The sequence below is a fragment of the Oncorhynchus mykiss genome, chromosome 17 (assembly GCF_057628025.1).
Source record: "Oncorhynchus mykiss isolate SJ-2025 chromosome 17, ASM5762802v1, whole genome shotgun sequence".
NCBI classification, from domain to species: Eukaryota; Metazoa; Chordata; class Actinopteri; order Salmoniformes; family Salmonidae; genus Oncorhynchus; species Oncorhynchus mykiss.
Window position 1 is genome coordinate 58,348,183 of NC_143038.1, and position 143,570 is coordinate 58,491,752.

The following is a 143,570-nucleotide window of genomic DNA, read 5'->3' on the forward strand; positions in this document are numbered from 1 at the left end:
CCCTATGAGGTCTGGAGCCTGCTGGTTCTGTTCTACCTCATAATTAATTGCACTGGTGTCCCAGGTCTAAAATCAGCCCCTGATTAGAGGGGATCAATGGAAAAAGGCAGTGGAATTGGCTTGGAGGTCCAAAGTGTAGTTTGAAGGCTCTAGTATATACAGAGCCATACCATGCTAGGCAGGGAATGGCAGAAGTGTTGTGCCTGCCTGCCTATATGTGTAGTGTCACTGTCAACACTGTCAGCTTCAATCTCACCCAGTTGTGCAGGTGTAGTGGTGGCCATAAGCAGGCATGCTTAGCATGCCCACCTATTTCTCTACAGATATACTCACTAATTACCATTGAGAATAATTGAATGACTGAACAAATTAACGATCAATCTTAATTCCTTTCATCTCTGGCTTTATTGGGTGGAGGGAATGACCACCTATAGCCAGCTACCTACACCATATAGACAAAAAATACACCATATAGACAATGGTTGATCATTCATTTATACTCACCTGATGGCAGAGAGTGGTTGATGGTCAAAACTTGGCATGTCAAGCCGTTTTCCTTGTACAGTATAACTTGACAGACAGACACACACATAGGTAGCGTTAGCATTTAACGTTAGCTCGATGCTTGGTGGCTTTTAATATCAGCTCCCGATCTTGTCTGTCACTATCAGTAAAGCCACCAAGTATTGAAGGCAGCTAGCTAGTTAGCTAACTAACTACCCTTACTTGTTGGTGGTCCTATTTAGAACTAACCTGGAGAAAGCTAGCTAGCTGAAGCGATGATCAGATAACGTCAGATAGTCACACATATTTTACTTAGAAAACAGCTAGCGCTGCTAGTAGCAGACATACACAGTGAACAAATCAAATATTTGTATAACTAAAACATAATTGTTATATTTATGGTATCATGTTGTAGACCCTCGTCTCTACGACCACATTATATGTTCATTAATTAAATATTGTGGACAGGACAACATTATAAAAACATGAACGTTATGTAGCAAGTCTGGTATTTCAGTTCAGGCTTGGCAATGCCAGACCAATTCAGGAGTAGTTACGACAAGTTGGTTTAGTAGCTAGCTATTCCCAATTCTGACGTTCATCCTAACCATTTTAAACGTGAACTACGTCCCAATGATACCGAATAACACAGACCGTCATGCGTGCATAATGTGTTTCCGGGTATGTTGCAGGTGATTACCGGGTTTTAAACAGTCGAGAGTAAGTTTTCGATATTTTATACTGTTTTGAACATATTTTCTGCCGTTTTGTATTTGAACTTCGTCATTTCATCACAATGATGTATTTCATACCAAGCGGTGCAAATGGTGGGAGGATGTTAGTTCTGTTCACTGTAGTCTCGTAACCAACGTCACCATAACCAAATAGCTAGCTAACGTGACAACTGCTAATGGCTATCTGTTCTTCCGCTAGCATTGATTCTAATAGCTAACTAACCCAAATAGCTATTTTTGCTCTATTTGTCTGCGGTATCTTGGTAGTTGTTTAGGATTTGATATGTGACCTGTATTTGCATTAGTTTTGTCTTCTCTGGCTTTGCATAACGTTATGGTGGTCGTGAAGGGTTGTTAGCTTGTTTGCTAACTAACGTTACGTTAGTAACTGCGATGCAACCAAGACTTTTGACACTTCATTGTGCAGCTCAATGTCAAAGCTCTCTTGGTTGCATCGAAAATAACTAACTAGCTACTATGTTAGTAACCTAGCTAGCAACCAAAATTAGTGAAGTATTTTTTTAAATTTAACTACGGTAGCATAACTAACTAGGCTGTATAATAATGCTACTATCACTTATTATATCGTTCTCTTCCAAATAATATCTGAACGCCGTCACTTAAAATAATCCCAACAGACAGAGAGGAGCATTAACGTTAACTAACTACTATATAAATTCATTGATTGACGTTGGCTGATTGTAGCTAGTAAATTACCACATGTGAATTACCATATTATAGCCAGCCAGCTGACTGTCAAGCCAGCTAGCTACCTAGATGATTTAACTTGACAAAATATAACGTTAGCTATAATATGATTAACTCACTGTCTCTGACAATTAGCAGACTGCCAGTCAAGCATCGTCATCGTTCATGTCAGTGGCTCGACTCGGTTGAAACCTCTTGTCCAGCTCAGCATGGTGTATTGGTGATGGCATTACTATCTGGGTGCATTGATTCAGGATTTACCCATGTGAAACACTGTTAAAAGTCTGTGTAAAGCTAATGATGATGATAATGTAATCTATTTAAACTTAATCTCATTACCAGGTCCTATACATCAATGGGAAGACATAACGGTTTTGGAAAGCCCTGCTGAAGTGAAGTTTTTGCTTGAATTACTCTCACTCATCTGTATTGTTATGTAAAGTATTGGAAGTGTGAACCTAAGAGTGTACTTTAGAAGTCATTGTTCAAGAAAACATTTTTGAGAACCTTAAGTCCCTATGGCTTCATGAGCCCCAGAAATTAGTTAAGTACTGCTGAATAACCGAATTTCAGGGAGTGGGCCAGGGACTCAAGACATGGAGGTCGACGGAGAGGTACTCAAACCTACAAATGATGCACTTCTAGAACGGGAGGAGAGGATTGAGGTCGGGGACAATGGGATGGAGAGGACCTCTGAGGTCCTATCACCACTGGAGGTCCTGGCTCCCTCGGACAGTCTTGACATTCAGGATCATGCCACCTCAGGTCCTGCGATGACAGACCATGGCCATACAGAGAAGATCCCAGGGGGAGTTGCTTTAGAGCCCCCTATAGACTGGTTTGAACCCCTGGAGGATGACAATTATGAAGATGACACACAGGGCTTGGACATGGGCCTTGCTATGGGGGAGCGTCACATGAATAGCAGAGGGGATGCTGAAGAGGAGAGTGTTGCAGGGAGCGAAAGGAGCGGAAGCGTGGCAGGCAGTGAGAGGAACGTCAAGAACAACAACAACCTGTATGTTGAGTGATATGTGACACTTGATTTGACTAGCATTGACTGCTGTTCTAGTAATGTTATTATAGGGTAATAGTGACATACTCAAAACATTTTACAAAACACATTTACTTGAAGAACAGTGCAGATGCCAAGTTTGGTAACAGAATGACGGCACAAACAGCACAAACCGTCATTCTGTTACCAAACTTAATCTGTACTGTTCTTCAAGTAAATGTGACTTTAAAATGTTCCGTGGAAATTGTTAAAAGTAGTCCTTGTGTAGTTGTAGGGTTTGTTTAGCTTTGCAATCATTGGGTTTTTGTTTCACATATACTACCGTTCAAAAGTTTGGTCACTTAGAAATGTCCTTGTTTTTGAAAGAAAAGTAAAAATGTCCATTAAAATAACCTCAAATTGAACATAAATACAGTGTAGACATTGTTAATGTTGTAAATGACTTGTAGCTGGAAACGGCAGATTTTTAAAAAATGGAATATCTACATAGGCGTACAGAGGCCCATTATCAGCAACTTTCACTCCTGTGTTCCAATGGCACGTTGTGTTAGCTAATCTATGTTTATAATTTTAAAAGGCTAATTGATCATTAGAAAACCCATTTGCAATTGTGTTAGCACAGCTAAAAACTGTTGTGCTGATTTTAAAGAAGCAATAAAACTGGCCTTCTTTAGACTAGTTGAGTATCTAGAGCATCGGCACTTGTGGGTTCGATTACAGGCTCAAAATGTCCGGAAACAAAGAACCTTCTTCTAAAACTCGTCAGTCTATTCTTGTTCTGAGAAATGAAGGCTATTCCATGTGAGAAATTGCCAAGAAACTGAAGATCTCGTACAACGCTGTGTACTACTCCCTTCACAGAACAGCGCAAACTGGTTCTAACCAGAATTGAAAGAGGAGTGGGAGCCCCTGGTGCACAACTGAGCAAGAGAACAAGTACATTAGATTGTCTAGTTTGAGAAACAGATGCCTCACAAGTCCTCAACTGGCAGCTTCATTAAACAGTACCCACAAACATCAGTCTCAACATCAACAGTGAAGAGGCAATTCTGCAATGCTGGCCTTTACATTTTTTTTTATTTTACCTTTACTTAACTAGGCAAGTCAGTTAAGAACAGATTCTTATTTTCAATGACGGCCTAGGAACTGTGGGTTAACTGCCTTGTTCAGGGGTAGAACGACAGATTTGTACCTTGTCAGCTCAGGGATTTGATCTTGCAACCTTTCGGATACTGGCCCGATGCTCTAACCACTAGGCTACGCTGCACAGAGTTCCTCTGTACAGTGTCTGTGTTCTTTTGCCCATCTTAATCTTTTCTTTTCTTTGGCCAGTCTGAGATATGCATTCTTCTTTGCAACTCTGTGAAAGGAGTAGTACACAACGTTGTACGAGATCTTCAGTTTCTTGGAAATTTCTCGCATGGAATAGCCTTCATTTCTCAGAACAAGAATAGGCTGACTGACGGGTTTCAGAAGAAAGTTATTTGTTTCTGGCCATTTTGAGCCTGTAATCGAACCCACAAATGCTGATGCTCCAGATTCTCAACTAGTCTAAAGATGGCCAGTTTTATTGCTTCTTTAATCAGAACAGCAGTTTTCAGCTGTGCTAACATTATTGCAAAATGGTTTTCTATTGATCAATTAGCCTTTTAAAATGAATTAGCTAACACATCATGCCATTGGAACACAGGAGTGATGGTTGCAGATAATGGGCATATGTAGATATTCTATTAAAAAAATCTGCAGTTTCCAGCTACAATAGTCATTTACAACATTAACAATGTCTACACTGTATTTCTGATCAATTTGATGTTATTTTAAAGGACAAAAAAATGTGCTTTAATTTCAAAAACAAGGATATTTCGAAATGACCCCAAACTTTTGAACAGTGGTGTACATTTTAAAGTGAAAAATCAGAATCTCAGTCACTCTGTTACCGTTGCCCTATAACATGTCCGGATTTCACAGGCCCAGACTAAATCAATACAGAAGTTGGATCATTTACTCTCCAACATAGAAGTAGCCTAAATTTTAAAGGATTTTGCTGTGTGTGTGAAATAGGCCCCAAATGTTATTACTTGTAGCAAATATGTAGCCAGTCAAACTATACAAAAAGTAGCCAGTTGATGTGCTTTCCAGTTATATTTTATTCTCTTATGATGACAATACTATGACATTTAGTTTTTATTTTATGCCAGGTTTTCTGTTTATAGGCGGAAGAAAAGAGTGAAAACTGAAGAGGGCTGGGAGGACTGGCCGGCACTTGGAGAGGGGTGGAAGCGCAAGGCGGTTGTTCGTCGCTCGGGTTCTAGTGTTGGCCAGAGTGACGTTTATTACATGAGGTAAAAAGATTCTGGCAAAACTCTAAATTTTTAGACTAATGGCCAGTTTATATTTTTAACCACTGATATTGTCTTATGATGTAAGGTTCATTGTTATTTACTAAGGCTCACTTACTGTACCTATTGTGTGAATATACCACACAAAAATGTGGTAGAAACAATTAACCTAATAATACAGGCTCACTGCACATGCATTTTGTTATGTCAGTATTATATGCTTTTAGGTGACTTTAAACTATTGATGCCACTAATGGGTCACACTATCTTTCTTCCCTTCTCTGTTCCCCGAAGCCCGAGTAATGAGCGTGTGAGAAGTAGGGTTGAGCTTTCCAAAGTCCTGGCAGATACTCTGGACATGACAATGTTTGATTACAAAGCAGGGGTGTTCAGGGGTGCTGGACAACCTAAGACACTGCGCCTGAGAAAGGTTATAAAAGAAAAAGGCTCCCAGCATTTACACTTGAAATGCTAACTTATCTTTACCTTCACTAATTTCAATTTATTTTCTAACAACTTCCATCTCGTCTCTTCCAACCCATGGTCTGTTAGAACATACAGAAGGATCATTCTACCTCAGTGGACTGTGGCTTTTCCTCAGAGTCCAGCTCCATGGGCACGCCAAGCAGAGAGCCCCACCTCCAACATATCACTCCCCCAAGACCAAACACCTCTCTCACACAGATAAGTTCAGCCTCTGTTGCTCATGATGTGGAAGGTATGAAGCACAGTGCAACTAAACTGCCCTGGAGCCCTGTGTCAGCGCTTTCAGTCTCCATCAATGGGAAGGCTGGTTCAGAGCCCTCCTTTTGGTGAGTCAAATGCTCCTATATTATCTCGTAATTTTATCGCTGAGAATTGAACATTTTCAATCTATCTACATGTGATCTAAAATGTAATGTACATAATCCCTGAAAGTAATTATTTATCATGAGAGGACGATAAACAGTAACTAGTTATGCTGCATACTCATCTTTCTGGTAATTAAAAAAAAAAAAAAATTGCTGAGGTGTAATCACTTTTGAAGGTTGAAGTACAAATAAGATTCAAATATGAAATATTTTATGACTTATTTCCTATTCAACAAAACTATGAAAAAGGCTTGAAATTACCTTTATGCTTTCTAAATATGGTATAATCAAATTATAAAACCACTAACTATAATATTTCACCTTCCTTATAACTGTAAATACATATTTGTATGTTTAGTGTTAGAGAAAATGTCCATATTTTCTGAAGGGCTCTCTTGATCAAAACTTCAGCCCCCACCGCTGTGAATGTCACAAAGAGCTCTAGCTGGGCTTCCCAAACTCGTTAGGAACTCACCTTTCACCTCATATTATTAATGTCCATCTATGACAGTGGTCACAAACCTATCCTTAGTCAAGATCACTTTCGCATTCGAAAAGCGAGCTGAGATCTACCACTCAGATCATTTAAGTCATATTTAAAAAATATTTATATATATATCCTAAAAAGAACAGTTGTGTAGGAATGAGGTTTGTGCAGTAGACCTAATCTATTATCACAGCATATTGGCTATATTCCAGGCCTACCAATGTTGTTATATTCCTCAATATTTAAATAGACACAATGATATTAATTATTAAAACTCAGGGCTATCGATACACTTGACTACTTGTACATTGCATTGCGAGTGGAAGTAGGGAGATGCACATTTTGTAATAGATTTTTATAACTGACATTGCGGAATAAAAACTTAAACATGAACTCACTCTGTGCTGTATTCTTTGACAGTCTCTCAGTGGTCATGGTTTTAAAAGTTATTAAATCTTACGTAGGCTAGTATCAAACTTGGTGCCAGAGTTGTGGAAGCTCTGTAGGCATGGTGATTTGAGCTATCCGATTGGCCAGTGCAGTAGGCGCACTCAATTTAGCCAGAGATCTCCCGGTCCACTGATTAGGCAGAGTTTGTCTTTTCAGACAAATTTTAATGGTTCAAAATAGGAACACTTTGCTTACCTGGTGCGCAGGGCTTCTGAATCAAGTGCACCTTCTGCCAACAGCGCAACACGATAAAGAAATAAGTGCGCAAGATTTTATCGTTGACTTTTCTGCAGAGATGTTTGTTGATCAACTAGGAATGCCTTGAAGATCAACCAGTGACAAAGTTTTCTGTTTAAAATCGATTAATCATTTTAGATTAATGGCTATAAATCGATCTATGAATGTTCTATATCGATGAACCACTCTCCTGCTGCGTTATGATGTAAGGATTGCAGGCATGTGCCTTGTCAGTGGCTGTGATAGACAGTCGGAAGAGCGAATGAAATGGTAGGAGGGACATCCCAGCTGCAAGTGATTTCAGATTTCACATCCTACTTCACACAGGCTAAAACCATATACAATTGTTTCTGTGGTAACCAGGGCTATCGCTCAATGCAAGCCATTTCGATCTACGCGGTCTACAGAATTATAAAAAATGTATGTCTGTTGGAACCGGTACCAGAACCAAGCAGGTCCCTTATACAGGGGACTTTACATCTAAGAGGTTTTTTAAAAGTTTAACACGTTCCTAATACGTAATCATGGTTTAGGCTATATGTCAGCTTGGAAAAAAAAAAAAATACAGTTCCTTTGCGAAAGTATTCGGCCCCCTTGAACTTTGCGACCTTTTGCCACATTTCAGGCTTCAAACATAAAGATATAAAACTGTATTTTTTTTGTGAAGAATCAACAACAAGTGGGACACAATCATGAAGTGGAACGACATTTATTGGATATTTCAAACTTTTTTAACAAATCAAAAACTGAAAAATTGGGCGTGCAAAATTATTCAGCCCCTTTACTTTCAGTGTAGCAAACTCTCTCCAGAAGTTCAGTGAGGATCTCTTAATGATCCAATGTTGACCTAAATGACTAATGATGATAAATACAATCCATCTGTGTGTAATCAAGTCTCTGTATAAATGCACCTGCACTGTGATAGTCTCAGAGGTCCATCAAAAGCGCAGAGAGCATCATGAAGAACAAGGAACACACCAGGCAGGTCCGAGATACTGTTGTGAAGAAGTTTAAAGCCGGATTTGGATACAACAAGATTTCCCAAGCTGTAAACATCCCAAGGAGCACTGTGCAAGCGATAATATTGAAATGGAAGGCGTATCAGACCACTGCAAATCTACCAAGACCTGGCCGTCCCTCTAAACTTTCAGCTCATACAAGGAGAAGACTGATCAGAGATGCAGCCAAGAGGCCCATGATCACTCTGGATGAACTGCAGAGATCTACAGCTGAGGTGGGAGACTCTGTCCGTAGGACAACAATCAGTCGTATATTGCACAAATCTGGCCTTTATGGAAGAGTGGCAAGAAGAAAGCCATTTCTTAAAAATATCCATAAAAAGTGTTGTTTAAAGTTTGCCAAAAGCCGCCTGGGAGACACACCAAACATGTGGAAGAAGGTGCTCTGGTCAGATGAAACCAAAATTGAACTTTTTGGCAACAATGCAAAACATTATGTTTGGTGTAAAAGCAACACAGCTGAACACACCATCCCCACTGTCAAACATGGTGGTGGCAGCATCATGGTTTGGGCCTGCTTTTCTTCAGCAGGGACAGGGAAGATGGTTAAAATTGATGGGAAGATGGATGAAGCCAAATACAGGACCATTCTGGAAGAAAACCTGATGGAGTCTGCAAAAGACCTGAGACTGGGACGGAGATTTGTCTTCCAACAAGACAATGATCCAAAACATAAAGCAAAATCTACAATGGAATGGTTCAAAAATAAACATATCCAGGTGTTAGAATGGCCAAGTCAAAGTCCAGACCTGAATCCAATCGAGAATCTGTGGAAAGAACTGAAAACTGCTGTTCACAAATGCTCTCCATCCAACCTCACTGAGCTCGAGCTGTTTTGCAAGGAGGAATGGGAAAAAATTTCAGTCTCTCGATGTGCAAAACTGATAGAGACATACCCCAAGCGACTTACAGCTGTAATCGCAGCAAAAGGTGTCGCTACAAAGTATTAACTTAAGGGGGCTGAATAATTTTGCACACCCAATTTTTCAGTTTTTGATTTGTTAAAAAAGTTTGAAATATCCAATAATTGTCGTTCCACTTCATGATTGTGTCCCACTTGTTGTTGATTCTTCACAAAAAAATACAGTTTTATATCTTTATGTTTGAAGCCTGAAATGTGGCAAAAGGTCGCAAAGTTCAAGGGGGCCGAATACTTTCGCAAGGCACTGTATATATACAGCTTTTGTACGTAAAATAAGCAAAGAATACATGGGAGTGATTGTGATATTACGCCCTTTGAACCTTAGGTAACTTGCTTCAATACTCTTTATTTCAGCGTCTGTACCATTTGTGATAATTCATACACAGGCTTTGAGTATGAAAGACAGATGAAGAATCCCTGTTGCCCCAAATGCAGGGGTATGTCATCTTATTTCATGTCAATCTGATGAAAGGAAAGCCATTACACAAAATCCTTTTTAAGAGGAACAGAATTGACATATTTTAAGACATTGTAAATGTGCCTTTTTTTTCCTTTTTTTTTTTACTGTTTATGAAGGTTCCATTTGAGATTGTGTTAACAGTATCTCTCATTTCTTTAGGCAAGAATCCAGTTTATCAAAGATTCAGGAAGGTAAACAAGTGTTCCTCAACTAATTACTCCCTTAAGTTCTCTGTTTTTAACACACGTTTCATGCTCCTTATAGTTTGTGTTTTGTACTTTTTCCCTTTACTTAATTCATTTTTACATAGTTAAACGATGATTAATCAACATGGGTCTGAATGGAGGGGAATACTCTACATTTTCTTATCTTTTATAGTGGATTCCTTGTGGTAACTGTAAGGCTTGCCTTACCACAGAGGATTGTGGGAGCTGTGCTAACTGCAAAAAAGCGCTGAACCCTGACTCCAGAAAACCTGTCAGCTGTCGGAAACGCAAATGTTTATGTCCGATCCGCAAGGTACAGACTCGGATCACATTTTGTATTTTATTTGTCATGTGCCGAAAACAACCGGTGTAGACTTTACCCTGAAATGCTTGCTTATGAGTCTTTCCCAACGAAGCAGAGTTTTTAAAAAATAAGAAAAATAGTAACACGTGGAGTAAAATGCACAAGAACTAAGCCATTATACAGGAGTATCAGTACGAGATCAATGTGTGGAGGTATTGTAGGTAGCTATGTATACTGAACAAAAATATTAATTAGACATATAACAATTACAAAGATTTGACTGATTAACAGTTCATATAAGGAAATCAGTCAATTGAAATAAAGTAATTAGGCCCTAGTCTATGGATTTCACGACTGGAAATACAGATACCTTTTTAAAAAATGGTAGGCACGTGGATCAGAAATCCAGTCAGTATCTGGTGTAACTTCCATTTGCCTCATGCCACGCGACACCTCCTTTGCATAGAGTTGATCAGGCTGTTCATTGTGGAATGTTGTCCCACTCCTCTTCAGAAGCTGTGCGAAGTTGCTGGACAAGAGCGGGAACTGGAACACGCTGTCATACACGTCGATCCAGAGTATCCCAAATACGCCCAAAGAGTGACATGTCTGGTGAGTATGCAGGCCATGGAAGAACTGGGACATTTTCAGCATCCAGGAATTGTGTACATATCCTTGCGACATGGGGCCATTCATAATCATGCTGAAACATGAGGGTATAGCGGCAGAGTAATGACACAACTATGGGCCTCAGGATCTCGTCACATTGTTTCTGTGCGTTCAAATTGCCATCGATAAAATGAAATTGTGTTCGTTGTCCGTAGCTTATGCTTGCCCGTGCCATAACCCCACTGTCACCATGGGACACTCTGTTCACAACGTTGACATCCGCAAACCGCTCGTCCACATGACGCCATACATGTGGTCTGCGGTTGTGAGGCCGGTTAGACGTACTGCCAAATTCTCTAAAATGTTGGAGGCGGCTTATGGTAGAGAAATGAACATTCAATTCTCTGGCAACAGCTCTGCTGGACATTCCTGCAGTCTGCATGCAAATTGCACGCTCCTTCAACTTCAGACTTCTGTGACATTGTGCTGTGACAAAACTGCACATTTTAGTGGCCTTTTATTGTCCCCAGCACAGGTTGCACTTGTGTAATAGTATGCTGTTTAATCTTGAAATGCCACACCTGTCAGGTAGATGGATTATCTTGGCGAAGGAGAAATGCTCATTAACAGGGATGTAACCAAATTTGTTCACTGAATTTAAGAGAAGCTTTTTGTGCGTGTGGAACATTTCTGGGACCCACATTTTAATTGTTGGACATCAAAGACTATAAAAATACCAGTAAATCAGCACTAAGTGATTTTAATTTTGGAAATCTGTTCCAAAGTATTCCCACCATAATAGAGATACACAGTACCAGTCAAAAGTTTGAACACACCTACTCATTCAAGGGTTTTTCTTTATTTTTACTATTTTATACATTGTCAAATTATAGTGAAGACATCAAAATGATGAAATAACGCATGGAATTATAGTAACCAAAATAGTGTTAAACAAATCTTAATATATTTTAGATTATTCAAAGAAGCCACCCTTTGCCTTGATGAAAGCTTTGCACACTCTTGGCATTCCCTCAACCAGCTTCACCTGGAATGTTTTTCCAACAGTCTTGAAGGAGTTTGCGCATATGCTGAGCACTTGTTGGCTGCTTTTCCTTCACTTTGTGGTCCAACTCATCCCAAACCATCTCAATTGGGTTGAGGTCGGGTGATTGTGGAGGCCGGGTCATCTGATGCAGCACACCATTACTGTCCTTGGTCAAATAGCCCTTATATAACCTGGAGGTGTGTTTTGGGTATTGTCCTGTTGAAAAACAAATGATAGTCCCACTATTTGACCAAGGAGAGTTGGAGTGCTGTATCAGATGACCTGGCCTACAGAGTACCAGTTATATAAAAATCCTGTGATTGTGCATCGTCAGTGCAAGATTGTATCAATGCAGATAGTCCAGGTATCCATTCTTAATGAGCTTTTTAGTGGTCTTATTGCTTGGGGTAGAATCTGTCTCGGAGCTTGTTGGTCCGAGAGACGACTCTCCGGTACCGTTTGCTGGACGGTAGCAGAGTCAACAGTCTATGGTTTGGGTGGCTGGAGTCTTTGGCAATTTTTCGTTCCTTCTTCTGACACCGCCTGATATAGAGGTCCTCGGTGCCAGGGAACTCGGCCCCTGTGATGTGCAGAGGGTGGGCCGGACATCCCAGTTGTTCTTCTCAGGGGTGCAGTTGTAACTTTTTGAGGATCCAAGGGCCAGTGCCAAATCTTTTCAGCCTCCTGAGTGGGAAGAGGTGCTGTCGTGACCTATACATGACCGTGTGTGGATGGGGGGGTGCTCTCCCCTCTTTCTCCTGTAGTCCACGATCAGTTCTTTGGTCTTACTGATGTTGAGATGCTTGTTGTCCTGCCACCACAGGAGTCTTTGACCTCCTCCCTGTAGGCTGACTCATTGCTGTCTGTGATCAGGTCTAGCACTCTCGTGTTGTCAGCAAACTTGATGGTGTTGGAGTCGTGTGTGGCCACACAGTTGTGGATTAAAAGGGAGTACAGGAGAGGACTAAGCACACACCTCTGAGATGCCCCCTTGTCTAAGGTCAGTGTGGTGGAGTTTTAGTTGCCTACCCTCACCACCTGGGTACGGCCCATCAGGAAGTCCAGGATCCAGATGCATCTCTCTGATAGGAGACTCTTGAACGAACCTCCTACATCTTATTCTCGAGTGACTGGACATTTCACAATAGAATGGAGGGGAGTGCCGGTCGATCTTTCTCTTCGTCTCAGTCTCGCCAAGATACCGGCCTGTCTGTCATGCCTACGCCTGCTGTGTTTTAGTAGCCCATTTAAACAAAGGAATAGTGTCCTGTATGAACAAGGGAACAGCTGAATGAATGAAGAAATAAGTGATCCTATTTTGATTGTTTTTATTTGTTTTGTATTTCAGCACAAACCCGAAGGTCCCCAAAAGTTGGATCCCCATCCCATGACGAATTTCAAGGTAATTGACTAGAATCCTATTACCAAGTGTATTCTACTGTGTCTTTCAAAGTAAATAACAAATCTGAATGCATGTAAATTAAAAATGATGAAGGCTATTGAGTATCTATTCCGCTTACTCAATTTAAGGGCAGCATTTCCCACATGTCCACATGTGAACATTGGCAGTTTATTTGTAATGTTCTCTTCACGTCTCCATGAAAAGCACCCATAACTGAATATAAATATATTTTTTCGGCAGATTGACAGCGGAGAATTGCAGGTAACAATACCCAGCCATCTCTAATAATACTCCTCCAATCCTGACCTCATTGTTAATTGAATATGCAATGGAAACAATGAATGTAATTGAATAAAGACCCAAGGAGACAGCAGAACAGATCTTACTCATTATCCCCACAGAACTCCACTCCTCAATACAGTGACCCCGAAGATTTCTCTGTGAATGTCGATATAGATGATGACGATGAAGAGTTTGATGGTGATGATGCTGACTATGAGGTAAGCTCTGCTTCAAGAAATACGTCCTACCCCACTTCTATCTAGGAGTTCCCTCTGCTGGCCAATTACCCCCCCCCCCCCCAAATATAAAAACCATGCTCTCCCTAGGGAGGTCTCCATCTGAAGTTGGTCACAGTTTGGGCTAACAAGCTCCTTTATCTGTCCACTGAATATCTAGACAGTGACATGTATTAGTTCAAATATATATATTTTTCTTAATATCAGTATGTTTTTCTCATTCTGTCTTTCAGGCTTGGATAAGGAAACGTAAGCGACGCTCCTGTGGGAAGTGTGAAGCTTGTAATAGTAGGATGGACTGTGGGACTTGTGATTTCTGCATAGACAAACCCAAGTTTGGAGGCAGCAATAAGAAGAGACAGAAGTGCCGTCTGCGGCAGTGCCAGAAACAGGCCATGGTAAGGGTTGATTACTCACATATGATGACTTGTCAATCATATCAGCATTTGAGGGTGACACAATTTTTGGCAAACCCTTTTGAATTAGTCCTTGTAATTAAGCAATGGCCATACTCATTGTTATGCCATGAATGGACTCCTAACAATGTTTTCAATGGTGCTCTTATGTGTATGTATGTGTTTGACAGAGACACTTGTTGCCCTTTCAGTTGGGTCAGACTGATTTTGGGTCCGAAGAGGGTTGGGTGCAGCTTGGCAGGCCTAGACCTCACTTTACATACAGTCGCAAGACCATCCCAAAGAAAAGTAAAACACCGCAGCGGGAAGTGGACCTGGATTTCACTGATGATATAGACGAGCCTCTGCAGGAAGATGATGATCACTCCATGGAAACGGTGAGTTCTGCTATGTGGAGATAGCCTTTCCCTATTTTTTTGTGTTAAAAAATGTTTTATTGTTGTCCCTTGTCATCGTCACATTATTGTAATTGTCTTGAGTACAGGATTCCATGCAAATACTGATATACACTACATGACCAAAAGTATGTGGACACCTGCTCGTCGAACATTTCATTCCAAAATCATGGGCATTAATATGGAGTTGGTCCCCTCCCTTTACTGCTCTTCTGGGAAGACTTTCCACGAGAACATGTTGGAACATTGCTGCAGGGACTTAATTCCATTCAGCCACAAACGCATTAGTGAGGTCGGGCACTGATGTTGGGCGATTAGGTCTGGCTCGCAATCGGCATTCCAATTCATCCTGAAGGTGTTCGATGGAGTTGACGTCAGGGCCCTGTGCGGGCCAGTCAAGTTCTTCCACACCGATCTCGACAGTCCATTTCTGTATGGACCTCACTTTGTGCACAGGGGCATTGTCATGTTGAAACAGGAAAGGGCCTTCCCCAAACTCTTGCCACAAAGTTGGAAGCACAGAATTGTCTAAAATGTCATTGTATGCTGTGTGGTTAAGATTTCCCTTCATTGGAACTAAGGAGCCTAGCCCGTACCATGAAAAACAACCCCAGACCATTATTCCTCCACCAAACTTTACAGTTGGCACTATGCATTGGGGCAGGTAGCATTCTCCTGGCATCCGCCAAACTCAGATTCGTCTGTCGGACTGCCAGATTGTGAAGCGTGATTCATCACTCCAGAAAACGCGTTTCCACTGCTCCAGAGTCCAATGGCGGTGAGCTTGGCATTGTGCATGGTGATCTTAGGCTTGTGTGCGTGCGGCTGTGTGTGGTTGCTCGGCCATGGAAACCCATTTCGTTAAGCTCCCGATTTTAACAGTTCTTGTGCTGACGTTGCTTCCAGAGGGAGTTTGGAACTCTGTAGAGTGTTGCAGCCGAGGACAGACAATTTTTATGCCATACGTGCTTCATGGTCCCATTCTGTGAGCTTGTGTGGCCTACCACTTCGCGGATGAGCCGTTGTTGCTCCTAGACGTTTCCACTTCACATTAACAGCACTTACAGTTGACTGGAGCAGCTCTAGCAGGGCAGAAATTTTACGAACTGACTTGTTGGAAAGGTGGCATCCTATAACGGTGCCACTTTGGCTCTCACTAAGCTCTTCAGTAAGCCATTCTACTGACAATGTTTGTCTATGGAGAGTGCATGGCTGTGTGGTCAATTTTTGTATTTATTTTTACGCCTGTCAGCAACAGGTGTGGATAAATTAGCTGAATCCACTAATTTGGAAGTGTGTCCACATACGTTTGTGTATATTTATATAGTGTACATTAAACTGAATTATACCAACGTTTTTAAAATCATGTGCTCCCACTTTCTTCTCACTGTCTTATGTCTGTTATTGTCGTAGGCACATTGGCGCCCTATGCTTCCCAGCAGTAGCATACCCCAGGATGAAAACTTCAGAAACCAGCTACCGACAGTCCAGGTTAGTATCAAATTGGAGTTAAGCTTTTGTTTAGGTTTACTTTTATGGCATTCACCTTATGGTGAAAATGATTTTTTACTTAGTATTCCAATACACAATCATTTCAACAGATTTCTCACATTTTACAGGTGCATAAAGAGACTATGGAAATTGTCAAAAAGAATGCGCTTATGGAGCGTGTCCCACATATCCTCAACCATTTAAGTTCTCCAGCAGTGAGTCACCCTTCTCTTTACCTTATTGCATGCTTAAGATAATTTCAATGTTTTACACTGCAGTATAATAAAATCACAATCCAGGAGAGGTAAGCTCTAGTAATTGTTTGACCTATGGCTAGTGTGCTCTTCAGTGTTTCACTTTTAACTTCTTATACTGGATTATGGTGTATTTCTCTTTCTTATTGCCCAGTATTGCACACTGTTCAAACCGGCGGATCCCCCAGTGCAATATGGTGAAACCCCAGGTGAGAATACGTCCTTGGCAACCCCGGATGGACAGAGTGGAATGAATGGAGGAAGGCTAAGTGTGGAGAAGCATGTAGAAACGCCATCTGGAGAGCCTGAAGTAGAGGAGGTCACACCTATGGTAAGTGACCACTTCCTGCTTTGGTGCATAGGTATACTTTACAGCATTGTAACCAATATTTAAGGCTAATAATGACCTTTTCGTTTGACTACAGGAAGTTCTGTGTTAGAGTTATTATGCTTGGATTTAAAATGTTAAGATATTCTATTAGAAATACATGTGCAAGTAAATCTCCAACTGGAGTAAGAGTGGAGTGGAATTCATTCCAACTGCATTCTGTTACTCCTATTATGTTCTCTGTAGATCACTCAGATCTTCAGTTTGGCTGACAGTGCAGGAACAAGTGGGATTGACCAGGACCATGAGCTGCTAAAGCTACTGGAGTCCCTGCGCAGCTCTGCACTCCCCACACTCTGGTTTGCCATAATGGTGGAGGGCCCGATTCTACAGCTACTGCAGTGCTCCAAGCTCTCCCACATGGTGGACACAACTGTCCAGATTGACCTAGGCTTCTGCTATCAGATCTGTGTACAGGGCCAACAGCTGCTCCTCACCCACCCGCTGTATGAAGCTCACCCATCTGGCCTGACCTCTGTGCCCCAGGTAGTGAACCTGCTGCTAGATCTGGAGAAGTACAACGTGTGCCAGGGGGTCCCGACCAAGGAGCAGCCATTCAGCCAGGCTCCAATCATCATTGAGCGGGCATCGACCTGTGACTTTCTGGTACTTAAAGAAACAGAGCACTGTCCGAAGTGTAAGGCCTTATCCTGTAGCTATTAAGTACATTTGATGCCGCAGGGTCACTTAGCAGGAGAAAACTAACAAATGGCCACTACACACAGCATCACACCTCTGCCCTCACATCTCAAGTCTTTGCTGGGGATGGACAACCAGGACTGGTTTACACACTTACCACTGGACTTTGCAATGAAATGTAAGAAAATTTGAAACGGGATGTTTTATTGCCCTTTTCGTAAGTATATCTTACAAATAAATGTACAAATCATTATGGTTTTAAAGCCTGCTTTTTTTTTCAATAGCTTTTCAGGTTGATTGAGGCACTACTAGTACAGAATACAGATATAGCTTTCAGCCGCTCTCTGACACCCAATGTGAGCCGTGTGTCCTGTTTCTTTTTCTCTTGTTTAGTTCTCAATGTGGAAGGTCACAGTGCATCCACATTTCCTCATGTAGATAGATAATAAGTGGTTTATCTTGGTAACGTAAGCAACCTTCAGACAAGTTATTGATCATAAGCACATGAACATTGTTCGATTAGATCATTGATTTATAAATTAATCAATATGTGAAACCAATGTCCCACATGAAGAACTAAATGGATGGGATTATTACATTCTGTCAACCGTTGGCTGATCCAATCCAATGTTGTTTTGAGAGCAGGGGTTCCAGAAACTCTTCTAGAGGGTGAGACAGTGATAATCCTTATAAGCGTCATCTTCCCATTGCCACTGTTAATCATCATCTGAAGAGAACCACAGCCAAACGGCTTGCTTGATTTGAATTACACCGTCGGTAGCATGTTATATCTTTCACTGCTCATGGAGATTCTGTTAAGTATCTACAGTGATGTTGCTCTAATCAGACACATCTGAAAAATACAGATGTGCTCAAATTGAAGCATTAGTACTTAGTTCTCTGCAAAACTGTTTTCTAAAACATTTATTTTACATTAAATTTATCTGCATTTGAAAAAAGTGAACACTGAAATTATTCTGTCATGACCTGTGAATTCTATTCCTATGGCTCTGGTCCTTCTTTTTACAGTCTATGCTTTGGTCAGTGTGTTGTTCTTTCTACTTTAGACCGTTATTCCATATAGTTTCTTTATAAGGTTTGGTATCATGGAGAAATATGCGTTTGTAAAATGAGCAAATTCTGCTGATTTTTAATAAAGCCTATTTTTCCAAAGTAAGTGGTGGTTTACGATGTAAATATGGGAAGTATTTTATGCAAACAAATGGCTCTGATTCATTAAATTAATTTATATTGTATAAAAGGCAAGCACATTTTTTTTCAACAAAAAAAAATAATAATTTAAAAAATGAGGGTACAACAGGAGGCAGTGAATGACCATACTGAAAGAAAACCTACCTCGGTCTTCTAGCTATTTGGTTATTTTATAAGGCTGAAGCGCGTTACTAATTTACATATTAGGTGTGACCATGGCAAACAGTAATGCAGGACGACACGAGCGCCTTGGACATGTATTCTTGCAAAACGAAGGTATTTATGTAATTCTAAAACATGAGTTAAATTGTAATTATGTGTGACATGAAGCATGCTATTAAAAACATTCTATATCTTATCCAAGTAGGGACAACATTTCCCGTGAAGACAGTTTCACGTTTGTTTGAGATGCGCAGCGCAAGGCATCGACGCAAGGGAGGATGGGGGTTGTATACGCGCGAGAAAAGGGCAGTTGATGAATTTCAATTGGAATATGGAGCCACATTGGATACGCAGAAGAACAATATCTGGAAATTATAGCGAATGGGCCATTGCTAGGCTACATTGTAACATTTTAGTCAAAGAACATAATCGCGAGGCTTTGATCGGGCTGTCTCCCGTGGCTTTACAACATTGAACAGCACCATGGAGACCTCCGCACACATCAGTCATATTCTCATGGATGGGATTCTATAGGCTCTATGAACTCTTCGTTATAACATTATAGGGACGTGTACATCACGGAAACTATATTGTAGCCACAATCCATGAGTATATGGCACGTTTTCGTTAATTTGCAATTTCAAATCTTCATCAATGGTTTCCTTTTCAGGCAAGTAACCTTCAGCAATATAATTTTGTATGATTACTTTACAGCCAAAAGGTGCATTCAAAGTCTGTCCTGGCGCAATTAAGAAATGGCGTAGGCTATTGCTGTTTTAGCCTATTTAACCGGGTTTAATTGAATGGTGGTGATGGCCATGTCTCTCGCTGTTAGAATTTAAAAAATTAATCAGTAATATATATTTTTTAATTATACTATTTGTCAACCTCACTACTGACAGGGTAATGTATTTGTTGCCTTCCCACTGCGTTCTAATCCTGTCTCACATGAAAAACCAAAACATCTGCCTATTTGGGGTTGTGATTACTACTGGTTGTAGCATACCATACATTTTGACATTTCATCATGACACATTGATGAATTCCCATATCGTGTTGGACACTACATTGCCAGGAGATTTCAAGATTTTATTCTGAATACTGCAAGATTGTATGTTTGTAGGATTTTCTGACATATTTGTATAATCTCCCCGAGCTGTTGCTGCATACATGCATGGATGATATGGAACATATACATACAGTATATATGTTCCATACAGTATGTATACATACAGTACACAGGGCCCATCAATAGTTAATGCAGTTACAACGTAGAATTTTTACTGCTTGTTTTCCAAAGCAATTATTTTGTAATCTGTCCCTTTCAGTGTCTAAAACTGTCCTACAGATTGAACTTTTAAGATGGTTACTTTGTTTATTATTTCAGCTTTAACAGTGGAGTTATTAGAGATGAGCTCTGTAAGGTGCATGTTCCCACACACATTTAACCAGTGCTGGTATTAACACTATTATGAACACATTCTTGAACAAGGATATCTAGAGCTGCCAGGATCTGAGGGACTTGTTCAAATCTGCCCTGGACAGTGCCTCAGGGTAATTCACTGCTGTTGCTTTGGTCTGTTTGAGAAACACTGCTGTTCTCAGAAAGGGATTTTCTACGTTGTTGCCAATGCAGTGTTACATTTTTGGTACTGATCACTTTAGAAGTGATCTTTTTTGCATGGTCTTTGAGTTCATTATGCATGACAATTAGAGGATGTTACAGAACGTAAAGTAAACCATTGTCAGGAAATCAGTGGATGGCAGACAGTAAACCTTTTGAGTGCTTGTCTATAGGGGTATGGTTTGTGCACACTATTTTCTTGAAGCCCACGTTAACTAGAGCCAGTCATTAATTTGATCAACTAGCTTGATGTTCCATGAAAGTACTTATAAGCTGCCGAGCATAAGGATATACTTAAGGATCTCCTTGGGTCACAGCCAAACTGACCGTCTCAGTTGGATAGGTGAAAGTGCACAGTGGTATACCTTGTATCATACACATTGTGATGTGTCAATATTTTTTTAGAACCAATATCAAGCGCTAGCGATTACGAGGACATTTTTCACTTCAAGGACCTCTTTGTATTATTTTTTAACTGTGCGTTGTTGAAGGGCTCGTAAGCAAGCATTTCACTGTAAAGTCTATACCTGATGTATTTGGTGCATGTGACAACATTTGATTTGAAATGCATAGAGATCCCTTCATGTATTATGGATCATGGGAGAACAGTATATTAATTATCTCCCTGGACATGGGAACATGGTCCATACTCTTCTACTTTGAACCTACCAGATATCTAGTAGGGGGAGGAATCACTGGATTGCTTTCTCCTATACAGTTGTTTCAGATCGGGATAGGGGAGCGAGCCATCAAGGGCAGAGGGAAGGGTTTCAAAATGGGAACACTGGGCTTGCCATAGGATTAGCCCCCATGTGCTAAACTGCCCTGGGCTGTGCTGATAAGCATGTTAAGATCAGTAGTTCAGGGAGGTACAAAGAGTGAGAAGAGATCATATTGGAACGTCACCTGACCCTCCAACCCTCCATAAACCCTCCACAGGGTCCAGTTGGTGGCTGGCTGGCTGTTCAGGTTTAACTTGTTGAATGAGGCAGACAGACCGTAATACATCCCGAGGACTGTATTTCCTAACAAAATGGCTTCCCTCCTTCTGCCGACTAAAAACACAACTTTTAGTGCACCAATTTGCTCTTTTTGACTTCATGTCTTTTGTGATCTTCATTCTTCAGAACAGCTAGAGCCAGAACAAGCATATGCCTACTTTCTCTTGGAGCCCCTTGACTCACCTATCTCGGGCAAAACCAACATTGGACATTTTGAGGGGTAAGCAAATTAAAATGACTATAGAATTAACTAAATGGAAAAATTATTTTTGGCCAAAATGCATATGCTAAGATATGCATTTAAAACTCATTTTCAGTTGAAGTTCCTTCCCAGTTGTGGACATTTCCTCAGTTGTCTTGTTAACTTTCTATCCCCCACCCCTTATGTTATGGTAATGGTTTAGTCTCCCTAACTGTCCTCCGGGAATAGTGCAAACATTACTACACTATTATTATCAGAATTAAGTCAGGTGAAGAAAGTAACATGAATAAACACAGAGAAAATGTGGCACAGCTACAGAAGAGAGCCGGTATTTTAAAGATATCTGTGTGATACAGCAATGCTTACTTATGAGAGAGATCTCTTCTAAAAAAAGGATGTTGGTCAAAGAATGTTACTTTAAAAAAATGGTTACTTATTATTAGTGTATATGTAGCAAATCTGTTGAAGTGAGTTTGTGTCATTTGACAGTTCATGACAGAAGCAGCCAGCAGCTGTGTAAACACTGGTTGTAGCCACTACCAGGAGTGAGTGTGTAACTGGATCCTACCCTGTCTGTCTGCACTGGAGCTGAGGTCACATTTCAGCTGCTGTTCTGTGGGTGTCTGATTCTAGCATCAACATCATAATAGTATCAAGGCATCGGGTTGCTATGAATAACAAAGAATTTCCCTTTGGCAATGACATACAGAAGTAGCCTATATCACATTATTTAAAGTAGAATGCACTAAAATATATAAATGAATAGGTATTTGGACAGACAATTTGTTAACTGAGCTGAGTATGGGTTTTTGCCTGACCTGCAGTGGTGGGGCTATACAGTGTCGTGTCTTTGGCTCTGCCGGATTAAGTGATATGACATGCTATTCTATAAAATCCTTTCTCCGTAATTAATATTACCTGATTGAGCTAATCATGTAAATGTAATTAACTAGAGAGTCGGGGCACCACAAAATAATATTTATAGAGCTGTTATCTTCCGAATAAACTCTTAAAGACCTAGTAATATTTTACATCAATAGCAGTCAATATTAATTGTCACCTTAATTCAGTCTCATCTGAAAGTTGTAAATTCTTAGTTATCCTCACGAACCCTGGCTAACAAGTTGAATCAGCAATAAAAAATTGGGTTTAATTATTTATTTACTAAATACCTAACTAATCACACAGAATTAATTATACCTTGATTACAAATTACATCATAAAGGAAAACGTCCCTAGCGGGCGGAACAGATATGACAGCTGGTTACACAAAAGAAAAGGGCTGGGTTTGAGTGAAAGAGCGGGAAGACTGAGGAACAAAGGGCGACGCTGTGCTATCGTAAATACAGTATCTTATGCATTCTAAATTACCGCCCATTTGGAAAAGAAAAATGCAATAAATATTTACTCTGAGCTGCGCTTCGGTAGGTTGGTGGTAGATGGAAGGCCGTGTTGCCAAACCGAGTCCTTTGTCCTTTGAATAATGTCTCTGGTGGTCAATTGGATACGTTGTAGTAACGTCGTTGTGTAGTAGACGGAATACTCTGTCTGTTCCTTCCTAACCTGCGTTTGCAGCTGCTGTTGCTAACTCAACGGCTAGGAGGTATCACTTCTGTCATGAATAAGATTTCAAAGTTCATACCAATCGCAACCAAAGCTCACGCTGATGTTGGCTTCGTTCTGTAGTTATTATCTGAACAATTCTGACATCGGACCGTCGTCCTCACATCCTCGGAACAGGAGGTTACATTTTCGTCAAGGGCTTATATAGTAGAGGGAGAAAAGGGGTGTGTTTCATAGTTTACAACCTATGTCTCTTCACGTGGGCAGGCCACTGAGTCGGGCCTAATTCACTCAAGAAAACTCAATTCTCACATTTTAGAAGCTAAAATCACATTTCATCCCATCATGAATAATTTCATATTCAAACATTTAAATTGAACAACAATTCCATGTGAATCCGATAACTCTGATGTGTAGACTTTACACTGTAGAGTTTATGTCATCTTATCATTGATGAGAATGTCTCAGATGACAACCGAATTGACATCATATTCATTAAGTACCACCGCATATGTTCAATTGGTCGGATTACCAAAATATAGTTCATTTCCCCCCACCTTCTGATGTTCCCAGAAACTCTATGTTAACCAAGGGGTTTTCAAATGTAACATCAGTAGGGTAGAGAGAGGATAAAGGGGTCAGTTATTTTTGACTGTCATAAACCTACCCCCAGGCCAACGTCATGACAACAGCTTGTGAATATTATCATATAATAAGATGTTTGTAAGGATACATGGTGTTGTGAGAGTGAACATGGGAGAGAGAGAGAGGCCTGCCCTACCCTGCAGCCTTGATCTTGTGTCCATCCCCCTGGAATGAAATATTAAACTCCTGGCTGGTTTGCATGCTGCACATGGGCTGCCTGCCTGTGCTCACAGTACAGTTCATGTTTTAATCTGCATGTTTCCCTCCACAGCTCATCTTTATCACCATAACCATTTTCGAACTCCTAGCATGTGCTATCGGGGTCTTCCTTTGTTTTGTCCTATATTTTGCTATCTTCCTGTAGCCAGGTTTTTTCCCGACATATACTCCCAAGTGGGCCAGCAATTTGAGGTTCTTTCTTTCACAGAACTTTTTTTTTTACCTCCCCAATTTCGTGGTATCCAATTGGTAGGTATTGTTTTGTCTCATCGCTGCAACTCCCGTACGTACTCAGTAGAGGCGAAGGTAGAGAGCCGCGCGTCCTCCGAAACACAACCCAACCCAACCAAGCCGCACTGCTTCTTGGTACAATGCCCATTTAACCCGGAAGTCAGCAACACCAATGTGTCGGAGGAAATACTGTACACCTGTCGAACGTGTCAGCGTGCACTGTGCCCGGTGGGACAACGACATCCCTGCCAGCCAAAACCTCCCCAAACCCGGATGACGCTGGGCCAATTGTGCGCCGCCCCATGGGTGTCCCAGTCGCGGCCGCCTGCCACAGAGCCTGGACTCGAACCCAGATTCTTTAGTGGCACAGCTAGCACTGCGATGCAGTGCCTTAGACCACTGCGCCACTCGGGAGGCCGTGCAATTTGAGTTTCAGCCATTTGAGTGACAGCTAGTAAGATGCACACACAGGAGAGCACGAGAGAGCGCAAAAACTTGTTACACGTCTCTGCACATTTGTGATGTGGTAAACAATTTTCGGGGACCACTTTTGGCTCGTGGATGCTACTTTCAGAACTACTGTCTAAAAAGTATACAAAAGTACCAGAGAGTACCATGTCATTTAGAAAACAGAAAGGTGTCATTGTATTTTTTCGCAAACATCCTTTCTGAATTTAAAAGTATTTGTATTATTATGGATCCCCATTAGCTGCTGCCAAGGCAAACTAGTCATCCATCTAGTTTTTCAAAATCTGTATCTGTAATCTGATTACAATATTTTAGCTTGTAACATCAAATCAAATTGTATTTGTCACATGCACCGAATACAACCTTACAGTGAAATGCTTACTTACAAGCCCTTAACCAACAATGCAGTTTAAGAAAATACCTAACAAACAGAACAAAGAAACAAGTAAGAGAGAAGAATAACAAATTATTAAAGAGCAGCAGTAAATAACAATAGCGGGGCTATATACAGGGGGTACCAGGACAGAGTCAAAGTCAATGTGCGGGGTCACCGGTGTCGAGGTAATTGAGGTAATATGTACATGTAGGTAGAGTTATTAAAGTGACTATGGATAGATATAACAGAGAGTAGCAGCAGCGTTCCGGGGGGGGGGGCTGTCGTCATCAACCTGGCCGAGGCTTTAGACTCTGTCAATCACCGTATTCTTATCGGCAGACTCAACAGCCTTGGTTTCTCAAATGACTGCCTCGCCTGGTTCACCAACTACTTCTCAGATAGAGTTCAGTTGTGTCAAATCGGAGGGCCTGTTGTCCCGACCTCTGGCAGTCTCTATGGGGGTGCCACAGTTTCAATTCTTGGGCCAACTCTTTTCTCTGTATATATCAACGATGTCGCTCTTTCTGTGGGTGATTCCCTGATCCACCTCTACGCAGACGACACCATTCCGTATACCTCTGGCCCTTCTTTGGACACTGTGTTAACAAATCTCCAAACAAGCTTCAATGCCATACAACACTCCTTCGTGGCCTCCAAATGCTCTTAAACGCTAGTAAAACTAAATGCATGCTTTTCAACCGATCGCTGCCCGCCCGACTAGCATCACTACTCTGGACGGTTCTGACTTAGAATATGTAGACAACTACAAATACCTAGGTGTCTGGCTAGACTGTAAACTCTCCTTCCAGATTCACATTAAACATCTCCAATCCAAAATTAAATCTTCAATCGGCTTCCTATTTCACAACAAAGCCTCCTTCACTCATGCTGCCAAACATACCCTCGTAAAACTGACTATCCACTGATCCTCGACTTCGGCGATGTCATTTACAAAATAGCCTCCAACACTCTACTCAGCAAATTGGATGCAGTCTATCACAGTGCCATCCGTTTTGTCAGCAAAGCCCCATATACAGTGGGGCAAAAAAGTATTTAGTCAACCACCAATTGTGCAAGTTCTCCCACTTAAAAATATGAGAGAGGCCTGTCATTTTCATCATCGGTACACTTCAACTATGACAGACAAAATGAGGAAAAAAATCCAGAAAATCACATTGTAGGATTTTTTTATGAATTTATTTGCAAATTATGGTGGAAAATAAGTATTTGGTCACCTACAAACAAGCAAGATTTCTGGCTCTCACAGACCTGTAACTTCTTTTTAAGAGGCTGCTCTGTCCTCCACTCGTTACCTGTATTAATGGCACCTGTTTGAACTTGTTATCAGTATTAAAGACACCTATCTACAACCTCAAACACACACTCCAAACTCCACTATGGCCAAGACCAAAGAGCTGTCAAAGGACACCAGAAACAAAATTGTACACCTGCACCAGGCTGGGAAGACTGAATCTGCAATAGGTAAGCAGCTTGGTTTGAAGAAATCAACTGTGGGAGCAATTATTAGGAAATGGAAGACATACAAGACCACTGATAATCTCCCTCGATCTGGGGCTCCACGCAAGATCTCACCCCGTGGGGTCAAAATGATCACAAGAACGGTGAGCAAAAATCCCAGATCCACACGGGGGGACCTAGTGAATGACCTGCAGAGAGCTGGGACCAAATCCTGCAGTGCCAGACGTGTCCCCCTGCTTAAGCCAGTACATGTCCAGGCCTGTCTGAAGTTTGCTAGAGAGCATTTGGATGATCCAGAAGAAGATTGGGAGAATGTCATATGGTCAGATGAAACCAAAATAGAACTTTTTGGTAAAAACTCAACTCGTCGTGTTAGGAGGACAAAGAATGCTGAGTTGCATCCAAAGAACACCATACCTACTGTGAAGCATGGGGGTGGAAACATCATGCTTTGGGGCTGTTTTTCTGCAAAGGGACCAGGACGACTGATCCGTGTAAAGGAAAGAATGAATGGGGCCATGTATTGTGAGATTTTGAGTGAACCTTCTTCCATCAGCAAGGGCATTGAAGATGAAACGTGGCTGGGCCTTTCAGCATGACAATGATCCCAAACACACCGCCCAGGCAACGAAGGAGTGGCTTCGTAAGAAGCATTTCAAGGTCCTGGAGTGGCCTAGCCAGTCTCCAGATCTCAAACCCATAGAAAATCTTTGGGGGAGTTGAAAGTCTGTGTTGCCCAGCAACAGCACCAAAACATCACTGCTCTAGAGGAGATCTGCATGGAGGAATGGGCCAAAATACCAGCAACAGTGTGTGAAAACCTTGTGCAGACTTACAGAAAATGTTTGACCTCTGTCATTGCCAACAAAGGGTATATAACAAAGTATTGAGATAAACTTTTTTATTGACCAAATACTTATTTTCCACCACAATTTGCAAATAAATTCATAAAAAATCCTACCATGTGATTTTCTGGATTGTTTTTCCTAATTTTGTGTCATGATGAAAATTACAGGCCTCTCTCATCTTTTTAAGTGGGAGAACTTGCACAATTGGTGGCTGACTAAATACTTTTTTGCCCCACTGTACCACCCACCAATGCGACCTGTATGCTCTCGTCGGCTGGCCCTCGCTTCATACTCGTCGCCAAACCCACTGGCTTCAGGTCATCTATATGTCTTTGCTAGGTAAAGCTCCGCCTTATCTCAACTCACTGGTCACCATTACAACACCCACGTATCACGTGCTCCAGCAGGTATATCTCACTGGTCATCCCCAAAGCCAACACCTACTTTGGCCGCTTTTCCTTCCAGTTCTCTGCTGCCAATGACTAGAACGAAATGCAAAAATTGCTGAAGTTTGAGACTTACATCTCTCTCACTAACTTTAAACATCAGCTATCTGAGCAGGTTACCGATCACTGCAGCTGTACACAGCCCATCTGTAAATAGCCTATCCAATCTACCTACTCATCCCCATATTGTTTTTATTTATTTTTTTCTCTTTTGCACACCAGTATTTCTACTTGCACATCATCATCTGAACATCTATCACTCCAGTGTTATTTTGCTAAATTGTAATTACTTCGCTACTATGGCCTTTGTTGCCTTACAACCTCACACCATTTGCAAACACTGTATATAGACTTTTTCTATTGTGTTATTGACTGTACATTTGTTTCTTCCATGTGTAACTCTGTGTTGTTGTTTTTGTTGCACTACTTTGCTTTATCTTGACCAGGTCGCAGTTGTAAATGAGAACTTGTTCTCAACTGGCCTGCCTGGTTAAATAAAGGTGAAATAAAACAAATTAAAAAAGCCAAATATTTTCTCCTGAGGGAGAATAGGTTTTGTCGTGCCCTCTTCACGGCTGTCTTGGTGTGCTTGGCGTCCACATCAACCTGCTCCACTACAGCCCTGTCGATGCAAGTGGGGGCGTGCTCTGTCCTCCTTTTCCTGTTGTCCACAATAATTTCCTTTGTCTTGATCACGTTGAGGGAGAGGTTGTTGTCCTTGCACCACACGGTCAGGTCTCTAACCTCCTCCCTATAGGCTGTCTCATCGTTGTCGGTGATCAGTCCTACCACTTTTGTGTCATCAGCAAATTGAATGATAGTGTTGGAGTCGTGTTTGGCCGTGCAGTCATGAGTGAACAGGGAGTACAGAAGGGGGCTGAGCACGCACCCCTGAGGGGCCCCCTTTTTGAGGATCAGCGTGGCTGATGTGTTGTTACCTACCCTTACCACCTGGGGCGGCCTGTCAGGAAGTCCAGGATCCAGTCCAGGGAGGTGTTTAGTCCCAGGGTCCTTAGCTTAGTGATGATCTTTGAGGGCACTATGGTGTTGAACGCTGAACTGCAGTCAACGAATTACATTCACACATAGATGTTCCTTTTGTCCAGGTGTGAAAGGGCAGTGTGGAGTGCAATAGAGAGTGCATCATCTGTGGATCTGTTGGTGCCATATGCAAATTAGAATCGGTCTAGGGTTTCTGGGATAATGGTGTTAATGTGAGCAATGACCAGCCTTTCAAAGCATTTCATGGCTACAGACGTGAGTGCTATGGGTTGGTACTCATTTAGGCAGGTTACCTTAGTCGCTGTGCCCAAGAACACTATGGTGGTCTGCTTGAAACATGTTGGTATTACAGACTCAGACAGGGAGAGGTTGAAAAAAATCAGTGAAGACACTTACAAGTTGGTCAGCGCATACTCGGAGTACACGTCTGGGTAATTCGTCTGGCCCTGCAGCCTTGTGAATGTTGACCTGTTTGAAGGTCACATTGGCTGCGGAGAGCGTGATCACACGGTTGTCCGGAACAGCTGATACTCTCATGCATGTTTCAGTGTTACTTGCCTCGAAGCGAGCATATAAGTTATTTAGCTCATCTGGTAGGCTCGTGTCACTGGGCAGTTCTCGGCTTTGCTTCCCTTTGTTGTCTGTAATAGTTGTCTGTAAAAGCCCTTCCACATTCGATGAGCGTTGGAGCCGGTGTAGTACGATTTGATATTAGTCCTGTATTGACGCATTGCCTGTTTGATGGTTCGTCGGAGGGCATAGCGGGATTTCTTATAAGCTTCCCGGTTAGAGTCCCGCTCCTTGAAAGCGGCAGCTCTACCCTTTAGCTCAGTGTGAATGTTGCCTGTAATCCATGGCTTCTGGTTGGGGTATGTACGTACAGTCATTGTTCGGACAATGTCCTCGATGCACTTATTGATAAAGCCAATGACTGATGTGGTGTACTCCTCAATGCCATTGGAAGAATCCCGGAACATATTCCAGTCTGTGCTAGCAAAGCAGTCCTGTAGTTTAGCATCTGCTTCATCTTATCACTTTTTTTCATAGACCAAGTCACTGGTGCTTCCTGCTTTAATTTTTGCTTGTAAGCAGGAATCAGGAGGATATAATTATGGTCAGATTTGCCAAATGGAGGGCGAGGGAGAGCTTTGTACGCGTCTCTGTGTGTGGAGTAAAGGTTGTCTAGAATGTATTTTCCTGTGGTTGCATATTTAACATGCTGATAGAAATGAGGTAAAAACTGATTTAAGTTTCCCTGCATTAAAGTCCCCGGCCACTAGGAGCGGTGCCTCTGGATGAGCGTTTTCTTGTTTGCTTATGGCGGTATACAGCTCATTGAGCACGGTTTTAGTGCCAGCATCGGTCTGTGGTGGACAGCTACGAAAAATACAGATGAAAACTCTCTAGGTAGATGGTGTGGTCTACAGCTTATCATGAGAAACTCTACATCTGGTGAGCAAAACCTTGAGTCTTAGATATCGTGCACCAGCTGTTGTTCACATATGTGCATAGGCCCCCGCCCCGTGTCTGACGAGAGGCTGCTGTTCTGTCCTGCCGATGGAATGTATAACCCACCAGCTGTATGTTCTTAATGTCGTCGTTCAGTCACGACTTGGTGAAACATCATATATTACAGTTTTTAATGTCCCATGTGCTTTCAGCTTGTCCCATTTATTTTCCAGCGATTGAACATTAGCTAGCAGGACGGAAGGCAAGGGCAGATTAGCCACTCGTCACCTGATCCTTGCAAGGCACCCTGATCTTTTTCCATGAAATCTCTGTTTCCTTCTCCAGCGAATCACGGGGATCTGGGCCTAGTCGGGTGTCTGTAGTAGTATATCCCTCCCGTCCGACTCATTGAAGAACTCTTCGTCCAGCTTGAGGTGAGCAATTGCAGTTCTGATGTCCAGAAACTCTTTTCGGTCATAAGAGACAGTAGCAGCAACATTATGTACAAAACAAGTTACGAACGAGTTACGAAAAATAGCATGGTTGGTTGGAGCCGATAAGACGGCAGCCCTCCCCTCCGGCGCCATCGTTGTATCAATCATGACTGAATACATTTTGTTTTTTGGTAATCAGATTACATGTAATCAGTTACTCCTCAACCCTTCCTATAGCCTTATCATATTGTTACAACTCCTAGGTGTCCATTTCATCTAGTTAATCCCTGTAGTTTCTATGATCTGTCTCTCATCAAATTTGGTCTTACTGAGTGTGGATTTTCCTCTAAAACTCCTTTCTTTCCCGTAGGATTCACTCAGGAATGCGATTTTAGTGCTGAGTTACTGTACCTGTGAACAAATGTGTGTTCTCAGAACACATCTGCCATCCTGATGTGTCAGTAGTTACCTCTGACTCACACCATAGGAGTTGTTTTACCAGACACCCCCGGTCCTCACCCCTCTCATGCCATGTTTCCCTTGATTACTTATGAACTTAACTTGATTATTTATAAACATTCTAAACTGATTGTGGAATGTTGAGATCTAGCTACTCACACTGCTTGCTGTGCTTGGTGTATTGATTGGTTTGTGTTAAGGAAAACAATCCTAGATGCCGTGCCTACCTTATGGCTCCAGGCATCAACTCGCCACTTCCCTCCAAGAGGACACCCAGCTGTCCCTGTTGGTAAACCCAGGTGTCCCTGTTGGTAAACCCAGCTGTTCCTGCTGGCAAAAACCCAGCTGTTCCTGTCTGTCTCTCCATGTTTCCTCTCAATCTCTGTCTTGCTCCTTATCCCCATGTTTTTTTAGACTGTTGAATGGCACATTGTTAAGAATTTAGGTCAATTTTTGGTAAACCACCTCCCTTTGGTCAATAACAATGTCCTCTTCAGTGCAGATTAAGTTATATGAATAAGAATGGAGTGGATGGGCTGGGTCAGACTGTCAGTGTCAATACACAGTGAATCTTTACTGTGACAGTTGTTTGTTTAAGAGGCTCCTCTGTGTCTCTCAATAGGAGGTCACACAGGGGGAACTTCACACTAGTAAACAGCAAACAGGACCGCCTCAATTCCATGACTGGAGCCCATGTGAAATGTGTGAGGTAAACTATATATACAAAAGTCTGTGGACACCTCTTCAAATAGTGGATTAAGCTATTTAAACCACACCCATTGCTGAGAGGTGTATACAATCGAGCACACAGCCATGTAGTCTCCATAGACAAACATTGGCAAATAATGGCCTTACTGAAGAGCTCAGTAACTTTCAACTTAGCACTGTCATAGGACGCCACCTTTCCAACAAGTCAGTTAGTCAAATGTCTGCCCTGCTAGAGCTGCCCCGGTCAACTGTAAGCGCTATTATTGTGAAGTAAAAATGTTTAGGAGCAACAACGGCTGAGCTGCAAGGTGGTAGGCTGACTGCTGAAGCGCGTAGTGCGTAAAAATAATTTGTCCTCGGATACAACACTCACTACCAAGTTCCAAACTGCATCTGGAAGCAACGTCTGCACAATAACTGTTTGTTGGGAGCTTCATGAAATGGGTTTCAATGGCCCAGAAAGTGCACACAAGCCCAAGATCACCATGCGCAATGCCAAGCATCGACTGGAGTGGTGTAAAGCTTGCCGCCATTGGACTCTGGAGCAGTGGAAACACGTTCTCTGGAGTGCCTCCATATGAATGCCCATGATTTTGCAATGAGATGTTTGACGAGGACACTTTTGATCATGTAGTGTATCTCTGTTAACCCCCTACAACATATTTTCCAAAATGATTCATCAGGACCAACTTGTGAGCCACGTTCCTGGGTTTCTGACAAAAAATATTGTTTTTGTTTATTTGGTGAGTTACAAGAAAATCCCAAAGGCTCGCCTCACAACACAAACAAGTTTTGGAGCCACTGTGTGGAGAATGCTGTCATAATATAAAATGTTGGGTCCCTGCTGTCTTCAGTGAATGTGTACAACTGTGTATAAACACAGTATGATCTGTCTTACTTTCAGGGCAAGGTCATTGCTGTTACTTTTGGTTCATTCTTTTTTTTGTATTACAATTGAGACAATTTGACAATTGAGACATTAAACACACACGTGGTTTAGGTTTTTCTCCATCTTTTCTTCTCCATACATTATTTATGCTGTTTCGCTCTCAAAATATGAACGCAACATGTTTCATGTCCCATGTTTCACGAGCTGAAATAAAAGATCCCAGAAAATGTCCATATGCACAAAAAGCTTATTTCTCCCAAATGTTGTGCACAGATTAGTTCACATCCCTGTTAGTGAGCATTTCTCCTTTGCCAAGATAATCCATCCATCTGACAGGTGTGGTATATCAAGAATCTGATTAGACAGCATGATCTTTACACAGGTGCACCTTGTGCTGGGGACAATAAAAGGCCCCTCTAAATGTGCAGTTTTGTCACACAACACAATGCCACAGATGTCTCCAAGTTTTGAGGGAGCGTGCAATTGGCATGCTGACTGCAGGAATGTCAACCAGAGCTGTTGCCAGATAATTGAATGCTATTTTCTCTACCTTAAGCTGCCTCCCACGTCGTCTTAGAGAATTTGGCAGTACGTCCAACCGGACTCACAACCGCAGACCACCACGCCAGCCCAGGATCTCCACATCTGGTTTCTTCACCTGCTGGATCGTTTGAGAACAGCCACCCGGACAGATGCTGAAAGTGTGGGCTTGCACAACCGAATAATGTTTGCACAAACGGTCAGAAACCGTCTCAGGGAAGCTCATCTTCCTGCTCTTTGTCCTCACCAGGGTCTTGACCTGACTGCAGTTTGGTGTCATAACCAACTTCAGTGGGCGAATGCTCTCCTTCGATGGCCACTGACATGCTGGAGAAGTGTGCTCTTCACAGATTAATCCCGGATTCAGCTGAAGCGGGCAAATGGTCGACAGCGTGTGTGGCGTTGTGTGGGCGATCAGTTTGTTGATGTCAACGTTGTGAATAGAGTGCCCCATGGTGGGGTTATGGTATGGGCAGGCATAAGCTACGGAAAATGAACACAATTGCGTTTTATCAATGGGAATTTGAATGCACAGAGATACCGTGACGAGATCCTGAGGCCCATTGTCGTGCCTTTCATCCGCCCTCATCACCTCATGTTTCATCTTGATAATGCACAGCCCCATCTCGCAGGGATCTGTACACAATTCCTGGAAGCTGAGAATATCCCAGTTCCTCCATGGCCTGCATACACACCAAAAATGTCTCCCATTGAGCACGTTTGGGATGCTCTGGATCGACATGTACGACAGCGTGTTCCAGTTCCCCCCCAGTATCCAGCAACTTTGTAAAGCCTTTGAAGAGGAGTGGAACAACATTCCACAGGCAACAATCATCAGTGATCAACTCTATGCGAAGGAGATGTGTCACACTGCATGAGGCAAATGGTGGTCACAACAGATACTGACTGGTTTTCTGATGGTATCTGTGAGGTATCTGTGACCAACAGATGCATATCTGTATTCCCAATCATAATGTCGTGTCTTTGGCTATGCCGGATTAAGTGATATGACATGCTATTCTATAAAATAATTTCTACGTAATTAATATTACCTGATTGAGCTAATCATGTAAATGTAATTAACTAGAGAGTCGGGGCACCACAAAATAATATTTATAGAGCTGTTATCGCCCGAATAAACTCTTAAAGACCTAGTAATATTTTACATCAATAGCAGTCAATATTAATCATCATCTTAATTCAGCCTCATCTGAAAGTTATAAATCATTGGTTATCTGCATGAACCCTGGCTAACAAGTTGAATCAGCAATAAAAAATTGGGTTTAATTATTTATTTACTAAATACCTAACTAATAACACAGAATTACACATACACATAATTAAATCATAACTTGATTACAAATTACGTCATAAAGGAAAACATCCCTAGCGGGCGGAACAGATATGACAGCTTGTTACACAAAAGAAAATGGGCTGGGTTTGAGTGAAAGAGCGGGAAGACTGAGGAACAAAGGGCGAAGTTGTGCTATCGTAAATACAGTATGTTATGCATTCTAAATTTCCGCCCATTTGGATTATCTGAACCATTCTGACATCGGACCGTCGTCCTTGTAATATTTGTGTTGTGGAGAAATGACCAGGCAGGAGACGGGAGTACAGTTAGTTTTCGTTTAGTCAAAACCCCTCGTGCTCTACAGTTCGCGGCATTCCAGTGCGCATGTGCATTTCCTATTAGGTGTAGTGACGTAACACTGCCATAATGCATTACTGCTTAGTAACAGCACAGTAACTAATATAAACAGATGTAGATCCCAGATACTACAGTCCTCACATCCTCGGAACAGGAGGTTACATTGTCTTCAAGGCTTTATATAGGAAGGGAGAGGAGGGCGTGTTTGAAAAGTTTTATAGCCCATGTCCCTTCACAGGAACGGGCCACTGATTGTGCAGAACCTTATGAAAACCCAAATCTCACATTTTAGAAGCTAAAATCACATTTCATCCCATCACGAATAATTTCATATTCAAACATTTAAATTGAACAACAATTGCATGTGAATCCAATAACTCTGATGTGTAGACTTTCCACTGTAGAGTTTGTCATTTTATCATTGATGAGAATGTCTCAGATGACAACCGAACTGACATCATATTCATTAAGTACCACCGCATATGTTCAATTGATCGGATTACCAGAATTATAGTTAATTTCCCCCCACCTTCTGATGTTCCCAGATTCTCTATATTAATCAAGGGTTTTGCAAATGTAACATCAGTAAGGTAGAGAGAGGAAAAAGGGGGGAAGAGGTATTTATGACTGTCATAAACCTACCCCCAGGCCAACGTCATGACAATGTGAAATCCATAGATTAAGGCCTAATGAATTTATTTCAAGTAAAATCTTTTGATGAGTGTTAAATTTATATTTTTGTTAAGTATAGATAGTCAGTCAGACAGGCAGATCGGCTCCTCCTCGTCCCTACGACAGCAGCACAGCCGTGCTTAAGAAAACCTTTGAAAGAACCTGTTAACGTGAAGCCATACAAATTCCAAAAAGCATGCTTTTTCAATAATGTACATACAATGGACATAGACAGGCTAGGTCTGATAGTCTGTCACGTTCTGTGTTAACTGTAGGCCTATTTGTGTCTAGTCACATTACTGAAAATGTAAATGCTCTGTCTCTTTCTGTTACAGGATTTAACATTAGACACTTGAAGAGAGGCATAGTGGCTCCCCTCACTGGTTGTGGCTGGGATCACTTTACTTTTGGGGACCAGTGGAAGACGCACATTTCTTACTGGCTTAACAAAAATAGATGGCTAACCAGACACCTGGAGAACATATGCTTGAAGTTGCAAGGTATTTGAATATTTAAGCCAACCTGTTCTCTATGCAAAATTATTTGTGCCATTTCTATTAGGTAACCACAGTGCACTCTCTCAGTAGGTGAGGTTTTGATTGGCTGAGGTTTGAGAAACAAGGCCTCACGAATCAGACCACATGGAGGTCAAAGGGTGTCTCATCACATCCATGGGTGTGGGGTCTCCAGGTGAGTTTTACACCTTCACAAAGAGATGTTGGTATTTAGTAATCTCGCGTGGACAGACGCATGTAAGATAGGATGGTATCGTGGTGTCTGTCAACAGACTGGGATGTGACGACTAACAAGGAACTTTGTTCCGTTGTACAGATTTCTTTGTCACTGATAATTTGGACAATTTCCGATTTTGCAGGTATTTGCATCTTTCGAATTTCGGAAGGGCATGGGACATTTGGCCCATAGACTTGCACAAAACTTACAGAGAATGTGGGGTGGAGCAACCGCCTTGCTTCGGCTCTTTGTTGTAGTATGTTTTCTAACTATCAGACATGCTTTTGAGTTATGTACCCAGTAGGTCCCTCAGGTCCTCTGGCAATGGCCTTTTAACTATCCCAAAGCCTAGGACCAAGATGCATGGAGATGCAGTCTTTAGTAACTATGCCACCAGCCTCTGGAAAAGCCTGCCAAAGAACCTGAGGGGGGCCGAAACTGTGGACATATTTAAAAAAGATTTTAAAACACACTTTTCTAGCTTTGCTTGTCCTTAGGGTGCTTTTTTAGTATTTCAGTTTTTGTAATTGTTGTTTTTTCTATCCTCTAAACATAATTATGTTTTTATTTTAATTGTTTTGTTTCTGGGGGGGGCCTAGTTATTTAAATAAAATGTTTTACCTTTATTTAACTAGGCAAGTCAGTTAAGAACAAATTATTATTTTATATGACGTCCTAGGAACAGTGGGTTAACTGCCTTGTTCAGGGACAAATTTTTACCTTGTCAGCTCGGGGATTCGATCTTGCTACCAGTCCAACGCTCTAACCTCTAGGCTACCTGCCGGGGGGGGGGGGGGGGGGGGGTTGGTTAAGTGCATTGTGTTACATTTATGTCTGAAATCAGCTATATAAATGAAGCTTGATTGTTAACACATCTGCCCCCAGAACTTAATTGAGCATATGGCACAAGTATGCAATATTTTAGTTCTGGGTTTCTGATATTAGGTACTTAGTAACACCATACATAATTGTATAATTGTTGTCTTAACTGAACATGTTGACATGTTTGTTGGTGTGTAGATCAGGACAGCAATCTGCAAGCTGAGCGCATCTCCGCACTACAGGAGAGAAAGCAAATCCTGGAGGACATCCTCAGCAGCCGAATGAGAGAGCTGAGACAAGTGTGTCTGCTGGAGGCGGTCAGTTCCTCTCTCCTACCTTTTAACTATTGTAGGTCTCAGGTCAGTTCCTCTCCCCTACCTTTTAACTATTGTAGGCCTCAGGTCAGTTCCTCTCCCCTACCTTTTAACTATTGTAGGTCTCAGGTCAGTTCCTCTCCCCTACCTTTTAACTATTGTAGGTCTCAGGTCAGTTCCTCTCTCCTACCTTTTAACTATTGTAGGCCTCAGGTCAGTTCCTCTCCCCTACCTTTTAACTATTGTAGGTCTCAGGTCAGTTCCTCTCTCCTACCTTTTAACTATTGTAGGTCTCAGGTCAGTTCCTCTCCCCTACCTTTTAACTATTGTAGGTCTCAGGTCAGTTCCTCTCCCCTACCTTTTAAACATTTTCGGGCTCAGGTCAGTTCCTCTCCCCTACCTTTTTAAAATATTTTTTATTTTACCCCTTTTTCTCCCCAATTTCGTGGTATCCAATTGTTTAGTAGCTACTATCTTGTCTCATCGCTACAACTCCCGTACGGGCTCAGGAGAGGCGAAGGTTGAAAGTCATGCGTCCTCCGATACACAACCTAACCTAGCCGCACTGCTTCTTAACACAGCGCCATCCAACCCGGAAGCCAGCCGCACCAATGTGTTGGAGGAAACACCGTGCACCTGGCAACCTTGGCTAGCGCGCACTGCGCCCGGCCCGCCACAGGAGTCGCTGGTGCGCAATGAGACAAGGATTTCCCTACCGGCCAAACCCTCCCTAACACTGACGACACTATGCCAATTGTGCGTCGCCCCACAGACCTCCCGGTCGCTGCCGGTTTTGACAGAGCCTGGGCGCGAACCCAGAGTCTCTGGGGGCACACTTAACCACTGCGCCACCCGGGAGGCCCTCTCCCCTACCTTTTAACTATTGTAGGGCTCAAAGCACGTTAGAGGGAATGGCTCCATACACCCAAGCCATGCTATCGAGATGTGTGCTTTATCAGATTAATGGAAAGCAAGAACCAACGTCAGGTTTGTTTTCTGTTTCTGACTCAATACAGACAAGCTCTCAACCCCTGTAAACCTCAACCACCTGAAATTATAAATCAGACTCAATGAGTTTGTCTGCACAGATGAATGAACCATTTTTGGCAACTTTTTTATTTTTTATATAATTTCAAAAAGCAAAGTTTAAAGAGCAACTGCCCTTAAAAAACAACTTCTTGTTTAGAAAACAGCCTAAGTGGCATTGAAATGAGTCAGAAACATTTATTCTACTGTCAAAATTGGCAAAGTGTAAATAGGATAATTTTGGTCAGTCATTCTCGTCAAAAACAGAGTTTTGTGAGACTTGTGGTCGTAATTGCGTCACAATGCTGGCAGCACACAAGTAATCAGCGTTTCGGAGTGCAGCTGTTCATGACCCAATTGTAATACTGTGGTAAATTTGGGTTACCTTTGGAAATCCCTATAGGGCTAGTTAGGGACCATCTGCAAATTACACAATGTACATGGAACAATATGTTAAAATTCCAATGGTTCCAAAATTACTTAAAAATTACTTAAAAATCTCAAACCAATGATAAATTGTAGAAATGGATACAAATATTGAAAGCATTTAATGAGAACTAAAAGGTGAGCAACAAAATAATTGTCTCATTTACAATGTGTAATTTATTGACAGCTCCTAACTAGCCCCGGAGGCTATCCAAAGTCAAACCAACTTTGCCAGTTGTACACAAGCCGGCTAAAGCTAATTGCCGAAATAAATTGTCTAACTCTTCCCACCTGCGAACACACACGAGACACCCACATCAAAACACACACCTAGGCTCCCTAGTGGCGCAGCAGTCTAAGGCACTGCATCTCAGTGCAAGAGGCATCACTGTGGTTCGAATCCAGGCAGCATCACATTCCGCCATGATTGGGAGTCCTATATGGCGGCGCACAATTGGACCAGGTTTGGCCGGGGTAGGCCCTCATTTTAAATAAGAATTTGTTCTTAACTGACTTGCCTAGTTTAAATAAATGTTAAATAAAAAAACTAAACCAACTCACGTTCTAATTCAGTCATGGCCGTGAGCATTTCTTAATAAACCAAATCTAAAACGAGGTAGAATCAGGAAGTGCAGTCACCCTTACAGAGCAGTGTCAGTCAAGAATATGAAGCGAAAGCATATGAATGTTAGACTGATTTCTCCAGAGACAGAGACCAAAATACTTTACCAGGCACCAAATCCAGCTTTTCACTCACAGCTGTTTCACACATTTCCCCTGATTTTTGGTTTAGAATTCAACACAGATGTGTCTCAGCTTCTCTCCAGACTAAGATTATTCATGCATGGAAATGCTCTCTATATACTGTTTAGTGCATTAGATGTGGTGGTTTGATGCACTACCATTCAAATGATACTATTCTTGACCAATGTTCATATGATCACAGTAGCATTAGTTCTAGCTAATTTTAATTTACACTGTTATTCTCCAGCCTGTGTATGATACAAATGTTTATTATGTTTGTTCCTATTGCTGTTTGATATATTTAATAACAGAGTATGAAATTTGACTTGGCATTGGCCGTATGAAAATAGTGGTTAAAAAAGTATGAAAATATCTGCAGGAGCTGACCGGGATGGTCCCACATGCTTTTCCCCTGGAGACAGGAGAGAGAGCTCCTGTTGTACAGCGCAGGGCTGGACTGGCACATTACAACACCAAGGGAGAGGTCAGAGAACATTCAGAGACTATGACACTGGTCACAGAGGACCTATATGTCTGTTAATACAACACATCACTGACTAAGTTATTGCTTTGTGCAGGATGAGTCAGGTCAGCGAAGGCAGATGAAAACACTCTTCAGTGGGGCTCTGTACAGACACTCAGAGTCAGACAGGAATGTCCCCAACAGCAGGAGGACCGTCCACCGGGGATGTCACACAGGTAAGGTAGTGCTGCATACAGCAAGAGTTCCATTAACAGCTACACATAAAGATATTGCACAATGTTACAGTACCATGATATCCACAGAGAAAAGTCTGAACAACCTCTCACCACACATAGGATTTAACTTTTATATGAGGCAGTTTCCTCTCCTTTCCGATGCTGTGATGGCCTGTGTATTTGGTCTCAAATCAAATCAAAGTTTATTTGTCAAGTGCGCCGAATACAACAGGTACCTTACAGTGAAATGCTTACTTACAGGCTCTAACCTATGGTGCCGGGGAAAAAAGGTGTATGTGTGTAGGTAAAGAAATAAAACAACAGTAAAAAGACATTTGACAAAAGAGTAGCAAGCTATATACAGACACCTGTTAGTCAGGCTTATTGGGGTAGTATGTACATGTAGGTATCGTTAAAGTGACTATGCATATATGATGAACAAAGAGTAGCAGAAGCATAAAAAGACGGGTTGGCAGGTGGTGGGACAATGCAGATAGCCCGGTTAGCCAATGTGCGGGAGCACTGGTTGGTCGGGCCATTTAGGAAGTATGTACATGAATGTAAAGTTAAAGTGACTATGCATATAAGATAAACAGAGAGTAGCAGCAGCGTAAAAGAGGGGTTAGGAGGGGGGAGGCACAGAATGCAAATAGTCCGGGTAACCATTTGGTTAGCTGTTCAGGAGTCTTATGGCTTGGGGGAAAAAACTGTTGAGAAGCCTTTTTGTCCTAGACTTGGCACTACGGTACCGCTCGCCATGCGGTAGTAGAGAGAACAGTCTATGACTTGGGTGGCTGGGGTCTTTGACAATTTTTAGGGCCTTCCTCTGACACCGCCTGGTGTAGAGGTCCTGGATGGCAGGCAGCTTTACCCCAGTGATGTACTGGGCCGTACGCACTACCCTCTGAAGTGCCTTGCGGTCGGAGGCCGAGCAATTGCCGTACCAGGCAGTGATGCAACCGATCAGGATGCTTTCGATGTTGCAGCTGTAGAAACTTTTGAGGATCTCAGGACCCATGCCAAATCTTTTTAGTTTCCTGAGGGGGAATAGGCTTTGTCGTGCCCTCTTCACGACTGTCTTGGTGTGTTTGGACCAATCTAGTTTGTTGTTGATGTGGACACCAAGGAATTTGAAGCTCTCAACCTGCTCCACTACAGCCCCGTCGATGAGAATGGGGGCGTGCTCGGTGCTCCTTTTTCTGTAGTCCACAATCATCTCCTTAGTCTTGGTTACGTTGAGGGATAGGTTGTTATTCTGGCACCACCCGAGCATAGAAATGATTTAGCTCGTCTGATAGGCTCGTGTCACTGGGAAGCTCGCGGCTGTGCTTCCCTTTGTAGTCTGTCTGTCTCACAGTCTCTGTACTGTGTAAAACAACACATTTCACTGTACCTATCCAGTATATGTGACAATAAAACATCTTTATTTATGTATTACTGAGGTTGTTGTTGCCTGTGATGACAGGTTGTGTTTGTTTATCTTCCAGAGGACACAGTGATGTCGGAGAGTACTAGCTCCATGTCAGATTCAACGTGCCATGACAATGGTGAGTCAGCCAGAGCTGCAAATGCAATAATAACAACTGAATCTGTTAAAGCTGGTCTGTAAAATCATTGAACAGTTATCTTTGTTTGTTCCACAAATACAGTTGAAGTTTACATACACTTAGATTAGAGTAATTAAAACTCGATTTTCAACCACTCCACAAATTTCTTGTTAAAAAACTATAGTTTTGGCAAGTCGGTTAGGACATCTACTTTGGACATTTATTTCCAAACGCCTGAAGGTACCGCGTTTATCTGTACAAACAATAGTACGCAAGTATAAACACCATGTAGACCATGCAGCCGTCATACCGCTCAGGAAGGAGATGCGTTCTGTCTCCTAGAGATGAACGTACTTTGGTGCGAAAAGTGCAAATCAATCCCAAAACAACAGCAACGGACCTTGTGAAGATGCTGGAGGAAACAGTTACAAAAGTATCTATTTCCACAGTAAAACAAGTCCTATATCGACATAACCTGAAAGGCCGCTTAGCAAGGAAGAAGCCACTGCTCCAAAACTGCCATAAAAAATCCAGACTATGGTTTGCAGCTGCACATGGGGACAAAGAACATACTTTTTGGAGAAATTTCCTCTGGTCTGATGAAACAAAAATATAACTGTTTAGCCATAATGACCATTGTTATGTTTGGAGGGAAAAGGGGGATGCTTGCAAGTCGAAGAACACCATCCCCACCGTGAAGCAGCTTTGCTCCTCCTCACAAAATAGATGGCATCACGAGGGAGGAAAATGATGTGGATATATTGAAGCATCTCAAGACATCAGTCAGGGAGTTAAAGCTTGGTCGCAAATGGGTCTTCCAAATGGACAATGACCCTAAGAATACTTCCAAATTTGTGGCAAAAGGGCTTAAGGAAAACAAAGTCAAGGTATTGGAGTGGCCATCACAAGCCCTAACCTCAGTCCCATGGAAAATATGTGGGCAGAACTGAAAAGCATGTGCGAGCAAGGAGACCTACAAACCTGACTCGGTTACACCAGCTCTGTAAGAAGGAATGGGCCAAAATTCACCCAACTTATTGTGGGAAGCTTGTGGAAGGCTACCAGAAAAAGTTTGACCAAAGTCAAACAATTTAAAGGCAATGCTACCAAATACTAATTGAGTGTATGTAAACTTCTGACCCACTGGGAATGTGAAGAAATAAATAAAAGCTGAAATAAATCATTCTCTCTACTATTATTCTGACATTTCACATTCTTAAAATAAAGTGGTGATCCTAACTGACCTAAAACAGGGAATTTTTACTCTGATTAAATGTCAGGAATTGTGAAAAACTGAGTTTAAATGTACTTGGCTGTGGTGTATGTAAACTTCCGACTTCAGGTGTATATCAGTTGTGCAAAATATTCTCAAAATGTCTAGGCGGAGTTAGTATCATTACATTATTCTGTGATGCCACAGAAGAGAGATTGTATTATTTGGTGCTCTTCACATTCACAGTTTATAAATCAGTTACTGGATGACAGATCGTGAAAATGAGAGCGGCGAAGAATCACATTTCTCATCGTCAAATTCTGAGTTACACAGCTGCTGCCTGATAATGTTAATGAAAGAGAATGACCTGTTTACTGTAATTGTGTGTCAATTGTGAGTTAGTGACTCTAGTTAAGACCAAACCCCATATTCTCCCTCCCTCAGAGGAGTCCTCTCCCAGTGTTGCAGAAGACCACTGCTCCATGTCCCAGCCCCGTCTGGGCAGCCCAGACCACCAGGTCTGTAGGAAACTGTCCCCAGTGGAGATATACTATGAAATGAGAACACGCCGTAACTCTGTGACCAGCTCTATCAGGTAATGTCACTGTGTGTGTGTGTGTGTGTGTGTGTGTGTACAGTCGTGGCCAAAAGTTGAGAATGACACAAATATACATTTTCACAAAGTCTGCTGCCTCAGTTTGTATGATGGCAATTTGCATATACTCCAGAATGTTATGACGAGTGATCAGATAAATTGCAAGTCCCTCTTTGCCATGCAAATGAACTGAATCCCCCAAAAACATTTCCACTGCATTTCAGCCCTGCCACAAAAGGACCAGCTGACATCATGTCAGTGATTCTCTCGTTAACACAGGTGTGAGTGTTGACGAGGACAAGGCTGGAGATCACTCTGTCATGCTGCTTGAGTTCGAATAACAGACTGGAAGCTTCAAAAGGAGAGTGGTGCTTGGAATCATTGTTCTTCCTCTGTCAACCATGGTTACCTGCTTTGCACAAAAAGGGCTTCACAGGCAAGGATATTGCTGCCAGTAAGATTGCACCTAAATCAACCATTTATGTGAAGGCTTCAGGGCGCCCAAGAAAGTCCAGCAAGCGCCCGGACCGTCTCCTAAAGTTGATTCAGCTGCGGGATCGGGGCACCACCAGTACAGCGCTTGTTCAGGAATGGCAGCAGGCAGCTGTGAGTGCATCTGCACGCACAGTGAGGCGAAGACTTGGAGGATGGCCTGGTGTCAAGAAGGGCAGCAAATAAGCCACTTCACTCCAGGAAAAACATCAGGGACAGATTGATATTCTGCAAAAGGTACAGGGATTGAAAGTCATTTTCTCTGATGAATACCCTTTCTGATTGTTTGGGGTATCCGGAAAATGCTTGTCCGGAGAAGACAAGGTGAGCGCTACCATCAGTCCTGTGTCATGCCAACAGTAAAGCATTCTGAGACCATTCATGTGTGGGGTTGCTTCTCAGCCAAGGGTGTGGGCTCACTCATAATTTTGTCTAAGAACACAGCCATGAATAAAGAATGGTACCAACACATCCTCCGAGAGCAACTTCTCCCAACCATCCAGGAACAGTTTGGTGACGAACAATGCCTTTTCCAGCATGATGGAGCACCTTGCCATAAGGCAAAAGTGATAACTAAGTGGCTCGGGGAACAAAACATAGATATTTTGGATCCATGGCCAGGAAACTCCCCAGACCCTAATCCCATTGAGAACTTGTGGTCAATCCTCAAGAGGCGGGTGGACAAACAAAAACCCACTAATTCTGACAAACTCCAAGCATTGATTATGCAAGAATGGGCTGCCATCAGTCAGGATGTGGCCCAGAAGTTAATTGACAGCATACCAGGGCGGATTGCAGAGGTCTTGAAAAAGCTGGGTCAACACTGCAAATATTGACTATTTGCATCAACTTCATGTAATTGTCAATAAAAGCCTTTGACACTTATGAAATTGTCACGATCATTATAAGGAGTGGACCAAGGTGCAGCGTGGTATGTTTCCATCCTTTTATTTGGAAGAGAACTTAAACCACAAAACAATAAAGCGAATAAACTAAACGTGACGCTACATACAGTGCAGAAAGCAACTACACACAAACATAGTCAAGATCCCACAAATCACAATGGGGAAAATGGCTACCTAAATATGATCCCCAATCAGAGACAACGATAAACAGCTGCCTCTGATTGGGAACCATAATCAGGCCAACGTAGGTATATAATTCCCCTAGATAACCCACCCTTAATTACACCCCGACCTAACCAACATAGAGAATAAACAGCTCTCTATGGTCAGAGCGTGACAGAAATGCTTGTAATTATCCTTCAGTATTCCATAGTAACATCTTACAAAAATATCTAAAGACAATGAGGCAGCAGACTTTGTGAAAATTTATATTTGTCTCATTCTCAAAACTTTTGGCCAAGACTTGTCACAGGCCGGCTCATAGCCTGTGGCAAAAATGAGGGGACGCGAACAGGTATAGGCCAATTAAAAAATGTTCTTTATTGTAAACAAAACTATTAACTTTAAACTAAGAAAAATGAATGAGGTGTGGAAGTATCATAATGTAAGGTGTATGTAAAGTGCATGGATGCGTGAATCTGTGTGTGAATGACTGCGTGAAAACTATGCAAAACTACAAAAGAACAAACAAAACAGGTTCATACCTGGAGGAGCGGAGAGAGAGAAGTGATTAGTGACAGTTTAAATACTTAGAGCCCAGGTGACTCCAATCACTAATGACCCTCCTCTGCCTGCAGGAGAAACCGCCCCTGCACTGCAGAGGAGGAGCCGTGACACTGTATATATGTGTAAAGCACTCCTTCTTTTTGTGTCTAATGCTATGTTTTGATGTTTTTCCCTAGCCCTAGTCATTCTCTACCAAGGAGTGCATCTAATGTTGAAGGCAGAAGTGTTCCTGCTACCCCCTTCCTCGCCCGAACCGCCCCAATCAGTGTTCATGTCAGGTAATATTCCTCCTCTGGTCCAGTGCTTTTGCTTAATGCAGCACATCCACTGCTACTCACCCACTATGATGACAGAGAGGCTGACCGACTGACCAATGAGTGCAGCAGGTAATTAGGCTACAGAACATGCCAGTGATGGCTCTCAAGATGCCAGTCAAGGCTCCCAAGATGATTTTATTTTGCGAGAAGTCAGGTGCTTAGTGTCATATTGACTTATTTCATGCTCTTTTTTTAAACTTATTTTTGTATTCATAGCTTTGATATGACAAATTCAATCATTTGAAAATCTAAATGTAAAGATAGGTTATTGTCATAATGTAAACACACTATCACAATAAGCCCATCAAATGCTCATTGCTCTCTATCGCTCTTTCAGATCAGATGACTCTGGTGGGATTTCACTAAAGCAGTGGTCTGGCAGCCTGGATGTACCACATATGGAGCCCCTGGCCCAGGAAGGCTCCTCCTCGGAGCGCAGAGGCTGCCCTTACAGCTCCCGTGCCCGGCGGAGCAACAGTTCTGAGGCCCTGCTTGACCGCTCCAGTCTCCCTGAGGACCCAGCCCCCAGGAATGGGATGCCCCCCAGAGGAGGGCCTTACAAAAGTTCTGAGGCCCTCACTGATGGCAAGCTGAGGCACATCCACCTGGGCAGTCCTGAGAGACAGGAGCAGGCCAACCTGCGGCTGTCCATGGGTGGGAGAGTAGAAGCAGCAGAAGGAGGGGGTTACAACGAGCTCCTAATGGATTACATCTGGGGAAAGCAACAGAGGATGCAAGTGCAACACCAGCTGTACCAATCAACAGGTAGAATCTGGCAGGACATTTCCTCTCCTCGATCGTCCACTGCTGCAGTGCCTCCTCACGCCAATGGCTTCTCCCACTCCCAGGTGCATCTTCCCAGCGCTACTCCTTCCTACAGTCCCAGAGTGATCCATAGCTCCCAGGCAGAGCCTCGCAGAGTCAAAGTCACCCGGACCAAGTCCTGTGGACCCTTCATCCCCCTGCAGCAGGACGCCATCCTGCTCTCTGCCTATGAGTCTCCCCACCCTACCCCAAGCTCCACTACCTCCTCCATTCCCAACCTGCACCCCTTCCAGACTGAGCTGTCCGGCCCATCATTCAATCGCAGGCCTCCCCAGTTCTCTCTCCCCACCCCTGAGGACTCGACGAGGAGTCTGCATAAAGCCTTGGCGCTGGAGGGTCTCAGAGACTGGTATCTGAGGAACGCCCTCGGCTACCCTACCACTACATCGAAGGGGCATGATGCAGGGGTCTCCCGTCTCTCATACCCCCACCCTTTTGTGCACCAGGCTCAGTCTATACAAGGTGATCCACTCCATAGGTCCCAGATGTCTCAGTCAGCCAGCTTCCATGGCCACCCACTGCATGGAAGGTGAGTATTTCTCTACTTAGGAATGATTGTTGGTAACATTCACACAGGTGCGCATTAGAGTACTTTTGATCATGTTTGTTTGCTGAGTACTGTAATGATTTGTGCCCTCTCTATGGCAGGTCAATGGAGTTCTCACTCTATCAAGAGCCCATTCATCCTCAGATGCAAGACATGACAACAAAGGAGCCCAGTGCTGACCCTGGCACTTTGGTCTGATGTAGCTGAATATATATTCAAACACACACGTGCACATACAGACAGGCAGGCAGGCAGGCAGGCAGTAAAAGGAGCTGATATAAGGTGACCTCACAAGCTAAGGCAGGCAGGCAGGCAGGCAGGCAGGCGGGCGGGCGGGCGGGCGGGCGGGCGGGCGGGCGGGCAGTAAAAGGAGCTGATATAAGGTGACCTCACAAGCTAAAAAAAACAACATTACAACCACAGCAGAAAAAGACTGTAAAGCCGATCTGAATGCCCTCTGTTGAAAATGAGCCCACCAACTTTTGACCCCTAGATCACAAAGCAAGAAATGGATTTGCACTGGAGCTGTCCCAGGAGTCACAGAATATATTGTTATTCTGTAGCTACTGTATTGTATTCTATCGTTGGTCAGACCCAAGCCACATGTAACAAACATCCTCGTTGTTTAACCTAACAAATCTCCCAATATATAATTTTTTACAGAATAAAGTATATGTATTCTAAATTACTATTTTGTATCTTCTGAGATATAAAGAATAGTTATATAAAAGAGGTAATTTAGTGTCTTGTGATTTACAAAAATATATAATGAACTCATATCAACTAAAAAGTATTTAAACACACCAGTGAACGTGTAAATTAACCTGTTTGTAAACATTAATATATATGTCTTATCTCTTCATCTGTCCATCAAACATACGCATTTCAACTGTGCTTGCTATTTCTCATGTTTTTCAAGCGAACACAAATCCTTTCAAAGCTTGGTCTTCAATCAACAAATGAAAGAAATTCCTGTTGTTGCCAAATTGTTGTTTCATGCAAGCTCTTTTTTTCTGCATTTCCTAAGAGTCCAGCTGGTGAAAGGACATAATAGCCAAGTTCAGATAAAAACCTGAGGACTTTTAGAGGTCTATGACAGTCGTTTAATGAACTTTCTATTAATTTCTATTCATTCAGTTGTGTAGCATGTTTTCCTTCAGGGCACTTTATGAACTTCAAAAGCCTTAACCAATTGCAGTAGTGGGATGGGGAAATTGACCCCAAGAGAGAACACACTAAAACCAGAAAATGGTTGACAGCGTATGAATTTTGAGCAAATAAGAAAAGTGTTACCATGTTCAAGTCTACATCAAGTTGGAAGTTTTGTGATGTCGTGTATAATATTATGTATTTATAAGATTGTAACAACATTATCAACAATAAACCGCATATTTGGATCTGTATGTATCATGATAATAAGCTAGATTTGATTCTAAATTCCTTTATAAACTGATGTCAACTTAATGTGGAGAAATGAAAAGGGGTCTAACTAGAACAGGGCTAGGGGTTGGGACTGTTGGCATGAGCAGGCCTTATGTCAGGACTCATAAATGTGGTAGTATGAGATTACGTTTCCAATGTATCATGTAATACGCTACTCCTATTGGTGGCACAATGTTATCATAATGGTAAAAGTATTTAAAGTAATTAATGCCATTCCCATATACCACCGCAATTCAAGAACGGCTCTTTTATAAGCTTCCCATGACATGTGCTTGTTTGTTCTTGTGTATCTTAAGTTCATGATTATACCGTTATAAAAGGGCATCACTAACAACCTGAATGGTAGGAAATTAATACCTCTGGAAAGAAACATATGAGTAGCTAAGAATGATCTTTCATTTTAACTGATTAATGTCATGGCTTCATCTATTGACATGTTTTACAGGTAAAGCTATTCCTTTTATCTCAAGTACCTTTAATGCAATGTTATATTGGTTTTAAATGTTGGTGTTTTCACATTCAATAGTTTGTGTGTGAATTTCTTCAAGCTAGTCTAAACCTGAAACTGATGACCAAACTGCTGTGCATTGGGGGTCGTAAATGTATTTTTCAGGTGATGTACTTATGTCTGTAAAACATAAATGAATATACATTTTGCTCTAAGGGAATTTATCCAGAATATATATTGTATATTTATGAACTTATAACATTTTGTATCTATTTGTGAAATACATCATAAAACTGTCATAAAACCCATTCAGCACCAGCCAGAAAAGTGTGGTGTTAACTAACAGTTACAGGTGTATTAGTTGTAGCTTTTTGAAGATTGAGTTATGTTGATTGACTGGAATTGTTTGTGACATATTGACTGAAATCCCTATGTTTTTCTCCTGATATTTTTTTCATCCTATGTCCATATTTCAAAGGGGTGAGAAATACTGTACAGTTTATGTTTGAGGAGGATGGGGTACATTCATTGATATTTTTTAAATAAAGTATCATCATGGTAAATCTTGGACTGGAATCATTAAAAAAAACTATATTGATGTTCATGTATTTACAGTAATTACTGTGAGTGATTTGCCTCAAATAAAGTATATACACCATAGGTCATAGGACATTTCATCGGTTATCCTTATTTGCCTAATTCTAATGACTTTGGCTTTGTTTGAAGAATTTGGCACAATTTGACATATTTAAAACATGTTTAAATAGCTTGCTAGTGTAGCTTATGGTGCTGCCAGCCACACAGCATGTACTGCCCAATCAAACACTGGCAAAGCTCATGTCATTTTCAGAACGTGTGCTGTGCTTATGGGCAGGCACGCACGCACGCGGAGCCAGCTAGTGATGGGCATTCCGAGTCTTTTCGGTGAGCCGGCTGGCCCATTTGGCTCCGTTCACGTAAAAAAAGCCGGCTAATTTGGCTCCCAAACGGGTCTTTGTTCAAAATGCTTAAAACTTGAACTAGAACCATGAAAAATCGCAAATCTACAATGTAAAGCTCAAAAGGTAAGATACCATTATCTCAGATTGTGAAATGCGCGTTCAAATATATTTTTACCTGGCCAAATGATTCGTTTTTGCGTGGACCAGATTCATGCGCTCTCCCCACTATTTATTGTTTCTGTAGTGAGGATTCAAATTCTTTAGGTAATTATTTTGTAACGTAACCGTAGAAAAATGTTTGAGCTCAAAAAGCAGTAGCTGCAGTATGCTAATCAAGGAGCCAAATTAACGAGTATTTCACTGATACGATTCGGTTCCCAATCTTAACCAAAAATATATTTTCAAAAGAGCCGTTCGTTCGCGACGCATAATAAGAGCAAACGTTGACGAAGAAGGAACGGTCCTTCAGTTTACTGGTTAAATCGGAGGACTCTGTTTTTCATTATTATATGTAAGTATTTGGTAAATATTACAACGTTTTTTTTCACAGTTACAGGGTGTAATAAAGTTTTTAAGCAATTGTTACTTAATGTGTCACATTGTAGCAACGTACGAATTTGAAGTCGGTTGCTTCAAAGCAATGACAATCTGTAACAAATAACGTTAGCTAAACAACTTTTGTGGAGAACAGACTCAGGCTAATTTACGCGTTGCATTAGCTAGCTAGTTAGTTGTACAAATCTGTTATAAAAATTTGAATCATATCTGTTACAAAGCTTTTTCTTTAGAGGACATAGCTAGGTTTGTTGGACTTGGCAGTTCTGAATTGGTCAAAGGATTGACTTTTTCATCTCTTTGACACCTCAATGACTTGACTGAGATGGTCGTATCAATAGCTGTAATTGTCACAGGTTTAAAATAAAGACTCATAGACAGCATGCACTCAGTCAATAAAGTTACAGGCCAGCTTTGAAGAGCTATTTACGTTGACATGCCATTCATCTAAACCCAGCTAAAAATAAATGGACTCTTGCACATTCACTGGGCCCTTTCAAATGTCATTGCAGCCAGGCTCTAGAACTATAAGATTTACTAAATGTAGAATTTGAATAGGCTTACTCAGTGTATTGGCCATGTTGTGTCGTCTGAATTAACCTCACATATCATATGTATGAATGCCTATTAGGTCAATTCATAATAGTGTGAACAGTGAAAGTTTAGTGAACAGTTTGTCTGTTTTTCTTTTTGCCGTAGGCCTTCTGCGTGTACCATCTTCATCTCCATTTTCTTCAATCCTGCCCTTGCATGACCTGTGCTGTCTAGGCTAGAAGGCATCGGCTCCCTGTTCTATTGTGTGTCCCTTGTCACAATGTCCAATGAACCTTCATCTAGATATGCTGCTGCAATATCAGCCCTTTCCCTCAGTTTACCTGCTGTTAACCCCAACCCAACCCTTACCCTCGGTTCATCCACTGCCCCCAACCCACCGCTTACCCCTAAACCCTCTCTTATCCCCAAATCACATTTTACCTCCAAATCCCTTACCCCTAAACCACTAGTTGCCCCTACCCCCAAACCACCCTTTGCCATCAAACTACCCACTGCTGCCAGCCCAGCCCCTTTAAATTCATATCCCCCTTCACTTGAGATTTTGGGATCAGATGATGAGGAACAGGAGAATCCATCTGATTACTGCATAGGTACTTCACCAGTGTGCCAAATATAACCAAACAACAATACAATCATGTGTGGTAGAAGGAGTTGTTGTATACAGTTTATTGTTGATCGGAAAGAGGTTTCACTGTTTATTGTAGGTGGGTACTACCCGGTGGAAATTGGAGAGATATTCATTGACCGTTACCAGGTGGTGAAGAAGCTGGGATGGGGCCACTTCTCTACTGTGTGGCTAGGCTGGGACATGGAGTAATTATAATAGTTATACTGATAACATTGTTTTTGTTATTGATTTACCTTCGGTTTCATATTGTGATTATGACAGCTGAAGCAAGTGATTCACAATGTTTATTTGTATGTGCAGGAAGAGGCGTTTCGTGGCTCTGAAGTTGGTAAAGAGTGCTCCAACCTTCACAGAGACCGCTTTGGATGAGATCAAGCTTCTGAAATGTGTCAGTATTATATGCCCATGTTCAACATTTTATTCTCTGCTGTGTATGCCTAATCACAGGTTGCCTAGGAGGCAGCTCTACAGAGTGGTCACTAGCTGGCATAACCACAAAGTCATCCAATCAGATTTTGAACTTAAACTTATCATTTTATCCTTAACCTTAAATGAATACATTTTGTTGTCATAATTACATTTTTATGATATAGCCAATTGTGACATTGCAGCTGGCCCATCTTGCAGAAATCGCTCAGTTCTGCCTTCAGGGCAAGATTCATGACAATAAATGTTAACCTGTGGCCTAATCAGTGTAATTACTTGCTTGTTCATCAACCAGAACCAGGTTTAGTAGGAACTATATAATTTTATTAGTTGCACAATGGTGATAATAAAAATGAATATGTTTACTCTCCAGTTATGTCCTGTAATATGTTGTTTTTAGGTAAGGGACAGTGATCCATCTGACCCTAAACGTGAAACTGTTGTGCAGCTTATTGATGACTTCAAAGTCTCTGGAGTCAATGGGGAGCGTATCCTTTAAAAGCCACCTACACGTTATCCTTTTACTCATAATATCTTTATCATACAACATGTGTCATATGTTAACTTGCACATTTAATGTAAATGGTTTCTCCTTGATTCAGCTATGTGTCAGATGTATGCATGGTTCTTGAAGTTCTGGGTCACCAGCTGCTGAAGTGGATCATCAAATCCAACTACACTGGCCTTCCCCTGCCCTGCGTTAAGAGCATCCTTAGACAGGTGCTGTGTCTTTTCCCCTGTGATCTCCAAATTCTCTCTCTAGCATTTTATCAGCCAGAGCAGCTTTTGTGAACTGATGATCTCCTTTGTGTGTTCCCTGCTGTCATGTAGCCACAGTATATCACCATTGTTGTCTCATATCACAGGTTCTTCAGGGCTTAGATTACTTGCACACTAAATGCAAGATTATCCACACAGACATCAAGCCAGAGAACATCCTTTTGAGAGTGGATGAGGTTTACGTCCAGGAGCTGGCAGCAGACACCAAGCTATGGGAGCTGCCAGTGTCTTCTGCTCCCACAAGCTGTTCAGGTTAGTATTGCTCTCAATTCCATGTTGGCATACACGTGTCACTAAGTACATATCCCTGTGGCATTGCTCTGTCTGTTTGACTTATTTTATTTTTATATGGAGGGAAATGGAAAAGATTTGTTAGAGAGAGATGGCGATACAATAACAGTGCTGAATATTAGGAAGAGATGATTAACAAGTTTAATATGATTTCAATAGATGGGTCTGTTTTTTTCTTATTCTCTATGATTTGATTTATTGCTCTCTTGTGCCCTTCATCTACTACTGATGCCAGCAAACACCAGTCTAAGAGAAAAGCAGGTATGACAATCAACTCTTTATTATTGTCTCAAAGCATAAAGCAATCATAGTGCTACAAAGGCAGAAAAAATATGTTCTGTTCATCTTTTGATTACCTCATCTATCACCTATGTCTCTCCTACCTCTCCTGTCATAACCTGGGTATTAGATTGTATCAAACTTGATGGGGAAATTGACGGTGGCTTTCCAGGCTCTTGGGGTTTGGGTAAGATGGCCTTGGCATTGTGAGTGTGTGCTGATTCACTGCATATTGGCCCTCAGAAGGTCCTTTTGGAGAAAAGCTTTGATCTGGAAATGTGCTATGTTATATCATTTGTTTTGGCTGTTGTCAATAGTTACGGTATTGTTTCAGGTTTGCTACTCATTCAACCATGAAAGCAGTTGTGTGTGTGTGTGTGTGTGTGTGTGTGTGTGTGTGTGTGTGTGTGTGTGTGTGTGTGTGTGTGTGTGTGTGTGTGTGTGTGTGTGGGTGGGTGTTATTTAAAATGTGTATAACCTGCACAATAACAGCATTTCTGAGTGAAGATGTACTATCTACAAATTGCTGTTTGTATTCAGTATTTATGTATTCTAAAATTGTCTGTTTGTAATCAGTCTTTATGTATTCAATCAGTATTCATAACTACACCTTTGCATTTGTAGTGAAATTGTTCACCTTGATAAACTCATCAATAATTAGCATGCACTGCATGAAAAGGGGATATGCAGTTCTGATATTTAAGAAAATGTACCATATTTGCAGAGATTGTTTTAAAAATATATTTGAACACTTGTATGCTGCAACATGAGAGATGTGAATCCCATTTTAAGTTTCCCATCAAACTACTGTGACTGTGCTCATAGACTGGGAAGGTCTCCAGGATCCCGATGGCCAGGTTGTCGAGGAAGGAGAAGAAACAACTACAGCCGCAGAAGGGCGAGGACACTTTAGTTGGCCGTCAGAAGAGGGAGAAACCTCATGTGTCATTCTCTAATATCACCACTCCCTGTAGCATCCCTAATTCCACCTCGTCCCCTAAGCCTTCAGGTCCTGTGCATACTACTTGGAGACGGACCCTGCTGCATGAAGAAGCAATGGGCTCTGACAGCAAGGAGTCGGCCTCGTCACCGATGGAAGATGCACCATCATTGACTACAATGTCTCACTGTTCTAGACAATCTATAGTGTTACATCATTCTACCCAGAGAGACAACCTGCCCTCATCACCATCACATGGTCAGTCTTGCTCTGGAGCCAGCAGTTTAGAGTATATTGTAATAGCATATTACCGTGTAGTATACATGTCAGAATACCTGTCCACTAGTCTTTCAAATTAACTTTTATGATTTGCAATATACTATGTCATGCATATGCTGATGATTAAGTTAATTTACATGATTGAAATTGCGTGTTGTAATACCTCGTACAAAGCAACCATTTTACACCAGAGCACTCACAGCACATCCGTTATTGTTGTGGACAGGTGTAGAATTATTCAGTAATATCTATCTGAGGTATCTGCTTTATATTTTGTTTCAGGGTTAAGTGAATCAGATCTGTTGGTGAATCTTCTGAAGCCACAGAATGCTGATAAAATCAGCATCAAGATTGCAGATCTGGGAAACGCCTGCTGGGTGGTGAGTTACTATCTGTCTACAGACATTATGTATTTGAATGAATATATATGTATTAATAAATACACTGTCTTAGAAGACAAAATACATTACATTGAAATGATACGGCTTATTATCAACTAATTGCTCATGGTATGGAGTGCTAAGTCTTCATCTCTGCTCTCCTCCAGTACAAACATTTCACAGAAGACATCCAGACCTGCCAGTACCGCTCTGTTGAGGTCCTGATTGGGTCTGACTATGGCACTCCTGCAGACATCTGGAGCATAGCCTGCATGGTGAGAACCCAGGAGCACCACATCCACCCTTATGTTAATGTTTAGCTGTCCTAAATATATTTTATTGAGAAGTCTTACATTTCCATAAAGGCGTTTGAGCTGGCTACCGGGGAGTATCTGTTTGAACCCCATTCAGGGGACAACTTCTCACGAGAGGAAGGTAAGCCTTATCCTTTCTCCTCTCTGTCCTGTGTTTTTCCTGGTGATTGTCCTTGCTCTTTAAAAAAATGCTTTAATGTCTCCCATCAGATCACATTGCTCACATAATTGAGTTGCTGGGACCCCTTCCATCCCAGTTTGCCCTCTCAGGGAGAAACTCCAAGCGATATTTCAATCACAATGGTATATCTATTCACAATTGTTGTATCCACCATAGTGGTTTCCTTTAGCATATGATTCATATTTTGGTGAAAATGTACCTTTATTTTAGTTTCACCCACAATATCAAATTTGGTTTACATATCCTGTTCAGTCAATCCCTAGTGTAATCATGTAACACTCTTTCCCTTGTTTGCTCACAGGGCATCTGCGGCGCATCTCAAGGCTGAAACCGTGGAGTTTGTGTGAGATCCTTCTGGATAAGTATGAGTGGCCGCGGGAACAGGCAGTCCAGTTCAGTGCTTTCCTCCTCACCATGCTGGAGCCCCTCCCAGAGAAGAGAGCCACCGCTGCCCAGTGTCTGAAACACCCCTGGATCTCCTTATAGACACAAAGCCACCACCGCTGCCCAGTGTCTGAACCCGATCTGGTTCTCCTCATGGATACAGAGCAGTCTCACCGATGACAGAGGTTACACAGGTGACACAGCGTCAAACAGGCTGGGACAAGTGACTTAATATGATGTTTGAATAGTGGGTAATGGCTGATATTCAGCAAGTGTTATTTTTTCAGCTGATCTTCTGCAATGTTATTTTTCTGTTTGCTCAGGGAGAGCAGTCAACTATCAATATATTTTGTCTGATTATTTAACACCTTTGATGTAAAGAAAATAACTTTTGATTTGGAGAGATATGCCAGATGGCCAGTCTGCCCCTGCTGGGAAAGCTCTATTTTTGTTTTTGAGTTTCATTGAATAAATGTTATTTGTTTATACAAGGCTTTCATTATCTATCGCTTTTCTCTGAATAATAAGATAAAAAATATTTTGACAGAATTAATAGAAATATAGGGTTAGACATTGTGTTAATTTAGCCAATTCATGTATGAATTCAGAATACTCTATGGCTGCATTTAGACAAGCACCCCAATTCTGATTTTCTTTTCACTAATTGGTGATTGGTCAAAAGACGAATTAGTGGAAAATGTACGCAGCCTATGTGATTCACCTGAATCCTGTCATAAGACCAGTGGAGGCTGCTGAGGGAGGAATGCTCATAATAATGGCTGGAATGCAGCAAATGGAATGGCATCCATTATTTGATGTATTTGATATCATTCCACCAATTCCACTCCAGCCATTACCACAAGCCCGTCCTCCCCAATTAAGGTACCACCAACCTCCTGTGCATAAGACCTAATGGAATGACGAAGAAGCAGTGGCTTCAAAGGGGATTAGGATACTGTTGAGTAGGGCTCAACACTGTAGCCCGGTCACCCAGTCCATGCAGGGTAAGCCATACCTCCCCTGTTTTCACTGCTTCCTTCTGTGCCGTCCCTTCTTTCTGTGTGAGTGTGCTGTGAGTATGTGTTGATGACTGAAAGTGTGCTTTAGTGAGATCTCCACAGCCACACATTCCTCTCAGTTCACATTAAAGTGGCAATCTGCAGTTCAAACAATAACAAAGCGGCCACCCAGCCACCAATGGTCAGTCCTTGTATCTAAAGCTCTCAATGAGTTTGAGTGGTTACATTTCTCCAGCCCCCTCCCTCAGCTGTTTACCTAATCCATGTTTTAAGGCTATACAGTGTTTGTTCCAATTTACATTGTTTACAAACAAAGGAGTAAAACAAGCATATATAGTTTGTTCTGATGGGGAACGACAGCTCATGATGCATCAATAAGTTATATTCTTCAAAAAATTAATGGGTATACATCATTCATTTAAAAGTCTAAAAATGGATGTAGGAACTGCAGATTGACGCTTAGGGAGGGGTTAGTCTCATGAAAATGTGAGTGTGCGCTCATGTGTGAGACACAAACTGCACAAACTGCAGGTGTGAAACAGTTTTATGGTGAGAGGCAGCATCAAGAAGGAAGAATATCACCACCCTGATTGGAGACAGACGAGCTTCAGATGGAAGTGAGATCCGTGTAATGTTATGGCGTTTGCATGTATTTGATCTGTCTTTGCATCGTAAAGTAGTAAACTAAATAGCTACTACCTTGTGCATGCTTGCATTGTTGGTTGCAACTGTGTTTTTATGTTAACAGTGCAGTGAATTGTCTTCTCTTTTTTAACATCTTGTGATATTGTCACGTTCTGACCTCTATTTCTGTTGTTTTGTATTTATTTAGTATGGTCAGGGCGTGAGTTGGGTGGGCAGTCTATGTTTGTTTTTCTATGTTTTGGGGCATTTCTATGTTTTCGGCCTAGTATGGTTCTCAATCAGAGGCAGGTGTCATTAGTTGTCTCTGATTGAGAATCATACTTAGGTAGCCTGGGTTTCACTGTGTGTTTGTGGGTGATTGTTCCTGTCACTGTGTTTGTTGTCACAGGATAGGACTGTTTTGCGTTTTCACATTTCTTGTTTTTGTTAGTTTGTTCATGTGTAGTGATTTATTAAAACATGAATAACCACCACGCTGCGCTTTGGTCCGCTTCTCTTCCTCCTACAGACGAACGCCCTTACAGATATTGTAGAGCATTTTAACATTTTTTACTTGTTGAATTGTGTAGATTTGAATGGAACTTTTCAGATGCCATAATTACATCAGAGGTTATTGAAGCTAAATATGTGTGGCATGTGTTTTTCTCTTCACCTCACCCTGGAATGATCTTCAGAGTTGTCGCTCTTTGTACATTGCAATTTATAATCATTTAGTATAATCTGATTTTAATATTTTCTTTTATATAGATTTTCAGTTTAGTCACCAAACACCTTGATTCACTGGGGTGTAATGCCCACTGGAATATGGTACAGTTAATCTGCTTCATCAAACAACTCAAAGTATATTTGCTATCAAATGAAGACACTATCAAAGCGCCTGACTGAGCAAACCATGCCTTATTCATTTCCAGAGGCTTTTATGTATGTAGATACAGTACATGTGTAAGAAAGCCAAAGTAAAGATGCTAACAACCCCAGTGCCGTGGCTTTTGTTTCACAGCTCTTGCCCTGTTCTGCCCGTTGCTATGCAACTCAAAGCCCAACTTAATAGGCATAACCTCAGCTCAGCCTCTCCTGGTCTTTCAGACATGAGTTACAGTTTCTATTAAAGGTTTAAGAGTCCCTCCCGTGCTCTTTTCTGTTTTCACAGAAAACCGAAATTCCCTTTTTTCTGTGTTTTGGCTTAAGGCTGAGTTCTTGTCCTTTTTGCATTTTTCTTCAACTCAACCACCATGTTTCAGAGGTGGTTTGGCTTTTCAATATGAGCGCTATATTGTTGACTGTCTTTTCTTAATGCATAGACACTTTATATATTTGTTGTTATTTTGTCATAGTCCAGTGGGATTAGTTAGTATTATTTGTAACACTTAACTGGAAAGGAAAGTGGGATACCTAGTCAGTTGTACAACTGAATGCACTCAACTGAAATGTGTCTTCCGCATGTAACCCAACCCCTCTGAATCAGAGAGGTGCCGGGGGCTGCCATAATGGAAATCCACCTGGACACATTAATGTATTTGTTTATAATATTAATATAAATTGCTCTCTGCTGGAGAGTAATGAGTGGATATGACAACAGGGGTTAAATAATAACGCAGGAGGATATGTTTGAGTGTCATCTGCTACATAGTAGACACCCTTTTCATTAGCCTAGTACTAAAGGAGCTATTCATTTCGCTATGGTCATGCAGATTTCTTGTGGACATACTGTATTGCAAAATATTTTTAAATAGGTACAGTGTTTCTATGGACTTATGTGTTTATCATAAATTCTCCAAGGGTGTTTCAGGGGGAGTTGGCATATGCAAAAAAGACTTAGGACAAATATCAGCAGCAACTAAACACAAAATATTTTATATTACAGTTAATTCATCTTGTGTGTCCTAGCATGTGGCTGAGCCTTCTTTCTGGTTAGATCGACGGAGCAGCTTTCATCTTTGCTCTCTACCGCTAGGTGATCCCCACAGCTATGCAGTATCATGGAAGACTGGCACTACTGTGGCATGATGTCATCGTGGAGCGTGCTCTTGACACTTTGACCCTGACATCACGTCCTCAGGTGAGCTCTCTAAACAGATTTACAGTCCAGTCTTTGGTTTAAAGAAAATGCTTTAGTATGTTGGTATTGTGATTCTCCCAGACCTGTCATGAAAGGTTACATGACAGTATTTCCCTTCCAGAGTTTCAGAGTGAAATGACAGTGTGTATGTCTTCCCTTTAATCTAGGCCTAATCGTGTAACGTAATGTATGCCTCATCGTATGTACAATACCAGCTGTCATTTCCCCTCTGAAATATCTACCATCTTCTGAAGGCAGTGCAGAGGAAAGCCGCTGTGGTAGACCCCCAGAGTGTGATCACAGCCATCGACCACTTCTGCAAACAGAGAATGGGCCATGAATATGGGCGAGGAGAAAGGTGCTGTATGGATTAAATGTTATTTTAATGGGTTATCGATAACTAGCTGAATGCAAAGTTCTTTTCATACTTAATCTTCTTTATATCTACAGTCACCTCCAAAATGATTGCCATCCTTTATAAAGATGAACATAAAAGTCTGTATAAAATATATCTATATTATTTTATACTAATACAATTGCTCAGAGAAAGAGATTTTGTTTAAAAGTTTAAAAAAATGGCACCCATAAAGATTATTATTATAAATAAAATCAAACAAAATCAAATCTGCATTAACATTATAATTTCTTAAAGTTAATATCAGTTAAGGAACTGTATTGTGACCTTCCATGGTTTCTTGTTTCAATGGGGTATCAAAATGAGGTAACATGCATGTAAAATCACAATGGGGAAATGTAAAGAACTCACAAATGAAAAGAGAAAAATGGTTGTTGACTTTCATAAATCAGGCAATGTGTACAAAAAAAATGACTTAAAAACCAAATATACCTTTTAGCACTATTAGGACAACAATTGAGACGTTTAAAACCACTGGAACAGTGGTAAACTTGCCTGGAATAGGACTCATGTGTATCTGAGAAAGATGGTTCAGGAGACAAAGAAAAGTCCAAGAGCCACAGTTGGAGAATTACAGAATTTGGTTGCATCTTGGGGTGACCAAGTCAACAATTCAACAGTTACACGCCACTTTTAGGCCAATTGGCTAGTTGGAAGGGTTGCCATAAAAAAGGCTTTCATTGAGCTCAACTAGCAAATGTAACAATTTGGAACTGGGTGGTTTGGTGAGATGAGACAAACATTTTGTTATTATTATTTTTTAAACTTGTTAAACAAATATTTTTCTTGAGCAATTGTAGTAGTATATAACAATACATATGCATTTGTTTTATTATATACAGTCTGTTTTGCTTATCTTCATCAAGGGTGCTAATCATTTTGGAGGGGAATGTATATATTTATTTCAGTCTCGTATGATTATTGGATAGAGATATAGTGCTAGAAGAGCAGTAGGCTGCAGCAGTATTTACTGTATGTGTTCCAGAGGCAAAGGTCTTGACTCAGGCCACATCTTTGTGTGTGTGTGTGTGTGTGTGTGTCTATACACTGTATGTGTTCATTCCAGGCTCCATTCCGGACTCTGTGGTCAATGAAGTGAGTCCAGTTACTGTCTTGGAGTTAGGCACTTACTGTGGGTACGCAACAGTGTGAATAGCTCGCCTATTACCCCCTGGCGTCAGTGTCATTATCTTGGAGTTCAACCCAGATTATTCTGACACTGCTCGTCAAGTCATCAGATGGTCAGGACTGGAGGAGAAGGTAAAAGGAGATTGGGATGGATTAACATAATGACATGATGATGAACAGGATGTACATTCCTGTAAATTTGGGTGGGTTGTAGATGTTACAACATACAGGTCAGTTGTAGCTCAGAAGCTTAGATGAGATCTCATTACTGTTGTCCAGGTGCAGCAAGTGGAGGGAGCCTCAGGAACTTGGATCCCTCGATTGAAGGAGCATTTCGGGGCCCAGGCGTTTGACTTAGTTTTCCTGGACCACTGGAAAGATCGCTACCTTCCTGACACAAAACTTCTGGAGGTATGTAAGATAACTAATTTGACCGTCCTGTGATTATAGGGAATCATTGATAGTCTTACACTCTTACATTGATTGATATGATCAATCAAAACACAAAACAAATGTAATTATTCTCTCTCTTTCTCCTTCTCTTTCTCCCATTCCCCCAACTCTATCCTCCTCTCTCTCTAGGAGTGTGGTCTCATACAGAAAGGCACAGTGATGCTGGCAGACAATGTCATCTGTCCAGGAACCCCTGACTATCTGTAGTACGTCTGCAACAGCTCTCAATACAACAGCCACTACTACAGATCACACCTGGAGTACACTAAAGCAGAGAGCGTCCTGGAGAAGTCTGTGTTCTTAGGGTACTAGCCAAACAGTGAGCCTCTTGCTTTAAAACACTAACTCTCTCTTGATAAAACATTTTGGGTTAGTTTCAATTCAAAGTGCCGCCTTATGACATGCTGTAACTTACTGTGCTAAGCATTTCTTTATCTGTAGAACTGATGTTATCTAGAGTAAGCAAATATGTCTTTGAAAAACTATTTCTACTTGTGTTTTGACATTGTCACAATGCTGTCTTGCTATGCAAATGATGAAAATACCATCAGTTTTATAGCTACAGAATTACAGTAGTGTGATGTCTTTTTCAAAAATGGATTTAATACACTAGGTGGCAGTGGTGTGCCTTTTTAGATATTCAATCAGAACTGAAAAGCAGCATGCAGTGGTCCCGTCCTAACTTCATAGCATTTATAGCCTTCTTTCCGATGTAGGTAGACAGAAAATGGTCTAAAGTCTTACACCATATCTAGCAACTTAAAATAATTATTCATATTTTGTTTTGACACTGTATCAGATCTACATTGAGTTATTTAAGGTTCTGTGAGAAAGGTCTATGTTGCACTGCTTTAAACTAATTTTATAGATTTAAATCTTTGATTTGATAAAATCCAATGGGCATTAAACAGATCACTAAGGTATTAAGTCGGATATTAACAGTACTGATTAATGTGACTTATCCTGGAGATGCTATAGAAAATGATCACATCTATACAGTAGAGAAACAAATGCACCAGATGTACCTGATTGTGAATCACAGTATTGTTTCAGTTGATAGAATATGTCCCTTACATGATATTTCGACATGTGAATTAACAGGTGTGTATGAGAATGTATGAATCAAATCAATGCCTTTCTAATCTCCCCTGCAAAGTGACGGAGTGACGGTGTTCCATCATAAATGGGGGAGGGACTACATATAGAACATGCTGCATAAAAATATATAGGCTAGTCCACCTAGGGATTTCTTCACAGACGCCCGCATGATAATCCCAATCTGTGGCCATTAGTGCACTGAGAGAGAAGAGGGTTCGGGAGAGAGAGAGGGAGGGGGGTCAACAGAGAGAGGGGGAGTGACAGAGAGAAACAGAGAGCGAGAGGGGGAGAGCTTTTAAGGGATTTGGCAGTGATTTGTTGAATCTCAGTGGCGTAATGTGCTTTTTCTACTTTTTCTACTGATTTAGACATGATGCTATACACGGAAGCCTCGAAAGCCAACGTTTTCAATATGTTTTTATGAACTAAAACAAATTTTTTTATGTTATTGAACAATTTGAGTCCATTACAGTTATTTTGGGAAAATAAATATAACATCTGAGATGTTAATAGATTTACTTTTCGCTAAAACAACGAAGAAACGGGCACTGAATATCATCACATATTAAATATGGGAATAGGCCTATTTGGGAATGATGGCGTGATGGGTCAAATCAAGACTGGTCCAAATGGAATGCTCAGGTAAGCAGTCAATTCTTATATTTATGTACAAATATATGTCACATCTCTATTTCAAGGCCTTGCAGAATTTGTGTAGACTTCAGGCCAGTATCCAACACAGTTTTTTCATTGTTTGCACAATATTGATGTGTGCATCAAATGATAGCATGTGATGTTTGGTTGGATGATAATCATACAACTAAGATAAAATGTTGTTTTGCAACAACAAAAGGTTTAAAGGTTTAATTATCCTTACTCTGTGAAACATATTTGCACAACAATATTATTGTAATTTCAATATCTTTAGTTGGTTATGTCTTAATAACCTTTTACTGCAGTTGGCTAAATCAGGGTCACACAGAGTGTTTCTTGGTAGTCTTAAACAAATCTACTTTGAAACAATAGTATACACCTCACACACATGGTTATGGGCTTAAAAAAGACACATGTACCATGTCAGATATAGATTTGTAATGTATTATATTTTGAGTTTGCATTCCAATGTACCACTATATACATCACAAAAGACTGAAATATAACAAAACCGTTTAAATTAACAAAGAAACACCAGATTTTTGGCAGCTTCAAAAAAGAAAAGTATATTAATTATGATTTTTTTTGTTGCAATATAACATTACATCCTTGAGGCCACTCAGTCATTTGATTGCAAGAAACGGGTACACCAAATATTTTACCAATTTTCAATACTGTTATAACTTATTCGGATCTCCCCCTCACATAGTGAAAATGTAAGAAAAGTAAGCTGGATAGGCAGTCAAACTGTGAGCTATATTTCAGTATATATATTCTTAGCGTCATATCGGGATGAAATTCCTTGTTCCTTACACAAGTCATATTTTTTATCTTGAACATGCACCTTAATTCTTCTATTTCTCTCACCCCTATGTCTCCCTTATGTTTCATTAAACCTAAACAGTATTACAGAACATAATGAAAATAACATAAAACACATATACTGTATCTGTCCATGTTCGCTTTTGTGAAATATTTATGCAATGTTATTACTATGCACTTTGCTGCTCTCTTGGCTGTGTTTTACTTGTCCAACCCTTTTCATACAGATAACCTTTACTCATGAAGACTCTCTGCTGTGGTGTTTGAGCGGGTTGATTTTCTAGTCTAGGAGCAGTAGATATTCTCGGACACAGACACACACTTTTAAACAAATGTGTTATGCTCACTTTGAGACTGTCGGGAAGAACTGAAGTGGCATGTCCTATATTATCTACTTGAATGATAATGTTTGGGAATATTATACACTGAACAAAAATATAAATGCAACATGCAACAACTTCAAAGATTTTTACTGAGTTACATTTCATAGAAGGAAATCAATCAATATAAATACATTCATTAGGCCGTAATCTATGGATTTCACATGACTGGGCAGCGGTACACAATTAGTTTTTCCCCACATAATTACTGACAGAAATACTCCTCAGCCCCCCCCCCCCCCCCCCCCCCCTGCATATTTTAGAGTGGCCTTTTAGGTGCACCTGTGTAATGATCATGCTGTTTAATCAGCATCTTGATATGCCACCACTGTCAGTTGGATGGATTATCTTGGCAAAGGAAAAATGCTCACTAACAGGGATGTAAACAAATGTTAGCACAACAGTTTTGATAAATAAGCTTTTTGTGCGTGTGTATGGAACATTTCTGGGATCTTTTATTTCTGCTCATGAAACATGGGACCAACACTTTACATGTTGCATTCATATTTTTGTTCAGTATATATGCCAGTGATGTCAAGACATTGTGTATTCTAATTTCTGCTGCCATGGTTAGAGCATTTGCAGATCAATTTGTATGATAAACAGTTATTTGACTCATGCAGTGTTAGTTTAAAATGTATGTAATGAAAGCTATACAGATGTATTTAACTTAACCAAAGACCAACATGTCCTCATTAAACTGTTCACAGGTATCAAAGGTAGAGGGAGGAGCCTGGTACTTTAACACTGGATACAGGAACCTTTGATGGCCAAAATCATGACATCACAGAGCCACAAATCGCAGTCCTGCTGTGGGTTTGGTCCACCTTTTGGATGTCATGTAACAACATTTCCCAGGTTACTGTTAATGCTGTTTCTGGGTCTAAGTCCAGAGACATGGGCTCAGCAGGGCACACAACCACACTCCATCAAGATTGAGGGAGACATCACCCTGGGTGGCCTGTTCCCAGTGCACTCCCGTGGTCCAGCCGGTGTGCCCTGTGGGGAGATCAAGCGGGAGAAAGGTATCCACCGTATGGAGGCCATGCTGTATGCCCTGGATCAGATCAACAGTGACCCTGACCTCCTGCCTAACATCACACTGGGGGCCAGAATCCTGGACACCTGTTCTAGAGACACCTACGCCCTGGAGCAGTCGCTAACCTTCGTCCAGGCCCTCATCCAGAAGGATAATTCGGACGTGCGTTGCTCTAATGGCGAGCCACCCATCATTCCCAAACCGGAGAGGGTGGTCGGAGTAATCGGGGCATCCGGCAGCTCAGTGTCCATTATGGTGGCCAACGTGCTGAGACTCTTTGCGGTGAGACTCCTTCTTGTGCTGTGCATTGCAGCCCTCACTGTACTATATTCTCATGCTACAGCATTATCCTCACACACGTACATATGTTATTCAGCAGAGTTAAAGGCCCAGTGCAGTCAAAAACTAGATTTTCCTATGTTTTATATATATTTCCACACTAGGAGGTTGGAATAATACTGTGAAATTGTGGAAATTATGATAATGCCTTTAGTGTAAGAACTGTTTGAAAAAACTGCCTGAAATGTCTTCCTGGTTTGATGGGAAGGAGTGTTGGCCTTCCATGGTGACATCACCATGCAGTTAAAATAGACCAATAAGAAAGAGAGCTCCAAACCTCTGCCAATAACAGCACATTTTCAGTTTTTCCCTCCCCACTCAAACCACTCCCACACAATCTTGGCTAAATTCTTTCTTGAGAAACAAAAGCAACTTTTGTTTCTTTTTGACCATTTTAATAAAAGTTATTTAATTGTTACCTAGAAATGATTTTATATTGAGATAAAAACAGCTACAGCGGACCTTTAATATACCTTTACATTATGTAATGTGTGGGGCAATTGTGTGTTTTGATATAAATCAAAATTACACATTGAACTAACGTCTGTGCCCAGTGGGATGTAGCAGTAGGGTATGACGTCTATGGAAAGTGAACGCTATTCCCCTGTGAATCCATGTTCTGAGCCGCGAATAGGTTTTCCTGATGAATCAGCTGTGAACTCACACCCTGGAATGTTCCTCAACTGTTTCATTTCACACAAACTCAATAATAAGATACACTGCTGATTGCTATAACGGGACACTAAGGCTGCCTAAATCCCTCAGTGACTTAGTGACATGACTCATTAATGACCCACTAGTAATCTAGAAATGTCGCTGTTAAAACTAGCCATTTCAACTAGGTTCAATAATCTTCAGGTTCAAGAAGCTAAGCATCTACCATCTCTAGTCTTCTGTCACTAGTTAATTCTCTTTATGGAGAGCTATTAGTTGGGAACCAAGGCGTCAACTTGCATATCGTGAAGATGTTAACTACAGAATTATAGATCCCATCCTCCATTAAGCCCCTCTCAGCAGCTCAGGACCCAGTCTGAAAATAGAGCATCAGGCCAGAGGGATGACATTGGTTCTACGATATCAGCAACTTTCTAACCGGTGTTCTGCAGATTTAACTAAAAGGTGGGCTTGTCCAGTACGTATGTACTCAGGGATTGAAATTAAGTCAGCCTGCTAGTCAGAGGCTAGTATTCTTTAGACCAGACTTGTAGAAAATGTGTCCAACTAGCCTGCTGGCTAAAGAAACTGTGTTTTCAAATATTGCATGGCACAGATTTTAAAAAAAAATGTGGTCTACAAGCTGGCCAGTGCCCAAAATCCTTAAATTCCATCCCATAATGTACCGTTCTAGAGTTTGCACAGTTACTCAGATAGAGTCTGATGTGTGATGTCCTCAGTCTGATTTAATACGCATTGTATCACCTCTATCTAATACCAGAGTCAGAGAGAATTTGTTTAAAAGCGTAATTTTCATGATTTAATATGATTGTTCTCTCATTTTAATCACAATACATCATATTCTAACATGACATCTGAACTACATGTTCTCTGTGGTATTTATTAAACGTTTGAGTTGTCCTGGTCTTGAGAGTGAATTGTAAGAGCTCTGGGAAGGGTAAGGTTTGTCTATAGGGTTGAGGTCAGAGATCCCTGTAAATGTCATTGAACTCAACACACATGGCACTGACAATATACATGGCATGGCCAAATAACCTGATAGGGTTGCAACATAGCAGAACAGTCTATTTATTTTTTGATAGACATTTTTCTGACAGCCATAATCAATTGATTTCTGAAGATAATTGATGTCATCCTTGTCTTTTGGTTTAAAGGAGGCTTAATGTTGTTTTAGGAATTTGTGTTGGAATGTAAATATTGGAAATTAATGTTACTATTGATGTTATCAATGTTTGGTGTATTAAATTTCACTCTCCCCAACAGAAGACACTGCTCAAAAAATAAAGGGAACACTAAAATAACACATCCTAGATCTGAATGAATTAAATATTCTTATTAAATACTTTTTTCTTTACATAGTTGAATGTGCTGACAACAAAATCACACAAAAATGATCAATGGAAATCAATTTATCAACCCATGGACGTCTGGATTTGGAGTCACACTCAAAATTAAAGTGGAAAACCACACTACAGGCTGATCCAACTTTGATGTAATGTCCTTAAAACAAGTCAAAATGAGGCTCAGTAGTGTGTGTGGCCTCCACGTGCCTGTATGACCTCCCTACAACGCCTGGGCATGCTCCTGGGAGGAGAGGGATCTCCTCCCAGACCTGGACTAAAGCATCCGCCAACTCCTGGAATGTCTGTGGTGCAACGTGGCGTTGGTGGATGGAGCGAGACATGATGTCCCAGATGTGCTCAATTGGATTCAGGTCTGGGGAACGGGCGGGCCAGTCCATAGCATCAATGCCTTCCTCTTGCAGGAACTGCTGACACACTCCAGCCACATGAGGTCTAGCATTGTCTTGTATTAGGAGGAACCCAGGGCCAACCGCACCAGCATATGGTCTCACAAGGGGTCTCATCTCGGTACCTAATGGCAGTCAGGCTACCTCTGGCGTGCACATGGAGGGCTGTGCGGCCCCCCAAAGAAATGCCACCCCACACCATGACTGACCCACCGCCAAACCGGTCATGCTGGAGGATGTTGCAGGCAGCAGAACGTTCTCCACGGCGTCTCCAGACTCTGTCACGTCTGTCACATGTGCTCAGTGTGAACCTGATTTAATCTGTGAAGAGCACAGGGCGCCAGTGGTGAATTTGCCAATCTTGGTGTTCTCTGGCAAATGCCAAACGTCCTGCACGGTGTTGGGCTGTAAGCACAACCCCCACCTGTGGACGTCGGGCCCTCATACCACCCTCATGGAGTCTGTTTCTGACCGTTTGAGCAGACATATGCACATTTGTGGCCTGCTGGAGGTCATTTTGCAGGGCTCTGGCAGTGCTCCTCCTGCTCCTCCTTGCACAAAGGCGGAGGTAGCGGTCCTGCTGCTGGGTTGTTGCCCTCCTACGGCCTTCTCCACGTCTCCTGATGTACTGGCCTGTCTCCTGGTAGCGCCTCCATGCTCTGGACACTACGCTGACAGACACAGCAAACCTTCTTGCCACAGCTCGCATTGATGTGCCATCCTGGATGAGCTGCACTACCTGAGCCACTTGTGTGGGTTGTAGACTCCGTCTCATGCTACCACTAGAGTGAAAGCACCGCCAGCATTCAAAAGTGACCAAAACATCAGCCAGGAAGCATAGGAACTGAGAAGTGGTCTGTGGTCACCACCTGCAGAACCACTCCTTTAATGGGGGTGTCTTGCTAATTTCCTATAATTTCCACCTGTTGTCTATTCCATTTGCACAACAGCATGTGAACTTTATTGTCAATCAGTGTTGCTTCCTAAGTGGACAGTTTGATTTCACAGAAGTGTGATTGACTTGGAGTTACATTGTGTTGTTTAAGTGTTCCTTTTATTTTTTGAGCAGTGTAGTTGGAGCGATATATGGTATTCATGCAGATGTTGATCTTAATTTGAGCCAGTTTACAACAGCAAGAAAATAATCCTGCAGCAACAGGAAATGTGAAATATTATGTGGATTATAATTATTTGACATTTTTGTAGGGGTTGATATATTTTTCGTAAGGGAAAATCAAGTCTGAAATTTCAAAGTGGAAATTACAAACTTCAGAAGCCTTTTTAAACCTCAAATACACTACAAGATTGACATGTCCTGCAGTGCAGGAAAGTTAACTTGCAACAAACAGGGTGATCAAATTAAGATCTTAGATCTGTATCAGAGTAATATACGAATGTTCCCACTAGAGGGAAAGGGTGAAAGTAAAGCAACACATTTAAGCTGCACGTGGCCATCAGAATTAAATATATTGTATGGCTTACAGCTGAGAAATGGTAACCTTGTCTCTTGATCTCTGTCTCTCTCCCTCTGTGCTTAACGTAATTTGACTAAAACCCATATAATCCTTCCAGATAATCTGTGAAATGGTTCTCTCCCTCTTCTCTCCTTCTCCCTTCACAACCCCTTGTGTCTACCTTTCTCTCCTCATCCCTCCAAAGAACCTCTCATTAAACCATTGGCAGGCATTAGTGGGGTCAGAGCCAAGACCACTCGCATAAACTGTGTCATTAATGAAGTAGCACACCAGTAAATGAATCTTCTCATCAATTTCTTTTCCAAACAAATGCTTTTACTGCGGTGAAATTTATCATCTGTATTTTACCATGACGTTGGCTTTTATGGCCGACACAGACCAGTAGTTATTGCTGTAGCAATATTACACTGTATGAATGTTCCAGTGGATTACATTGGCTGGATAAGTGAGAACTATTCAGCACCCTCCATTATAGTGTTGTTTTGGGACAAAATACCTGGCAATGTGGTATTATGTTGTTTGTTTACCAACTGTGTGTATGATTTATCCAGACGAAGATTGATTTGATAAATTACACATGGTGTCTGGTACTGCAGAGAAAGGCCCACATGGTTCAGTAACTTTCCAACATCCAGTAACCGTCATTTTGAATCTAATGATTGTCTCTGGTATCTTTTTAAAGTTCAGCACATGCAGCCATTAACATCATGTAACATCTGTATCTTTCAGATCCCCCAGATTAGTTATGCGTCCACGGCTCCAGAGCTGAGTGACAAAAGCCGTTATGAGTTCTTTTCCCGTGTGGTCCCTCCTGACTCCTACCAGGCCCAGGCCATGGTGGACATCGTCAAGGCTATGGGGTGGAACTACGTATCTACACTGGCCTCAGAAGGAAATTACGGAGAGAGTGGTGTCGATGCCTTCCTCCAGATATCTCGAGAGGCAGGTTTGTACTGAATTTAGTGGTAAATTGACATTTTCTGATGTAGCGTAACCATGGCCACTATGGTGTTGCAATTGATGGTACTGTTTGGGGAGAATATGAGGTCCAATGAAGAAACACCTTGATGGTTTGAATCTTGTGTCTTTCTTCTCCCTTTATTCAGGAGGTCTATGCATCGCCCAATCCATTAAAATCCCCCGAGAGCCCAAACCAGGGGGCTTTGATAAGATCATTAAGAGATTAATGGAGACCTCTAATGCTCGTGGGGTCATCATCTTTGCCAATGAGGACGACATCAGGTGAGTGGTAACTTAGTAGTAACTTTTCATTTCCTTTCCATAGGAAGGTTGTCACATAACCACCATGTTCTACTTGTTCTCTAAGCTCTTCAGTACCAAGTTCTTATAGAGTCTAGAGCTACTAAAGGACCAGTGTGCTAATGTCTTACCACCATTTCTCACAGACGTGTCTTAGAGGCAGCAAAGAGGGCCAACCTGACGGGTCACTTCCTTTTTGTGGGCTCTGACAGCTGGGGGGCCAAGAGCTCGCCCATCCTGGACCAGGAGGATGTGGCTGAGGGGGCTGTCACCATCCTCCCTAAGCGGGCCTCCATCGACGGTAAGGAAAACATATGGAAAAGGTATTGCAGAGATACATTATATTTTGGTATTCAGTGTGACTTTAACTTCAGTGGGTGATGGGAAAGTCTTAAACATATGGTGATAGTGATGTTCTGTTTGTCCTCTGTTGGTTCTTTGCCAAGGGTTTGACAACTACTTCACCTCAAGATCTCTGGAAAACAACAGAAGGAACATCTGGTTTGCTGAATACTGGGAGGACGACTTCAAATGTAAACTGACCCGAGCAGGTATCAAGTACGACCTTGGTAGGAGAAAATGTACAGGTAGGAGAAGAGGTTACTTCTGACATATTTTATATCTCAAATCAGCAGATTTATTTATAGGCTACACTGGCTTTAACCATTGTATGCCACCCTTCCTCCCTTCTTCAGGTGAAGAGAGAATCGCTCAGGAATCTCAGTATGAGCAGGAAGGGAAGGTACAGTTTGTGATTGACGCGGTGTATGTCATGGCCCATGCCTTACACAGCATGCACCTGGACCTCTGTCCGGGCTCCATGGGTGTCTGTGAGAAGATGGACCCAGTGGAAGGGAGTAAGCTGCTCCAATACATTCGCTCAGTCAACTTTAATGGTGAGTTGGAAATGTAGGGAGCACGGGTCATTAAAGGTCCGTTTTTATCGCAATAACAATATCATTTCTGGATAACAATTAAGTACAAAAATAGCTTCTTAGCAAAGGGCAATTTCTCAAACACAACTTTTGCTAGGACTGTCTGGGAGTGGTTTGAGTGGTCTTTTAACTAATTTAGTGCATGATGATGTCACCATGGAAGGCCCAAACTCCATCCTACCAAAACAGGTAGAGGTTTCAGGCAGGCGGTAATTTCCAACAGCTCTTAGGGTCTTGAGGGATTCCATTGGAGCAGCAATCAATCAGCTCTTGGAACATTCTATAGACTTTGTTTAAATCAAGTTTGAAAATATATTTTCCATCCTGACTTTTATTTTTGTTGTTGCTGTCAAATCAGAATATATTCTTGATAAATTCAATTATTTAAAAAAATGGTTAGAAAGTGTATAGAGAAAATGCACAAACCAGTTGAATCAATGTTGTGTCAACGTAATTTGTCAACGTATTGTGACATGTAATTTGATTGGAAAATACATTGGATTTGAAAGTTATCAACTGTTGTTTTGAGGGTGGAATTTCAACCACAGGATTGTGTCATCATTGTAACACATTTTCAGCATAGACAAACCTTGTATAAAGTACACTACAAGACCAAAAGTATGTGTTCACCTGCTCGTCAAACATCTTATTCCAAAATCATGGGCGTTAATATGGAGTTGGTCCCCCCTTTGCTGCTATCTTCTGGGAAGGCTAGATGTTGCAACATTGGTTGATGCTTATTTATAAAACCCTCTTAGGCCTCACTCCCCCTATCTGAGATACATACTACAGCCCTCATCCTCCACATACAACACCCGTTCTGCCAATCACATTCTGTTAAAGATCCCCAAAGCACACACATCCCTGGGTCGCTCCTCTTTTCAGTTCGCTGCAACTGTAACGAGCTGTCAAAAACACTCAAACTGGACAGTTTTATCTCCAACTCTTCATTCAAAGACTCAATCATGGACACTCTTACTGTCTCTACCTTCTTGCTTTTGTGCTGTTGTCTGTGCCCGATAGTTTATTTTTATTTTTTTTAATTTCACCTTTATTTAACCAGGTAAGCTGGTTGAGAACAAGTTCTCATTTACAATTGCAACCTGGCCAAGATAAAGCAAAGCAGTGCGACAGAAACAACAACACAGAGTTACAGGGAATAAACAAGCGTACAGTCAATAACACATTAGAAAAAAAGAAAGTCTATATACAGTGTGTGCAAATGGCATGAGGAGGTATGGCAATAAATAGGCCATAGTAGCAAAGTAATTACAATTTAGCAGATTAACACTGTAGTGATAGATGAGCAGATGATGATGAGCAGATGATGGTGTGTAAGTAGTGATATTGGTGTGCAAAAGAGCAGCAAAGTAAATACAATTGCTGTGTGGACTTGCTTCCATTGTCACGTTCTGACCTTAGTTCCTTTATTATGTCTTTGTGTTAGTTTGGTCAGGGCGTGAGTTGGGGTGGGTAGTCTATGTTATTTTTTCTATGTTGTGTTTATGTGTTTGGCCTGGTATGGTTCTCAATCAGAGGCAGGTGTCGTTCGTTGTCTCTAATTGAGAATCATACTTAGGTAGCCTGTTTTCCCTGTTTTTTAGTTGTGGGTGATTATTTTCTGTTTAGTGTTTTTCATCACCTTACCTTTTGTTGTTTTGTTCAGTTGTTTTATTAAAAATATGAACACTTACCACGCTGCGCTTTGGTCCTCCTCCCCTTCCGCCAACAACAGCCGTTACATCCATTCAGCCACAAGAGGGCACTGATGTTGGGCGATTAGGCCTGGCTCGCAGTTGGCGTTCCATTTCATCCCAAAAGCGTTCGATGGGGTTGAGGTCAGGGCTCTGTGGAGGCCAGTCAAGTTCTTCCACACCGATCTTGACAAACCATTTCTGTATGGACCTCACTTTGTGCAGGGGGGCATTGTCATGCTGAAACAGGAAAGGGCCTTCACCAAACTCTTCATACAAAGTTGTAAGCACAGAATCGTCTAGAATGTCATTGTATGCTGTAGCCTAGCCCGACCCATGAAAAACAGCCCCAGGCCATTATTCCTCCTCCGACAAACTGGCACTATGCACTGGGGCAGGTATCGCTCTCCAGGCATTCGCCAAACCCAGATTTGTCCGTCGGACTGCCAGTGGTGAAGCGTGATTCATCACTCCAGTGAACTAATTTCCACTGCTCCAATTGCGGCGAGCTTTACACCCCTCCAGCTGACGCTTGGTATTGTGCACGGTGATCTTAGGCTTGTGTACGGCTGCTGGGACATTGAAACCCATTTCATGAAACACCTGACAAACAGTTATTTCCAGAGGCAGTTTGGAACTCGGTATTGAGTGTTGCAACCGAGGACAGACGATTTTTATGTGTTATGCGCTTCAGCACTCGGCGGTCCTGTTCTGTGAGCTTGTGTGGCCTACCACTTCGGTGCTGAGCTGTTGTTGCTCCTGAGACGATTCCACTTCACAATAACAGTACTTATCGGGGCGAACTGACTTGTAGGAGAAATGGAATCCTATGACGTTGCCATGTTGAAAGTCATTGAGCTCTTCAATAAGGCCATTCTACTGCCTGTGGTATAAAGTACTTAAGTAAAAATACTTTAAAGTACTACTTAAGTAGTTGTTGGGGTATCTGTACTTTACTATTTATATTTTTGACAACTTTTACTTCACTACATTCCTAATGGAAATTATATTCGTTTTATTAAATACATTTTCCTTGACACCCAAAAGTTCTTGTTACATTTTGAATCCTTAACAGGACAGGAAAATGGTGCAAATTACGTACTTACCAAGAGAACACCCATGGTCATCCCTACTGCCTCCTATCTGGCGGACTCACTAAACACAAATACTTGATTTGTAAAGTATATCTGAGTGTTGGTGTGTGCCCCTGGCTATTCGTAAATAAAAATATAAAAAAACAGAAAATTGTGTCGTCTGGTTTGCTTAATATAAGGAATTTGAAATGATTTACAGTATACTTCTACTTTTACTTTTGATACCTATGTATATTTTAGCAATTACATTTACATTTGATACGTAAGTATATTTAAAATAAAACCAAATACTTTTAGACTTTTACTCAAGTAAAATTTTACTGGGTGACTTTCCCTTTTACTTAAGTCATTTTCTATGAAGGTATTTTCCAACCACTGTCTACTGCCACTGTTTGTCTATGGAGATTTCACGGCAGTGTGATCGGTTTTATACACTTGTCAGCAACGGGTGTGGCTGAAATTGCCAAATCCACTAAGTTGAAGGGGAGTCCACATGCTTTTGTATATACAGTTGAAGTCTGAAGTTTACATACACCTTAGCGAAATACATTTAAACTCTTTCTCTTTCTTTCTCTTTTAAACTTTTCACAATTCCTGACATTTAATCCCAGTAAAAATGTCTTATCTTAATTAAGTCAGTTAGGATCACCACTTTATTTTAAGAATATGAAATGTCAGAATAATAGTAGAGAGAATGATATATTTCTTGCTTTTATTTCTTTTATTTCTTTCATTACATTCCCAGTGGGTCAGAAGTTTACATCCAGTCAATTAATATTTGGTAGCATTGCCTTTAAATTATTTAACTTGGATCAAACATTTCAGTAGCCTTCCACAACCTTCCCACAATAAGTTGGGTGAATTTTGGCCCATTCCTCTTGACAGAGATGGTGAAACTGAGTCAGGTTTGTAGGCCTCCTTGCTCGCACGCACTTTTTTCAGTTCTGCCCAGACATTTCTATAGGATTGAGGTCAGGGCTTTGTGATGGCCACTCCAATACCTTGACTTTGTTGTCCTTAAGTCATTTCCCACAACTTTGGAAGTATGCTTGGGGTCATTGTCCATTTAGAAGACCTGTTTGCGACCAAGCTTTAACTTCCTGACTGATGTCTTGAGATGTTGCTTCAATATATCCACATAATTTCCCACCCTCATGATACCATCTATTTTGTGAAGTGCACCAGTCCCTCCTGCAGCAAAGCACCCCCACAACATGATACTGCCACCCCTGTGCTTCACGGTTGGGATGGTGTTCTTTGGCTTGCAAGCCTCCCCCTTTTCTCTCCAAACATAACAATGGTCGTTATGGCCAAACAGTTATATTTTTGATTTATCAGACCAGAGGATATTTATTCAAAAGGTACAATCTTTGTCCCCATGTACAGTTGCAAACCGTAGTCTGGCTTTTTTATGGCAGTTTTGGAGCAGTGGCTTCTTCCTTGCTGAACGGCCTTTCAGGTTATGTCGATATAGGACTCGTTTTACTATATAGATACTTTGTACCTGTTTCCTCCAGCATCTTCACAAGGTCCTTTGCTGTTGTTCTGGGATTGATTTGCACATTTCGCCCCAAAGTACGTTCATCTATAGGAGACAGAACACGTCTCCTTCCTGAGTGGTATGACGGCTGCGTGGTCCCATGGTGTTTATACTTGCGTACTATTTTTTGTACAGATGAACGTGGTACCTTCAGGCGTTTGGAAATTGCTCCCAAGGATGAACCAGACTTGTGGTACAATTTTTTTTCTGAAGTCTTGGCTGATTTGTTTTGATTTTCCCATGATGTCAAGCAGAGGCATTGAGTTTGAAGGTAGGCCTTGAAAGACATCCACAGGTACACCTCCAATTGACTCAACTCAACTGATAAGCTAACTGACAATTAGCTTATCAGAGGCTTCTAAAGCCATGACATCATTTTTAAGGGCACAGCCAACTTAGTGTATGTAAACTTCTGACCCACTGGAATTGTGATACAGTGAATTATAAGTGAAATAATATGTCTGTAAACAATTGTTGGAAAAATTACTTGTCATTCACAATGTAGATGTCCTAACCGACTTGCCAAAACTATAGTTTGTTAACAAGAAATAAGCAGAGTGGTTGAAAAACAAGTTTTAATGACTCCAACCTAAGCGTATGTAAACTTCACACTTCAACTGTATAATCAATGATGCTATTTAGGCCTATAAAGCATTTGCAAAGTCATCAACTGCTATTGTTTCAATTCAACCTACAATTAAACTAAAAATAGACAATATATATAGGCCCTAATGTTTCAAGCTGGTTTCAAGTTGATTTCATATGTAATGTTCAAGTTAATAATTAATATGTTGGATTCACATCTCCATCTCAACCAAAAATCTAATTTAAAGAATAAGACAAAATCAAATCAAACTTTAAATGCACTTTAAATCATTTGATTTGATTTAGTCCTATTCTTTAACTTAGATTTTTGGTTGATATGGAAACATGAATCCGGACAAATTAAAGCCAGACTAATTCCGTGGCACAAAAGATACATCTCATTTAAAATGTTAATATTTTGATGCGTTGACAAACAAACACAATTCAATATAACTTTGCAATACAGTAAATAGCCTATGAACTTGTCGACAAATAAATCATATGTTGGATTCACGTCTCCAACTAAACCACAAAAACGAGCTAAAGAATAGGATTAAGCGAGAGGCTCAGATGGAACTGTCCAAGTATTAGATAAATCTCCTTTAAATTGTGATATTTGGTTGGGTACAATGGCCACATTTTGAGGTTACTGTAACTATACATTTTTTTTAATGTTATCATAGAAAGTGTGCATGTTGAAGAGATAGCATGCAAAGATCCCAGGTCTGTGGAGATCTTCACAATTGCTACATTAATCTGTGCAGAATCTTGAACGGCATTTATCACTTACACTTTTAATGTAATCTCAACTGCAATCCAGGTCATTTAGTTGTGCTAATAGATGAAGCACAGCGATATAATACAAAATATCTGATTTTGTATTCCCATTGTAGACCTTTCCTGCAGTCAAAATACCAAATCACCCTTTAGTGGCGTCATGGGTGGAATGTTTTTTATATTTTAAACTGTTTTGTTATATTTCAGTGTTCTGTGATTTTTATAACGTGTAATATTGTGATACAGGTGTCTTCATTTTTTTAAGCCCCTAATCATGTGTGTGATGTATATACTTTTGTTTCAAAGTAGATTTATTTAAGACTACCAAGAAACACTCTGTGTGACCCTGATTTAGCCAACTGCAGTAAAATGTTATTAACTTTGTTGTGATTTTAAATGGTTGAAAGTGCAGTGATAATACATTTAGATGACAGCTAAACCAAAATTCTGACATTGTTTTTCAATTGGAATCTGGTTGTGCTTTAAGATTGTTGAAAGCATAGTGATAACACATTGAGAATTCAACAACCTTCTGGCTGCCTTTCTGAGTGGGTGAATACATGTTGAAATCTCATTGATCAACTTCTCAACCAAATGTTACCCAGATTTCCACATTGAAATGACATGGTGTGCCTAATGCATGGTTTCATGAAGCCTTTTCCACTTCTGGTTCCCATCACGTCCCATGGGTTTAAGAGAAGAGTGTGGAGGGAGTTCAGTCTGAAGACAGCACTGCACTCTGCATTAGCCTTGGGATCTCTGCTAATGTACTACGCCACAGTACACAGCACATCCCTTCAATGCACTCTTCTTCCCCAGGGCTGCCTCTCTTCTTTCTTAATACACAAGACACACTCCTCTTTTTAGCTCCATCTTTCATAAAAAATACATTTCTTTATCACTGTTTGGAGTCCAAGGAGCTTTCTATGAAAGCATAGCTATTTCCTTTTCCCTCTTAGTGGATGACCTTTGTATAGAAAGCCCTCTCTGATTGAATGCCTGAACAGAACAGGCAGGAACAAGCTATAGTGTTAAGGCAACAGACCAGAGAGTACAGAAAGAATAGCATCATGTATGGAAAAGAACCCTCCACAGGAAGAATCTTATGCTCAGCTTTGCCCTGGTTGCATAAGTCTTATAGGTTCACCTCCTCTAATGTTACATTTTTCTTTGGTCAAAGGTTTAGGCATTCCACCAGGGAACACTACTGACCCTTTATGGTGCATACAATATACTGCCCAATAGTGGGTAGCCCTGTTGAAAATCCTTGCTCCTCTATCCAACAGGCAGTGCAGGGACTGGGGTCATGTTCAATGAGAATGGAGATGCTCCTGGTCGCTATGACATCTTCCAGTTCCAGCTCTCAAACACCACCAACCCTGGCTACCGGTGTATTGGCCAGTGGACAAACTATCTGCGACTCAATGTAAACATTTGTTTTGGCCTTTTTCATTTAGCTATGTTGATGTTCACTTTATCAGTGTTTTTATCACTTGATGTTCTTCAGCATGGTTTCTGTCACTGTGTCTGTTTCTGTCTCTGTTTCTGTGGAAGGCTGAGGAGATGCAGTGGTCGGGTGGGGACAGTGCAGTCCCTGACTCGGTGTGCAGTTTCCCCTGTGAGTTAGGAGAGAGGAAGAAGATGGTGAAGGGTGTGCCCTGCTGTTGGCACTGCGAGCTGTGTGACGGATATCAGTACCAGCTGGATGAGCTAAACTGTGACATGTGTCCCTTCGACATGCGTCCCATGCCAAACCGGACGGGCTGCCGATCCACACCCATTATCAAGCTGGAGTGGAGCTCCCCCTGGGCCATCATCCCTGTGTTCCTGGCTGTCTTGGGCATCTTAGCCACCTCTGGATGCATCATCACCTTCATCCGCTTTAACAACTCCCCCATCGTCCGGGCCTCCGGCCGGGAGCTCAGCTATGTTCTCCTGACAGGCATCTTCCTCATCTACCTCATCACCTTCCTCATGATCGCAGAGCCCAGCGCCCCAGTATGTGCATTCCGCAGGCTGCTGCTGGGCCTGGGCATGTGTATTACCTACTCAGCTATGCTCACCAAGACCAACCGCATTTACCGTATTTTTGAGCAGGGCAAGAAAGCAGTCACGCCACCTCCGTTCATCAGCCCTGCTTCTCAGCTCATCATCACCTTTATACTCATTGGAATGCAGGTGAGTGGGTTTCTGCCTCTCTCCTACTGCATGTGATGAAAACGAGGCAGTAATACAGCAGTGTTTTTTGTTAAAGACATAGGAAATGGTGTCTGGAATGGTATGCAGTAGAATTAGATCGAACGGCTGAACCATGGGCCACATCAATATTTAGCTAATTCTGTGTATATCCACAGTTACTTGGAGTTTTCATCTGGTTCGGAGTGGTGCCCCCACACACCATCATAGACTATGAGGAGCAGCACCCGCCCAACCCAGAGTTTGCACGTGGGGTCCTGAAATGTGACATGTCCGACCTGGCCCTGGTCCTCTGCTTAAGCTACAGTATCGTGCTGATGGTGACCTGCACAGTGTACGCCATCAAAAGCAGAGGGGTGCCAGAGACCTTCAACGAGGCGAAACCCATTGGCTTCACCATGTACACCACCTGCATCGTGTGGCTGGCCTTTGTGCCCATCTTCTTTGGCACAGCCCAGTCTACTGAAAAGGTTTGAAATTCAAAGTTATTTTTATATAATTGCTGGTATTTACCCTGCAGGAAAAATGTACATTTTTGATAATTTTTTTTTTTTAAAGCAACCATAAACTATGTTTTCTAGAATTGGTTCTAGAGCTAACTTCTCTATTGAAGAACTGTCAACACTGTTATTAAATGCTAGTTTGTTACCTGTCGTACTCACAGTATGTTCAGCATCCTCTTCCTTGAATGACAGATGCCAATTTACCTTGTGGCTTATTGCTATGCTTACAAAGCAGTGGAACAATAGTCAAGATTTAAAAGATGGAAGTTTATTCAGACTAGTAGGGTGTGTTATTAAGAGTGAGTCAAACTGAAATGATCCAACCCCCAGGTGAATTAAAAGTATTTTACCCTCTGCAAATGGAAATGAAATTAATCAAAGACGGGGGAACTCAGAAATGAGGTCAGATGAGCTCAGGGACAAAATGGGTCCCAGAGTGACAACAAATACCCCATACATGCTTTTCAATTACACAGTTACTCATAGCTTAGAATGTCTAAATATAGCATCAATAACATTTAGTTGTCAGATTGCATTAGTTGCAGACAGTATTATAACAGCACAATAACAGTAAAACAGTGTTAGTAGGTAGGAATGCAGGGGTATTGATGCATTAGATTTTGAGAGGTACTCAGAAAAGTGTCAATAATTGCATGCTGATCATTAGGGAAGTGTGAATGGAAGGTGTTAGATTTGGGAGAGCATGGCAAACTTAGGGTTGGCTATGTTTTTACATTTTCTACTGACTTGCTTCAATGTGTGTGGTCTGGATGGTTGACTTGATTGCTGATGCACATGATAAGAAAATATCTCTCTCTGGTCTGTATTGCCTTTGGGTCTCATTAGAACTGCTCTTTGTCATATTTCAATGCCACTTAGTTGCTGAGCCATACTGTACCTAGCACTAGCCTGGGGTCATGATGTCTTTAATATTAACTCATGTGAACGGTGCTCTCTGGTCATCCATGCGTTGCCACATCAGTGCTGGCCAGGTCATTGAGAGCCAATAAAAACCATAACAAAGAAGAGGACAGAGAATATAGAAATGAAAAGATATGTGGGTTATCCCCTCAGGATATTGTGCCATGTAGCTATTTATTAATTCATGAGGTGTACTGCTTTTGAATTGTCAGTGCATTGGACTCAGACCACAAGTCTGTTCTCATTACTGTTGTTGCCAGGCTGACAACTATTATATACGTCCTGGATGGCAGGAAGCTTGGCCCCAGTGATGTACTGGGCTGTACGCACTACCCTCTGTAGCGCCTTGCGCCTTACGGTTCGATGCCGAGCAGTTGCCATACCAGGCGGTGATGCAACCGGGCAGGATGCTCTCGATGTTGCAGCTGTAGAACATTTTGAGGATCTGGGTACCCATGCCAAATCTTTTCAGTCTCCTGAGGGGGAAAAGGTTTTGTTATGCCCTCTTCATGACTGTCTTGGTGTGTTTGGACCATGATAGTTTGTTGGTGATGTGGACACCAAGGAACTTGAAACTCTCAACCCGCTCCACTACAGCCCCATCGATGTTAATTGGGGCCTGTTTGGCCAGCCTTTTCCTGTAGTCCATGATCAGCTCCTTTGTCTTTCTCACAATGAGGGAGAGGTTGTTTTCCTGGCACCACACTGCCAGTTCTCTGACCTCCTTCTGCGAGTCGTGTTTGGCCTCGCAGTCGTGGGTGAACAGGGAGCACAGGAGGGGACTGAGTACACAGCCATGAGTGGCCCCAGTGTTGACGATCAGCGTGGCAGATGTGTTGTTGCCTACCCTTACCACCTGGGGGCGGCCCGTCAGGAAGTCCAGGATCCAGTTGCAGAGGGAGGTGTTTAGTCCCAGGGTCCTTATCTTAGTGATGAGCTTCGTGGGCACTATGGGGTTGAATACTGAGCTGTAATCAATGAACAGCATTTTGTCCAGATTAGAAAGGGCAGTGTGGAGTGTGATTGAGATTACATCATCTGTGGATCTGTTGGGGCGATATGGAAATTGGAGTGGGTCTATGGTATCCGGGAGGATGGTGTTGATGTGAGCCATGACCAGCCTTTCAAAGCACTTCATGGCTATCGACTTGAGTGCTACGGGGCAGTAATCATTTAGGCAGGTTGCCTTCGCTTCCTTGGTTACAGGGACTATGGTGGCCTGTTTGAAACATGTAGGTTTTACAGACTCGGTCAGGGAGAGTGAAGACACTTGACAGTTGGTCCGTGCATTCTTTGAGTACACGTCCTGGTAATCTGTCTGGCCCTGCGGCTTTGTGAATGTTGACCTGTTTAAAGGTCTTGCTCACATCGGCTACCGAGAGCATTATCACACAGTCATTCAGAACAGCTCCTGAACATTCAGATGAAGAAACGACGTCTGTATGCTGTGTACCTCTGAGACTTCTCATCATATAGCTTCTTCAGTCATCGTATAGTAGTTAGGCATAATAAAGGTGTCATGGGGATTGCCATGGAAAATATTATGTAAGACAACCTCCATACATTGTTTATTGAATGTTTACTGTATTCTCAGCATATTCTCAGAATACTATATACTCATTCACATTTTATTCTCTGATTAATAGAAGGAATTACAGGCATAGGATATATAATACAAATTTTAAAAAATCATATTTTGAGTTGTGAATGCAACACATGCAATTCACGTAGTACCCAGCCAGGCAATCCAACCCCTATTGTGAAATGTATAGGTTTATACTGAGGTATTTATTGTTAACTTTCACCCTGCCTTCTATCTGCTCCAGATGTTCATCCAGACCACCACCCTGACGGTGTCCATGAGCCTGAGTGCCACTGTGTCGCTCGGCATGTTGTACATCCCTAAGGTCTATGTCATCATCTTCCTTCCGGAGCAGAACGTGCAGAAACGCAAACGCAGCTTCAAGGCTGTGGCTTCAGCAGTGACCACACAACTCTCCCAGAAAGAAGACAAGCAGAACGGAGAGTCCAAAAGTAGCGCCATAGTCCCTGACAGATCACAGTGAGTAAAGCAGAGACAATGTCCAGTCAGAACTCTTAGGTGCTATTTAGAACCTAAATGGGTTCATCGGCTGTCCCCATGGGAGAACCCTTTTAGGTTCCAGGTAGAACCCTTTCAGTTCCATTTAGAAACCTTTTGGGTTCCATGTAGAACCTCCACATGGAAACCAAAAGGGTTCTACCTGGAACTGAAAGGGTTCCACCTAGAACCAAAAAGGTTAACTACTTGTAACCAATAATGGTTGTCCTATGTGACAGCCGAAGAACCCCTTCGGAACCCTTTTTTCTGTGTCCACTGATCCTTCACCTGTGTTACTGTATGTATTCACAATGACAGAAACAGATTACAGTGTTCATTTTTCACTAAGACAATAGTAATTGCTCTCTCTTCAATCACTTTAGATAACCCAGCAGGAAACCAGAGATGAATGCGACACATGGCGCCTTACAGATGACAGCTTAGCATGGTCTCTCTTGGCAAAGCACATCTTTTGATCAATGGTGAAGGCTACACTGTCACATGGTTGGGATGGAAATGAAAAGGAGACGCTAACTTTGTCATTCTAAATAAACACTGACTGACTCGCAACAAGTGCTGTGACCTGACTGTAAACGGAACAGTTGATACATTGGATCATCCTCCTGGATCATCCTGATTCCTGAACAGAACACAATGAACATTGTAGACAGCTTTGCCAGACTTCAGGACACAGTGTCTCCTTTTACAGTAGGATATCTCAAATTGACCATGGCAATGAAATAGTCTTCTTTGATTTTTCTCCTCAGGACAATTATTTGGGTCAGTAGTTGATCAAATGATAAACCTTTTCCCGACTGGATGATCCAAAGTGGGATATTTTGAAAACAATGAAGCTTTGTTTGCTTGATTTATCAGCACTACATGGGTTGTGTGTACATTATATGAATGCTTCCATAGTATTGTGTGTATGAGTGTTACGACTTTGACTCGTTCTTTTTTACTGATTTCACCGGAAGGAACTAGCTTTTCTATACACTACTAAATCCTGGAATACGTGTAGGGTTCATGGAGGACATACTTTTAAAGAGAGAAACAATTGTAGGGAATTTTGATTACTGACGTCAATACTACCAGATCAAACCTCATGTAAGGGACCATTTTAATATAACATCTACAGTAAATGCTTTTGTTCGGTGTTAATTGTTTTAGTGGTAATGACTTGTATATGCTGCTGCAGTCTCTCTATACAAGAAACCATTGATTCTGAACAGGATATTGTGTTTTGTAAGGCACCTGTCACAATTGCGTTGTTAGAACAACTTATGGTAGACACTACACAATGTATGGCAGTTCCCTAGATTGTTCCAAATATCTTTACAGTGCTGCTGGGGTTGTGATAGGGAGAACAGTTATGGTAACACTAGATTTCACTGGGAATATCATTTGTATTTCCAATGCCTACTTTTGTTCGTCAATATTGTGCCATAAAATCACAGGTTTGTGGTATCAAAATGTTACAAGTTTCCCTTAATTTAAATTACTGATTTTATGTAAACCTATTTGTAAATGAATATTGTGGCACCATAATGGTCCACAAAACCACGATAGCCCAGTTAAGGTCACATTTCTAGATCACAGAACGCATGCAGCATTCACTCTGTGCTGAGTTTGAGTTTCTATTTTGTGAGTTCGAACGCCATGCAGTGGTGGCTCAGTTTGCAACAATGTTATTTGCAGTAAGATAATGTTTTACTTTGCCGGGGTTATGCTCAGGCTAAGGGAAAAAGGTGACAGAATTATTTTTTAAATGATATTGCATTTTATATTTATAAATACGGTTACATATATGAATAATAATGACAACTCCATTTGATACCCCACAATTCCACCTCAGTGGAATAGCTAGCTATAGCTTTCTTTTTTTTTTTTTCTTTTTTTTTTTGACCCCCTTTTCTCCCCAATTTCGTGGTATCCAATTGTTGTAGTATCTTGTCTCATCGCTACAACTCACGTACAGGCGTCCTCCGATACACAACCCAACCAAGCCGCACTGCTTCTTAACACAGCGCACATCCAACCTGGAAGCAAGCCGCACCAATGCGCCGGAGGAAACACCGTGCACCTGGCCACCTTGGTTAGCGTACACTGCGCCCAGCCCGCCACAGGAGTCGCTGGTGCGCGATGAGACAAGGACACCCCTACCGACCAAGTCCTCCCTAACCCGGGCGACGCTAGGCCAATTGTGCGTCGCCCCCCGGACCTCCAGGTCGCGGCCGGTTACGACAGAGCCTGGGCGCGAACCCAGGGACTCTGATGGCACAGCTGGCGCTGCAGTACAGCACCCTTAACCACTGCGCCACCCGGGAGGCCCTAGCTGTAGCTTTCTTCCATTGAGTGAGGCTACCATTGCCCCCTGTGGGAGATTTATTGAAACTGTACAGTAAAACAGAACTACTTACTGGGTAAGCTAACCATTCTATAGTGTGGAGACTAGAGTGTGGCACATTACGTGCCCTGTGGTGATGTCTCCACTACAGTATCATAGTGAGAAGCATCTTGCAGCAAACCCTATCCAGGTCTGTTTAGAATGGAGAAACAAACAGGTTAACACACCACACGCAACAGTTTATTAAAGAACAATAGTTTATTTTTTGACAAGAGATCTTATGCAGTAATCACAAGTGAACATATGCATCTAAAAGAAATTGCATTTGAAACAAGAGGATGCTATTCTGGGGATTTTTAAAATGTATTTAACAAGGCAGGTCAGTTAAGAACAAATTCCTATTTAAAATAACGACATAGGAACAGTGGGTTAACTGCCTTGTTCAGGGGCAGAACGACAGATGTTTTCCTTGTCAGCTCTGGGATTCGCTCTAGCAACCTTTAGGTTACTGGCCCAATGCTCTAACCACTAGGCTTCACTGCCGCCCCAAGTGGGAAACAACTTCTAAATATTCAATACAATGCTGTATTACAATATTCAGACAGTAAGTAAAACAAGAAATGTTCAAGTGTGAAAGATGGATAAAATTTGGATTTGTGTAATGTGCAATCGAGTCAAATGGCTGACATTTCACAGATGCTAGTAATGATATGTTTCAGTCAGCAGAGCACCCTTCCTTACACTCAAAATTATAAACCAGAAAAAAATGAAATGTCTCAACACAAAATTACTAAACACAGACAGGGGGTTTCATGAGCCAAATGAAGTCTCGATACACCAAAACAAATTCTCATCAAACTAGCAGCTATGCCCATTCATAACCAAAGTTTGGAGCAGGGCCTCAAGTAAGAGGTCCAAGTTATTTTTTACCTGACTGGTAAACCTATTCAGGTTGCTCCTCTATATTTCCCCAGACGGGCTGGTCACTAGTGTCAGAGGTGCAACTTACACACATGCATCAGTCAGGGATGGAAAGGTCACAGGTCACTCCAGAAAACTGTTAAGCGTAAGGCAGGTGGAGATCTTGGGAGGAGCTGGTCGGGAACCATTTTTTTTTATCTTGGCCTTTATGAGCGGGTGAATCTCTGACAAAAGAGACTGGTGTGGGGGGGCTGAATTAAGGAAAGTGGTATTCCATAACAAATGGCATTCACATGTTCCTCCACTATGGTTTCCTATGAGATTAGTTACAGCAAATGTATAACGACATATACAGTGCCTTGCGAAAGTATTCGGCCCCCTTGAACTTTGCGACCTTTTGCCACATTTCAGGCTTCAAACATAAAGATATAAAACTGTATTTTTTTGTGAAGAATCAACAACAAGTGGGACACAATCATGAAGTGGAACGACATTTATTGGATATTTAAAACTTTTTTAACAAATCAAAAACTGAAAAATTGGGCGTGTTAATTATTCAGCCCCTTTACTTTCAGTGCAGCAAACTCTCTCCAGAAGTTCAGTGAGGATCTCTGAATGATCCAATGTTGACCTAAATGACTAATGATGATAAATACAATCCACCTGTGTGTAATCAAGTCTCCGTATAAATGCACCTGCACTGTGATAGTCTCAGAGGTCCGTTAAAAGCGGAGAGAGCATCATGAAGAACAAGGAACACACCAGGCAGGTCCGAGATACTGTTGTGAAGAAGTTTAAAGCCGGATTTGGATACAACAAGATTTCCCAAGCTTTAAACATCCCAAGGAGCACTGTGCAAGCGATAATATTGAAATGGAAGGAGTATCAGACCACTGCAAATCTACCAAGACCTGGCCATCCCTCTAAACTTTCAGCTCATACAAGGAGAAGACTGATCAGAGATGCAGCCAAGAGGCCCATGATCACTCTGGATGAACTGCAGAGATCTACAGCTGAGGTGGGAGACTCTGTCCATAGGACAACAATCAGTCGTATATTGCACAAATCTGGCCTTTATGGAAGAGTGGTAAGAAGAAAGCCATTTCTTAAAGATATCCATAAAAAGTGTTGTTTAAAGTTTGCCACAAGCCACCTGGGAGACACACCAAACATGTGGAAGAAGGTGCTCTGGTCAGATGAAACCAAAATTGAACTTTTTGGCAACAATGCAAAACGTTATGTTTGGCGTAAAAGCAACACAGCTGAACACACCATCCCCACTGTCAAACATGGTGGTGGCAGCATCATGGTTTGGGCCTGCTTTTCTTCAGCAGGGACAGGGAAGATGGTTAAAATTGATGGGAAGATGGATGGAGCCAAATACAGGACCATTCTGGAAGAAAACCTGATGGAGTCTGCAAAAGACCTGAGACTGGGACGGAGATTTGTCTTCCAACAAGACAATGATCCAAAACATAAAGCAAAATCTACAATGGAATGGTTCAAAAATAAACATATCCAGGTGTTAGAATGGCCAAGTCAAAGTCCAGACCTGAATCCAATCGAGAATCTGTGGAAAGAACTGAAAACTGCTGTTCACAAATGCTCTCCATCCAACCTCACTGAGCTCGAGCTGTTTTGCAAGGAGGAATGGGAAAAAATTTCAGTCTCTCGATGTGCAAAACTGATAGAGACATACCCCAAGCGACTTACAGCTGTAATCGCAGCAAAAGGTGGCGCTACAAAGTATTAACTTAAGGGGGCTGAATAATTTTGCACGCCCAATTTTTCAGTTTTTGATTTGTTAAAAAAGTTTGAAATATCCAATAAATGTCGTTCCACTTCATGATTGTGTCCCACTTGTTGTTGATTCTTCTTCAAAAAAAATACAGTTTTATATCTTTATGTTTGAAGCCTGAAATGTGGCAAAATGTTGCAAAGTTCAAGGGGGCCGAATACTTTCGCAAGGCACTGTATTTGTCAATAGACATCAGAGGATAAAATACACAGTCACAATATTTACTTCAATACCCATATCAATAAAAATACCTGTCAGTACACCTGAATTGTATGGTTTGAGAAAAGGATACAGGCTGGAAGAATTTGGTTCTTCCCCAAGTCCACCGTAACCACGACATTGTCATCTCGTTGACAAGAACAAGACAGGGAGTCAGGTTAAACCTACAGCTCCCAGTTTAATCCTCTTGGGGTCCAGCATGCTGCCGAATGTTCTCTTCCTGAACAGGTTGGTGTTACGGAAGGAGGTATCCATGGGCACCACCTCCTCTCTGGCCTGAGAAGGTTATGGCATGCTTATGTTTATGGCATGCCATGCACACTAATGTACAACACATCTTGCTCTAAAATGTAACATTACATTAGTAATTTTGCAAATTATCCTAACCAGAGACAAGTCTGTTCATGTGTTAAGTGAACCCTTGGAAGTGGTAAAATACCTTACTTCCAAACGAGGCTTTGTCTTGGTGTTTGGTCAGTGAGGACGACAACCTGAGAAACAAAAAAAACTAGATAATTATGATCAATACTTCATCATAACTGTTCATTAAAAAATAAGTGTCAGAAGCATATGTTCCTCGTCAATGACACACTGTAGAGGGAGACTCACACGGCTGGGTCCAGATGCATCTTCTTGGATGGGACCTGTGACAACCTTTTATACACCGGGTCAGAGGTGATGATGTCAAAGGTCATGTTGAGGGCAATGTCCTCACTGTTGGGAGGCTGGTGGAGATGGGGCGGTTTCAGCTCCACTGGGGCAGGGCTGAAAGACAAGGGGGAAATAACCCATCAGTGACTGACACCAGATCTACCAAGAAGGTATCTTTACAGTGCATTCGGAAAGTATTCAGACCCCTTGACTTTTTCCACATTTTGTTATTTTAGAATAAGGCTGTAACATGTATTAAATTGTTTTTTTTTTCCTTCAATAATCTACACACTATAACCCATAACGACAAAGCAAAAACAGGGTTAGGAAAACTAAAATATTACATTTACATAAGTATTCAGACCCTTTACTCAGTACTTTGTTGAAGCACCTTTGACAGCGATTACAGCCTCGAGTCTTCTTGGGTATTACACTACAGGCTTGGCACACCTGTATTTGGGGAGTTCCTCCCATTCTTCTCCGAAGCTCCTCTCAAGCGCTGTCAGGTTGGATGGGGAGAGTCGCTGCACAGCTATTTACAGGTCTCTCCAGAGATGTTCGATCAGGTTCAAGTCTGGGCTCTGGCTGGGCCACTCAGAGACTTGTCCCGAAGCCACTCCTGCGTTGTCTTGGCTGTGTGCTTAGGGTTGTTATCCTGTTGGAGGGTTAACCTTCACCCCACTCTGAGGTCCTGAGCAGGTTTTCATCAACAATCTCTGTACTTTGCTCCGTTTATCTTTCCCTCAATCCTGACTAGTCTCCCAGTGCCACTGAAAAACATCCCCACAGCATGATGCTGCCACCATGTTTCAGCTCTAGGAAGAATATTGGTGGTTCCAAACTTCTTCTGTTCAAGAATGATGGAGGCCACTGTTCTTGGGGACCTTCAATGGTGCAAAAATGTTTTGGTACCCTTCCTCAGATCTGTGCTGATGTAACCGATGTGAAATGGCTAGCTAGTTAGCAGTGGTGATCGCTAATAGCGTTTCAATTGGTGACGTCACTTGCTCTGAGACCTTGAAGTAGTTGTTCCCCTTGCTCTGCAAGGGCCGCGGCTATTGTGGAGCGATGGGTAATGATGCTTGGAGGGTAGCTGTTGTCGATGTGTGCAGAGGGTCCCTGGTTCGAGCCCAGGTAGGGGCGAGGAGAGGGATGGAAGCAATACTGTTACACCGCCACAATTCTGTCTCTGAGCTCTACAGCCAATTCCTTGAACCTGGCTTGGTTTTTGCTCTGACATGCACTGTCAACTGTGAGACCTTATATAGACAGGTGTGTGCATTTCCAAATCATGTCCAATCAATTGGATTTACCACAGGTGGACTCCAATCAAGTTGTAGAAACGTCTCAAGGATGATCAATTGAAACAGGATGCACCTGCACTCAATTTCAAGTGTTATAGCAAACAGTCTGAACATTTATGTAAATAAGTTATTTCTGTTTTTTGGGGGGGATTATACATTTGCAATAATAAAAATAATACAAGTTTTCGCTTTGTCATTATGGGGTATAATTTGTCAAAATGTTTTATTTAATCAATTTTAGAATAAGGCTGTAACATCTTTTTTTTTTGTGAAAAGTCAAGCGGTCTGAATACTTTCCGAATGCACTGTATACTAAGTAACGAGTTGTGTAGAGAATCGATTGGTGAAGTGACAAACCTCTCGAAGACTAGTCAGCTCAAAGCTTCGTTAGTGTGGGTTAGTGTGCTCAGGGTCTTTTGAACAATCACAACTTTTTTTCTTCAGACTAACATAATATTAAAAAGACAAAGTAGTGAGTAGTAAACCAAATTTGTATTTTTACTATACAAATGAAACAAAGCTTTGCAAATTATATAGTGCTTATAATTTCAAGAAGAGGGGCTTTCTTACGGTAATCTCTGTCTGCGTTGGTCAAGTCATTTTGGACAGCTTTCATGTCATCCTTGGTCATGTTCAACTTCATTGTGGCTTTATGCAACTACAGAGATATGAGAGACGGTCAGTCTGAGATCGGAAGTAGAGACACAACCGACATTATCCCAGAAAAATTTCAATTCATGCGTTTTGTTTACATGCATTACCTTGTTGTTTGAAGCAAACACGTCCCTTTTGAGCTTTTCACACATTTAGTTTGAAGATATAAGGCTCCCTTTTAGCTTGTCATACTCTCTGCCAAGGATAATAGGATTACTTAATAAATATACTTACACAACACTGATGACCCTGACAATGTATAGTGCAACAGTAACACACAGCAGCTATGAGTTTGATGTTCCTTACTTCTTGAGAGAAATGCAGTAGATGGAAAGCTGCTCCACATGCAGCCTGGCCAACACCCATGTAAGTGATCATGGACTCCTCAGTTCTCTGATTCTGCAACGCCACATCCAGACTGGGAAGCACACACACAAGATATACAAGCCAGCAAAGTATGGTTAATGTTGGCACGATAGTGTGCTAATTATTATTGTGTGAGTGTGCTGCGGGCTACCTCTCATGTGTTTTCATTTTGGTCCGGAGTCATCGGGCCTCCTCCTTGGCAGCCTGGGTCTCACATGGCTGGTTCTCCAGGTATTCCATCCTTTTCGGACAGGTAAAATAAAAAAATAAAAAATACACATTAGAGACATGTCAGGTAGACACGAGAGTGTAAATACATTTGGCTTTGTGTTTGACAACTTGGCATCCTACCCTGTGAGCTGAGCATCTCTTTCTCTTCAATCTCCTTCCTCACAATGTCCAGGTCTTTCTTCTGCCTGTTCACAGCCTCCTTCAAGCCCTCTACTATCTTCAGTCTGTCCTTCGAGTCTCTGAGAATAAAAATACAAGTAAATGTTTTAGCCGTACCAAATGCAAAATAGCTACACCATCATAATGACACATGGTCTATCAAAGCAAGCATCAGTTTTATCCACTGGCCTCTAACCTTTGGTACTTAAAACAACTTTCATTCCATTGAGCTCATTCTGCAGAAGTAATAAACAAAACACTGAATAAACTCCAAATCATTAAATAATATTAACCCCAATCCACATGCCATGAGTGACACTGACAATAGGCTATTCATGAGTAAATAGTGTTTCCTCCTGGTATAGGCATACCTGCAAACTCTCTGGGTCAGCAGAGGATCCCTATTTTTCACCATGAATGTCAAAGAACAACCTGTTGATGTGTCTGATGCTAACCTGAGGGTAGAGTACACATAAAGATAAACATGCAGAAGAAGAATTTGTAGAGTCATTTTGAGATGAATGGGATTGATGTAATGCATGCAGATTTAAACACCAGTGTTCAGAAGGGGACACAAGTATAGTGAGTCCTACCTGGGGCGGTAGGTAGCCTAATGGTTAGAGCATTGAGCGAGTAACCGAAAAGGTTGCTACATCAAATCCCTGAGCTGATAAGGTAAACATCTGTTGTTCTGCCCCTGAACAAGGCAGTTAACCCACTGTTCCTAGGCTGTCATTGTAAATAATTTGTTCTTATCTGACTTGCGTAGTTAACTTCATTAGCATACTGGTTTTTGTCCAGAATTTCGGATGACTGATGTGCCCAAAGTTAACTGTCTGTTACTCAGGCCCAGAAGCTAGGATATGCATATACTTGGTAGCATTGGATAGAAAACACTCTGACGTTTCTAAAACTATTGAAATAATGCCTGAGTAAAACAGAACTGATATGGCCTGCAAAAACCAGAGGAAAATCAATCCGGAATAATTTGTTTTTGAGGTCACAGGCCATTTCAGTGCTTGTCTATGGGAAATACAAATAGATAGGACCCAGATTGCAGTTCCTATGGCTTCCACTAGATGTCAACAGTCTTTAGAAAGGGTTTCAGGCTTGTTTCTTGAAAAATGAACAAGTAGTTGGTAGAACTACAAGGTCTCTCATTAGAAAAGTGGTCTTGGAGTGTGAATGAGGTGCGCTCTCTTTTTTATTTATCTTCCCTATTGAATATACTATTCTCCGTCTTAAATATGATTGTTTATTTAGATATTAGAGTACCTGAGGATTACTTAGAAACATCGTTTGACTTGTTTGGACGAACTTTACTGGTAACTTTTTGGATTAATTTGTATGCATGTTGAAAGAGTGAATTACTGAGATTGTTGGCGCCAACTAAACAGACTTTTTTGGGATATAAAGAAGGACTTTATCGAACAAAACGATAATTAATTGTGGAGCTGGGACCCTTGGGATTGCAAACAGTGGAAGATCTTCAAAGGTAAGCGATTTATTTAATCGCCATTTGTGATTTTGTGATGCCTGTGCTGGTTGAAAAAGTATTTTGGTGTGGGGCACTGTCCTCAGATAATCACATGGTATGCTTTTGCCGTAAAGCATTTTTTAAATCTGACAACGCGGTTGGATTAACAAGACGTTAAGCTTTTCAATTATGTATGACACTTGAATTTTCATGAATGTTAAATATTACAATTTTTGTATTTGGAATTTCGGGCTATGCAATTTCACCGGATGTTGTCGTAGGTGTTCCGCTAGCAGTTTATGTGCCAAAAGAGGTTATATAAAAGGTCAAATAAAATACCTGTTTTCTACATTGTGGACATGTGCCACCACAGATCCCAGCACTGGCCTGCCGGTCAGACAGTATGCTGTCGTAATCGTGTCCACAATCCAGTGAGACAAAGAGCTGGTCTGTTGTTCTCACTGACCGTGTCCGCTCCACATAGGCAGACAGCATGCCGGCGGGAGGCCCAGACTCCCCTGCCACTATTTCACCTTTATTTAACCAGGTAGGCCAGTTGAGAACAAGTTCTCATTTACAACTGCGACCTGGCCAAGATAAGATAAAGTAAAGCAGCACGACAAAACACAGAGTTACACATGGGATAAACAAACGTACAGCCAATAACACAATAGTAAAATCTGTATACAGTGTGTGCAAATTAAGTAAGGAGGTAAGGCAATAAATAGGCCAATGGTGGAGAAGTAATTACAATTTAGTAATTTACACTGGAGTGATATACGTGCAGATGAGGATGTGCAAGTAGAAATACTGGTGTGCAAAAGAGCAGAAACAAAAATGGGGATGAGGTAGGTAGTTGGTTGGATGGGCTATGTAGAGCTGCAGCGATCGGGAAGCTGCTCAGACAACTGATGATTGAAGTTAGAGAGGGAGAAAAAAAGACTCCAACTTCAGCAATTTTTGCAATTCGTTCCAGTCATTGGCAGCAGAGAACTGGAAGGAAAGGCGGCCAAACAAGGTGTTGACTTTGGGGATGACCAGTGAAATATACCTGGTGGAGCGAGTGCTATGGGTGGGTGTTGCTATGGTGACCAGTGAGCTGAAATAAGGCGGAGCTATACCTAACAAAAACTTATAGATGACCTGGAGCCAGTGGGTTTGGCAACGAATATGTAACGAGGACCAGCCAACGAGAGCATACAGGTCGCAGTGGTGGGAAGAATATGGGGCTTTGGTGACAAAATGGATGGCACTGTGATAGACTGCATCCAGTTTGCTGAGTAGATTGTTAGAGGATAATTTGTAAATGACATCGCCGAAGTCAAGGATCGGTAAGATAGTCAGTAATACAAGGGTAAGTTTGGCAGCATGAGTGAAGTAGGCTTTGTTGCGAAATAGGAAGACGATTCTAGATTTAATTTTGGATTGGAGAAGCTTAATGGGAGTCTGGAAGGACTTTTAAAAAACTAGCCTTTGCTTTCCTAACGGACTGTGTGTATTGGTTCCAGACTTCCCTGAAAAGTTGCATATCGCGGGGACTATTCGATGCTAGTACAGTACACCACAGGGTGTTTTTGTGCTGGTCAAGGGCAGTCAAGTCTGGGGTGAACCAAGGGCTATATCTGTTCTTAGTTCTACATTTTTTGAAAGGGGCATGCTTATTTAAGATGGTGAGGAAAGCACTTTTAAAGAACAACCAGGCATCCTCTACTGACGGGATGAGGTCAATATCCTTCCAGGATACCCGGGCCAGGTCGATTAGAAAGGCCTGCTCGCAGAAGTGTTTTAGGGAGCGTTTGACAGTGTTGAGAGGTGGTCGTCTGACCGCGGACCCATATGCAGGCAATGAGGCAGTGATCGCTGAGATCCTGGTTGAAGACAACAGAGGTGTATTTAGAGAGCAAGTTGGTCAGGATGATATCTATGAGGGTGTCCATGGTTACGGATTTAGGGTTGTACCTGGTAGGTTCCTTGATCATTTGTGATTGAGGGCATCTATCTAAAATTGTAGAATGGCGTGTGTGCATATCCCAATTTAGGTAACCTAGCAGTACAAACTCTGACGATAGGTGGGGGGAGGTAATCAATTCACATATGGTGTCCAGGGCACAGCTGGGAACTGAGGGGGTCTATAACAAGAGGTAACAGTGAGGGACTTATTTTTGGAGAGATGGATCTTTAAAAGTAGAAGCTCAAACTGTTTGGGCATAGACGAAAGTACCTATTGAGGTTGCGGAGGGTCCAGAATCGGTCGAAACCCTCAGTTTCTTTTTGGACCACAACATAAGTGGAGTAGAACCCACCTAGCCATTCTGATGTCTCAATCCTGCGGACGACACCCTTGAGGAATTATTCAGGGGGGGTCGGCCACCGTGGTGACACCAAGGCCCCTGAAGAACGGAGGCCGGCACTGTAATTGGAGTCAGTACCCCTCGATCATTGAGGACAACACCCATGGGGACTCTAGACACTCCACCCACTTTGCCCTTTGAGACCGGGAGAAGCGGCCAAGGCCAAGGAAGGGTGTGTCAGGGGACCTGCCGGGGCCCGCCTCTCCTCTGGCGCCCCAAGCACATGGGTCCCTCAGGCACGTCCCTATGGTGGTGACTATTGACACCATCACACCTGTCAAAGGGAAGTTAGAAGCTCAGCCAACCCAACAAGTCCACGAAGCAGGGGTCCGAAGCCCTGGAAGAGCTTATGTTGTGACCTGCTTGGAGGAATAGGAACCCGTTGAGGGATATGGCAGAGGGATACTCAGCAGAGATCAGGACAGATGGAGAGTCCTCACTGTCCACCAGTTGATGACCAGTGCAGTGACTACCCAAGTGAGTAGGCCTCTCATAGCCTCTCGAGCCGCTGAAGCCCAGCTGGAGGCCTCTGATGGCCTGTCAGCCCCTCTTACATAGTGAAGAGTGCCAGCATCGTCCCCCAGGAACAGCCTATCACTGGCCAACAGGGAACAGCTGTCGTTGCCATCGAAGCTATCAACCTCCTGACACAGGGCATGCGCCCTCTGTTCAAGGTGGTCCCAGCAGTCCAACTCATGCCCCCGTCCAGGACTGGCAGCAGATGGGCTCTGCCTGCAGTGGCTCTGGCCACGCTTCCTTGGAGGGGTACTGGGCCCAGTAGAGGGACTAACAACTCGCTGCCGCACCACTCCTGCGTCCTCAGCCTGAACCCCAGCCTGGCCGACCCACTTGCGCATTGCTTCCAATCGCGCCAGGCGCAGGTGTGCTAAGAACACCACACAAAACAGGTATCCAGTATGGCCCAAACCCAGGCAGTGCATACACGAGGTATGTAGATCCCCAGGGGGATGCCACCATCACACCTGTCACAAAGGGAAGCCATAAGCTCAGTCAATCCAACAAGGCCACGGAGCAGTGTTCCGACGCCCTGGGAGAGCTATGTTGTGACCCGCTTGGAGGAATAGGAACACGGTGAGGGATAAATTACCTAGTACCTCTGAAAACACAGGGAAAACCCCCTGTGGGAAAAACAGGCAGACAAAAAAAACAGCAACCAGGTAAAGTATTTGATTTATGTGTTTTTTTTGTTTTACTTCAACTGCGATTTTACCTAGCAGGTTTAAGTAAAAGTAAAAGTATCTGCCCCTTGTGTGTATGTAGTCATCAAAAGGGTACGTTCGGATATCTTTTTTTTTTGGTTTCTTTGTTTGAGCTATGCCGTGAAATTAATTTCAGAGCTAGACCATCCCATACTTTCTAAATTGAAATATTGTTAACCACCACAAAAGTAGCGAGTTAGGCACACTGAAAATTGTAAATGTACAAAATATGAACGAATCTACGCAGCATCATGCTAACCCTCGTAAAATGAAAATAGACGCATTCGGGAACGTACCCAATGCACTCAAAATGGTGAGAAATTACTTCATTCCCCATAATTCAATAATAAAGGCACTGTACTTCCGTCAGGAGATACGCGCCCGCTAGAGGTGGTATTATTCTACACACAAAGAGTCAAACAACAGTTTACGATAACGTTACAACAGTTAACATGCATTTAAATTCTTCTCGGAGAAATTAAAGGTAGCTATGATTTGAAAATAATTTGTGTACACAGGAAAATGCAATAGCTAGCTAGCTAACTATCCTATTTACCTGCAGAACTAGCTAGCTATGCTAACAAACTAACGTTAGCTAGCTAGATAGCTAAGTGTTGTCTCAGCAAGAACATCCGCTCAAGTTGTCGACTGTTGTACCAATCGTCTTTCCCTCTCATCTTTAACATGACATGTATACATAGTCACAGAAAAGCACAGTCAGTGTACTCAACTTGGAGTCAATGTGTACAACAACACGAGACTAGGCCGATGCGAATACTGAAACGCACTGTTTCAGATGTTGACAGACTTGGTAATTACTATCCCGTGTTACAGGTGGTTGTCCCTGTAGTAACTTATGCAGCAGTGATGGCTGTATATGTCCACAACAAGGGTATACCGTGGGAGGTCCAGCAGAATGGCACCCTGGCACCAGTGGACCGTCTCCGCAACGAGAGGTCTGAAAGCCCCACTCCAGGCCTGGTGGTGGGCACAGAACCAGGTGGGCATGGCTACTCTAATAATGGCATCACTTTCCAGTGACCGATATCCACCTGTAGCTTACTTACTGTAGATGTCATGTTACTACAGACTAGCTCCCCTGTCTGAATTAAACATCCAGTCATAGTTCTGAACAATGCCACTTTATGGTGACAGAAAATGTATATTTCTCTAATTGAAATATGTGTCCACTTGAACAGAGGATAAAATGGGCTGCTTATAATATTGCACTTGGCCAACTATGGACCTAATTTTTATTATTATTTTATTTAATTGGAAATAGTTTCAAATAAATACTTTACATGCCACATGTTCTATTGATTGGACTAACAGCTCTTGCTGTGCCACAATTTCACGAGCACGACGGCAGCATGAAATAACTGTTGAATCTACCATTAACTCAATTTCATCATGTGACGTTTTCCAAGAAACCGCTTTGACACATTTTGCACCATGCAACCTCTGAACAGACCTTCAGTGTGTGTTGGCTGGATAAGAGGGAGAAGGAATGTCGCTGCACAAGAGCTCACATGTATCATTTCTCATCCACATATCATGCTTCCTGGATTTAGAATAAGTGGTCTTTGAAATAAGTGGTAGGTTTTGCTTGTCTTATTTGTTCTGTTTCAGACTGAGAGTATGTTGGATTATGATTGATATGGTACGTTTGTTTATTTGCCTTTCCTGAAGGTCATGATACAGATTTGTTTTGGGGAAGGAAATACAGTACTCTATTCTTCAGGAGTGATTCATGCTGCTGGCTCTGTTAATTAATAACACCAGCATTACTGAGAAAATAGGACCACAATGAGTTTAAAAAATACTTTGGCAGTGCATGGCCAATTAATCTATTAAGTCTCAGGCCCTGTAAAGGAGCATTTCAAAGGCCTGCCTCTTGGCATCAACGTAATTTCCTGTCCTAGAGATGAAATGCACGTTGAGGTTCCACCTCTGAAAAATAACAAAGGCTGCTTATTCGTATTCATGAATTGGGTGTGGGAATTTCCACGTTGATTTGGTAAACGTTAACAAATGGGGCACTGACAGCTGTCAGCGTAGTTAGCGAGCATGTTAACCTTATCTAGCTAGCTAATGTTATCTGTTTTTACTACACCGTATTCAAAAGATTAGCCATTTGGCTCTATGGCTGGTTCTGGAGCTGGATTTGTGATAAGCATTGATTTTGGGAAAACTTTGCCACAGATGGAAACATCTTTGACTTCGCCATCTATTGTTATCTTAAATGTTGGCATCTTCCATAAATTGCGCCTGCAAATCCGCCATAGAAATAGTTTGAAAAAATAAGATGAAGCTCCGGTAACTATTGAACTATTGAAAGATGGATAAAAAAAAGTGGATGTGCATAAACACAAGTTTGCAGCCCTTATTTTTTATTTGTTCCATGGCTCAGGCGGCCAAGTGGACAAGCCTGTTTGGCTCATCTCAGTCATTAAGAGGAATAACTTTGCAGCTGCTGTTTCTATTTAATTAACAATGCCATGCTAGTAGGTGGTAACCTTAAAATAAAACCCAGCCCTGAAATGAAACGTAGGCTGAATAGAATTTGTATGTCATATCATAGGATAAAACATTCACACAGATTTGCAAGAAGTAGGCAGTTTGGATTTGTCACTTCAAGCCCGAGTATGTCATACTTTGACTAAAACGATGATTTATCGACTTTAAATTGTTGTGAAACATCTTGGGTAAGCACTGGCCATTGTCTTTCAGTACGAAAACATTTATTTCTACTGATGTGGGCATTTAACAGGGGTACATTCTTTTTTCAAATCCAACTTTATTTATATAGCACATTTCAGACACGGATGCACCCCAATACACTTTACTGGGAAATGTATAAAAACAATAAAAAGAGCACGAGACAGACAATCTGTAGATAACAGTCATGGGAGTTCAAACAGTAAAAGCAGATGACAAGAGGACTGTAGAGACTAATCCATGTTTAAAACCAAAAGCTGAAATGTTTTTTATATAAAAAAATAAATGATTAGCTAAAATAACAGACTAAGAGCACCCAGGGAAAAGCAAAGCTGAAAATATATATTTTTGTACACCCCTCAGATTCTCTCGCATGCCGTTTTTATATATTTCCAGGGGAGAACTTAAATCCTAGTCTGACCTGGGAAAAGCTTGGGAACTCTTACTGCAGCTGGAAGTGTCATCTAAATTAGATTATCTAAATAGGATATGACTTGCTGTCCAGGAAACATTCGTACATCATTCAATGAAAGATGGCCTCCCTCTTTTTCCCATTCCCCTTAGGCACTCACATCAAAGTGCTGTTCTCCTGGAGGCTATCATAATGCACACCACTTATGACCTCTGTCTGGAATGGCTGTTAGTGTTGTAGTCAACACACAGTTGAAGCAGTTCAGTTCTCTGTCCTTCCAAGAACATCCACATAAACTGATTTCACTTTTACTTTATTACGCTTGTACTCATTTAATATTTTTGCCTGCTAGATGTCACTGTTTCATCAATTGATATTATAAAAGACCAATATTTTACCCAGTGTTTGCTGTCAGGACAGTCAGTTAAGCCATACATTTCCCCCCTGTATTCAGATGTTGATGAGGATGGGTTTATGTACAGAATCACTGTATTAAAAACATGATCTCATCTCCACAGGTGCTGGCCAGGAGAGTGCCATGTTTGTTCATGCACAGTCCTTTGAGGACCTGACTGCTGACAGTGAGCCGACTACTGAGCCAGAACCTGAAGGAGAGACTGTGCTTGAAGAGTCAGCAGAGGAGGAGGCTCTATGTCTGGGGGCTGAGCAGGTGACCCAGGAGGAACAGCAGCCGGAGGTAGAGGAGGAGCGCCCAGAGAACAGGAGTAAGGAAGAGGATGTGTGCAGTGAGGTCTGGCGTAGCCACAGGAAGCATGTGTTTGTACTGAGCGAGGCAGGCAAGCCCATCTACACCCGCTACGGCACAGAGGAAGCCCTCTCCAGCACCATGGGGGTCATGATGGCACTGGTCTCTGTCGTGGAGGCAGATAAGAATATCATCCGCTCCATTCACGCAGGTAAGTAGAAGATGTAGGGAGTATCTCTGTGGAGGGGCAAATTAGTTAGAGTAGCCTTGCAGTTTTTTGTCAATGAAACATGGTGAACAACTATGAAGTAGGCTACATAATTGAAAGCTCAGTCGGTAGTTCTGTCAGTAAGACATGCCATATTGCAAGAAAGGCTGCACCTATCTACTAGTACTGTAGATGTTTCATTTCCCTCTCATTCAAATCTTCTGTTCAAGATGGTTACAAAGTGGTGTTCCTTCGCAAAACTCCTCTGGTCCTGGTGGGTGTATCCCGGACCTGTCAGTCAGACAGAGAGCTGACGCGTGAGTTGCAATACATCTACTACCAGATTGTCAGCCTGCTCACCCTCACCCAGCTCAACCACATCTTCCAGCATAAGCAGAACTACGACCTGCGCCGCCTACTGGCAGGCTCCGAGCACCTCACTGACAACCTGCTGCGTCTGCTGGACCGCGACCCGGGCCTGCTCCTCAGTGCTGTCACCTGCCTCCCCCTGGCCAGCTCCACCCGCGACCTGGTCTCATCCAGCCTTCAGGCCGCCAAGGCCAAGAGCTTGGTCTTCTCCATCCTCTTGGCTGGGGACCGTCTGGTCACCCTGGTGCGCAAGAAGGACCAGTACCTGCACCACATGGACCTGCACCTGCTCTTCAACCTGGTGGGCTCCTCGTCATCTTTCCGCGAGGGCGAAGGCTGGACGCCCATCTGCCTCCCTAAATTCAACACTGCTGGCTTCTTCCATGCCCACATCTCCTACCTGGAGCCTGCCTCTGACCTCTGCCTCATCCTGGTGTCCACCGACCGGGAAGACTTCTTTAACCTGTCTGATTGCAAGCGCCGCTTCCTGGAGCGGCTGAGCCGACGCACTGCCTACCAGTCCCTGAAGGAGGCACTGAAGTGCCCCAGCTACTCTGTCACCCAAGTCAGCATCCCAGAACTCAGGCACTTTCTGTACAAGTCTAAGAGCTCAGGGCTCTACACTAGGTGAGTATGGATCATCAGACACATGATGGCACACATGATCTCCTATCCTGACTTACCACCAATTTAACCATTCTGTTTCTGTGTTCTCCATCAGCCCTGAGCTGCCCTTGCCATACCAATCTTTAGAGGACCAGGAGAGGCTGATGGGATTGTACCAGTACCTCCACAGCCGCTTGCACCAACCGACACGTCCCCTGCGCTCCATCTACCGCTGTGGAGAGACTGAGAACTTGCTGGCCTGGGTAAGCATAGTGTTATACCAATCTATAGATTTGCATTGTTATTCATCTCATCTTATTGATACCATATTGTAGATGTTACAATTCAGTCTTGCAGTGCATAATAAAGATATTGGTTCATAAGGATCTCTTCAGGGGGTATCTGTAGTACCATTGTTATTAATCTCCCCTCTAAATCCTCTTCCTCTACCCTACCTCTCCTTTAGGTGACCAGTGGCTTTGAGCTCTACCTCTGTTTCAGTCCTCTTGGGACCAAGGCCATGGCCGTGGCTGCTGTTAATAAGCTGCTGAAGTGGATCAGGAGGGAGGAGGACCGCCTCTTCATCCTTAGTCCCCTGACATACTGAGCCCCCATCTGAACTAGCTACAGTTCCAAGAAGCCCTGGCCCTCTAAACTCGCCTCATGATGTTGAAGTCTGATGGTCACCATTGGAGGCCATGGATATAATGCCAACAAACCATCATGCATCACTGTTGTGCATATGTAGTCTGTGTTTGCCCTTTGCAGACCCTTCAGTCTATGGTCATCAGGGGGTCCAATGAGGTCATCACAATGAGAGTACAGCTATGTTTTATCAAACATAATTTTTTTATTTTAATTGTTTGCTTCAACTACGGTGATTGCCCTATGGGAATTGAGAGTTACGCAGCAGACATTTCAATGAATAACAATAACATCTGTGATGCTGTCCCTGTTGCTATAAGATGATTATTTTAAACTCACTGTATGGAATCACTACCTGGACATGAGGAATGCTGTGTGTTGTTTTAGCAGTAACCTACAAATATAACCAATAGAGACTGACCATCTTGAAAAGGAACTACATTTGTTTTTATGTAACTCTAGTATGTGCCTGAGGGGCTGTTTTATGTTTACCAAGATGCTCTTGCTTGGTTAGGGGATGCATGTGAAGGGCAATGGTTAACTTTCTGGGGAAAGCACATTCCTGTGACTCAATAGAGTCAATATTGTCAATAGTCCCTTATAGTTAGCCCAATAATTGATGAAACCAAAAAAATATTAATCTCACTTAATGACTGTAATGCAGTTAGCCCCATGCGCTCTACTTAGGCACATATGCACATACTTAAAAATATTCATTTCATTATTTTGTTTGTCTGCATACTGCAAGAGTAATGTGAAAATTCTACCATGATTACTGTTTTGTTTTTTCAAAAGATTGTTTTGAAATTTTTTTTAATGATTATTTGTGTCTTCATTTTTTGCTTGGATTAATGTTTTGATCATGGATTTTCACAGTCAAAGATGATGTAATTGGAAAAGTATCTTTATTTTAAGATGGGAATCTCTCAGGTGTCTGTATTAATATGATTTATGTTATCTCACACATTATAAGTGTTTCATGGGTCCATCACATTTGATTAAGAAAAATACTGTAATTTTCACATTCACCTTGGCAGTCATCAAAGGCCTTCATGCCTTACCTAATTGCCTTCAGAGTTGTGCTAAGCTAATGGGGTGTGATGGCTGGAGCTTGTTAGGGTTTTAGGGTATTGTAGCTGATTAGTTTACAGTGGTGGAAAAAGTACCCGATTGTCATACTTGAGTAAAAGTAAAGATGCCTTAATAGAAAATGACTCAAAAGTGAAAGTCACCCAGTAAAATCCTACTTGAGTAAAAGTCTAAAGGTATTTGGTTTTAAATATACTCACATATTAAAAGTAAATGTAATAGCTAAAATATACTTAAGTATCAAAATTAAGTATAAATCATTTCATATATTATAAACTCAGCAAAAAAAGAAACTTACTCTCACTGTCAACTGTGTTTATTTTCAGCAAACTTAACATGTGTAAATATTTGTATGAACATAAGATTTAACAACTGAGACATAAACTGAACAAGTTCCATAGACGTGACTAACAGATGGAGTAATGTGTCCCTGAACAAAGGGGGTTGTCAAAATCAAAAGTAACAGTCAGTATCTGGAGGCCACCAACGCCATTAAGTACTGCAGTGCATCTCCTCCTCATGGACTGCACCAGATTTGCCTGTTCTTGCTGTGAGAAGTAACCCCACTCTTCCACCAAGGCACCTGAAAGTTCCCGGACATTTCTAGGGGGAATGGCCCTAGCCCTCACCCTCCGATCCAACAGGTCCCAGACGTGCTCAATGGGATTGAGATCCGGGCTCTTCGCTGGCCATGGCAGAACACTGACATTCCTGTCTTGTAGAAAATCACGCACAGAACGAGCAGTATGGCTGGTAGCATTGTCTGCTGGAGGGTCATGCCAGGATGAGCCTGCAGGAAGAGTACCACATGAGGGAGGAGGATGTCTTCCCTGTAATGCACAGCGTTGAGATTGCCTGCAATGACAAGCTCAGTCCGATGATGCTGTGATACACCGCCGCAGACCATGACGGACCCTCCACCTCCAAATCGACCCCGCTCCAGAGTACAGGCCTCGGTGTAATGCTCATTCCTTCGATGATAAACGCGAATCCGACCATCACCCCTGGTGGGACAAAACCGCGTCTCGTCAGTGAAGAGCACTTTTTGCCAGTCCTGTCTGGTCCAGCGACAGTGGGTTTGTGCCCATAGACAACGTTGTTGCCGGTGATGTCTGGTGAGGACCTGCCTTACAACAGGCCTACAAGCCCTCAACCTAGCCTCTCTTAGCCTATTGAGGACAGTCTGAGCACTGATGGAGGGATTGTGCGTTCCTGGTGTAACTCGGGCAGTTGTTGTTGCCATCCTGTACCGGTCACGCAGGTGTGATGTTCGGATGTACCGATCCTGTGCAGGTGTTGTTACACGTGGTCTGCCACTGCGAGGACGATCAGCTGTCCGTCCTGTCTCCCTGTAGTGCTGTCTTAGGCATCTCACAGTACTGACATTGCAGTTTATTGCCCTGGCCACATCTGCAGTCCTCATGCCTCCTTGCAGCATGCCTAAGGCATGTTCACGCAGATGAGCAGGAACCCTGGGCATCTTTCTTTTGGTGTTTTTCAGAGTCAGTAGAAAAGTCCTTTTAGTGTCCTAAGTTTTCATAACTGACCTTAATTGCCTACCGTCTAAGCTGTTAGTGTCTTAATGACCATTCCACAGGTGCATGTTCATTAATTGTTTATGGTTCACTGAACAAGCATGGGAAACATTGTTTAAACCCTTTACAATGAAGATCTGTGAAGTTGTTTGGATTTTTACGAATTATCTTTGAAAGACAGGGTCCTGAAAAAGGGGCGTTTTTTTTTGCTGAGTTTATATAAGCAAACCAGATGGCACCATTTTCTTGTTTTGTTTAATTTATGGATATCCAATACTCGGATACTCAACATAATTTGCAAACGAAGCATGTGTTTAGTGAGTCCACCAGATCAGAGGCAGTAGGGATGACAGGGATGTTCTCTTGATTAGTGTGTGAATTAGTCCACTTTCCTGCATGCTAAGCATTCGAAATGTAATGAGTACTTTTGGATGTCAGGGAAAATGTATGGAGTAAAAAGTACATTTATTTTTTCTTTAGGAATGTAGTCAAGTAAAAGTAAAATTGTCATAAATATATATACTAAAGTACAGATACCCCCCCCAAAAATAATTTAAAGTACTACTTAAGTACTCTACTCCACTGTTCATTTGTGCCACAGGTCTAGCTTGTAGATCTGCCAACATTTTACAAATGTTCCTAGCGATTAGTGACTTAATATTAGGATAAATAATACATGTGTTATGAAATGTAATGTGTAGGTGTTCATGTCTGAATACAACACATTGTGAGGATTTTGTCTGTAGGCTATCATAGGACAACTGACATCAGTAACTATTTAACCACATACAAGGGACAGAATTTTTTACCCCCTCTTTGGTAAGATTTTATTGTAATTTGTTTTTTAAATTGTTTTTATTTCGTTACTTTCAACAATTGCACATGGACTACTCATTCATATATTTATGTTAAATCCCAAAAAGTGTTTTTTCTTTGTGAATAAATGAATAGGAAATACATTTTTGAAGTCAAGTGGCAAGCTTCATCAATTTCACTATCATTTTATGCACTTGGCAGATGCTACACTGTATTACTAGTGCGCGCCAAGAGGAGGGGCGTGCGTTCCCTCATTTTAGGAGTACTGCATGTCGTCTATGGTTCAACTTGTGCATGGAATTATTAAGAACTGTTTACATTTTTGAATATACTTTTTTGAATAGGGTAGGCTATATTATTTGGGAAAATTCAGGCTCATGTAATGCTGTATTAGAATCAATAGGCCTATCGGTGGAGTGAAAAAGTAGGCTTACATGTTCAAGTCCGCGCGCCGTCAAGAGTTTGGCAATGCAGTCAGAGCCAAATGAGAGATTCGTGATCTATTTTCATTAGCTCAAACAGGTAAGTAAAATCTTAAAATGCTTTATATAATTTGAGATGAGTTTCCTCGTTCTCCCTCCTCACCCAGCTATACTGTGATTTAGACATCGAATGTATTCCATTTGGATTCAGAAGAAGGTTATATTCACACTGATATGATTTAATAATCTGAAATATAATCTACGCTTTTCTATGATAGATTCCCAGTAACTGGTCTACATTGGGTGTTTCAAACCTCCCACTGGGCACAGACGTCAATTCAACTTCTATTCGGCGTTGGTTCAATTTAATGTAGTTGAAATGACGCTGATTCAGCCAGGGAGTGTGTGTCAAGTGTGTTGTTTCTACTCCACTTGAAGGACAACATTCTTTCTGTTTATATTGTTTTTGTCAGTTTTAGAACTAGGTTGAGATATGCTGAAAACAAATAATATATATAATATTGTATTGACAACTACTGTATGTATTTACCTGGTTTTATGGAGGAATTGTGTACCTTAACTGTTCCATGATGATATACACATGGCATTTCCTGCAAGTCAGATAAACGTGTATTGCCTTATTGCTTGTTTAACAGGGCAGCGGTGAGAATTATAAACCTATTAATCACATCGCAGTTTAGTTGGATAGCTAATACATTAGTGCTGTTGGAGATGTTCCCAGGCAGACTCATGGCTCAGACAGTTGACCAAGCTGCATAGACAAAGTACTGTACTCCACTGTATTCATTGATACATATTGTAATGCTCTACTCTCCTAATGACATTTGTAGAAAGAACCTGAAAAGGCTAAGGTAATGCTATTTGTGACTTTTCAATTACCAAAACCAGATTACAATGCATCACAAGCCTACCTAAAAATGGCAATGAATGGAAACTCAATTTCAAACCTTTGGTTTATTAACCATGAGCATGCAGAAAGTCAATCAGTCCTATTAATATGTATACCCATGTCCCTTCTGGTTTTAAACACTAAACCTCAGTTGGTTTGACATGAAGTTGCAGGTGTTATAATGTAACATGTACACCAGTGCAATTCAATGAATTATTGATGTTGTATATTATTGATGTTGTATATTTCCAATTTTCAATCAAGTCTAAAGGCAAATTATTATAGGTATTTTTACTGTATCATGAAGATTATTATATACCGGTAGTTAACCTCCTTATAATTATTCTGTTGTTGAAATTGCACAACACGTTTTTGAGAAGCTCCCATGTTCATGTGGGACTTAGAAGGCACGTATTGTATGACCATCTTTCTCCCAGAAAGGCACGTAGTGGTTGTGACAGGAATGCAAAGTAGAGAGGCCCAGGTCCCTGAGTGCCACATTGCTATGATGTGTCCAGTTAAACATCAACCCAGGGGATCAGGCTCAATTAAAATGCACAATGTCCAGGGGACATGGAGTGCTTTGGTCAACTTCAGTACTAGCTGTAATTGATTAGCAATTATGTATTTCAACCCATTCATCATTTGAATGTAAAGACCTCTAGGGAAATTAAAACCTCCAGGGAGATTACTATTCTATTGAATTAGAAGAAGTCTGGATTATTGATCTGTATTGAGCTAGAAAGACAGAGGGTTTGAATTACTATAACCTTCGTATGAGAACATGGAACACATTGGGATAGATGCTTTTTTAAATTTCTAGGGCTTTTACATTATTAGGTTGTGAGGACAGAGGACAGAGCATGACATTTTTAGGCACTTTCTGAAATAATTCAGATCGTTAATTAAGAAAAGGTTTCACAGACACATACTGTGTAATACCAACACAGCTCTCTTTGGCTACCGGTATCTAAACATTTCCTATTAGGCTGTTATTTACTATGATTCAGCAGAAGCTTTTAACATTGGCTCTTTATCACCACACGTCTCTTCATCACTGTCTCTCTCATATTTGGCTTGACCAGAAAGTACTCAGCTCTTTGTTTTTTAGATAAAATCCCATTATTTTTACAGTTTAGGAGTCATATTGACTGCAATCTTGTGGACTGTCTGGGCGTCCTACTTTAATAATTCATATTTTTTAGTCTCCTCAGAGATCTGCAGCTGGTCTCAATAAGGATGACATTGTCCAACCATCAGACCTGGAGGTAACCCAAAGACGTCAGTGCTCCCTTCTCTCTGTGTCCCAGATTGGAGATGGTCCACTGGGCCACCCAGTGGTTGACATGTGTCTGGCTCCAGACTGTCCTGGCCTCCACGTTGGACACCTGTCCCTCCACAGCCCCTAGCCCTGTCAACTTCTCTGTGGCCTACACCATGCCCTTCTTCCAAACAAAAAGCCCCATCCAAAACATAGTGACCAACTCAATATACCAGGAAGTGTATGTTGCATCTCAGAATGTGGTCGAAGCTGTGAACATGAGTTTGGAGAAGGTGTGGGAGCTTCCTACAGGCCCTGTGGGCAGCCCTGAGTGTAAGATTTGCAATTTGTGTGATGTTGACAAGGATCCCAACTTCCTAGAGAACACTGACAATGAGGTATTGTTGTTGGATACGTTCTTTATGTATTTATATTCTTGTGGGAGTTCTCAATATGGTGTGTGCCATTTTCACCAACTTAAGACAGATGGACAAGCACCCAATAATAATTCTTCAAAATGTTTATTCAGAAAAGAATCTAACTCTGCTGCCTATTGCCCTGACTGCCTTGCCAGCCCGCTGGGCACCAAAGTCACCATGGTGGAGGAGGGGCAGACTGTATACTTTTTTGTGGCTGCCACTGTCAACGACAGTGTTACACAGAGATATGGCAGGAAGTCCATATCAGTGCGCCGACCATTGGCAACAGAAGATGGGTTCTACAGCGATGTGCGGGGACTGACCGTTCTGCCTAACCTGCGCAGGACCTACAACATTGAGTATGTCTACAGCTTCTTCACCCAGGAGTTTGTCTACTTCCTGTCCGTCCAGAGAGAGAGCCCTGACCAGGAGTTCTCCCCGTTTCAGACTCGGCTGGGCCGCCTACCGAGGAGCGAGTGGGAGATGAGAAGATACCGGGAGGTGGTTCTAGAGTGCCGTTTCGAACCCAAGCGGAGGAGGAAGAGGAACACGGTGAGCGGGAGCGAGGCCTTTAAGGATGTGGTTTACAATGTGGTGCAGGCAGCCCACTTTGGGAAGGCAGGCAGGGAGCTGGCAGATGAACTAGGGGCAGAGGAAGAGGATGACATCCTGTATGGAGTGTTCGCTGTCACAGATGACAACGGGGTCACAGAGCACGACTCAGCCCTCTGTGCCTTTCCCATGGACAACGTGAACAAGGCTATCGATGACGGGGTGGATGACTGCTGTAAGTCCGGCCCAGAACAGCTGTCCCGGGGACTGTGCCACTTCCAGGCCTGCGAGAGCTGTCCTCATGAGGTGAGTTCACCAGCCCACCTACTCAACACTCACACAGGTTTCTCCAGAGAGGTGTTGATAAATTGTGTTATATACTGTATGTATATTCCGTCTGTTCAGTATGTCTCCAAAATGCATATATAGCATGTAGTTTTTTGCTTACAGGCTTACTGCACTCTAATATTTGTGACAGACTGAGTAAACGTTAGTTTGGCTGCTTGAGCAGTACAGAGAGGAAGCCCAGATGCGTGCGTACATGCCTGGATGGACTGGTAAAATGGAGACTTGTCTGTGGAGTCAGTGAGAGTGGGTGATCCACTGATAACTATATAAAAAAAGTTTTACAAAAGTGTGAAACAGTGTAAAGGATAATGAGTGCACCAGGAGATAAGTGGGAGCTGTCTGTAGGACTGGAACATTCTGTACTCCTTTTATGGCAGTAATCCAGATTATTTTAACAGCTCTCATTCCTGTGTAGATGTAGATATAAGATCATTTGTATATTCTACAGTACATTTGGAAGGTATTCAGACCCCTTGACATATTCCATATTTTGTTACGTTACATCCTTATTCTACGAAAATTGTATTCTAAATTTTTTCAAATGTATACATTTATAAAAAATAATACCTTACATACAGTACCAGTCAAAAATGTGGACACACCTACTCATTCAAGGGTTTTTCTTTCTTTTTACTATTTTCTACTTCGTAGAATAATAGTGAAGACTTCAAAACTATGAAATAACACATATGGCATCATGTAGTAACCAAAAAAGTATCAAACAAATCAAAATATATTTTATATTTGAGATTATTCAAGGTAGCCACCCTTTGCCTTGATGACAGCTTTGCCCAGATGACACATCCATAAGGCTTAATCAAAATTCTTCTGTTGTCAGCTAATATTTTGTCTATTCAATTTAGTGAAAAGCATTGGTGTTTAGTATGAGGTTTTCAGCATGAAATATCCTTTATATATTTTGTACACAATTTTATTTATTTTACAATGTCAAAATGTATGTTTTGTCAATGTTTGGGCATCAAATCAGTGGCAGTTGTGATGTTTTTGTTTGGTTTATAATGCCATTGATGATTAGATGTGTTTTTTCAGTAAAAAGGCAATTTTCTCTTGAACCATATGGCCTATCTATTAAAAACTCAGGGACAATATGGACACTGATATAAAAAATGAATAGTATATATGAATATATATATATATTTTAAGTTATTCAAGTATAAATTACAAAATTTACCATAGATATAGATTTTCTGTTCATTACCAAAATACCTGAAGATTCTGGTAACTTTGGTAAACTAACGGTAGCTTTGCAACCCTACTTCTGACTCCTTAACTCCTCTAGGGAGCAATCAATTTGTCCGGAAGCTATTTTCTTAGGATGTATAACTGCTTTATGGAAAAAGGACACACCATTATTCCAACACAAGAAAACAGCTGAAAAGGAACAGGATTTTGGACAGAGGCCAATGTATTTGGGAGTTAGTTAGCTTTTAAACTTGTTTCCAGATATGTGTCTTTGAATAAATGTCTCATGGCACATGTACTTTAACAGTGCCTTTGGCAATGTTCTATTGTCAGTCAAATTAATTTTATGCCTCATTAATCTGGCAATTAAACAACATTTTTGATTGTCACGGTAAGGCCGAGACAACAAGAAGACACAGTGGCAGAATAAATTCATCCACACCTTTGTTTCATCACAAAACCGGAGAGCAACATCTGCCTGGTGAAGTCCACAAAACAAACAGTTACATGGTCAAGCAAGTTAATATTTCCAACATTTTCAGACTACTAAAAAACGATTGATTTAGAACCAGAGAGAGTTACTGCAAGTCACAAAGAAAACAGGAGCTGCCTCCACTAATTCCAGCAGCATTTCAACGTCAATATTTCCACATCATCAAATCACCTATGTTTAGTCTAATACAGTGACAACTAAGATACCAAAAAACGATTTAGCCCAATCAACGTAATCTAAATATGATATGGCTGTCCATGGTACTGATTAACATGTTGACTCACCCTGAAACGCCAATGCCATCGTCCTCTCTTTTATGACTCTGTCATACAGTACACACTTTTAGTTTTAGTTGTCCTAGGTTACCTGGTTAAAATGCTTGCTCGTTAGTCTAACTTCCTTTGATGGGCAATGACGCGCCAGGCCAGCTAGTTTAACATTAGCCTACTACCTCTAGCTACATATTGAACTTCCATCCTCTCAGGCCAGGGACACAATATATGAATTTATGGTTAGATCAGAATCACCATTATAATAATTTGCCAGTATGGAGAATTAAGTAAAACCACTAGTCCAAATCCCTATCTCGATCCATGGGTAATTTAGGAAAGGGACGATTTTAGCTAGCTAGTTAGCCACCGGAGGACAACGACACAATGAGATGCAATAATTAATTTTTTTTCTGTAAATTACGTTTGGCTTGTGATTGGTTTGAAGCCAAATCCAAACTGGCATCAGATAGAGTGCGTACACATACTGAGACAGAGGGGTGCTGTTTCGCTCAATCGGATGCTTTTCCAGGGAGATACATTCAGCCTCCTACAAACTGAAGGAAGCCTGGCCATGAACCTCCTTGAATGTGGAATGTTCCTGTAAGGCCATTGGAGAGTTTGACATTTAGCCACATTATGTGCATCAGATAACTATTGACTAAATTTAGAGGTTCCAATGATATTGAAGATGGTTGACAGCTTGAAATGTTGTCTTTGCCAGATTCATAAGTGAAGTATTATGCCAAATTAAGAACTTGCCAACAAACTCCTGTGCTCCACTATTAGTCACACTTGACATTAAATGGGTGGATGAACGAAAATCCTTCATTAGATTCTCATTCTGCAATACTGTAATTCTAGGTGAAGGCAACTGAGGCCACCTCTACCATGTTTTACAGTACTTTTCTGTTCCTGTGTGTTTTCACAATTCAGGGCAGGAGTGGCCTGCCAGCTGGAATTTACAGGAATCTGAAATCCTGGCCCCTCCCTCTCCAACAGTAGCTCATAGCTGATACCAATAACCCTGCTTCTCACAAGAACAACTACACTTCCTTTTAGTGTCATTACCTGTTGTGTAGTAGGCATTATTGAAGTGGATATATTTTGTTATGTGGTCAGATGACTTGAAAACAGAGCCCTTTGGCCACACATACCAGTGGTGGTTTGGTGTCGAAAAACAGATGCATATGCAGAAAATAACCTCATACCTACTGCAAAATATGGTGTTTTGGGATTATTTTGCTTTCACTGGTTCTGGGGGCCTTGTTAAGGTCAATTGCATCAAGAACTTTTCCAAGTACCAGGACATTTTTGTCAAAAACCTAGTTATCTCTGCCAGGAGGCTGAAACTTGGCCACAAGTGGATTTTCCAGCAAGAGAAATAACCCCAAACACACAACAAAATCTACAAAGGAATGGTAAATTGACCACAAATCAACATTTTGCAATGACCATCTCAGTTTCTGGACTTGAACCCCATTGAAAACCTGTAGTTTGAATTGAAGAGGGTAGTCCTTAATCGCACACTAAGAATATCAAGGATCTGGAAAGATGGAGGAATGGTCTCTCTGTATGGAGGAATGGTCTAGGATCCCTCCCAATGTGTTCTCCAATCTCATAAAACATTTGACAAAAATCCTCGCATGCGGAGGTTATTAGTTGTCAAACAAAACCTCTGACCAATTGTATTAGTATTAAAATGTAAATAATTAAAATAATAAAATGTATAAAAATGTTTGCTCATCTTTATCAAGGGTGCCAATAATTTGGGACCCGAGTGTATAATTTGAAGTCTGTTTCAGTGTACTATTACTGGCCCATTGCATTGAGTGCTTACTGTTGTCTGGTTATTGCCTCACTGTCTGCCCTCTACCTCCAGCACACCCAGATGTTGTGAAACCATGGAAATAAACCCACCTTAACCAATCTTTTCCTAGTACAGTATTGTGGGAGAAAACACCTTTTTTTACAAGTTCCCGAGACAGTCAGAAAAAACACTCTGATCATACGACATATTCAATTTTGTGTCAGTAGTACAGATACTGATTCCCAAACACCACTGCTTGTGTTGCATATACTGTTCCTTAGCTATATCCTTCTTCTTCTAGTTTTTGATTCAACTGCCTTTTTGGAGAATTGTTAATTTGCACAACAGCTTGTGTGCATATTCTTGACTGTTATAACTTGAAATCTGAGACAATGATTGCTTCGTTATCATGTTATTTGTACCTCTTTAGATGGATCGAATAATAGGTTTAATTGTACCACGTCAGAGTGATCACTAGAATATAGTAGCGCTATGAATCACTGTGGCCTCTGAGGCCAGACACGATTGTGGTTTTCTGATCCCATGAGGAAGTTGGGCAAAATGAGTCAATAATGATGCACAGACTACAACTGACATAATAATAGCATCAGAACTGTGGAGCAACTCACTGGTCGGCGTGCTCTCAAAGTGTTCCCTTCTAAAGCGTTACAACTTTTTCTTCCTTGTTCACTTGGCATCAGAAAAGCTGCTCATCTAGTTCCTTGTTCCTAGAACTTTCATGCCACATTTGTTTACAAAACAACAGCAGTAGGCTGTAGTGCCTCAAGGCCTGATGTCAAGTACCCTCATATACTGCCCGACGTTTACTAAAGCACTTTAGCCAACAGGTTGGAGCTGGAGGGCTTTTGTTACAAAATGTGAACACAATTTGTACATGCATCAAGATAATTATTTTTTTGCTTTCTGTTATTTACACTCTTAGAAAAAAGGATTGCAAAAGTATTCTCCTGGCCCTACTAAAAATGTACATTGTCTCCCTATCTACTATGGCCTATCTCCCTGTTACTAGAGCATGGAGAACAATGCCACCTGCAGGGACCACCCCAGCATGGTGTCTAAGCCTTATTACAGAGTGGACCTCTTCAACAAGCAGATGAATGATGTCCTGCTCACCTCACTGCTGGTCACCACCATTGAGAACAAGACCGTGGCACACATTGGCACCTCCACTGGACGGCTCCTGCAGGTATGGAGGGGGACAGAGAGCTCACAATAGTGTGTGATCCTGATCCATTTGATCTAATGAATGAAAAATGTGAACACAGTCCAGCCCTTCTTTGATAGATTACTAACTATCTGCTCTGTCTCTTTGTCAGCTTGTTTTGAGAAGATCAAGCCCTACTATCTTTGCTAATTACACCTTGGTAGAGAACCAGAGGGTCTCCTCCATTGCTGCTGTGTACTCGTCAGAATCTCTACTGTTTGTGGTTGGAGACAAGGTATGGAAAAGCCTGTTCAAAATATGTTACAGTTAGTTAATACACTGTACACAGTAATCAAAGTGACTCTTTGATTTGATCAAAGTTAATCAAATCTCTCTCTTTGGCTGTTAGGTGATCCAGGTGCCTCAGAGGGGGCCAGGCTGCCAGCACTTCATGACCTGTGCAATGTGCCTGATGGCCCCTGAGTTCATGGGCTGTGGCTGGTGCTCTGGAGTGTGCTCTTGGAAGGAGGAGTGCAGTGGCCGCTGGAGGAATGAGTCTTGCCCCCCTGGTATCACCGGGGTGAGAAGAACTGGGGAGAGGGATGTGTTTGTTTAATGCAGTTTAGATTGGAGCAATTAGCTTCCCACCAATACCATTGTTGTTAATGCTGGCTAGAAATGTCATTAGTCATATGCATGTTTGGTTATCATAAAGATATGTTTGAGATTGTCCATATTCACAGATTACCTGAGCATAACGTGACCATAACTTTGTATTTGTATGTGGTTATTATGCTAAGTTGTAATTGTTGGTCATATGCTGAGTCTGTTTGTTCCTGTTTGGTTTAGTTCTTCCCCAAGATGGCTCCCCCTGATGGTCAGTCAGAGCTGACTCTGTGTGGCTGGGAGTTCCAGTCTCCCCTGAGGCCTGCCATCAGCTCCAGAACCCACCTGGTCAGACTGGGACAGACAGCCTGTGCTGTGCTGCCACTGAAGAGCAACAACACACAGTAGGCTTTTTCACACTTTATTGTTCTTCGCCCAGGACAAAGACTGGCCCTGGATTAACTTAGCCTGTTTTCACACAAGCAGGATTAATGAAACCAAATGTCACTTTTCTGGAGTAGCAAATTCAAATGAGGTAACAGTAGAACTCTGTGATTGGCTAGCCCCGAAAAGTCGGTGCTAATCCTCCTCCAAAGCAGGGCCAGCTAGTCCTGGGCCAAGGGTGGTGCTAGCCCAATTTAGAATGTTTAAGTGTGGATACTCTCTTAGCCCTGGACTAAGTTTGAACTCTCTCAGTGAGTACCACTCACAATGGCAGAAATACACAGTGAATCATATTAGACATATTGACTTAAACTGAGTATACCAAACATTAGGAACACTTTCCTAATATTGAGTTGCATCCCCACTTTTGCCCTCAGAACAGCCTCAATTCATTGGGGCATGGACTCCACAAGGTGTTGAAAGCATTCCAAAGGGATGTAGGCCCATGTTGACTCCAATGCTTCCCACTGTTGTGTCAAGTTGGCTGGATGTCCTTTGGGTGGCGGACCATTCTTGATACACACAGGAAACTGTTGAATCTGAAAAACCCAGCAGCATTGCAGGTCTTCACCCTCTGAATGACACACATACATAATCCATCTCTCAATTGTCTTAAGGCTTAATCTACACTGATTGAAGTGGATTTAACAATTGACATCAATAAGGGATCATAGTTTTCACCTGGATTCACCTGATCAGTCTATGTCATGGAAAGAGCAGGTGTTTTTAATGTTTTGTTTACTCAGTGTATACAGTAGGTTTATTATATGTAGGTAGGTTTTACTCAACTAGAAATGCAACATAGATGTTAATAAAACTGAAATGTATTCATGTCTCGTGGTGATTTCTGATGCATCAATGTTAATTTGACACCGACATGTTGATGAGCCTGTTCTTGTGCCGCTCCTTAGCCTGGTGTGTAAGATTCGCTCTGGGGCCATTGAACTGTCCAAACCAGTTAACATCACTGTAGAGGTGCAAGAGGGGAAGGTGGAGGGCCGCTACTCCATCGACGGGAACGCGGAGATGCCAGGATTTACCTTTGTGGTAATTTGAACCTACCGTTGATTTAACTGCTTAGTTGTAGTTGGGTGATTCATTTGATTATGCCTCTGTTAATAATAAAATATATTATTGCATGTAATAGAAACATATTGTGAATATCAAGTGAGTTTGGAAGTATCCTCTGTTGTACATACAAAGTCACCATCACATTATCAGCAATACTTGATGAATGGCCTTTAGATTAAATTGGGGACATTTTGCTCCCTCTGGCAGATTCCCAACATCACAGAGATCCAGCCCAACTATGGGCCACGTGTTGGGGGAACTCTGATCACTGTGACTGGGCCTCACCTGGACGCTGGGAAGACCAGAAGGGTCACTCTGAATGGAGAGCCCTGCCCAATCACCAGGTGGGCAGATGCAGTTACTGGTTATGTTATTATGTCTCTCTTGTGATGTTTTCACCCAAAGTCTGTTTTCTCTAACCTGGACTTCTAAAATACCTGACTGTACACTCTTAGAAAAAAAGGTTCCAAAATTGTTCTTCCACTGTTCCCATAGGATAATCCTTTTTGGTTCCAGGTAGAACCTTTTTTGGTTTCATGTAGAACTCTTTTGTGTTCCATGTAGAACCCTCTGTGGAAAGCATTCTACATGGAACCCAAAAGGATTCTACCTGAAACCAAAAATGGTTCTTCAAAGGGTTCTCCTATGGGGACAGCTGAAAAACCCTTTTAGGTTCTAGATAGCACATTTTTTCTATGAGTTTATGACATAATTCACTGTCTACTATTTACCTGTGAGAGCCGCATGCTTGTCCCAGCATTTGTTTGTACAGTAATGTCAGTATTGGAAACTGATTTCGATCTGACTGTGCTCAGACTACTTATTATTATTTATTTTTTTACCTTTAAACCTTTCAATTACAGGGAGTGAATGAAAAACTAGTTGTTTTGATGACTAACTCACTGTGGGGGAAATATATATATAGATATTTTTTTTCAAAAAGTCTACCAGTATATCTTTTAAATTGTCTGTTAAACTTTTTAATGTGTCAGATGTGAAAGCCACATGTAGAGTGAGGTGAACCTACATCCTATAGTATTGCCTGTAGGAGCACTAACCCTGGACTTTCTCTCTACTCCACCGGTCTCCAGTGTCACAGCGCCCAGAGGGAACATGTCCTCCATCATCTGTCTGTCTCAGCCCATCTCGGAGGTGAGGGACGTCCCCCTCAGTGTGTTCATAGACAAGTCCCCCGTCCTCACCACCAAGGTCTTCTACTACAAAGAGAACCCCGAGGTCACAGCCGTCCTCCCAGACTGTAGTTTTGACAGGTAGGCCAAGCCAGTGAGGCTTCTTCACTATATCGAATGACCCGTCTCAACGATCAGTGTTACCATCTCAACCATGAGACAAGGTTGAACGATCTAAGCCCTGCTGCTGGGTCTCTGTAGAATCTGTTATGTTATCGTCTCTCCACTCTCCAGGGGGTCAAAGATAATCATTGAGGGGAAGAACTTGGACTCTGTATACAGGACCATCATCCGCTTTAGGCCCAATGAGAGCCACCTGAAGCCTGTCACCAGAGTAAGATCTCGTTGTAAGATTATACTACCACATACTGTGTACATGATAGAGATGAAAACATGTTTTATCTCTATAGTATACATAATATAATCATATTCATACAGCTATTTTTTATAATTCCCTCCAGGAGTGCACAGGCAAGTCGTTGCCCACACGGATGGAGTGCATAACCCCCGCTTTCCCCCGGGAAGAGACAGAGGAAGGGGAGCTCTCCTTTGATATGGATGGAGCTGTTGGACTGTGGAATGGAGAGTTCTCCTACCACCCCTATGGCGAGCCAATACCCTTTGAAACTGACGGCCATGTACTTAGGCTGTATGCTGGACAAGATGAAGTGTCACTACATGTAAGTGCAACAGTGCCATAACAACAAAATGTTAATGGTGTCATGTCTATTTGACTGCAACTTACTGTCAGAAGGAGTAAGAATACTGTTTTTATTGCTTACATACGGTTTAAACCTTTTCAAGAAGAAAAACTCAGAACTCTTTTTTTCTCCACCCTCACAGCACCAGAAACTGAATCTTGTGAGTTCCTGCATGACAATCACTATGACAGTGGGAGGAGTGGATTGTGACGCGAAAGTTCTGGACAATGAAATCACCTGCAGGATCCCTAGAAACGTAACCATCAGTGGACTGCCTGTGAAGGTAAGTTAGTAACTGGAAACTATGTTGTCCATTCAACATTAGAGTATGTCAACAGCTTTACATAGATTCAAGCAATAAACATCCTACTATTGGGTTTTCCCTAAATATGTGTTTAAGTGAGGAAAACCAGACAGTAGTCTGTCAGCAGTCTTGATCTGACCCACTGTCTATCCTCCCCCAGATTTCCATCAATGGGCAGGTTCACAACGTTGGGACAGTGGTCCTGGTCAGTAACCACTACATGGTGGGCATCGTACTGGGGATACTGGGGGCCCTGGTGGCGGGGGCCGTGCTGGCCTTTGTAGTCATGAAGCACCTGAGGAAGCAGAAGAAAGGTGGGTTTCCATGTCTGTCTGGACTTTAATCAGGCCATCTTACACAACCCCAATGGTTGTGAGGATGTCTTATGCAACTGGTTTCAGTAGGACATCCACAGCCGTGCACAGTGACAGCGGTAGCTAACATTGTCTTGTTGACTTTTGATGCGGTTCCCTACTCCCTTGGTTTATGATTGAAAACTCATTTCCAGCCTCTCAGGTGGAGACCCGTTTGGCTCATAACCACAACCGCCCCGGCAGCAGTAGTGTGGAACTGTCACCTGTAGGGGACTACAGAAGAGGTGAGACTGTAATTGGCTAATATCATATTTTATGTAGGGAATCTATCAATCCATTTAGTCTCGTTCAATTTCTATTCTTAGGTTTCAACAACAGTGGTTGAAATCTACACATACTTACATAAATTAATTATCTACACATGCTGAAGGAACTCTACTGACCTTGCCCCTCACCACTCTAGTAGTCCTGCCTCAGAGGCCAAGTTCGGCTCTGGGAAGCCCAGTGGTGTTCCCCAGCCCGGCCTATGCTGCAGGCAGCATGGACCCCACCCTCACCCCCCTCATGCCCCCTGAGAAGATCTCCATCTCCAGCTTTAGACCAGAGCTCCTGGAGGAGGTGAAGGACGTGCTGATCCCAGCAGACATGCTCATCGTCCAGCACCACCAGATCATCGGCAAGGGTCAGTCTCATTACAGTGTGTACAGCACACAGAGTGCTTTTTAATCAACTGCACATAGGCTACTACTCACATACCACCTTGACTGATGGATAGAGGGTGTTATTATAGCATATAAATCAGCTATTTTAAAGTTCATGGATCATAATAGGGACTCACACCGATGACGTGATATACAGTATGTCGTTGAATTTTGTTTCTGATGATAATAATGTTCTCTTATCTCACCAGGTCATTTTGGCACAGTTTACCATGGCTACTTCACAGACCATAACAACAGAGAAATCCACTGTGCAGTCAAGTCATTGAACAGTGAGCACCTCCTCCCTGATTCACAATGTTCTAGATCTGAACCAGGTGGACTGAGTATTAGTCACCTGTACATGTGACCAGCTGGGTAAACATGGAACAACCCTGCTCATACGCAGGAATAATTAAAAATGTACACTAGGTTTAATGTGGTTTGTTTAGGGTTTTTAAGCTTTATCTGTAAATGTTGACTGTTCATAAGCAGTTTTTACGTTCATTTATGTGTGTGCCCTGCATATGAGCATGCATTTGTGTGTGCGTGTGTTGTGCATGTGTCGTGCATGTGTGTGTGTGTGTGCCATATCAGGGATAACAGATGTAGAAGAGGTAGAGCAGTTTCTGAAGGAGGGCATCTTGATGAAGGGGTTCCATCACACCAATGTTCTCTCTCTGCTGGGCATCCTGTTGCCTCAGGAGGGGCTCCCCCTGGTGGTACTACCTTATATGAAGCACGGGGACCTCCGCCACTTCATACGCTGTGAGAAAAGGGTGAGGAAGCCGGCGCCAAACAGTAGCTACAATACAATGTTCACTTTTATCAGCATACAAGGGATCTCCTTAACACCTCAGTGATATATCTCAAGGCTTATGTGACCGACATCTTTATTGTGTGGTATTGATTCTTCCTATAGAACCCCACGGTGAAAGACCTGATTGGCTTTGGGCTTCAGGTTGCCAAGGGGATGGAGTACTTAGCACATATGAAGTTTGTGCACAGAGACCTCGCAGCACGCAACTGCATGTAAGTCAGGGTTGAGCAGTCACTTCAGTTCTCTGTGACTGGGGCTAGTCACCACTTTAAACTATACATTAGTCCTGACATAAGCAAACTGGTTTTATTTTACTTAGCAATGCTACTGTACTATAGTTGCAGGCTTGCTTTCACAGATCACCAATCTGTGACCCTTATGTTTGCCCTTACTGTGCAGGCTGGATGAGTCGTACACAGTGAAGGTGGCAGACTTCGGCATGGCCAGGGATGTGTTCGATAAGGAGTACTACAGTGTTCAGGACCACAGGAAGGCCAAGCTACCAGTCAAATGGATGGCCATTGAGAGCCTACAGACACAGAAATTCACTGCCAAGTCAGACGTAGTAAGTGAAGGAATTACTTTCTGATAACATAATAAGAATTAGGCAGCAGTTGTGGAATTAGGACTGGCTATTAATTACAGTGTTACTACACAGCAATAAGAGCAACTTTATATTACACTCAAATCATTTCTCACCATGCTAACTTTCATCATGACCTCCTATTACAGTGGTCCTTTGGGGTTTTGATATGGGAGATGTTAACCAGAGGAGCAAGCCCCTACCCAGAGGTGGACCCCTATGACATCACACATTACCTGCTGAAAGGCAGGAGACTCCCCCAACCACAGTTCTGTCCTGACCCTTTGTAAGTAGTGGTAATGATAGCCTAGATAACAGTTCATTTTGTTGAAAATACTTCATAGTAGAACTCAAAAGAAAAAAATAAGCCCTTTTCAAAGTAAACAAATGATATGTCTATAGTAAATATGGTTAGACAGTAACATAGATGCTTTAAAAAATCTGAAGGTTTTGGATGAATTTCCCACCTCTACAGTTGCAACAAAGAGAACCAGGAAAGTATAGCCAGTAATTAAAGGATGTGGGAAAGGTTAACCTGCAGTGTTAAACCTGTAAATGTCCACCACACACATATCCAAATATTGTTAAGCAATGTCGTCTGGGAGTTAATGATCATCAATATGCTTCACTTGAAAGATATCCTTAAACGCGCCCATACGCACACACATTTACTGGTATGAGATTACATCTGAACGTCAATGTTTTTCCATGTGTTCTCATCCCATTATCAATGATACATCCTACAGTCTAATCTAATGTGTCCCTTCTCCCAGTGAAAAATAGGAAGTGTTGAAATACAGATTAACAATTGACAGAACAACAGTTGAGTAGGATAGCAAAACATAATGGCTGACTTTTCTGTGTGGGGAAAAAACACATAAAATATGTAAAGGCTATAAATCGTCTCCATATCGCTTTTGCTTAGTCATTTCGGTCCGTAAATTGAAATAAGTACATAGCCTGTACAATATTGTTTTATTTCAGTTAAGCAATTTGTACACTACCGTTCAAAAGTTTGGGGTCACTTAGAAATTTCCTTGTTTTCCATGAAAACATACATGAAATGAGTTGCAAAATTAATAGGAAATATAGTCAAGACATTGACAAGGTTATACATAACTGTGTCCTTCAAACTTTGCTTTCGTCAAAGAATCCTCCATTTGCAGTAATTACAGCCTTGCAGACCTTTGGCATTCTAGTTGTCAATTTGTTGAGGTAATCTGAAGAGAGTTCACCCCATGCTTCCTGAAGCACCTTCCACAAGTTGGATTGGCTTGATGGGCACTTCTTACAGTCATGCTGCTCCCACAACAATTCAATAGGGTTGAGATCCGGTGACTGTGCTGGCCACTCCATTATAGACAGAATACCAGCTGACTGCTTCATCCCTAAATAGTTATTGCATAGTTTGGAGCTGTGCTTTGGGTCATTGTCCTGTTGTAGGAGGAAATTGGCTCCAATTAAGCGCTGTCCACGGTATGGCATGGCGTTGCAAAATGGAGTGCCTTCCTTCTTCAAGATCCCTTTTACCCTGTATATATCTCCCACTTACCACCACCAAAGCACCCCCAGACCATCACATTGCCTCTACCATGCTTGACAGATGGCGTCAAGCCCGCCTCCAGCATCTTTTCATTTTTTCTGCATCTCACAAATGTTCTTCTTTGTGATCCAAACACCTCAAACTTAGATTAGTCCCTGTAGATACTTTTTTCCAATCTTCCTCTGCCCAGTGTCTGTGTTCTTTTGCCCATCTTAATTCTTTCTTTTTATTGGCCAGTCTGAGATATGGCTTTTTCTTTGAAACTCTGCCTAGGCCAGCATCCCGGAGTCGCCTCCTCACTGTTGACGTTGAGACTGATGTTTTGCGGGTATTATTTAATGAAACTGCCAGTTGAGAACTTGTGAGGCATCTGTTTCTCAAACTAGACACTCTAATGTACTTGCTCATTTGTGCACCTGGGCCTCCCGGGGCCTTTCTCTTTCTATTCTGGTTAGAGCCAGTTTGCGCTGTTCTGTGAAGGGAGTAGTACGCAGCGTTGTACGACATCTTCAGTTTCTTGGCAATTTCTCACATGGAATAGCTTTCATTTCTCAGAACAAGAATAGACTGACGAGTTTCAGAAGGAAGGACTTTGTTTCTGGCCATTTTGAGCCTGTAATCGAACCCACAAATGCTGATGCTCCAGATACTCAACTAGTCTTAAGAAGGCTTTATTGCTTCTTTAATCAGAACAACAGTTTTCAGCTCTGCTAACATAATTGCAAAAGGGTTTTCTATTGATTAATTAGCCTTTTAAAATGATAAACTTGAATTAGCTAACACAACATGCTATTGGAACACAGGTGTGATTGTTGCTGATAATGGGCCTCTGTACGCCTATGTAGATATTCCATAAAAAATCTGACGTTTCCAGCTACCATAGTCATTTACAACATTAACAATGTCTACACTGTATTTCTGATCAATTTGATGTTGTTTTAATGGACAAAAACAAGGACATTCCAAACTTTTGAATGGTAATGTATGACTTGTACTTCTATTGTTAGAAGAAAGCCCCATAGTATGTTCTATATGGAACTCTCTCCAGGTATGCCATCATGCTGCAGTGCTGGGACCCAGACCCAGAGATGAGACCCAGCTTCGCAACGCTGGTGTCTGCTGTCCTGACCATCCTGTCTGGCCTTGAGGGGGAGCACTACATCAGCCTCAAGGTCACCTACGTCAATCTGGACCAGCCACGCCCCTACCCTGCCCTCACAGAGTCCGCAGATGAGTGTGATTCCACAGACACTGAAGACACACGCTCAATGTCCTCCTGATGTCACATCAGGACAGGTACATGTAATACAGTATGGCTTGGTGCTATGAGCACAAGGGGCTCAGTTAGAAAGTCAAACTAAAGGTCGTCGTTTATCCTGGAGAAAATGACTTGTCTTTTACTACCTAGTGTTGAAAGTGTAGGGACTTAAATGGTCCTCCCCCATTCACATTATAGTATATTACCTGGGAAAGCTTTTGGTAAATAATAACGGATGTAATGTCTATATGTTTTCTCTTAATTTTTTTGAGATGTAGTAATTATACTGTATATTTTGGATCATAATTTTACCAAACAAAATGTACCCTAATGTTTTAACAGTGATCTGTTATTATTCTGTTACTTTTATTTTATGCACAATGTGTTTTAGATAGTGTAATAAATTAACATATTTATTTGTTTATATACTCTTGTTCCTGTGAGATTTTAGTAAAATGGCTCATTTATGTAAAATTCCAATATGATAAGAAATTAATTTATGTAATTTAAGTTTTAACATTTTCTACATTAGCTTCTTCCCATGTGGTGGTTTCACCCATTGTCACTGTCTGTCTCATCAGAGACAACTGACACTTGTGTAAACTGTCACTGGTAAATATGCAGCTGGGATATGCAAAAAACACATTTCCAATTCACACGTGTATAAATAAACGTGTACATATAATATAAGTATAAGCATATAATACAAATATAAGCACCCACCAAATTCTATATATTTTTTTATGAGTCCATCAGGATATTATTACTGTCATTGAGAAAGGCTTCCACTAGAGGCCAGTGTTCTACTATATTTATGGAACGCTGGAGAAATATGGCGAAAATTCAGCACTTCTTTAATATGTGAATCACGTTGTATGAACACCATAAAGTAAAATAGAAATAACTCACTGAAAAACATGTAGTAATGGTGTACATACCATATAGATAATATCCTTTCCATACTTTAAAATGGCATATCTATATGTCTTTGTGAGTGCACACAGTGGTCATTAGCCAATTAGATTTGGCTGTTGTCATGAATTTAATAGGAAGAACAACCATAAAACACCCATCCAAAGATGAGCTGGATTTCTGTGGAAAGTAGCAACAAAAGTCACACAACAGTCCTGCTTCTTGCACACAAAAGGAATCCAAGACAAATAAAGAGGGAAATTAACATAAAGTCTATGTTTTTCCCAAGCTACATAAGAAAAAAAGTGAATTCCCAGATGGCAGGACATTTGATTATTTCTAAGAAAAGCGCACATTGTAAAAAATGTGCCTGGGTGCCGGGGAGGGTAACACCCAGTAGGGCAGAACCATGGGTTTTACAGGAGAAGGAGGGGATGAAGAAAATCTCTCCACCACATGGCCTGCCTGTCTGTGTGCTAATGCTGCAGCCACTGTGAAACCTGGCTTCATCACACCCAACTTAACCTGCATGCCTCTCCTTTTGATCTTTATCTGACTGAGAACCTCTGTAGGTTCAATGCTGGGTCTCTTATCATACAGTGATTCTTCTCTCCATGTGCAGGCAATACACATCCAATAAATATTTATACAAGTGCATTCTCATCTGAAACTAAAGTATCTATAATGTACAGTATCTATAATGATTCAACAAATGCTTTTCTCTAGGATTTTATTCAAACATCAGAGTTGTGGGACATGTTCTGTCAGCTCTTACTAGCTACAGTGTATATGTAACGGATGTGAAAGGGCTAGATAGTTAGCGGTGTTCGCGCTAAATAGCGTTTCAATCGGTGACGTCACTTGCTCTGAGACCTTGAAGTAGTGGTTCCCCGCGGCTTTTGTGGAGCGTTGGGTAACGATGCTTTGTGGGTGACTGTCGTTGATGTGTGCAGAGGTTCCCTTGTTCGCGCCCGGGTATGGGCGAGGGGGCGGTCTAAAGTTATACTGTTACGTATACATGAAGAGAATGAATGACTGTTAACTTTCAAAAGACATAGTATCACGCACTGCAGTATGGTTATAGCATAAGCTAAATCAAAGTGTAAACACTGTCAGGAATGGAGGGTATGTAAGGAAGTGACTAGGTGCACAGGTAGACAGTACCCTTGCACTTCCACACCTAGGTGGCAGCAGCAACGGGGCCCGGCTTTATAGGTGCAGGGGTGTGGTAGGTGAGAGCAGTGAGGCTGAACAGTAGCCTCTGGAACTTGGCGGTGCCTTTCTGCTTTTGATTGAATCTTTAGTGTCGGAAGGCCAGCAATTCATAACCTGCTTGGGTTGGCCGACTTTTGGCATCCGGACAAAGCTGTCCCTGGACCCTGGTGAGTAATTTGTTGCCTAGACACATGCATCCAACACTCTCTCTGTGGACTCTTACTTTAATGTTAAATGCACACTTTAAGACAGGTGAAGTTAATTAGGACTAGAACCCTAGACATAGCGAGAGTAGACATTTCAGAAAGCTGGCTAGCTGGTTTTGTAACACTACTTCCACAGTACCGCATTTGGCCAGCTCCTGGTAAATCAGGGTTCTGGCACAAATCATCTGGCACAAAAGCAATGTCAGAATAGAAGTTTGCAAGGTAGGAGGTGTGCTGAGTGACTGAGTGTGTTGATTCAGCCATTTATCAATAGTGTATAGGCCTCTTACAGAGCCTCTGGGGTTGTTGCCAGAAGATTCTGACCCTACTGTTATGCTTGTTTACACTGAGCTGCATTGGGGTCGGTACGCAATCATGGTTAGCCATATGGAAAAGTAATACACTCTAAAATCATGGGCATTTATATGGAGTGGGTCCCCCTTTGCTGCTATAACAGCCTCCACTATTCTGTGAAGGCATTCCAATTCATCCCAAAGGTGTTCGATGGAGTTGAGGTCAGGGCTCTGTGCAGGCCAGTCAAGTTCTTCCACACCGATCTCGACAAACCATTTCTGTATGGACCTCGCTTTGTGCATGAGGGCATTGTCATGCGGAAACAGTTAAGAGCCTTCCCAAAACTGTTGCCTCAAAGTTGGAAGCACAGAATTGTCTAGAATGTCATTGTAGGGTTAAGATTTCCCTTCACTAGAACTAAGGGTTCTAGTCCAAACCATGAAAAACAGCCCGAGACAATTATTCCTCCTCCACCAAACTTTACAGTTGGTACTATGCATTCGGCTGGTAGCGTTCTCCTGGCATCCGTCAAAACCAGATTCCTCCGTCGGCCTGCCAGATGGTGAAGCGTGATTCATCACTCCAGAGAATGCGATTTTTAAGCGATTCTACACTCGGTGGTCCCATTTTGTGAGCTTGTGGGACCTACCACATTGTGGCTGAGCCGTTGTTGCTCCTAGATGTTTCCACTACACAATAACAGCACTTACAGTTGACTGGGGCATCCTATGACTGTGCCACGTTGAAGTCACTGAGCTCTTCATTAAGGCCATTCTACTGCCAATGTTTGTCTATGAAGATTGCATGGCTGTGTGTTCGGTTTTATACACCTGAAATAGCCACATCTAATAATTTGAAGGGGTGTCCACGTACTTTTGTGCAGACAGTGCATTCGGAAACTATTCAGACCCCTCTACTTTTTCCTAATTTTGTTACGTTACAGCCTTATTCTAAAATAATAATTGTCATTATTGGGTATGCACACAATACCCTATAATGACAAAGCAAAAACAGTTTTTTAGAAATGTGTACAAATGTATTAAAAATTTAAATCAGAAATACCTTATTTACTTAAGTATTCAGACCCTTTGCTATGAGACTCGAAATTGAGCTCAGGTGCATCCTGTTTCCATTGATCATCCTTGAGATGTTTCTACAACTTGATTGGAGTAACCCTGTGGTAAATTCAATTGAGACATGATTTGGAAAGGCACACAGCTGTCTATATAAGGTCCCACAGTTGACAGTGCATGTCAGAGCAAAAACCAAGCCATGAGGTCGCAGGAATTGTCTGTAGACACTTTAATAACTCTACCTACATGTACATATTATCTCAATTACCTCGAGTAACCGGTGCCTCCGCACATTGACTCTGTACCAGTACCCCCTGTATATAGCCTAGCTATTGTTATTTTACTGCTGCTCTTTAATTATTTACATTTTTGGAATTTAAACTGCATTATTGGTTAGGGCTTGTAAGTAAGCATTTCACTGTAAGGTGAACCTGTTGTATTCTGCGCATGTAACAAATAAAATTTGATATGATTTAGAACTCCGAGACAGGATTGTGTCAGGGAAGTGGACCAAAACATTTTTGCAGCATTGATGGTCCCCAAGAACAGAGTGGCCTCCATTATTTATAAATGGAAGAAGTTTGGAACCAGCAAAACACTTCCTAGAGCTGGCCGCCCGGCCAAACAATCGGGGAGAAGGGCTTTGGTCAGTGAGGTGACCAAGAACCTGATGGTCACTCTGACAGAGCTACAGAGTTCCTCTGTGGAGATGGGAGAACCTTCCAGACGGACAACCATCTCTGCTGCACTCCTCCAATCAGGCCTTTATGGTAGAATGGCCAGACAGAAGCCACTCCTCAGTTAATTAGCACATAACAACCCACTTGGAGTTTGCCAAAAGGCACCTAAACGACTCTCAGACCATGAGAAACAAAATTCTCTGGTCTGATGGAACCAAGATTGAACTCTTTGGCCTGTATGCCAAGCGTCATGTCTGGAGGAAACCTGGCACCATCCCTACGGTGAAGTATGATGGTGGCAGCATCATGCTGTGGGGATGTTTTTCACTGGCATGGAAGATCGTTGATCGTTGATGAAAACTTGTTTCAGAGCATTCAGGACCTCAGGACCTCAGACTGGAGTGGAGGATAACCTTCCAACAGGACATCGACCGAAGCACACATCCAATACAATGCAGGAGTGCTTCGGGACAAGATTCTGCATGTCTTTGAGTGGCCAAGCCAGAGCCTCGAACTTGAACCCGATCTAACATCTCTGGAGAGACCTGGAAATAGCTGTCCAGCGACGCTCCCCATCCAACCTGACTTCGCTTGACAGGTGTGCCAAGCTTGTAGCTGCATACCCAAGAAGACTCGAGGCTGTGTTCGCTGCAAAATGTCTGAATGCTTATGTAAATGTGACATTTCTGGTTTTTGTATTTAAAAACATTGCAAAATGTCTATAAACCTGTTTTTGCTTTTTCATTATAGGTTATTGTGTGTAGATTGATGAAGATAAAAAAACAACAACAATTTCATCATTTTGAAAATGACTAACGTAACAAAATGTGTAAAAGGTCAAGGGGTCTGAATACTTTCCGAAGTGTATATGGCTTTATATATCAAAGACCGTGACATATATTTTAATATATGATCGTATATTTAAAACCCATATAAACCTGACAAACATTTTAAAATCTATGATCATATAGTTTAGTAACATATAAATCTCACATCCCCCATACAAAAAAGAATAATATGAATATGTATTTTCATCATGAAAAATGTACTCAGATTTTAAAAAAATTGTTGCTTTGAAATGTGTTCCAGAAACGTCTTTTTTAAATTTTCTTTTACATGCCATATATTTTAAAGCAATACATACATTTCACATGTAGGGTTGAATTATTTTCTCATTTCATTTAGGCAACCTTATGATTACTTTGTCAAATCTTCGTATCTACTATAGATGTTGCCATCTCATTTTGAAATTAGATTGAGATGTCCTAGACCATTGTAGGATTATAATTTGTGATGTACACGTTTTGAAAATGCACAGAAACCTAAATATGAATGTTTATTTTCGTACACTATAGTTGTGGCTGCCCATGAGGTTATGGAATCACATTGTATTTCTAAAACCTTGTTTAGATTATCTATAATGTCTGAATATGGATTTTAATCCACTATTATTTTGGGATGAGTCCGCCAAGGATTTCAATTGGTAATTGTTTATGCCTGTTGCCACCAGCAGGGGGCGAGGGAGCACAGCGGTTTGCATCTCCTCTCCACTTAACACTCGAAGACTCCTGTGACAACTACCATTTAACTTTTTTTTTGCACATTAATTATAGAAAATGTTTGTCAAAATGATTATCTGAGTGATACTTACCTTTTTATGTTGAAATTGTAATATTTAAATGTGAAAATTGATCGAGTGAACTGTTAGAGATCTTGACATAGAGATGACTGGGTTTGCGGTTATGCAAGGTATGTACTGGTTTATGGTTCATTTAGCTATTTAAAAGCATTTTTATTGAAACTTAGTTCTTGAGGTTAAGATAAATACTGAGAATGTATTTTTTTATTCATATTCTATTATTGTACTTTTGTCTTTTACAGCATCTGACTTAATTATTCATATTTTGCAGATGGAAATTTCCCTGGCTCCAACGTTACAGTCCCAAAGAACATCTGGAGGGCAGCCATGCAACCTGGCTAACAGTTCCACTGAAATGGCAAGAGCACATTTGGGTGCTTTAGATCAGGGTTACCCAAACTCTGTCCTGGGGCCCTATGGGTGCACATTTTGGTTTATGCCCTAGCACTACGCAGATGATTCAAATAATCAAAGCTAGATGAATAGTTGGTTATTTGAATCACTCGTTTAGAGCCAAGGCAAAAACTAAAACGTGTGCTTCGTTTGAGTTTGGGAAACCCTGCTTTAGAGATTTGTATAGATCTAGAATTACTAGAAGGGACATACACCCTTAGATCATTGCTGGGATGGGCTCTGCCTTTGGGGTGTGGAAGGAGCTTTCTCAGGCTCAGTAGTTCTAAGATTTTTGGGGGGTTCCATCTCAGAAAGCACATATCAAGGATAAGAGGCGTTGTGTCGGAGATACATCACCTGTGAAAAGAGGCTATTTGTTGTCCACCCAATCACTGTTTCGGATGGGAATGTCTATTCTAATTCATTCCAATTCTATGTAACAATGGCTGTGGTACAGTATGAATTTGTAGTGTTGTACAGATAAGCCATTATCTTCAGACCTAGCTAACATTTTAATATCTGGCTGTGTTATTAGGATTTTGGATAATTATTTATGACACATTGAACTTATTTCATTTGAACAATTCAAGGTGGAAAAGCTAAAAGGGGAGAAGATGAGAGAAAGACTGATTGGATCCTAAAAAAGTGCTGTGATAACTGGTGAGTAGGTTTTTGTTCATCGATTGGAAATGAGCATTTGACAGTTTGTGGTTATTGAAACTATATTTAAAAAATAATATGACTCACGGCATGCTAACTTAAATAATCTCCAAATTGCACACAAAGATATACAAATTGTGTTCATGAGTTAATCTGACTCTGGGTAAGTAGAAAAATGTCCAATCTCCAAATCTCTCAGTATCACATTAAAAATGAACACCCCATAACAGGGTTGGGTTCAATTTTAATAACTTGAAGATGTTAAAGGGATAGTTCACTTTTTTACACCTCATAGTCAGATCTCTAACAAAAGAATATGTGGGTGATAGGTGCAATTAGACAAAGGCCAAATCCCCTCGAGTTAATAGTGGCTGTTTAAACCATGCATTACAGTGTCTGGCACATAGACTACATTCAGGGTGAGGAACTGGCTGTAAAAAAGTGAACTATCCCTTAATTGAATTTACAAATCATTGCACACAGGGCATTAATGGTCAAGGATTTTCTATTATTGTTATTATTTTTTAAATGTATGACCATAAACCCAACCCCTAACTGTTCAATGAGCTCTTTATATTCTATTTGTTGCTTTCCCACCACAGATGCTGTCATGAAGCGCTTCCCGGGTGCAACAAAAGGACAAGTGGGAACGGCAAATTAATTGAGAAGTGAATAGGATTAAATCACGTCTGACAGAGGTTAGACGTTTCTTGTAGTTGGCCACCAGGTTTGCACACATCTCAGGAGGGATTTTGTCCCACTCCTCTTTGCAAATCTTCTCCAAGTCATTAAGGTTTCGAGGCTGACGTTTGGCAACTCGAAACTTCAGCTCCCTCCACAGATTTTCTATGGGATTAAGGTCTGGAGACTGGCTAGGCCACTCCAGGACCTTAATGTGCTTCTTCTTGAGCCACTCCTTTGTTGCCTTGGCCGTGTGTTTTGGGTCATTGTCATGCTGGAATACCCATCCACGACCCATTTTCAATGCCCTGGCTGAGGGAAGGTGGTTCTCACCCAAGATTTGATGGTACTTGGCCCCGTCCATCGTCCCTTTGATGCGGTGAAGTTGTCCTGTCTCCTTAGCAGAAAAACACCCCCAAAGCATAATATTTCCACCTCCATGTTTGACGGTGGGGATGATGTTCTTGGGGTCATAGGCAGCATTCTTCCTCTTCCAAACACGGCGAGTTGAGTTGATGCCAAAGAGCTCCATTTTGGTCTCATCTGACAACAACACTTTCACCCAGTTGTCCTCTGAATCATTCAGATGTTCATTGGCAAACTTCAGACGGGCATGTATATGTGCTTTCTTGAGCAGGGGGACCTTGCGGGCACTGCAGGATTTCAGTCCTTCATGGCGTAGTGTGTTACCAATAGTTTTCTTGGTGACTATGGACCCAGCTGCCTTGACAAGATTATCCCGTGTAGTTCTGGGCTGATTCTTCACCGTTCTCATGATCATTGCAACTCCACGAGGTGAGATCTTGCATGGAGCCCCAGGCCGAGGGAGATTGACAGTTCTTTTGTGTTTCTTCCATTTGCGAATAATCGCACCAACTGTTGTCACCTTCTCACCAAGCTGCTTGGCGATGGTCTTGTAGCCCATTCCAGCCTTGTTTAGGTCTACAATCTTGTCCCTGACATCCTTGGAGAGCTCTTTGGTCTTGGCCATGGTGGAGAGTTTGGAATCTGATAGATTTCTTCTGTGGACAGGTGTCTTTTATACAGGTAACAAACTGAGATTAGGAGCACTCCCTTTAAGAGTGTGCTCCTAATCTCAGCTCCGTACCTGTATAAAAGACACCTGGGAGCCAGAAATCTTTCTGATTGAGAGGGGGTCAAATACGTATTTCCCTCAATAAAATGCAAATCAATTTATAACATTTTTGACCTCGATCAAATGTTTTTTTTACCTTTATTTTGACACACCAAGGTCTCTTTTCCAGATAAGCCCTGTATAGCACCGCAATACACATGAAAATACAATCAACACATTAAACTATCATAAACAACAATGCACAAAAAGCAAAATGCACATTCTTCAGTTAGAAGGTCCCCTAACAACTGTCTGAAATGCCCTAGAGCAGGGTTTCCCAAACTCAATCCTCAGGAACCTAAACCTACGTTTTGTTTTTGCCCTGGCACTACACAGCTGATTCAAATAATCAACTAATCATAAAGCTTTGATTATTTGAATCACCTGTGTAGTGCTAGGGCAAAAACCAAAGCGTGTCCTGGGATATAAACATTGTGTTGTTATTTTACCTGAAATGCACAAGGTCCTCTTCTTCTACAATTAATCCACAGATAAAACAGTAAACCAAATTCCTTTCTCGTCATCTCTCCTCCTTCCTGAGGCCTCTTTTTTACTTCTTTGAACTTTATATGGCAGTTGGCAACCAACTTTATGGTGCATTACTACAACTGACTGGAGTGTGGACGTCAGTTCATCTTTCAATCACCCACGTGGGTATATGCTCCTAAAAACCAATGAGGAGATGGCACGTGGGTATATGCTCCTAAAAACTAATGAGGAGATGGGAGAGGCTGGACTTGCAGCGGGTTGAGCGACACAAATAGAACCTAATTCTATTTTAGTGCCTGGCCACGCAGACGCTCGCTGAGGTGCGAATAACATGTATGTGTACGTTTAATAAGCAACGTTCACGCACGCGACGCTAGTGGTGTGGTCAGCATGTTAGGCTTATCCCACTGGGCACAAACTGGTTGAATCATCGTTATTTCAACCTAATTTGTCAACATGCTGTGAAGTGAAATCTACCTGGAAAATACAGTATATTTGATTTGAAAAAGTAATTATTGTAAACTGTTGTTCTCAGGGTGAAATTTCAACAGTATTATGTCACCATGGTAACCTAATTTCAACATAGACAAACCTTGTATAAAATGTTGAATTGGTATCTTTAAAACAACGTCAGATCTTCAATGTTATATACACGATCAGAAAACAATACAATAGGCTGGGCAGCTCTACCTGCTGGAGAATGTATCTACAGTTACGCTTTGGTCTCCCAGGCAGGGTTTTAACCAAGCCCTGCTTAGCTTTATTTGTCACTGACTGTTACCAATGTGCTAGAGTGATTGAGATATCCACTTATCTAAATAGATTAACTGTTGCTGTCGAAGTCTAAGGGTAGGTTGAAAAAAGTAGGGGGGCTAGATGGTTGCCCTGGGGAATTCCTGATTCTACCTGGATTATGTTGGAGAGGCTAAAGAACACCCTCTGTGTTCTGTTAGACTGGTAACTCTTTATCCACAATATAGCAGGGGGTGTAAAGCCATAACACATACATTTTTCCAGCAGCAGACTATGATCGATAATGTTAAAAGCCACACTGAAGTCTAACGAAACAGCCCCCACAATGTTTTTATCATCAATTTCTCTCAGCCAATCATTAGTCATTTGTGTAAGTTCTGTGCTTGTTGAATGTTCTTCCTTATAAGTGTGCTGTTGTCAATTTGTTTACTGTAAAATAGCATTGTATCTGGTCAAACGAAAAGTTTACTAAGGGTTGGTAACAGGCTGATTGGTTGGCTATTTGAGCCAGTAAAGGGGCTTTACTATTCTTAGGTAGCGGAATGACTTTTGCTTCCCTCCAGGCCTGGGGGCACACACTTTCTAGTAGGCTTAAATTGATAATATGGCAAATAGGAGTGGCAATATCGTCCGCTATTATGCTCAGTAATTTTCCATCCAAGTTGTCAGACCCCGGTGGCTTGTCATTGTTGATAGACAACAATAATCTTTCACCTCTTCCACATTCACTTTACGGAATAAAAAATGACAATGCTTGTCTTTCTTAATGGTCAGATATACTTGGATATGTAGTGTCAGAATTTGTTGCTGGCATGTCATGCCTGTCTGCCAGTCTTGCCAACGAAAAATAATTAAAGTAGTTGTTAATATCAGTCGATTTTGTGTTGATTGAGCCATCTGATTAAAGGAATGATGGAGCAAAATGAGCTTCCCCCCCAAAAAATGAATTTAAGATCCTCCAAAGCATTTTACTATCATTCTTTGTCATTAATCTTTTTTTCAAAGTACAGTTTCTTCTGCTTTTTATTCAGTTTACAGTGCATTTGGAGAGTATTCAGACCCCTTGACTTTTTCCACATTTTCTTTTATGTTACAGCCTTGAGGTCATGAGGTCCATGAGGTCAAAGGAATTGTCTGTAGAGCTCCAAGACAGCATTGTATCAAAGCATAGACCTGGGGAAGGGTACCAAAAAATTGCTGCAGCATTGAAAGTCCCCTAGAACACAGTGGCCTCCATCATGCTTAAATGGAAGAAGTTTGGAACCGCCAAGACTCTTCCTAGAGCTGGCCGCGTGGACAAACTAAGCAATCGCTTGAGAATCATCAGGGAAGTGACCAAGAACCCGGGGGTCACTGACAGAGCTCTAGAGTTCCTCTGTTGAGACTGAGGGGCAGCTCGGGACTGAGGGGTAGCTCCGTATTGGCTGATGACTCTGGCAGATCCTGGCTGACTGGCGGCTCTGGCAGATCCTGGCTGAATGGCGGCTCTGGCAGATCCTGGCTGGATGGCGGCTCTGGCAGATCCTGGCTGAATGGCGGCTCTGGCAGATCCTGGCTGAATGGCGGCTCTGGCAGATCCTGGCTGAATGGCGGCTCTGGCGGATCCTGGCTGAATGGCGGCTCTGGCGGATCCTGGCTGAATGGCGGCTCTGTCGGATCCTGGCTGAATGGCGGCTCAGGCGGATCCTGGCTGACTGGCGGCTCTGGCGGCTCCTTGCAGACGGGAGACTCTGATGGCGCTGGGCAGACGGCAGCTAAGGCGGCGTGGGCAGACGGCCAGCTCAGATGGCGCTGGGCAGACTGGAGACTCCGGCAACGCTGGAGAGGAGGAAAGCTCCGGCAGCACTGGACTGGCGGGAGCACCTGTAGGGATGAGACGGAGAGACAGCCTGGTGCGGGGGGCTGCCACCGGAGGGCTGGTGCATGGAGGTGGTACTGGATAGACCGGACCGTGCAGGCGCACTAGAGCTCTTGAGCCTTACCTGGTTGAATGCTCCCGGTCGCCCTGCCAGTGAGGCGAGGTGAAATAGCCTGCACTGGGCTGTGCTGGCGAACCGGGGACACCATGCTGGTGCCATGTACGCCGGCCCAAGGAGACGCACTGGAGACCAGATGCGTAGAGCCGGCTTCATGGCACCTGGCTCGATGCCCACTCTAGCCCGGCCGATGCGAGGAGCTGGTATGTACCGCACCGGGCTATGCACCCGCACTGGGGACACCGTGCGCTCCACAGCATAACACGGTGCCTGCCCGGTCTCTCTCGCCTCCGGTAAGCACAGGAAGTTGGCACAGGTCTCCTACCTGGCTTTGCCTCCTATGTCCATTCCTCCTTGCGCTGCTCCTGCTGCCGTTGCCTGTCACCACGCTGCTTGGTCCTTGGTTGGTGGGTGATTCTGTCACGATCGTCGTAAGAAGTGGACCAAAGCGCAGCGTGGTGTGAATGCATCATTTAATAGATGACGAAAAACACGAAATAAACTGTACAAAAACAATAAACAAATAACGACCGTGAAGCTATCATAAGAACTGTGCTGACACAAGCAACTAACATAGACAATCACCCACAAACAAACAGTGAAACCCAGGCTACCTAAGTATGATTCTCAATCAGAGACAACTAATGACACCTGCCTCTGATTGAGAACCATACTAGGCGGAAACATAGAAATCCCCAAAATCATAGAAAAACAAACATAGACTGCTCACCCCAACTCACGCCCTGACCATACTAAATAATGACAACACTAAGGAAATAAAGGTCAGAACGTGACAGTGCATCGATGCTCTCCATCCAACCTGATAGAGCTTGAGATGATCTGCAGAGAAGAATGGGAGAAACTCCCCAAATACAGGTGTGTCAAGCTTGTAGCGTCATACCCAAGAAGACTCAAGGCTGTAATTGCTTCCAAAGGTGCTTCAACAAAGTACTGATTACTTATGTAAATGTCATATTTCAGTTGTTGATTTAAAAAAAAAAAAATTAGGGACATTTTCTAAAAACCTGTTTTTGCTCTGTCATTATGGGGTATTGTGTGTAGATTGATGAGGAACCATTTTTTAAATACATTTAGAATAAGGCTGTAACCTAACAATGAAAAAACCTGAATACTTTCAGAAGGCACTGTAGTCACATGATTTCTCAATTTGCAATAGGTTTGCTAATTGGTTGTGCAGCCAGACGTGTTTGCCTTTCCTTTTGCCTCATCCCTCTCATCCATACAATATTTAAATTCCTCATCAATCCTCAGGGATTAAACCGTTTTTACAGTCATTTTCTTAATGGGTGCATGCTTATTAGTAACTGGAATTAACTATTTAATAAATGTGTCAATTGCAGCGTCTGTTTGCTCCTCATCTCCTTCACCCAAATCCAGACAGCTGATGTTCTGAAAGAGCTGCAAAATCTGGATCCGTACAAATCAACAGGGATAGACAATCTGCACCCTCCGCCGAAATTGTTGCAACCCCTATTACTAGCCTATTCAACCTATTTTTGCCAAGTGTCACACAGCAAAAATCCAAAAAATGGAAGGCGCTCCACAGTAAATGTTCATTTTGCAAATGCACATCAAGTCAAGACACAAGGGTCAAATTTTGAAAATGTGAAAAATAATAAAAAAATGTATCACCCTCTAAAAAAGTGCTTTCTGGACCGTTTTTCGAAAATCTTTCGATTTTTTTTGTCAATTATACATGTAGAAGAACTGTATGAACATACCTTTGTCATATTTTATTGTCATATCTTTTTTTACTTGTCCATAAGGCATATGTTTTGTTTGCAATATGATTTCATAGGAAATCAAAAGTCGAGGTCAAAAGTCAGTGAACCATTGCCAAATGCCATAAGAAATGTCCAAATGCACTATGAAAGTATTGAAAGTGCCAAATCAGGTTGTTATGTCCATTTGCCATGTACGATCATAGGAAGTCGGTTTCCAAACCCAAAGGTCAGTGAACCATGTCCAAATGGCATTTATACTAACCAAATTATATATATCACTATGTAAAGCCATGAATCAACCTAGATGGTCTATTTGTCATGTGTGATGAGATAAATATGCACTTTATCGAACAAAACATACATGTATTGTGTAACATGAAGTCCTATGAGTGTCCTCTGGTGAAGATCATCAAAGGTTAGTGATTAATTTGATCTCTATTTGTGCTTTTTGTGACTCCTCTCTTTGGCTGGAAAAATGGCTGGGTCTTTCTGTGACATGGTGGTGACCTAACATAATCGTTTGTGGAGCTTTCGCTGTAAAGCATTTTTTTAATGAGAAGCTGTGGCTGGATTAACAAGAATTTTATCTTTAAAATGGTGCCTAATGTATGTTTGAGAAATTTGATTTATGAGATTTCTGTTGAAATCTAGCGGAATCCCATTCCCAGACAGGATAACAGAACAAGATGTTCAGATGTTCATAGATTACCAGCAGGGTCAAATAATAATAATCACAGTGTTTGAGGGTGCAACAGGTAAGCACCTCAGGAGTAAATGTCAGTTGGCTTTCATAGCCGATCATTCAGAGTATCTCTACTGATCCCGTTGTCTTTAGAGAGTTGAAAACAACAGGTCTGGGAAAGGTAGCACGTCCGGTGAACAGGTCAGGTTTCCATAGCCGCAGGCAGAACAGTTGAAACTGTAGCAGGAGCACGGCCAGGTGGACTGGGGACAACAAGGAGTCATCAGACCAGGTCGTCCTGGGGCATGGTCCTAGGGCTCAGATCCTCCGAGAGAGAGAAAGAGAGAAAGAAAGAGAGAAAGAGAGAGAAAATTAGAGAGAACATACTTAAAATCACACAGGACACCGGATAAGACAGGAGAAATACTCCAGATATAACAGACTGACCCTAGCCCCCGACACATAAACTACTGTAGCATTAATACTGGAGGCTGAGACAGGAGGGGTCGGGAGACACTGTGGCCCCATCTGACGATGCCCCCGGACAGGGCCAAACAGGCAGGATATAACCCCACCCACTTTGCCAAAGCACAGCCCCCACACCACTAGAGGGATATCTCCAACCACCAACTTACCATCCTGGACAAGGCTGAGTATAGCCCACAAAGATCTCCGACACGGCATAACCCAAGGGAGGGCGCCAACCCAGACAAGAAGATCACATCAGTGACTCAACCCACTCAGATGATGCACCCCTCCTAGGGACGGCATGGAAGAGCACCAGTAAGCCAGTGTTAGAGGCAGAGAATCCCAGTGGAGAGAGGGGAGCCGGCCAGGCAGAGACAGCAAGGGCGGTTCGTTGCTCCAGTGGCTTTCCGTTCACCTTCACACTCCTGGGCCAGACTACACTCAATCATAGGACCTACTGGCGAGATGAGTCTTCAATAAAGACTTAAAGGTTGAGACGAGTCTGCATCTCTCACATGGGTAGGCAGACCACTCCATAAAAATGGAGCTCTATAGGAGAAAGCCCTGCCTCCGGCTGTTTGCTTAGAAATTATAGGGACAGTTAGGAGGCCTGCATCTTGTGACTGTAGCATACATGTAGGTATGTGCGGCAGGACCAAATTGGAAACATAGGTAGGAGCAAGCCCATGTAATGCTTTGTAGGTTAGCAGTTAAACCTTGAAATCAGCCCTTGCCTTAACAGGATGCCAGTGTAGAGAGGCTAGCACAGGAGTAATATGATCACTTTTTTTGTTTCTATTCTAGATTCTAGCAGCCATGTTTAGTACTAACTGAAGTTTATTTAGTGCTTTATCCGGGTAGCCGGAAAGTAGAGCATTGCAGTAGTCTAACCTAGAAGTGACAAAAGCATGGATACATTTTTCTGCATAATATTTGGACAGAAAGTTTCAGATTTTTGCAATGTTACGTAGATGGAAAAAAGCTGTCCTTGAAACAGTCTTGATATGTTCGTCAAAAGAGAGATCAGGGTCCAGAGTAACGAGGTGCTTCACAGTTTTATTTGAGAGGATTGTACAACCATCAATATTCATTTGCTGATTCAACAGAAGATCTCTTTGTTTCTTGGGTCCTAGAACAAGCATCTCTGTTTTGTCCGAGTTTAAAAGTAGAACAATTTGCATCCATCCCCTTCCTTATGTCTGAAACACAGGCTTCCATCGAGTGCAATTTTGGGGCTTCACCATGTTTCATCGAAATGTACAGCTGTGTGTCATCCGCATAGCAGTGAAACTTAACATTATGATTGCGAATGACATCACCAAGAGGTAAAATATATAGTGAAAACAATAGTGGTCCTAAAACAGAACCTTGAGGAACACCAAAATGTACAGTTGATTTGTCATAGGAAACCCCATCCACAGAGACAAACTGATATCTTTCTGACAGACAGATAAGATCTAAACCAGGCCAGAGCTTGTCCGTGTAGACCAATTTGGGTTTCCAATCTCTCCAAAAGAATGTGGTGATCGATGGTATCAAAAGCAGCACTAAGGTCTAGGAGCACGAGGACAGATGCAGAGCCTCGGTCTGACGCCAATTAAAGGTCATTTACCACCTTCACAAGTGCAGTCTCAGTGCTATGATGGGGTCTTAAACCAGACTGAAGTGTTTCGTATACATTGTTTGTCTTCAGGAAGGCAGTGTGTTTCTGCGCAACCGCTTTTTCTTAATTTTTTGAGAGGAATGGGAGATTCGACATAGGCCAATACTTTTTTATATTTTCTGCGTCAAGGTTTGGCTTTTTCAAGAGAGGCTTTATTACTGCCATTTTTAGTGAGTTTGGTACACATCCGGTGGATAGAGAGCAGTTTATTATGTTCAAATTAGGAGGACCAAGCACAGGAAGCAGCTCTTTCAGTAGTTTAGTTGGAATAGGGTCCAGTATGCAGCTTGAAGGTTTAGAGGCCATGATTATTTTCATCATTGTGTCAAGAGATATAGTACTAAAACACTTGAGTCTCTCCCTTGATCCTAGGTCCTGTCAGAGTTGTGCATACTCAGGACAACTGAGCTTTGGAGGAATAAGCAGATTTAAAGAGGATTTGCTTTCTAATTATCATGATATTTTCCTCAAAGAAGTTCAAATTTATCACTGCTGAAGTGAAAGCCATCCTATCTGACAAATGTTTTGGGTTTTTAGGGGTACGACTGCATCTAGGGTATTTCGCAAGGTTAAATTGAGTTCCTCAGTTAGGTGGTTCATGTTTTTCCTCATAATCCTGGACTATCGGACCACCATTTTATTAAGTTTGCAATCGCAACAAATATTATGCTCAGACCCCAACCAAGGATCATCAAAGTTGTGCTATAAATTCTCGGACAACGCAAAGATTCCTAGATGCCCTTCCAGACTCCCTCCGCCTACCCAAGGACGTCAGAGTATCAAAATAAGTTAAGATCCACAACATTTATTCCATGGGACAAAACTAGGTCCAGAGTATGACTGTGACAGTGAGTGGGTCCAGAGACATGTTGGACAAAACCCACTGAGTCAATGATGGCTCCGAAAGCCCTTTGGAGTGGGTCTGTGGACTTTTCCATGTGAATATTAAAGTCACCAAAAATTTGAATATTATCTGCCAAGACTACAAGGTCCGATAGGGATTCAGGAAACTCAGTGAGGAACGCTGTATATGGCCCAGGAGGCCTGTAAACAGTAGCTATAAAAAGTGATTGAGTAGGCTGCATTAATTTCATGACTAGAAGCTCTAAAGACGAAAACATTGTTTTTTTTTGTAAATTGAAATTTGCTATCATAAATGTTAGCAACACCTCCGCCTTTCATGGTCAAATTGCTGCAAAGAAACCACTACTAATGGACACCAATAAAAAGAAGAGACTTGCTTGTGCCAAGAAACACGATCAAACACCTATAAACTTGTCGACAAGTTAAGCTCTCTGGGGTAGGCGGGACGCTTGCCAGGGAAAATGCAGAGCGCCAATTTCAAATATATTTCTATAAAAATCAAACTTTCATTAAGTTACACATGCAAGATAGCAAATTAAAGCTACACTTGTTGTGAATCCAGTCAACATGTCAGATTTCAAAAAGGCTTTTCGGCGAAAGCATAAGATGCTATTATCTGATGATAGCACAACAGTAAACAATGAGAGAGTAGCATATTTCAACTTTTGAACATCTTGGCCATGTTCTGTTATAATCTCCACCCGGCACAACCAGAAGAGGACTGGCCACCCCACATAGCCTGGTTCCTCTCTAGGTTTCTTCCTAGGTTTTGGCCTTTCTAGGAAGTTTTTCCTAGCCACCGTGCTTCTACACCTGCATTGCTTGCTGTTTGTGGTTTTTCGCTGGGTTTCTGTACAGCACTTTGAGATATCAGCTGATGTACAAAGGGCTAT

The 143,570-nt window shown here is 41.9% G+C and overlaps 7 protein-coding genes and 1 long non-coding RNA gene across 27 annotated transcripts; 7 read left to right on the top strand and 1 right to left on the bottom strand.

Moving 5' to 3' along the window:
• Positions 1–1,113: 1,113 nt before the first annotated feature.
• On the top strand, positions 1,114–18,566 carry mbd1b (methyl-CpG binding domain protein 1b). 13 transcript variants are annotated; one of them, XM_021569753.3, is made up of 18 exons: positions 1,114–1,224; positions 2,289–2,964; positions 5,160–5,303; positions 5,595–5,730; positions 5,853–6,112; positions 9,621–9,703; positions 9,886–9,917; positions 10,105–10,245; positions 10,750–10,848; positions 13,239–13,292; positions 13,533–13,553; positions 13,694–13,792; positions 14,044–14,208; positions 14,397–14,603; positions 16,035–16,112; positions 16,241–16,327; positions 16,521–16,697; positions 16,941–18,566. In XM_021569753.3, the coding sequence occupies exons 2-18, from the start codon at positions 2,543–2,545 to the stop codon at positions 17,415–17,417; spliced, it is 2,682 nt and encodes an 893-aa protein (XP_021425428.2). In that variant the 5' UTR covers positions 1,114–1,224; positions 2,289–2,542; the 3' UTR covers positions 17,418–18,566. The 13 variants fall into 13 exon arrangements, with proteins under 13 accessions (XP_021425428.2, XP_021425429.2, XP_021425431.2 ...); XM_021569754.3 differs by having other exon boundaries at positions 10,753–10,848; XM_021569756.3 differs by having other exon boundaries at positions 1,119–1,224; positions 14,418–14,603.
• Positions 18,567–21,326: 2,760 nt separating this feature from the next.
• ccdc120b (coiled-coil domain containing 120b) lies at positions 21,327–50,057 on the top strand. Its single transcript, XM_036950667.2, has 12 exons — positions 21,327–21,612; positions 30,666–30,754; positions 36,009–36,173; positions 36,258–36,363; positions 37,426–37,544; positions 40,117–40,221; positions 40,316–40,436; positions 41,924–41,983; positions 43,641–43,791; positions 46,091–46,192; positions 46,569–47,585; positions 47,705–50,057. Exons 4-12 carry the CDS (start codon positions 36,315–36,317, stop codon positions 47,799–47,801), a joined length of 1,821 nt encoding a protein of 606 aa, XP_036806562.2. The 5' UTR covers positions 21,327–21,612; positions 30,666–30,754; positions 36,009–36,173; positions 36,258–36,314; the 3' UTR covers positions 47,802–50,057.
• Positions 50,058–50,331: 274 nt separating this feature from the next.
• Positions 50,332–56,913, top strand: LOC110494575 (SRSF protein kinase 3). 6 transcript variants are annotated; one of them, XM_036950661.2, is made up of 15 exons: positions 50,332–50,946; positions 51,690–52,135; positions 52,250–52,358; positions 52,474–52,561; positions 53,000–53,087; positions 53,213–53,319; positions 53,466–53,631; positions 53,906–53,931; positions 54,080–54,136; positions 54,775–55,147; positions 55,451–55,548; positions 55,716–55,823; positions 55,914–55,983; positions 56,073–56,165; positions 56,345–56,913. In XM_036950661.2, exons 2-15 carry the CDS (start codon positions 51,805–51,807, stop codon positions 56,527–56,529), a joined length of 1,899 nt encoding a protein of 632 aa, XP_036806556.1. In that variant the 5' UTR covers positions 50,332–50,946; positions 51,690–51,804; the 3' UTR covers positions 56,530–56,913. The 6 variants fall into 6 exon arrangements, with proteins under 6 accessions (XP_036806556.1, XP_090062222.1, XP_090062224.1 ...); XM_090206096.1 differs by having other exon boundaries at positions 50,339–50,558; XM_036950664.2 differs by lacking the exon at positions 51,690–52,135 and having other exon boundaries at positions 50,398–50,558.
• Positions 56,914–59,890: 2,977 nt separating this feature from the next.
• Positions 59,891–62,588, top strand: LOC118940158 (catechol O-methyltransferase B). Its single transcript, XM_090206100.1, is given in 6 exon segments — positions 59,891–60,150; positions 60,366–60,472; positions 60,474–60,508; positions 61,632–61,825; positions 61,973–62,104; positions 62,276–62,588. Coding segments are annotated over 6 exon segments (822 nt in total). The 5' UTR covers positions 59,891–59,979; the 3' UTR covers positions 62,459–62,588.
• A 2,591-nt stretch (positions 62,589–65,179) lies between these two features.
• grm6b (glutamate receptor, metabotropic 6b) lies at positions 65,180–85,189 on the top strand. 2 transcript variants are annotated; one of them, XM_021569757.3, is made up of 11 exons: positions 65,180–66,421; positions 71,108–71,324; positions 71,485–71,620; positions 71,785–71,939; positions 72,085–72,225; positions 72,334–72,534; positions 79,550–79,689; positions 79,818–80,441; positions 80,618–80,929; positions 83,710–83,945; positions 84,347–85,189. In XM_021569757.3, exons 1-11 carry the CDS (start codon positions 65,867–65,869, stop codon positions 84,348–84,350), a joined length of 2,721 nt encoding a protein of 906 aa, XP_021425432.2. In that variant the 5' UTR covers positions 65,180–65,866; the 3' UTR covers positions 84,351–85,189. The 2 variants fall into 2 exon arrangements, with proteins under 2 accessions (XP_021425432.2, XP_090062221.1); XM_090206095.1 differs by lacking the exon at positions 84,347–85,189 and having other exon boundaries at positions 65,182–66,421; positions 83,710–83,949.
• Positions 85,190–86,547: 1,358 nt separating this feature from the next.
• Positions 86,548–93,076, bottom strand: LOC110493257 (uncharacterized). Its single transcript, XR_016488042.1, has 10 exons — positions 92,985–93,076; positions 92,575–92,693; positions 92,375–92,464; positions 92,164–92,275; positions 91,965–92,052; positions 91,774–91,861; positions 89,858–90,013; positions 89,693–89,739; positions 89,322–89,524; positions 86,548–87,468 (listed from the first exon to the last, which is right to left on the bottom strand). It is a non-coding gene; the product is annotated as an uncharacterized LOC110493257 (long non-coding RNA).
• A 4,886-nt stretch (positions 93,077–97,962) lies between these two features.
• Positions 97,963–106,916, top strand: mon1a (MON1 secretory trafficking family member A). Of its 2 annotated transcripts, XM_021569765.3 has the most exons (6): positions 97,963–98,145; positions 98,496–98,661; positions 101,310–101,708; positions 101,936–102,701; positions 102,796–102,943; positions 103,147–106,916. In XM_021569765.3, exons 2-6 carry the CDS (start codon positions 98,529–98,531, stop codon positions 103,285–103,287), a joined length of 1,587 nt encoding a protein of 528 aa, XP_021425440.2. In that variant the 5' UTR covers positions 97,963–98,145; positions 98,496–98,528; the 3' UTR covers positions 103,288–106,916. The 2 variants fall into 2 exon arrangements, with proteins under 2 accessions (XP_021425440.2, XP_021425441.2); XM_021569766.3 differs by lacking the exons at positions 97,963–98,145; positions 98,496–98,661 and adding an exon at positions 99,114–99,256.
• Positions 106,917–106,976: 60 nt separating this feature from the next.
• mst1rb (macrophage stimulating 1 receptor b) lies at positions 106,977–125,575 on the top strand. The gene is made up of 21 exons (XM_021569767.3): positions 106,977–107,287; positions 109,303–110,635; positions 115,483–115,659; positions 115,790–115,912; positions 116,027–116,197; positions 116,467–116,627; positions 117,579–117,714; positions 117,946–118,082; positions 118,830–119,009; positions 119,163–119,262; positions 119,390–119,608; positions 119,772–119,912; positions 120,094–120,247; positions 120,442–120,531; positions 120,711–120,929; positions 121,158–121,238; positions 121,543–121,724; positions 121,868–121,977; positions 122,165–122,330; positions 122,498–122,634; positions 124,940–125,575. Exons 2-21 carry the CDS (start codon positions 109,415–109,417, stop codon positions 125,169–125,171), a joined length of 4,137 nt encoding a protein of 1,378 aa, XP_021425442.2. The 5' UTR covers positions 106,977–107,287; positions 109,303–109,414; the 3' UTR covers positions 125,172–125,575.
• The last annotated feature ends 17,995 nt before the right edge of the window (positions 125,576–143,570 follow it).

Excerpts from the sequence above, each read along its gene's own strand:
- grm6b (XM_021569757.3), top strand. The coding sequence starts at position 65,867 with ATGGCCAAAATCATGACATCACAGAGCCACAAATCGCAGTCCTGCTGT. Across the intron at positions 71,621-71,784 it reads GCCAATGAGGACGACATCAG|ACGTGTCTTAGAGGCAGCAA; the intron begins GTGAGTGGTAAC and ends CATTTCTCACAG. Across the intron at positions 72,226-72,333 it reads TGGTAGGAGAAAATGTACAG|GTGAAGAGAGAATCGCTCAG; the intron begins GTAGGAGAAGAG and ends TCCCTTCTTCAG.
- mst1rb (XM_021569767.3), top strand. The coding sequence starts at position 109,415 with ATGGTCCACTGGGCCACCCAGTGGTTGACATGTGTCTGGCTCCAGACT. Across the intron at positions 119,010-119,162 it reads CCAGACTGTAGTTTTGACAG|GGGGTCAAAGATAATCATTG; the intron begins GTAGGCCAAGCC and ends TCCACTCTCCAG. Across the intron at positions 119,263-119,389 it reads ACCTGAAGCCTGTCACCAGA|GAGTGCACAGGCAAGTCGTT; the intron begins GTAAGATCTCGT and ends AATTCCCTCCAG.
- ccdc120b (XM_036950667.2), top strand. The coding sequence starts at position 36,315 with ATGGAGGTCAAAGGGTGTCTCATCACATCCATGGGTGTGGGGTCTCCA. Across the intron at positions 36,364-37,425 it reads CATGGGTGTGGGGTCTCCAG|ATCAGGACAGCAATCTGCAA; the intron begins GTGAGTTTTACA and ends GTTGGTGTGTAG. Across the intron at positions 40,437-41,923 it reads CCACCGGGGATGTCACACAG|AGGACACAGTGATGTCGGAG; the intron begins GTAAGGTAGTGC and ends TTTATCTTCCAG.
- mbd1b (XM_021569753.3), top strand. The coding sequence starts at position 2,543 with ATGGAGGTCGACGGAGAGGTACTCAAACCTACAAATGATGCACTTCTA. Across the intron at positions 5,731-5,852 it reads AGACACTGCGCCTGAGAAAG|AACATACAGAAGGATCATTC; the intron begins GTTATAAAAGAA and ends ATGGTCTGTTAG. Across the intron at positions 14,604-16,034 it reads ATGATCACTCCATGGAAACG|GCACATTGGCGCCCTATGCT; the intron begins GTGAGTTCTGCT and ends TTATTGTCGTAG.
- LOC110494575 (XM_036950661.2), top strand. The coding sequence starts at position 51,805 with ATGTCCAATGAACCTTCATCTAGATATGCTGCTGCAATATCAGCCCTT. Across the intron at positions 53,932-54,079 it reads CCAGTCTAAGAGAAAAGCAG|ATTGTATCAAACTTGATGGG; the intron begins GTATGACAATCA and ends CCTGGGTATTAG. Across the intron at positions 55,148-55,450 it reads GCCCTCATCACCATCACATG|GGTTAAGTGAATCAGATCTG; the intron begins GTCAGTCTTGCT and ends ATTTTGTTTCAG.
- mon1a (XM_021569765.3), top strand. The coding sequence starts at position 98,529 with ATGGCTGTATATGTCCACAACAAGGGTATACCGTGGGAGGTCCAGCAG. Across the intron at positions 98,662-101,309 it reads GGTGGTGGGCACAGAACCAG|GTGCTGGCCAGGAGAGTGCC; the intron begins GTGGGCATGGCT and ends TCATCTCCACAG. Across the intron at positions 102,702-102,795 it reads AGCTCAGGGCTCTACACTAG|CCCTGAGCTGCCCTTGCCAT; the intron begins GTGAGTATGGAT and ends GTTCTCCATCAG.